This window comes from Anabrus simplex, chromosome 4 (assembly GCF_040414725.1).
Source record: "Anabrus simplex isolate iqAnaSimp1 chromosome 4, ASM4041472v1, whole genome shotgun sequence".
Taxonomy (NCBI): domain Eukaryota; kingdom Metazoa; phylum Arthropoda; class Insecta; order Orthoptera; family Tettigoniidae; genus Anabrus; species Anabrus simplex.
In genome coordinates this window covers 159,071,603-159,215,781 of record NC_090268.1, presented here as the reverse complement: position 1 = coordinate 159,215,781, position 144,179 = coordinate 159,071,603, and the positions used below count along the sequence as shown (strand labels likewise).

At 40.2% G+C, this 144,179-nt stretch overlaps 1 protein-coding gene across 2 annotated transcripts; it reads right to left on the bottom strand.

The window, feature by feature from the left end:
• Window positions 1-76,445: 76,445 nt before the first annotated feature.
• On the bottom strand, window positions 76,446-143,978 carry LOC136872533 (BTB/POZ domain-containing protein 6-B). 2 transcript variants are annotated; one of them, XM_067146337.2, is made up of 7 exons: window positions 143,817-143,978; window positions 143,666-143,703; window positions 139,185-139,798; window positions 117,996-118,111; window positions 111,349-111,479; window positions 111,068-111,272; window positions 76,446-79,204 (listed from the first exon to the last, which is right to left on the bottom strand). In XM_067146337.2, exons 5-7 carry the CDS (start codon window positions 111,459-111,461, stop codon window positions 78,179-78,181), a joined length of 1,344 nt encoding a protein of 447 aa, XP_067002438.1. In that variant the 5' UTR covers window positions 111,462-111,479; window positions 117,996-118,111; window positions 139,185-139,798; window positions 143,666-143,703; window positions 143,817-143,978; the 3' UTR covers window positions 76,446-78,178. The 2 variants fall into 2 exon arrangements, with proteins under 2 accessions (XP_067002438.1, XP_067002437.1); XM_067146336.2 differs by lacking the exon at window positions 139,185-139,798.
• Window positions 143,979-144,179: the final 201 nt, after the last annotated feature.

Genomic DNA, 144,179 nt, shown 5'->3' with positions numbered 1-144,179 from the left:
GACACGTTGTAAAACCAACCTGAAAAGGTGGGGGTATGGTGATCAAGATTTGTATGAGTGTGGTGAAAAGCAAGATCATGGACACCTTCTCACCTGTAGAAATCTGCCTAAACCATGTAGTATGAAGGATTTGGTGGAAGCCAATGAATGAGCAATCTTGACAGTTGAATACTGGAGAGACAAAGTGTAGAGTATTTGTAAATATATTGTAGTGATTTCAGACATGGATAAATTAAAAAAGGGGGGTAAAGAGAGAGAAAAAAGAAGAAAGGAGGGATCCGTCACTTCGAAAGATGAAGTAACGGACGAAGAAACCACCTTGAGAGGGGCGACTTCGTTTGGAAGCCATGCCCAAAATCATCCTCCCCGAATGCCACCCACTTCGATCAGGGGTCTCTGTAGCCCAACCAAGCAGCCAAGCCCAATACCCACCTGGTCATAGCAGATACTGCCCCGGGTCCGATGTTGGACGATGCCTAACTGAGGCAATGAGCACTAGGACTCCCTCCAGTTATCCGCAATAGCATGTACCCCATAGTGTGTACAGAGCACTAAATATAGAGAAAAAAGAAATAATTAATTATAATATGTCCTTCTGGCATTCGGCTGTGCGGGGACCTGTGTTGTCAGGCGGATACTACTGCCCAGGTTCATGGCGCTCCCACCCGCAAGATTTCTGGGTGGTCAATTTCGGCCTTTTGAGCGTAACCGCACACGTAAGAGGCCCATCTCCGAGCGGCACGCACATCATCAATTTTGAAATGGTATACATCTGACCGCCGGAAAAATAATAAACATACAGAGGGGACCATGGCCACATGTCCCTGTAAGGTATTAATATACGTTTGAAATGACATATTTGGACGGAATTTTCACTTTTTCGTTTTTGTTTCCTGATGAAAGCTTAATTCTTCTACATTAAGAAAATGTATAGTTCTTACATGTTTTGTGCATAAATATGCTCAGAAAATTGATTTAAAGGGAACAGTGCACCCGTGTCTCGGTCTGAAGTGGGCGCGGCATCGCTGCGCGGAGAATTTCATGGATCCTTTCAATGTTTTAATTAAAATTTGGTGCTCGTTGTTGCATAATAGCTCTTCACAGATGGCTCCGCATGCGTATTCTTTGGTATTCAGCAGTAATACTCTTTGGTAATGGCAACTTCCATGGTTTCCATCTATGTGATTTGAGTGAAAATATTGTTACGTTGCCTGTTTACCTGTGTGCATTTGGATGTGTATTCGTTGTTATGGGCTCTACATATGGAAACGTTAAAAAGAAACAACGTAGTTTTCGTGGTAACTGGTACACAAAACCCAGTCAAAACGAAAACAATGTAAATGTCGTAAGTACTGAACAGAGCTGTGCATCACAATCGAAGATCAGACATACAGGTGATAGTAGTGTTTCAGATGACTGTGACTTACCAGGTGATCATTTTAACATAATTATTGATACAGATTGTCTTCAGCATTTAATAAATATTTTAGCATGCCCTAGCTGCTTTCAATGCTTTTCCTTGCAGGTTAAGAATTTCGAAAATCAAAGATTTGGATGGGCTGTAGTTCTTGGTTTGGTATGTGAATTGTGTGGTTATGAAAGCAAGACAATTTGCTCTTCAAAAAGGGAGGAACACGTTCCCGAGGTAAACAGACGCCTTGTTTATAGCATGAGGTTAGTAGGTTGTGGATACAGTGATGCCAAAAAGTTTGCTTGCGTCATGAACCTCCCTCCACCACCCTTGCCTAAGGCTTATAATGAGCATGTGAAAACTTTATCTTCTGTTGTGTCTTCCTACGCCGAAGAATGCATGAAGTCTGCTGCCCAAGAAGTTCTGAAGAAGAAAGGTAAAGAATGTGGTGTTTCCGTAGATGGTACATGGCAGAAACGTGGCCATTCTTCATTGTCTGGTGTTCTATGTGCAATATCTGTTGACAAAGGCAAAGTTCTAGATGTTGAGATAATGTCCAGAAACTGTATTGGATGTAAGCATTCAATGATAAGTATTCCCCATCCTATTTAGGTTGGAAGGCTGATCATGCTGCAGTCTGTGCCAAAAATTACAGTGGGTCTTCGCGTAATATGGAACCTCATGGAGCAGTAAAAATATTTTCTCGCTCAAGTGAGAGTAGAGGTCTGGAGTATGTAGATTTTTATGGGGATGGGGATTCCAAACGTTACAAGGCAGTGTGCAATTCCAATCCATACAATGGTAAATAAATCAATAAACTGGAATGTGTGGGCCACTACCAAAAGCGTTTAGGAACAGCTCTTAGAAAAATTGTACAACATAACAAAAAGATGGGTGGTAGAGTCAAATTAATTGGGGCACTGATAGACAAGTGTCAGAATTATTTTGGAATTGCTTTGCATTCCAACTTCAGTTCCATAAAAGATATAACAAATGCTATATGGGCAACATTGTATCATTTGACTGCCCATAAAGACAGACATTCCCACCATAGGTGCCCTATAGGAACAGACAGTTGGTGTTCATACCAACGAGCCAAAGCTGGCAATCTACTTGAGAATTATAAGCATAAAGCAGGAATACCACTAGAAGTCCTACATGCAAAGAAGCCTGTGTATGAAAGGCTCTGTGATCCAAAAATGTTATCAAAATGTCTTCATGGTTTGACTCAAAATACCAATGAGTCATTCAACGCTACGGTATGGAAGAGGTGTAGAAAAGATACATATGTAGGGCTGTCCACTCTCAAACCGGGTGTCATGGATGCTGTTTTACACTTTAATTGTGGAAACAAGGTTGAAATAGAGGTTTTAAGAAGAATGAAGATTGTTCCTGGTATGTACTCAGCATCAGGAGTGTAACCAGCTGATGAGGCACGTGTACGCAGAAGTCAGCTTCAGAGCACTGCTGAACAAAGACAGAGAAGGAGGTACCTCAGGGGAAGAAGAAAACTGAAAGAGGACAAGAAACTTGAAGAGGAAGGTCCGACCTACGCAGTGGGAGAATTCTAATACTTTCAGGTAAAAAGAAAGAGGTCTAATCATAATACAAAACTTTAAACTTCATTTACTCAAAACTAAGAATTATGTTTTCTTTTCAGGTTCGAACAACAATAAGTCGAGTTCTAATTCAGATATCTACCTCAAAAAGGTCTCGAATTGAAGATAATTAACTTAGGAATGTCCTGTACTAGAACTGAGAAAAAATATATCCCCGTTCAAAAACTGAGTACGAAGAAATGAAAAATCATCTTTGAAATTTTGCATTTTTGAAAGAATGTGTTATAATTCTTCGTGTAATTATGATGAACTAATACATTTAGTAGGGGACATCAAGAACACTAATGATAATAGTTTGGCAAAAAAAAAAAAAAATTAAAATAAATGTATTTTTGTAGTTGCTAGGTAGTCTCAAAAAAGTGCCACTTTTGTTAATAAAAACATTCTTGGACATCCCTTAAATTATAAATTGGGCAATGTGATAGCCTAACAGTCTTCATTTACCTTTCTGTTAACTACTCACAAACTTTTAACAGTTTTGGTGTAAAATTATGGATTTTTTTAATGAAACGTATATGATTACCTTAAGTCGCCTGCTACAACAGGCAGGGATTACCTGTAAATATATTCAACCCCTCCCAACCACAGGAGTGGTGGTGATTATTGTTTTAAGAGGAAGTACAACTAGGCAACCATCCTCTATATAACACTAATCAGAGGGAAAAATGCAAGGGATCCGACACTTCGAAAAATGAAGATATCGGTCAAAGAAAGATAAGGGCCACGAAGGGCGTGAAAATGAAAGACTCCCTAGCCCTCGCAAACCTAATAGCGTCGGGGTTGGAAAAGAACAAGTGTTGACCAAGGTAGGTCAGATAGGATAGATGAAAGTGAGGAGCCTGGTACAAGTAAGTGGAAGCAATGCCAGGACTCAGCTGAGGGCCCCGTGGTCGCCAACCCACGCTCCAAAGTTCAGAGCCCCTGGGGCCCCTTTTAGTCGCCTCTTACAACAGGCAGGAGATACCGTGGGTGTTATTCTACCGCCCCCACCCACAGGGGGGCCAACCACAGGAGGTCCAACACGTTATACCAAACCGCAATCCATGTCCGCGCCTAAGTGGCCCCTTTTAGTCGACTCATACAACAGGCAGGGGATACCGCGGGTGTATTCTACATGTTCATCCCCCACCCACAGGGGGTAGTGTGTTTGGTCCGCGAGAGGTATTTTATTTCCCTCAAGTCCGCCGGCAAGCCGGTTAGGACTCCCCTATCCGCCACCTGGGAGTATCACCTCTCCCCCTGCTACTCCTGCGTAGCAGGTTCGTGGTGTTTAAGAAAGGAAATCGCCAAAAATGCTCCAACTACCAAGGAATAACACTCCTTTCTCATGGGCTTAAGATTCTTGAGAAAATCTTGGAGAGCAGATTGCGAGTCATCTAAGAGCCACACTTTGAAGAGGAACAGTATGACTTCAGGCTTAACTGGTCCGCAACAGATCTAATCTTCAGTGTCCGTATGCTAATGGAAAAATATTGGGAAAAAGGCAAAGATTAGTTTATGGTTTTTCTTGACTTTGAGAAGGCATATGACAGCATTGCAAGAGAGAAGATATGGGAATGCCTGAGAAAAAGGAAATGTGCCAGAGGGACTGGTGAGGAACGTTCAGACGCTGTATGAGAACTGTACCAGCTGTGTGCGATTGGGTGACTGACATTCATCCTGGCTCAAGACCGAGAGTGGAGTCCAGCAAGGCAATGCACTATTCCCATTATTGTTTATCACCATCATGGATGACATAATAAAGAACATCAAGAAAACCTCTGGTGAACTAAATGCAATGGCCTTTTGCTGATGATCTTATGATCTGGGGAGAAACTGAGGAACAAGTACAGTCGAAACTCAATGAATGGAAGGTTAAGTTCCAGGAGTTCAATCTCAAGATAAGCGAACTCAAAACAGTAGTGTTGGCAATAAACAGAGAGGGACGACCAGCAAACATCATGCTAGGAAACCATCCACTAGAAAGTGTGGAAAGCTTTACATACCTCGGGAGTGTAATATCTCGAGATACACTGGCCACAAAGGAGGTGGCAAATAGAGTGCAGAAGAGCTCTCACTTTTACCAGCAAGTACGACCACTCCTCTGGGATCCCAAAGTACCAACAAAATCAAAGCTGGTGATGTTCAATCAGTACTTCATACCAATCTTAACCTATAGTATTGAAACCTGCACCCTCACCAAGAAAGACTCATCAAATTTGCAGGCATCCGAGATGAAGTTCTTTAGGTCCACAATTCAAAAAACCAAACTGGACAAGTTGAGTAATGAAGTGGTCAGGAAGGAAGCTGGGATTGTTACATCATTGTTAGGCTGGATCAGCATGTCAAGACTGAAGTGGTTTGGGTATGTAATGAGGATGGAGCCAACAAGGACAGCATATGTTAACAATGAGCGACATGTGGCAGGGAAACTGATGGTGGGAAGACCAAGAACCCCCTGGATCGACATCGTAAAGATGGACATTGCAGATCGGGGAAGGACACTGGAGGACGTCATTAACAACAGAACGTATCTCGGTAAGACAGAATGGAAGAGGCTCGCCAACAATACTCAGGAAACTGGAACTGTAAAATGATGATGATGATGATGTTAAGAGCCATGAAAACTGTCCAAATATATCAGTATGTGGTAATTTCCATATGATTTTGGACTATAAAGTGGCACTTGAAACTTTTATTTTAACCCGGGAGTGGTGGCACGGGGTATTTTGTGACCTGGCGCAAATTTATTTTGTTAGATTGTGCTTGTTTTCAAACTAACAGACCATGGTTGCCACCTTGCCCTTTCTCTGAGGTCAATAGCATTGTAATGAAAGGTCTTCATCGTCAGAAAGAGTGCACCCAGTGAGTTACTTGTGTAATCATGTTAGAAATTCATTCAGTCAATTCCTTATCGTTGAAATGAATAATGAAGAGTATGAGGCAAGGTTGTTATCTCCTTCACGAACGTCTGTGAAAGAGGAAGAAGTTATAGTGAGAGTGCGGATAAATTAAAAATAGTAGACTAACAGTGATATGGGACAGAACGCTAATGAAGAAGTAGTAAATATTAGTGATGATTTACCTTTCTCAAGGGTTTTTGACCATTACAGGACATGACATGCTTATTGCAGTATTAAACAGTGTTAAATTACCTAGAAACCGATCAATTTTTCAGATAGGACGTAACACGCTTGCATGTCATCCCTATCGCCTCCCGCGCCCACCTGATCGTATGCCGTCCGATACCCCGTTTTCCTCCCTTCCAAACCAATACACCGCTCTCCACCGTATTGCTGCGTGTATGACTAGCCATGCGGAAATGATAAAATAAAAAGCATTACGTTAGAAATTCACCTCGCCTGAGGTGAGTCTTCCACTTAAGCTTTCTTGCCCCATTTCCTTATTTCCAACTCTAACTCGAACATATTTTCTTACAGGTTCAGTCTTGGATCGAGAACTATTTAAAATTTGTAACATCAAACTGTTGCTTTGAGATCAACTATCCCAGCCACATTACTACGCCACATTAACAAAGTTTGGACTCAGTGCCACACATAATTGACGCAAGTTAATCTCCACTGAGGAACTACATTCAAAAAGAACTCTGTTACTTTTATATATAATATTACAAGTGGATCATGAGTACAACTTCCATGTGCTATATATAATTCACGCAAGTTGATCTCTAATGACGAACAACATTTAAAAGGAACTCCCTGTTACTTACATACATCATATTTCAAGTGAATCATGGCTACAACATGCCACATCTGACCAGTAAATTGTCACCATATTGTCAAAGACAATCAACATTGGGTTTTTAAAAACTTTTAATTTCTTTTAATATATGACTTTCAAGTTTCATAAAAGTAGTTGTTATATGACAATCAAGTTTTATACTTGTAAAAAACAGTGTTTGTTTATAATATGGATATCCACTCTAAGCAACCTAGTACATTTTAATTATAGGGTCTATCAGGATTATGTTCACTATATATGTCATTGAAAGTTCCCTATTTGGCTGATGATGGCATTCATTATGCCGAAACCGGTCCCACGTAACAGGAAATGATGGTGTTACAAAATGGACAAACATGTCTCCTGCGAAAAACTCACGTACTCGAACCCAGAACATTTACCGTGAGTGATACTCGCAGAAAGAAGTGCATCATCGCCTCAAGAAGCTTGAGGCATTTTTTTTTCACGAATGATAATATGCTGAAACTCATTATAAACGGTACAAACTTGGAAACTGAAAGCCAGAGGAAATTATACTCACAAAAAAATTATCACGATTTTATGGACTGCATAAAGCCAAAAATCAGGAGATATTTTTGCGGCATATCTCGACATTTTATGACACACAATTGATAACGTAACTTTGAAGAATATTTAGCACGTTATATTGTACTACTAAATTATGTAATTTCTTTTTATTTATTTCTTGAAAGAATACCGAAATACTGCACATATCTGAGCTTTTGAACTCATGATTCTTCATTATAACTGCCATAGACCTCTTCATATATTTCTGAACTAGATTTATGCTCAAAACACTGGCCTTGTTAGACAGGTTTTAATGTTAAAATTTGTTCCAGAATTCTTTTTCGGGAAGCTTTGAACTTGTCCTTGTAAATACGCTAAAAATGGTCTCACAGTCAGCACTGCCATGCGGAAATGATAAAATAAAAAGCATTACGTTAGAGATTCACAGTCACACTGCCATGCCGAAATGATAAAATAAAAAGCATTACATTAGAGATTCATATTTAAGAACACCACCACCTCACTGCATCTATCTTGCCAGTGCCCACTCGACACAAATTATCTCCAGCTAGCAGCTACTTAAAGAAAACCATGGGATTTAAAAAAAAAAAAAAAAAAAAAGAGGAATACTAAATCTGTTCTCAGAATTGGGAAAAATAAGTCTCTCGGATGAGGACAAAGGGAGAAAGGACCAAAAATCAGGAGTCTCCCAAGTAAATTGGGAGAATTGGCACGTCTGGGATTGTTATGTAGAGGATAATTATTTCCAGCAGCGTAATTATTTTGGAAGGACCCTTCCCCACCACCCAGGGATATACTTCAGGAATAGCACTGCGTAGTTAGCTGAATCAAGATAAGGTGTCAACTGTCTCAGTCGGGCTGTAGAGTTCACGTTGGCGGTTCAGTCCAGTGTAACAGAACTCCCGTGGGACAAAACCGCAAAAGTAGTTATTGGGACGTAAAAACAGTGTCATTATCATTAATATCACTCAACTGTGGTGACTTGGCGTACACAGGTACTTCCATTTCTCAGAGGGTATGGAAATCACACAGTTTATTTCCAAGCCAAGTAATAATAAGTCTAAAGTAACATTGCCTAATTTCACACAGGGTTTTTCAACATTACTTCTCACAGCCCAGTTGTCGCTACATTCAGCTGCGCGCGGAACGACTGTCGTTTGTTTACACGTTCGCGGCCTTCTCGGGAAGGATGTTGTGAAGCTATGCTCAGAGCTGCCAACCTCTGTACAGAGGAACTAATGAGTGAGGTGCTTCGATAGCTGTTGGTGGTGATTATTGTTACATGATTGGTCTGGACTGGTTCTTGCCGTGCGAACGGTTAGGACTGGATCTGGAGAAGAACATTGGTCTGGACGGTTAGAAGCTGTGAAGCGGCCCTAGGCCCCTAGTTTCGTGAGGAAACACGATTGGTCTGGACGATTAGGATTCTTGCCGTGGACAAGATGATTGGTCTGGACGGTTAGGTTAGGATTCTTGCCGTGGACAAGACCATTGGTGTGGACGGTTAGAAGCCGCGAAGTGGCCTTAGGCCCCTAGTTTTGTGTAGAAACACTATTGGTCTGGACGTTTAAGATTCTTGGCGTGGACAAGACGATTGGCCGGGACGGTTAAGATTTTTGCCATGGACAAGACCCTTGGTCTGGATGGTTAGAAGCTGCGAAGCGACCCTAGGCCCCTAGTTTCATGTGGAAACACGATTGGTCTGGACTGGTTCTTGCCGTGCGGACGTTTAGGATAAGACCTGGACAAGACCACTGGTCTGGACTGGTTCTTGCCGTGGGGACGGTTAGGATAGGATCTGGACAAGACCACTGGTTGGGACGGTTAAAGCCGCATTGTTATTTTACATTGTTTTTGTTGGTTTGTGCTTTCATTCAGCCGGGGTAGATAATGCAATGTATTTATCAGCATTGATGGCAATGACGTCACATTCCGTTCACGCTGACCAATGAGAACGCAAAAAGCTACTTTAGCCATGGACGATGGCGGCTGCTACTCTTTATTAGGTTATAAAAATAAATATACTTCTTGGGGCGGGTTGGTGGGTTCCTAGACATGGCAATGAACACATCTCTCCTCTAAAAGGAATTCCAAGATTTGCATTATTTTCACTTCCTTATAATGTTATAAACGTTGGGCTGCGGGATGTAAAGTTATACCTTTTCACCATCTTTCTTTTTTTTCCGCAGAAAATACTGAAGTTATGGTTCATGGTGTAGGTTACTGTAGTCACGTCCTAGTTCGTGAACCATGGGCAACGGCTGAGTGGCCTAGTAAGTGGTCCTGAGAGTCGGGAATACCAGTTGCTATGGAATGGGAGTGGGCATCTCGGACATATTCTGAGTCATGGCCCTCCTTGTGTTCAGGCGGCTAGGACTATACAATTCACCGGTGGTCCATAACCCGTTAGAGGAGAGAACCTCACTTGGACTATGTGCAAGTAGGGTAGCATCCTGCTTCATGAATTTACCGAGCTCAGAACATTTTAAGCAAGCCTCGGACCTATGGGAGTAACGGAGTCCCACTCCCATTTGACAGGCGAGGGACTCCTTGGAAACAACTTGGCGAGCAAAATGGAATTCGATGGGGAGCGATCAATATTAATGGGGCTTATGGAAGAAAGAAAGTAGAACTGGCTGAGTCAGCAAAGAGGATGCATCTGGATATGCTAGGAGTAAGTGATATTCGGGTAAGGGGAGATAACTAGGAAGAGATAGGAGATAATAAAGTGTACTTGAAGGGTGTTAAAAAGGTAAGGGCAGAGTCAGGGGAAGGGCTCTTTATCAGGATTACCATTGCACGCAACATAGTTTCTGTTAGGCACATAAATGAGCGAATGATATGGGTAGATTTGTCAGTTGGAGGAATTAGGACTAGAATTGTCTCCGTGTATTCACCATGTGAGGGTGCAGATGAGGATGAAGTTGACAAGTTTTATGAAGCATTGAGTGACATCGTGGTCAGGGTCAACAGCAAGGATAGAATAGTGCTAATGGGCGATTTCAATGCAAGGGTTGGGAATAGAAATGAAGGATACAAAAGGGTGATTGGTAAATGTGGGGAAGATATGGAAGCTAATGGGAATGGGAAGCGTTTGCTGGACTTCTGTGCTAGTATGGGTTTAGCAGTTACGAATACATTCTTCAAGCATAAGGCTATTCACCGCTACACATGGGAGGCTAGGGGTACCAGATCCATAATTGACTATATCTTAACCGACTTCGAATTCAGGAAATCTGTTAGGAATGTACGAGTTTTCTGGGGATTTTTCAATGATACAGACCACTAACTGATCTGCAGTGAATTAAGTATCTCCAGGCCTAGAGTAAAGAAAGTGAAATCTGTCTGCAAACGAATAAGGGTAGAAAATCTCCAGGACGAGGAAGTTAGATAGAAGTACATGGATATGATTAGTGAGAAATTTCGAACAGTAGACAATAAGCAGGTTCAGGATACAGAAAGTGAATGGGTGGCATACAGGGATGCTGTAGTAGAAACAGCAAGGGAATGCTTAAGAACAACTGTGTGTAAAGATGGGAAAAGGCGAACATCTTGGTGGAATGATGAAGTGAGAGCAACTTGTAAACGTAAAAAGAAGGCTTATCAGAAATGGCTCCAAACAAGGGCCGAGGCAGACGTAGATGAAAGAAACAGAGCGAAACAAATAGTTGTTGAATCCAGAAAGAAGTCATGGGAAGATTTTGGTAATAACCTGGAAAGGCTAGGTCAAGCAGCAGGGAAATCTTTCTGGACAGCAATAAAGAATCTTAGGAAGGGAGGGAAAATGGAAATGAACAGTGTTTTAAGTAATTCAGGTGAACTCGTAATAGATCCCCGGGAATCAATGGAGAGGTGGAGGGAATATTTTGAACATCTTCTCAATGTAAAGGGAAATCATCCTGGTGGTGTTGCAAACAGCCAAGCTCATGGGGAGGAGGAAAATGATGATTGTGAAATTACACTTGAGGAAGTGGAAAGGATGGTAAATAAACTCCATTGTCATAAAGCAGCAGGAATAGATGAAATTAGACCTGAAATGGTGAAGTATAGTGGGAAGGCAGGGATGAAATAGCTTCATAGAGTAGTAAGATTAGCATGGAGTGTTGGTAAGGTACCTTCAGATTGGACAAAAGCAGTAATTGCAACAGCTATCAAGCTATCTCATTGATTAGTATACCAGGCAAAGTATTCACTGGTATCTTGGAAGGAAGGGTGCGATCAGTCGTTGAAAGGAAGTTGGATGAAAACCAGTGTGGTTTCAGACCACAGAGAGGCTGTCAGGATCAGATTTTCAGTATGCGCCAGGTAATAATTGAAAAATGTTACGAGAGGTATAGGCAGTTGTGTATATGTTTCGTAGATCTAGAGAAAGCATATGACGGGGTACCGAGGGAAAAGATGTTCACTATACTGGAGGACTATGGAATTAAAGATAGATTATTAAAATCAATCAAAGGCATTTATGTTGACTACTGGGTTTCAGTGAAAATTGATGGTAGAATGAGTTCTTGGTTCAGGGTACTTACAGGGTTAGACAAGGCTGCAATCTTTCACCTTTCTTGTTCGTAGTTTACATGGATCATCTGTTGAAAGGTATAAAATGGCAGGGAGGTATTCTGTTAGGTGGAAATGTAGTAAGCGGTCTGGCCTATGCTGACGAATTGGTCTTAATGGCAGATTGTGCTGAAAGCCTGAAGTCTAATATCTTGGAACTTGAAAATAGGTACAATGAGTATGGTATGAAAATTAGCCTCTTGAGGACTAAATTGATGTCAGTAGCTAAGAAATTCAACAAAACTGAATGTCAGATTGGTGATACAAAGCTAGAACAGGTCGATAATTTCAAGTATTTAGGTTGTGTTCTCCCAGGATGGTAATATAGTAAGTGAGATTGAATCAAGGTGTTGTAAAGCTAATTCAGTGAGTTTGCAGTTGTGATCAACAGTATTCTGTAAGAAGGAAGTCAGCTCCCAGACGAAACTATCTTTACATCGGTCTGTTTTCAGACCAACTTTGGTTTACGGGAGCGAAAGCCGGGTGGACTCAAGATATCTTATTCATAAGTTAGAAGTAACAGACATGAAATTAGCAAGAAAGATTGCTGGTACAAACAGGAATGAGCAGCTAAAGGCTAATTTAGGAATGATCTCGATGGATGAAGCTGTACGCAGAAACTGGCTTCGGTGGTGGGGTCATGTGAGGTGAATGGAGGAGGATAAGTTAACTAGGAGAATAATAGACTCTGTTATGGAGGGTAAGAGAAGTAGAGGTAGACCAAGACGACGATGGTTAGACTCGGTTTCTAACGATTTAAAGATAAGAGGATAGAACTAAATGAGGCCACAACACTAGTTGCAAATCGAGGATTGTGGCGGTTTAGTAAATTCACAGAGGCTTGCAGACTGAACGCTGAAAGGCATAACAGTCTATAATGATAATGTATGTATACTGAAGTTAGAGGTTGAATTTTTGATTTGATGTTGCAAATAATGTATTTTTGTAGAATTTTATAAAAAAATGACATTAATTTTAACATTTTAAAAACGGAAACACTTTGCATTTTAGATTAATATTTTGATGGATCATGTCTCTTATTATCAGAAAAGTACCACTCATTTTGTGAAACAATGTGTTGTTGACATTTCAGAAAATGTGGAAGGCCTTTGAACTAAACTGAAGTTCATGTAATTAGCAGAATATAGAATGTAAGTTAAAAGCTATTTTCTATGAAACACCCTAGACAAAATTAGGCAGTTACTTTAGATTTTTCTCTATTTTGCATAGAAAGAGCTGTCCATTACATGTTGTGTATTTCATACGCCTCTGGAAAATGGAAGTTCATGAAACAGAATTTTGAATTGCAGTTTCCAAAGGTGTAAAGCATGCCATGTTCATGTCCCAGTATTCTTGAATGGACTAGAGTAGAAGATGATATTATTTAGGAAGGGTTCCTCTACAGATTGGGGATAAAATTGAAAGTTGACATTTTTCTGATGTCAAGGTCCCCTTCATGAACATTTGAGGATTTACCTCATATGTAAGTCGTCCTACTGAATAAAGATTATTTTCCTGTGCATGACAATTTTATACTTTTATAACATTCATATGCTGGAAAGCTGATTAGTATTTAATATATACGTTCATTTTTTATAACATATCATGCTATCGAGTTCATAAACGTAATACATCAATATCTGATACTTTAATATCAAAATTACGCATTTTTATGTAAGTTCAATCATAGTAGTCAAAAAGTACCCCCATGCCACCTCTCATGGTACATCAACGAGCGCCACCTGTCCAGGGTTAAAAATCCTTAAGAACAGAAAAGTGCATATTAAAATAAGTCCACCTGTACTTCCCTTCTCATAAGTGGAATCGGTATGGTGGTAATCATTATTTTTAAGAGGAAGTACAACTGGGCAACCATACTCTCTCAAAACTAGCAAGAGTGAAAGGGTAGGAGGTCCGATCGGAAAAGAACACGAGTTGACCAAGGGAAGTCAGATAGGAAGAAACTTGATAGCGAAGAGAATGGCACAAGTGAAAGCAATGCCAGATTTTGCTAAGAGAACCATGAACGCAAATCGACACTCGCAAGTTGAGAGCCCTCGGTCCCTACTTCAGTTGCCTTTTATGACGCGCTTACCATGGATGTATTCTTCCGCCCCATTTTTAGATGAACCACATTCATTACAAACAACGTGGAAGTTGCTCACTAACAATTTTTTCCCAATCATCGCACACCCATCTCTCAAATGAGACAAGCACAACAATTTCTCACATTAATAACTTTTTTTTTTCTTCGATGATTGTTAAGTAACCTCGAATGATACCTAGACTCTTCTATCTCAGGTAAGTTTGCGTATCATCATTGCATTCACTATAACTGATCATTATTCACTTTCTTAGACACTTCAAGAAACCTGCCCATGTATAAATCAATACAATCACCGGCAAACAACCTATCCCACAAATTCGTAACACAAACTCAACGCAACCGTACATGATAATCTAAAGACGCCCAAAGCTTCAAAGTAAACACAGACATTGCTTCGTACTTGTTTGGACTTCGCATTAGCGCTACGTCCAGTTACTAGTTTGATTGTAGCCAAATTGTAGCAGTATTAACCAAAACGTATGAGTATTAACTAAAGTAAACACAAGTTAGTCACATGCCACAAAGCACAAACGCACCCAGCAGTAACCAACTGGTGGCTAGTGGCTTGGCTTGAACGTCGCCAACGGCTTGAATAACAGAAAATGACGCTCCACTCCACCACTGTTGCCAACACTATTAGACAAAGAGAGCTAAGAGTGAAATCCGCTAATTGACTGTGCCATCAGGGATGTTTAGAAGTAGCACCGATAGAGCGCATTGCTATTTTACTGACTAAGCGCAATGCGCTCTTCATTTGTCTCCTGTGTACTCATGCCGCTAAATATCCAAGAAGTTGCTTAAATTGTTATTTTCGTGACTATGTCGAGCTGTTGCAGTGTTCCTCTTTGAAAATATTAGGGAAGCCCATTTTCGTTTCACCAGTTTCCAAAAATAAAGAAATGAGGAAAAAATGGTTACATGCTATTAGAAGGGAAAATTTCGGTGAGAAGAATCTGATCGAAAGTATTAAAGAGTGTTCCCATTATTTTCAACCCGGTGACTTCAAGAAACTTTTGTTGAGCAAGTGCAATTCACGAAGGGAAATAATTCCTATTTTCTACCTATAAACTGATTAGGCATTTTGATAACAACCGCCGAATTTATGCGTTTGAATTTAAAGGTGAGAGAGCAAGATTAAAACCGGGCGCTGTTCCATCGCTTTTTCCGTCGAACACGAACACAACGAAAACAGTGAAGAGGCCATACACCAGATATTTCCCTGATTACCACGATAAGCCTACAATATCGGGATATGCAGAAATAACCTCCCTCGAAAACGGGAAGAAATCGTGAATAAACCCGAAGAAGTGAATGTTACATTTGTGACTTCCATATTCAAAGACACCAGCACTCAAAAATTTCTACAGGTAATTTGGTTGTTGAGCAAGCAATGCGTAATCGTGATGCCATACTGCTTTATACAGGGTTTGTAGACGCCCAACATCGTAATTTGGTGTTTGCTGTTCTGAAAGAAATCAGACATAATTTACAGATATTCCCTCTTGAACCCAGACTATGTTTCTTCTTGACTGTTATGAAGCTAAGGACAACAAATCTGACAAAGAACTAGGCCTTAAATTCGGAATTCTTAAAACTACTGTTGGGTGAAATTTAATGTTTGGATTATGTGACGTGAAAAAGGGAACTAATATTTATTTGGCATAATGGAATTACAACTTGAAAGCATCTAAGAGTATTTATATTTATTTACTTATCTGGCATGTTTGCTTGTGTATCGAGACGTTATCTACATTATCGGCCATTGTTGGAACTGTTGCCTAACTGTGGAAATTACCGGGCGAATTTAATTAAAATACCTTATTCCAATTGAAGACCTGAGTGCAAGAACTAGCTAATAACCAAAAGTTAAGTTCTGAGAAAAACGATAAAAACATTTAATACTATATAAATCCTATAATTTATTAAAGGTTTCAGTTTAATGTGAAAGTATATATGAATATACACCACTGTTTCAATTTTTAACCCTCTACTCCATTTAGAAATAATCAAAAAACGAGAAAATGTGTGATGGAATTATCCATTTCTTGCACTCAAATGTTTTAAGGAATGTAAAAACGGGAATAGAAATTGGAAAATGAATGTCATTACATATTTTAATGTTTTAATTATGAAATATTGAGTTTTGAAAGGCCAGTGCATTACATACATAATAAGTATTAAGTAAAATATGGTTGAAAACAGTTTTTAGAACTTGTGGTATGATGCCTCACTTTCAGAGCCATATTCTTCATCCTCGCGTTCACATCTGAGATCGGAATACCACTTCATGTGTACAGGAGGAATATACTTCTGTGTCAATTTCATCACACCTCTGTACTTCTTGTTATTCAAAGGCAGTGGAGTTTGGTACAACTTGGCGGGATGTAATTTTGGAGTATGTTTCGTCTTGAACAGACAAAATTTTGAATGAACAAAAGTGTTTTGACCAGCAGAAACAGACAGCTCTCTCCCTTCATAAATAAATTTATAGTACCGGTACCTACTTATTCTGAATGATTCAGTACAATTCTTTATTATTTTCTTAACATGTGACACCAAGTGATGTTTAAAATCAAATACCATGTCCTGGTGTACTTTCACCACAGCAAATTTTTGGGAAGCAGATGAAACAATATCGTACCATTCCTGAGGGACAAACACATACTCTTTCTTGTGTTTTAGCTTCTTAATCTGTGCGAAGGTACGATCACAGGGCATGAACGAATGTCCGCTTTCTGGAAAATGGTGATATATTTTGACAAATCTGCCCAAAGCCGCTGGTGTACTTAAGTGCTGAACCATCAAAATATTCTTGTTTTGCCCTGCACAGTTGTCAGTAAAAATGTGCAGAGTTTTAATTTCATGCGGAATGTAGTCCTATACATAATGGTTCTACACCTATTTCTTCATCCTCATCTTCACTCTCAGTTTCATTGTTTCTTTCAGCGAGCTTCTTCTTCCTTCTACACTTCATGCTGAGATCAGGGCGCCTTCTACAACAAAAATATATTGCATTGTTGTGTGTTCAATGCTCCTACAAAATATATGTCTAAGACTAATATTTATTTAAAGCTTACCTTTGAATATTATGTGAGATTATTAAGCCCATGAGATATGCATCCTGATCATTATTATCACTCATTTCCTTGAAATTCCTAAGAATTTGTTCTTTTATATCTTTGGAGAACTTGGCTGTATATTTTCTCTTACAAAAACAATCTGGAGCAACTCTCTTTGCAGGCACAAGTTTCCCTGTTGATGATATATATATTCTTCTCCATTCAAAATATTTTGTTTCCTGGCATTCCTTTGCCAGTTATCTTCTTTCCTTGTGCTTTTCTTACTCTTTACTGGAGAAGAATCAGTATAACTTGGTAGCATTATCTAAAAATGACAATCATTTATAAAAGCATAAAGTGTGGGCTTCAAACTTCCACATTTATTTGAATATAATATTTTGGTCTAAAATACTGTTGTATAATACAATGTAACATTAAACTGAATATTCTGTAATATACATTCTATACATCTATCACTAAAATAGAGCTCTTAATGAAACCTACCTCTGAATTAAAGCTTGCATTTGCAGCACTCAAAAACTCATTGCATTCAGCCACCTTCCTTACTCTTCTTCAGCACGAGGGCAACTGAGAGCAAGAACTGGATAATTCCGGTTATTATCCAAGTCTTGCACTCAGAAGGGAACCAGTTGAAAATTAAAGGCCATCTAGAGAGAAATATATGCACTTTCTGAAATTAACTTCTATAGTAACTGATAGAGGGCAGTTATGGTTACAAATAGAAGTCAAAAGCTAATTTTCGCTAAATGTGGTCATTATCTAGTTCTTGCACTCATGTCTTCAATTGTTACGCATTTGCTGGACGAATATGATTCGCGGGATTATCGTTTTGATTGCTGCGCGCATTACGCGGTGCGCGCTTTGAATCATGGGAACTGGCTACTTCTGCCCGCTCAGTGTGAGCTCGGACAGTGTGTTCGCTGCTACGATCCAAGATGGCTATGTTAAGTGTAGCTCATAAGAGGACAGCTTGGCGCAAAGGGAAAGCGATTGTAATGGAGCCTGACTCTGGTGGTTAAGTGAAGGTGTTAGGGCTATACCCTTTGTTCCTTTTTATATTAATGTGAACTCCAATCATATTATTATTATTACTTGAAGAAGAAAACTTCGTATTGTGTTACCCGTTACCGGTATGGAAGGTTTTAAATGTGTTGTAAGTTGGATACCCTAACTCGAAGTAAGAACTGGAAATTATAATTAATTGAAGGGATTTCGTACGACCAGACATTAAAAGTGGGTAATTTCATCGTAGATTTGGCCAACATCATAAACGCACCCTTTCGGCATCAATTCATTCATTCATTTATTTCAATTAATTCCAACGAGCCTGCAGGCTCATACATAGGAATTGTACAGGATATTACATACTGGCGGGCACTTACACATCAAAATATTGTTTGTGTATATAAGATTATTAGTAAATGGTTGAGCATATAAACACATACAATATATAAAATATATACAATATATACATCATCAATATGAGGAATACATAGTATTTTCATTTACATAACATAAGAGTTGCAGAAGTACAAGAATAGATTTCAGATTATTTACAATTACATAACATAAAAGTTGCAGATTTACAAGCATTTATTACAGAGTTTTTACAGTACATGTACATAACACAGAGTTGCAGAGGTACAAGTACAAATTACAGAGTACGGTATTTACATTTATATAACATCGTATAACTTTTGTAAACAAAATCTTGTGTATCACCTTTGGACTGAATCCGTAGGAAAAACAAATAAGTGTAATGTAGGGAGTTTGGGATCACTAGTTATGCGGCTATGAGGTGGTATTTTGTGTAAGTTGTTTAATCTTATTGTTTTGTCGTCGTGCTTTATTGCCAACTGTTCTTCATGATGAGGATTATTATGTTTATTATTTTGATATTTCATGCTGATGTGTGTTTTCTCCCTATTTTTCCTTCGCTGCTTGTATTTGCCGTCTGATTGTACTCCTATTGCCTTCGTGGCTGATTATTTGTATGTGACTGTTATTTGCAATGTTCGGGGCGTTAATTAATGACACCTCATGTACGCATTGTAGCACAATCCAAAGCCCCCACAGTTCTAAAGTATGTAAGCCGTAGGCAAACTGATTAACTAAAGCTAATGTAAATTGGTACTATCACCTCTTGCATAAATTATTATTATAATTTTTACTTGCGTCAAATCTTAAAATTGAAATTTGCTGGTCAATATTAAACTTAAATTATGCCGATCTCCTTACGTTTTTCTGTCACATTCTACTCGTTGTTTTGGGCTCCCTGCCTTTGTTTTTATTACGTAATGTCATCCCTTCTTATCTAGTCTGATGAACACCTCTAATTTTGGTGGCTTTGATGACTATTACGGGATTTTGGCTTGGCGTCGGTAACTGGTAGATCCTATGGTGTGCTTCCGTGTTCTATAATTATATGTGCGGAACGTTAATTGTAATTTTTATTTGATATACTTCATTTTGTTGGGATTGCTGTCCGCTATAATTTTATTGTGTTTTCATCTTGTTCGGTTATCTTGTGTAATTTTTATTCGCGGTTGGAGCCACTATTTTTCCTTATTCGTCTGTCCTTGTGTGTGACTTGTAATTAACTATTTTATTAAGTGTAGCAAATTTCAATTTTAAGCCATATTTGTAGTTGCGGGCCTTTATACTCATGATCATCAATCTAAAATAAAAATGAATTTCCATATACTAATTTCCTAGTGTTTATCGTTTAAATTATATGAAAAGGTTGCAACCTATTTTAATGTTAATGCTTTATCTTCCCATATCTTAATTAAACTTTATTGAGAACTTTATTAAATGATATCTGTTTTGAGTACCGGTATTTCAGTACTTATTTGAGGAGATTCATTTTACCTTAATTTAAAGTTCATTATACAATCGTGTTTCACCTTTGAGTTTTGATTGCTTTATGGTTTAAAAAAGAATATATGTAAATTAAACTGTTTTTAAACTATCTTAAATTTTCATATTTATTTATTCAGTAAAAATTTCTTCATTTTAAATTTAATCTGGTCTCTTATTTGGTAGTTAGTAATATTGACCTGGCAACCTGTCAACGGTTAATGATAAGATCCTGCCCTTTCAGTCAAGCCTTGCCCTCCACGCCTCGTGTTTTGTACTACTGCCCTTATGGTAAGTGTTACGGAGTTACCTGAGGAAGGCAGAGGTGAAAGGAGTTGTGGGTTGGAATGGGTCTAATGAATTAAAATTACAATAAAGGTCACATTTTCAAGAGACAACAAGATTTAACAAATTTTCACTAGGTGAAATAACAATAAAAACACAGGTACAATGATAACTTTACAAACGAAAGCCGATGACACAAGGGCTATTCCCTAGCTAGGGAGGTGTCTCGTATGAGAAAACTTTAAGACATTACAGAAGGGAAGAAACAGTTACAGAACGTAGTCACCTCAAACCAGAAATGAAGGGGAGCTCAAGAGGGTAAAGCACTCTCTATCCGCGTTTTACAGTTAAAGATATGTGAAGTTTTACAAAGCGATGGCAAATTACATGTTACAAGATAGGTTACATAGTAAAGGTTTCGGACCATCCCCGCGGTTTAGACTGCTGAACTAGCGAGAAATAAAGAAGTTAAGTGGCCATTACCTTGGTGAAGAGCTGCTGCTGGATGAAAGAGGCGCTTCCCGCCTCCTGCTACACTTCCACACACTAGGCTAGATGTTATTCGAGTGGCCGAGACAGGAAAATCAGCAGTTTTTATACTCTCGGGGAAGATTCGAGACCTTTCATGAATAATTAAGACACACCCACAGTCGTTTATTGGCTGGCTAAAGGCTACACATCAAAATTGGAGAAGGACACGATTGGTCAAAAATTAATTACAGAAATTCTGGATTGGCTAAGTTCAAAACTGGCGGAAAGAAAAAGATTTATATTGCCAACCCACAAATGAAAGAACGAAATTTTATTATAGGAAAACTTATGAGTACAAAATATCTTCAAGAAACGTTCCTTCACTTCGCACCAGGGTGCAAGATCATAGTTTTTCAGTAGAGACTCTATGAGAGAATGTCCACACTTCTTGATCAATAGAAAACAAAATACGTTGAAATCCACACAGTACTGATAACTTCGTAATCACAAAATTTCCGGTAGCGACATCTTCTGAGAAAACTTATAAATTGATGCAGTTGTTAAAGTTCACAGTTTCTCCTGTAGAGGAGTACTTTACGGCGGAAAATTCAAATGTGCGGCGTAGAGGTGTAGCAGCCGGTAGAGACCTCCCCCCAAATGTCCTTCCAAGGGGTGACACAGAGGAGTGTTAAAGAAAGTTATTTTCCAAAAAAAGGTTCCATGTTTTGTGGTTGATAATTTGAAATTAGTTGAATTCCAGCTTCCTTGCAAATAGGTTTGTGGGAGAGTATGGATGAGACATTCAGAATTTCCAAGGTTTGTTGAAGAATTTTGAAAACCCATTTAAAGCATCAAAACATTTTTAAGTCCCCTTTGTTTGGAAGTAGATAGTCAGGAGTTAGTTGAATTCCGGCTTGAGAGTGTCTTTGTTGCCGTATAATGCCAACCACACGATGAAAATTTTGACGGCAAGACCAGCCGCCACTGCCAATGTCCAGTCGAGGTCCTCCGGACCCCTCAAGTACCCTGAGATACCTCTCTACCGCACTATGAGAGGGGTAGCCGTGGTGAAGGACGCCACAGATGCGAAGTTTGTTTACAGTCCCCAGATAAGCTTGCGGTTGGTGCGCCGCACTTCAGCCTGTGCCGGGAGATAGCCTCCGACGCGCCGTACACAGAAGGACAGCACGGGAGAGGAGTGGGCCCTTGCCCCACCACGGTGGCGGTAAGGCGACGAACGGCTGCGGGGCACTGAAACAGTAAGATCTCGGCGGCAGAATAATTGTTGACATTTTAGGGTACGATCTTGTTGGAGAGGCCAAGGGGCCAGCGGCGTGGAAAATTTTCTTTTTTGCCTCTGATATGGTTTTAGCAGGAGACGGGAGCCTGGTAATGGCCGCGAGGAAAGAACAGCAGAATAACCAGAGGGGAAGATCGTACAATTAACACATAGACAAAAGGAACGTAATCCAAGGGCAGAAGGCCTTAAAATAAAACAAGATATAACCTTTAGGGTTCTTACAAAATGTTAAAAACTAAGTTAGCAAGGATATTACACAGGTTTCACCTGAGACAGGTGTACCCCAGAGATTCTCTCGGTGGCTGGATTGCTCACTAATAATGTTACCGGCGTTAAGAAATCCAAAACGGTGCACCGGCCCACGAAATCTGGGGGCAAGCTTGCTCGCGGGAACAAAGTTTTTGACCATAACTTGATCTCCTTCTTTTAAATTGGTGGGCCTCCGTCAACGATCATATCTTTCCCTAACCTTTTCATGAGAAATTTTAAGATTGGCCATAGCCTTCTTCCATAGATCTCTAATATTATCTGGATCTATTGTCTCAGGTAAAATATCACTATGAGACCAAAGGTTAGAGAGCGGCGTGTTGGGTACGAACTTAAACGGTGCTCCGGCCCATGAAATCTGGGGTCAAGCTTACTCGCGGGAACAAAAGTTTTTGACCATAACTCGATCTCCTACCTTTAAATTGGTGGGCCTCCGTCCACGATCATATCTTTCCCTAACCTTTTCATGAGAAATTTTAGGATTGGCCTTAGCCTTCTTCCATAGATCTCTAATATTATCTGGATCCATTGTCTCAGGTAAAATATCACTATGAGACCAAAGGTTAGAGAGCGGCGTGTTGGGTACGAACTTAAACATCAGTGAAGCTGGAGTGAACTTATGAGATTCATAACCACCGAATTCAAAGCAAATTCTAAAATGCAGGGACGAATCCCACCTAGAATGATCATCATGATGATAGGCAATTACAGCCGACCTCAGATTACGATTGACCCGCACAGCCAGAGATGGTTGAGGATAGTATGCAGAAGTAGTTACATGAGAGATGGACAGATCAAAACCGAATTTACGGAAGAGATTGGAGGTGAAAGCTTTAGCACTGTCAGCAGCAATATATTGACACGGACCAAAAGAGGCAAAGATGGAATTTAAACTAGAAATGGTGGACTGAGCGGTAGCCAGCTTAGTCGGAAATAACCAGGAAAATCTTGTGAAGCCATCTATACACACGAAAACGAATTTGTTGGCGTTCCCCTTTGATTGGGGGAAGGGTCCTACGTAATCGATATAGAGACGTTACAGCGGGCTATAAGACCGGTGCGACGCGGCAGAGCTAAGACCCAACTTGAGGCTTGGTTATCTGTCTCCAAGTCGAACTTGACATGTTCCAGACATAGGCGGAACTTTTCTAGTGCAAATAAGACTGCCAAACCTTCAAGTTCATAGATGGAATACTTGGCTTCTTGAGCCGATCGAGTCCTAGATGCACAGGCGATGGGTCGCCTCCCTAGTGCAGTCTCTTGAAGAAGGACTGCAGCCACCGCCGACGACGACGCGTCGGTTTGGACGATGAATTTCTTCGAGAAATCAGGCATGGCAATAACAGGGGCATTACAAAGAGCTAGTTTGAGGTCTTCGAAAGCGGCTTGTTGAGAAGGCCCGCACTCAAATTTGACGCCTTTCCTACGAAGTAAGTTAAAGTGCGCCGCTCTGTTAGCGAAGTTAGGAATGAATTTCCTGAAGAAATTGACCATGCCAATGAATCTGGCAATACCTTTGACATCACTGGGAGGTTTAAAATCACGGATAGCCTGTGTTCTAGAATGATCCTCTGCGACACCATCGGGCGATACAATATGCCCAAGAAATGACATAGAAGGCTTAGAGAAAGAAACCTTACATAACTTCACGGTTAACCCTGCCTTATGAAGGCGATTAAGGACCTCTTTCAGATGATCAAGATGTTCTTCAAAGGTCTCAGAAAATACGACGACATCATCAAGATAATAGTATAAGTACTCAAATATGATGTCGGAGAAGACCCTATCCAGCAATCGCGTAAGGAAAGCTCTCCCGTGGGGAGCACGAAAGGCACGCGGTTGTACTCATACAAGTTCCAATCCGTGGCAAAAGCTGTAAGATGTTTAGATTCTTCAGCCAGAGGGATCTGGTTATACGCCTGATTGAGGTCTAAGATGGTGAAGAATTTAGCTTTCCGAAACCATGAGAAACAAGAGTGAAGGTCTGGAAGGGGCACAGATTGTAACACCACGTTCCGATTTAAAGCCCTATAGTCAATCACAGGCCTGAAGCCACCTTGCGGTTTCGGAACTAGGAAAAAAGGCGATGAATACGCCGACTTAGAGGGTCGAATAATACCGTCCTAAACATTTGATTTATGATCTCTTTCAGAGCCTGCATTTTAGGTGGAGATAACCTATAAGGTGGAAATCGGACTGGAATCGAATCCGTGACCTCGATCTTGTATTCGATAAGGTCAGTAACACCAAGAGTTTCAGAGAAAACATCTGGAAACGACTGACACAGCTTACGAATACTCTCAGCCTGCTCCTCAGGTAGATGTCTAAGGTCTAACAACATCTCATCCTGGGTAGGCGAAATAGACGAACATGACACAGAATTACATTTTAACAAAGGAATTTTACAATTACCTGCCAATTTGAAAGTGCACGTCTTGCTCTGAATGTCGAGCAGTAGACCCGTATGCGACATGAAATCCGCTCCTAATATAATGGGGCAAGACAAGTGCTTAGCCACAAATATTTTAATTTCCTAGTGAATTTCAAAATACAAATTTTGGCACACAGGGAACCTAAAATTTCTAACGGAGATGAGTTAGCCGACACACATGGAACCGAAGACGAACAAAAATCAGAAAATTTACAAACAGATTTTAATTTAGAGTACCATTCAGCCTAAATAATTGAACAAACACTGCCTGAGTCTAATAGAGCGGTGACGGGTTCATTATTTAATTCAATTTTGAGATATGGCACAGGTGCGGGGGAATTCGCCGCAATCCTAAGACATTTTTTGGGACCTTCAAATGATAAATTAGAAGACTGACTTTTACCTGAGATTTCATCGGATTTAACAGGTGCTGAAACTGAAGAAGGTGGGCACGCCGACTCAGCCGATGCCGCTAGTCACTTTTGATTATTTGTGGAAGTTGCACCAGAAGTTGTGCAGGAGGTGGCGCTATTAGTATTAGGACAATTCTTAGCAATATGGGAAAAAACGCCGCATTTAAAACAGCCTCGAGATGACCCGCTCCATTCTTTGCCCCGTTGGATTTGATCAAAGGGCACTTGTTCCGGAGATGGTCTGCAGACCCACAAGCATATAATTTGCGGGTTGCGATGGTTCGGAGAGGTGGAGGCCTAAGATTACTTGACGAAGGAGGGGGCTCCCCCGTCACACGTAGTGTGTCAGCATATCTAACTCCCTCGACTGAAACAGCCATAGCTTCTAATTCGGCAAAAATTTGCGGACGCGACGCAAAACACAAGTATGACCTATAGGATGGTGAAACTCCTTCCACAATGGCACGAGCAATTTGATCTTCTCGGAAATGAAGAGCAAATACCCTAGTATAGAACTTAATGTCTTGGATGAAGTCGGCAAGATTTGCATCCAGACGCTGTACTCTGTAATAGTACCGCTGTATGAGAGAGGACCTTGCCCTAGCCGGAATGAATTTAGCTAACAAATGGGCGTGGAAGTCTTCGATGGAGGATTGATCAGCTATGGCTCTTACTATTTTGTCAGAGAGGACACCAATGGAATAGGGATAAATAATCCGAAGAATTTGACACGGATAAAGAGAAAAGACAAGAGCGTGATCTTGGAACTCAACTAAAACCTTAGGAATGAAATAACATCACTGGTGAAGTTAACGGAAAACTTAGACATACCCCTGAGCAACATTGCTAATGGATGAGGCAAACTACTGAACCCGGGTGACATAGTAGGTAACGGCCTAGAGGGTGGAGAAACTGATTCAGAGGGTACATTATTCAACACAAATGGAGGGCTGGATGTACGACGACCTGACTCGGTTTCTAATGGGGCAGATGTTAGATGTATTTCTACGGATTTCCTACTTTCTTCCCCCTTGGAAGACTCCTCCTCGCTAGCGACGTTTACCACAGAGGGCTGGTCGGTTTTAGGAGACGCTGCCCCAGTTAACAATTGATTAACCTTACTAGACATTTTAGAAAGGTTGTTCAACAAGAGCACTAGCCTCCTTCCCCTGAATGTCACTCAACTTAAGAGACAACAGGTCACTAACTCTACTGGAAAGATGGTACAATCTAGCCTGTACTCTTTTGAGTTGATTAGGGGATGGATCACCTACTTCAAAAAACTAACTACGGATGCTAGCTCAGTGGTATTGTCAGTGATCGTGGAGAGAGCGTCGTCAATATCTTTCTCTCCCAAGGTTTGGATACTAATCGGCAAATCAAGGGAACCTTTAAGCTTGTTGGTTTCTACCGCAACCGTGCCTCCAGATTGAACATTTCTAATTGTTAATTCGTAAATCAGTTCCTCCTTGCGCAAATAGCCGGGATGGAGGACATCGCGAGGGCCGGACATGATAACAAAAGATTCACAAATTTAGAAAATACGAAAGAAAATTCCAGCGACGGAGAAAATTGTTAGAGTTCAAAACAAAACCAATGTTTAGCTGTCAAAAGGGGCTAAATTGAGACCCATTCTACCACGCTTGCTACCACTTGTTACGGAGTTACCCGTGGAAGGCAGAGGTGAAAGAATGTGCGGGCTGGAATGGGTCTAACTACAAGGCCGAAAGATGAATTACAATTTCAATAAAGGTTATGTTTTCAATAGACAACAAGATTTAACAAATTTTCACTAGGTGAAATAACAATAAAAAACACAGGTACAATGATAACTTTACAAGCGAAAACACAAGTTCAGGGGTCTTTCCAAATTCTGGGCTTCGAGCCTCAATTTCACAATTTTTGAGCAACTAGCCCTTGACCTATCAGCCAACGTAGGTACCTTACTACAAAGAAAATTAAATCAGTCCCAGAAAGATCCGGAAAATAAAGACCAAGATTTATGATTTAGAGACTAAATTAATCTTGAACGGTGGTGCAAGAATGTAATTAATTTTCTACGTTTTACAATGAACTTGCGTAAACTAAACCTAATAACATTTCCCCTGATTGAACATGAGGATTATGTTCTTTTCATATAAAATACCATTATGGCATCAATTCTGGTGAGTTTTATAGTGACGAGTGCTTTAGTTGGTCAAGTGTATCATACAAATATAGCTTGTACCTACTCAACAATACAGGTGGATTTTGGAGGGTTCGAATTTTATTGGGAGATAGTTTACATAATTGGCTGTGGTTAATGGTGGTGTTACATATTATTTCATGTAAGGTTAATAATGTTCTTTGTTCGTATTTGCTGACCGGCGATTTATATGTGAAACACTCTTATACTCTGTGTCTGTTTCAACCGGACATTGATACAATTTCCCCCTTCGTTATTTTCCGCTCTGAAATATCATTTAGACTTAAAATACGCGATAAAGCTACTTTGGTGTTTAATTATTCATATTTTGAGTTAGTGTGTTGCATTTCATGACGTTCGACTTGTGATATTTTCTTTAGCTGACTCGGAACAGGCATGCATAACCTTTCCCACAATCTCTCATATCGCACACCGATGTCCGCCATGTTTTTTTCTGGATTACGGTCAGATGTAATTGTAGTTGGTCTTGGCCCATCGCTACTTCAGACGAACTAACTGATCTGAACTGAACTATTCTGAAGAACATTTCTGTGTGTTTATTTAACCTACTGTAGCTTCACATTATCACATGGTCAGCTGTGTGCTGAACACCGGCAACACGTCTTTCTTCATTAATAAGAAAAGAGCTGCAAGACATTTATTATTTCTATTAGCGCTTCGTTTTATATTATGATTCCAGAGTAGAAAATATGCCTTTCAGCTGCTCGTGCCGTCTTTTGTTTCTTTCTTGAGGCCCAGGGCTTGCACCGACGAATGGGAGTGTTATGTCTGTGGATTGTAATACTCTTTGTCCATATGACTAGCGCGGGCATTACAAACAGCTAAATAGCATGATCCCTGGACCAATAAATACACCATATAAAGTTAGGGCACAAAACGAATGAGCAACATGAAGAAAACGATACCTAATTAATTCAAACAACTTCAGTAGGCAAAGACATCACACAGGAAAGTGTTAGACAAACAAAACACACACGGGAGCGCTGTGACGTAGCAGAAAAAGTAGTTGTAATGTAGTCAAGTATGTATCCATATCCGTTGCTCATTCGTTTTCTGCCCTAACTCATTCATTGAATGATATATTTATTGGTCTAGGGATCATGCTATTTTCCTAACAACAAACAAGTAATATATTTATTGGTCCAGGGATTATACTATTTTGCTATTTGAACTGCCCGCCATAGTCATATGGACAAAGGATAATAACAATTCACAGGCATAGCACTCCCATTCGTCGATGTAAGACCTGGGACCCAAGAAAGAAACAAAAGACGGCACGAGCAGCGGAATACAAAAGAAAGGAGTCCCGTCTACGGACCGTAAATACGTATACACATTTCTTTAGATATTTCTCTAGTAACGACAGTATTTTTTTAATTTACCGCGGATTTTTACCTTTACTGGTGTAAAAGCAATTAAGTTCCGATGATGATGATGATGATGCTTGTTGTTTTAAGGGGTCTAACATCGAAGGTCATCGGCCCCGAATGGAACGGAATGGACGACATGATATACGATAGTTAAAATTTTAAAATGTATCCACTGACAAGAGATAAAAGCATTGCCAGCTAGTACAGATATCCATAATTTACGTTAGACGTTAAAATAACAAATTAAAATACGCAACACAAACTAAAATGAAGTCAATAGGATAAAAGCGCAGTTGACAAAGAGACACTGCAACAAAGGATATCATTACATAAGATAAAACAGACTATCCCTCATAAAGCGGATGACGAGGTCTGCTGACTGCTCATCATCTTGCAAGATAAGGGAGATTGTACTCGGAAGGATAAGCCTACCGCGAAGATGGACCAGGTCCATACACTCCGTAAGGATGTGCACCGCGATAAGATGATCGCCGCAAGTACACACAGAAGGGGTTCTCCTTTCAATAAATGGGCGTGAGTCAGGATACCATGGCCGATCCCAAGACGACATAATACCACGGCTTCCCTCCGCGGAGCCCGAAGGGAAGTTTGCCATTCCTTCATTATTCCTTTTATCAATCTCAGCTTATTTGGAAGTGGAATGGCCTGCCACTCCATCTCCCAGTGGGGTATAAGCAGATGTCTCAGCTGAGTGCGAATATCACATGCTGGAACCTTGAAAGGCAAACGGGGACAGTGTAACTGCCGTCTTGGCAGCCTTATATGCTAATTCATTTCCCTCTACACGCATGTGGCATGGGAGCCACATAAACGTGATTCTGGTGCTGGCATCCGAACACCTGGCCAGCAGGTCCTGGACCCACTGCACCACAGGGTGTCGAGGGAAACAAGTATCAATAGACTGTAGCGAGCTAAAGGAGTCCGTACACAGAAGAAAGTGTCGGCGCACATTGGACAGTGTGCACCGCAATGCTTCACAGATAGCATAGAGCTCTGCTGTGTACGCACTACAGGTTTTCGGAAGAGCAAAAAAACCTATCATTGTCGACAACGAACGCACAGCCCCCCTTAGTTTCTGTCCTTGAACCATTCGTCTAGATGACGACTGAACCTGGATATCGGACAACAACGGACAGGAAGAGCCTCCGATAAATCGAAGGGTCCGTGTTTCCTTCCGGGCAAGTGTGCAGGTCCAAGATTATTTCCGGTCGCCAAACTATCCACGAAGGTACCCCACTTGGTTTTCTGACAAGGCAAGGTACCAAAGGTACTTGAAACAATCTGCAACTGCTATCCAAGCGTATCCCAACCGGCTGCGTTGCTCGTGGACAAGCAGCGTACAGCAAACGGTTGCCATTGTTGAACACGCAAGGATAGCGTGGATGAAGTGTTATCTGTCGCAAATTTGCCGCATACGAAAGTAGGAGCTGCTGGCGCCTCAGGTGTTAAGGCGGCACACCAGACTCAGCGAGCAGGCTGGCATTTGGGCCTGTACGGAAAGCTCCCGTCGCCAACCTAACGCCGCTGTGGTGGATGCTGTTCAGCTTCGAGAGAAAGCTGGGTCTTGCTGAGCCATATTCTGCACTGCCGTAGTCTAACCGGGATAAAATATGTGCCCTATAGAATCGTAGGGGCACCGTGCGGTCAGCACCCCAATTAGTGCTGCCAAGAAACTTCATGATATTCAACTTCTTAGTGCATTTCCCTTTTAACTGCCGCACGTGTGGCTCCCACGATAATTTGCTATCGAAAAGGAGCCCAAGAAATCGGTAAGTGTCAACAACTGGAAGAACGACATTTCCTAAATAAAGCTCAGGTTGTGGATGAAGAGCACGGAACCGAAAAAAGTGGACAGCAGAGGTCTTTGCGGTATAAAACCGAAAGCCATGTTCTAAGGCCCACTGCTACACCCTCCTAATAGCTTTCTGTATTTGTCGCTCTGTGAGTGCCATATTACGCGAGCTATAGTGCAGAGCAAAATCGTCCACATATAGCGACGGTATTACTGCTGAGCCAGCAGCAGCGACAATACCGTTTATGGCAATCGCGAACACAGTGACAGTAAGAACCGATCGCTGTGGGCCTCCATTTTCTTGAAAGTGGTATTGCTTATATGTCCTCCCTAATTGGACACGGAAAAGTCGGAGGGACAAAAAAATTCGCAATAAATCCCGGCAAGTTACCTCGGAATCTCCATTGAAGCAGGACTGAGAGGATACCATATCGCCATGTAGTGTCGTATGCCTTCACTAAGTCAAAGAAAACAGCTACCAAATGCTGTTTGCGGAGAAACACATCCTGGATAGAGCTCTCCAGGCGTACCAAGTGGTCAGTGGACGATCGAGCGGCTCGAAAACCAGCCCGGTACTCGGAAAAGAGGCCTTGTTTCTCCAGACACCACAAGAGTCGGCGATTTACCACCGTCTCAAATAGCTTACACAAGCAGTTTGTAAAACAATTCGGTCTGTAACTTCCTGCATACTTAGGATCCTTGTCAGGCCCGAGGACAGGAATGACTATGCCCTCTCGCCAATGAGACGGAAAATCACCCTCTATCCAGATTCGGTTGAACACACGAAGGAGATATATAAGACTGTCCTCACTAAGGTGTTTCAACATCTGGTTATGGATGTTGTCTGGTCCAGGAGACGTGTCCTTGCAAAACGCTAATGCGCTACGTAGTTCTCACTCCGTAAAGGACTCGTCATAGTCCCCTGAAGCTTGAGTGGCAAAACTGAGGTGTTGACGTTCTGCCTCCTGCTTCAGAGCGAGGAAATCACGATGGTAATTCCCGGAGGCAGACACATCCGCGAAATGGCTACCTAGATGGTTAGGAATCGAGGGTTGATCAGTGACGATGTTGCCTGCAATGGAAATTCCCGGTACAGAAGATGATCCTTGGATACACGAAATACGTCGAAGCTTTGTCCACACTTCAGATGATGGAGTATGTGACGTCATAGAAGACACATATCTCTCTCATGAAGCCTTCTTATTTTGGCGAATAAGAACACGCGCCTTAGAGCGTAGTTTAAATGTTACGAAGTTGGCCACCCTGTCGACGGTTACGTTTATGATCGCCACAGCGTTCTTTGATAGCTGCTGCTATTTCTTCGTTCCACCAAGGAAGGAGTTTCGTCGAGGAGGCCCTGAGAAAGAAGGAATGGAGCAGCAGCATTGATAACTTGTGTTATAAAAGTTATTTCACCGTCTATGGTCCGCGTGGTATCGGCGTTAAAGACAGCATGCTTAAGAATCCATCGAGGAGGAGCCTCGACGGATTTTTTTCATCAAAGCAAGGATGATGGGAAAATGTTCACTGTCACAAAGATCGTCGTATGTGTTCCATCGAAACAGCGGAGAGAATGTTCGGCTGCATAGACTTACGTCTATGCGAGAATATGTGCTGAAACGTACACTAAAGTGAGTTGGTACCCCTGTGTTCAAAATACATAAATCTAGTTCTGTTACTAATGTTTCCAGCTCTCTTCCCCGGGGGCAAGGCGTCTCAGAGCCCCAGATGGGGTGATGGGCGTTAAAATCGCCCAACAAGAGGAAGGGAGGTGGAAGCTGATCTAGAAGATCAGTGACATCATTGTTGTTATGAGCCTGGCCTGGTGGAAAATGAATATCACACACTGTAATTATGACAGGCAGTGGAGCGCGAAAAGCTACAGCATCCGGCGGAGTTCTTACTGAAACCTCCTCGCTGTAGGTATCAGAACGGACAACAATGCCAACGCCACCGGAAACCCGGTGAGCATAATGTCGTTCTGTCGAGTATTGTCGAAAATTTCTCAATACCGTATGATGACCTGGTTGAAATTTGTTTCCTGAATACAGACTATACTCGCCGAATACTCGCTAATGAGCTGGCGCAGCTCAGCAAGATGCCTATCATAACCGTCACAATTCCTTTGTAACAGTGCCATATTGTTGGTGTGGACTTCTGACGTTAGGTTAGGAGCAGCGTTTTGCTGCCTAACATAATTTACACTCACATCCCCATCCGAAAATCGAGATAAATGCACGATGTGCATTACCTCTTCACCAGACGAGGTTATGCATGCGTTGAATTTCTTCGACGTAGTCCGGGGGCGGGGTTTCTTCCTACGAGGGGAGCGCGCAGGTTTTCCAGCAGGAAGACCCGCTGACGCAGAATCAGGCCCCTCAGGTGGAGGGCGTGAGGCCCCATTTGTAGGAGAATAGGAAGAACGCCTGGTAAGGGCGCTCTTCTTCCCCGCCGTCGATTCTTGTTTAGACGGGCTTGGAGATGATTTCCCAGCACCGGTGGATGATGCCGCCTCCGCCGGCTTTCGCCGACCTCGTGAGGGAAGGAGACGTTGTCTTCTGCCCCTTTTGTGCCGGTGTAAGTTTCTTAGCCGGAACAGGCTTAGTGGTGTTCTAAGGCCGGGATGGAATCGCCTTCGAGCTCGTTCTCTTTGTGGCGTTGCTCACACGATCAACTGCCGCCTTGGGCGCAGCGATCTTCTGGGAAGGTGTTCTAGTTGAAAATGAGGAACCTGGAAGAGACCGTGCTATCATTCTGAAGTCAAGTGTCTTGGCCGGTGCATTCAGAGAATTACACTTACGGCGCGCTTCCTGGTAGGAAAGACCATCCAGGGTCTTGATATCCTGGATCTTCTTCTCACTCAGATAGGTCGGACAGTTCCGATCCCGTGGAGAATGAAGACCAGAGCAGTTAGCGCACTTGTACGGAGGTGTGCACTCATCCGCGCCGTGAGCTACTTTCCCACATGTACTACACTCAGACTGATTCGAACAACGAGATACAATGTGACCAAATCTATGGCATTGATAGCACCGCATAGGAGTCGGGATGTACGGCCTCACGTCGCAACGATAGGTTGTTACCTTGGCAACGCTGACAATTTGAAGGAGACAATGAACGCACCAGTGGCAACGTTTTCACCGTTGACCTTGCGCGTAATGCGCCGGACGTGTGTCACACCACGGTTTATCTTGTCTTCCATCAACTCGTCGTCAGTGTTCAAAATAAGGTCGCGGTGAAAGATGACTCCGCGAACCATGTTCAAGGGCTTATGCTCCTCCACTTTGACGGGGATGTCGCCAAAGTTTTCGCACTTAAGCAACTGATCTGCTTGAAGCGCAGTGCGCGTCTTTAGAAGCAAACCACCATTGCGCATTTTCTTAATGTCCTCAAGTTCACCGTATACACCTTCGACGTAACGCTTAAAAAGAATTGATTTAACCAGCTTGAAATCGTGCCCATCGGTTCTGGTAGCAACCAGGAACCTAGGGAAGCTGGAACCCAGACGAATACGCTGGGCTTGTTCCCAAGGGTTTGCCCCCCTTAGGGAATCAAATGTTAAAGACTTGGCTAACGAACCACCCGAGGTGGCAGTCGGAAGTGTTTTCGACGCCATGCCCGAAATCATCCTCCCCGAATGCCACCCACTCCGATCAGGGGTCTCTGTAGCCGGATCCAAGCAGCCAAGGCAATACCCACCTGGTGATAGCCGGTATTGCCCGGGGTGCGATGTTGGAGTATGCCTAATACAGCAGGAATGAGGCAATGAACACGAGGACTCCCTTCCTCCAGTCACCCGCAATAGCATGTACCCCATAGCGTGTAGAGAGCACTAAATATAGGGAGAAATAAATAAAATAATTAATAAGAATATGTCCTTCTGGCATTCGGCTGTGTGGAGACCTGTGTTGTCAGGCGGATACTACTGCCCGGGTACATGACACTCCCACCCGCCGCGTCCTGCGTGGTTACTGGCACGGGCTTTCGAGCGTAGTCGCACACGTAGGAGCTCCCTCTCCGAGCAGCACGCACATCAAAAGTTTTGAAGTGGTCTACAACTGTCTGTCTGTTAGGTCTTCATCCCAGAGGCTGGTTGAATCCTCAAATTGCACCACCTAAAGTTATGCGGTTTTAAGGAAACCGCAAAACCAATGGCAGCACCAAAATGAGGCGTACTAGGCAAGACGAGGTGTGAGGTAGTTTGTCACTGCTTTCCTCACTGGGTCAAAAAGTGCTATTGCAGCACGATTGACCCTATGAGCAACACCTTTCATAACACTCAGATGCACTAGTCGTCCTCTGAATGTCATTACTCAGCACTACCCTTACCCCAGCATCTTCCATATTGTCACAACCATGGATGAGACTGGGACAGAAGTACAAAAGTTCTGTATCCATCAAGAAATGGCAGCAGGCCATGGTCTACAACTAACCCTCAAAAAAAAGTAAGGGTGGGACCATGGCCACATGACCCTTTAAGTCGCCTTCTACGACAGGCAGGGATTATCAATGAATGAATTCAGCCCCTCACATCCACAGGAGGTTCAACACATTATACCTAACCGGAATCCATGTCCGTGCCTAGGTCGCCCATTCTAGTCGCATCGTACGACAGGCAGGGAATACCGCGTGTGTATTCTACATGTGCGTCCCCCACGCGCACGGGGTGGTGTGTTTAGTCCGCGAGAGGTATTTTATTTCCCTCAAGTCCGCCGGCCACGAACCTGCTACGCAGGCGTAGCAGGGGGAGAGGTGATACTCCCACGTGGCGCGTCCCAGGTGGCGGATAGGGGGTCCTAACCGGCTTGCCGGCGGACTTGAGGGAAATAAAATACCTCTCGCGGACCAAACACACACCCCCTGTGGGTGGGGGAGGCAGACGAATAATACACCCACGGTATCCCCTGCCTGCCGTGAGAGGCGATTAAAAGGGGCGACCAAGGGCTGCTTGGATTAGAACCATGAAACTCCTTTTGATTAGTACCATCACGCGTGGAACACCATCGGTCGCTTTTACTTGCGAGTAGTACCATTCTGTTAGATACTCCATATTTTTGTGATTCGTAGCACTCGAGGGGGGTTCAGTGTGGGTTTCCAGTACCCGTGAGTCGTGCCCGTGTGTGCAACACCACAGGTCTGGGCGTTGCCTGTGAGTTGTACCCGTGTGAGCGACATCACGCGTCTGGGCGTAGCCTGTGAGTTGTACCACTATATGAGCGACACCGTGGGTCTGCGTTGCCAGTGATTAGTACCCACTATGTGAGGAACACCACGGGAATGCCGGCGCCCGTGCTTAGTACACCTAGGCGAGGAACCTCATCGGTTTGCGTTGGCTCTGAGTGGCGCCAATGTGTAGAAACACCATAGTTCTGCGTTACCTTTACGACGTTCAATACCTGTGAGTAGTACCTTAATGCTTGGAACACCGTGAGTTTATGCTATCTTTGATTAGTACCGCAGCTCGAGAAATATCATTGTTCTACTGTACTCGCGACTTGTACCATACTGAGAGGCCGTTGACCTGGTTTTTGGACCCCTTTATACATCAAGCATAATCGATTCAGGACTGTGCTTTATAAGTGGTCCCTTGGTCAGTAATGCTATTGTTTATGACCGTGTTTGAGTCGGATCCACTGTTCTTTTGTTTGTTTGTTTGTTTGTTTCTTGTTTGTTTTTGTTATTTTTTGGGTTCATGTCCATCCATTCATTTTTCATGACATTTTTATTTATTTTGGTCAGTGGATTTTTTGAATTTTTTGTTGTAATTTCATTTCGTACCATTAGGGGCCGATGACCTCGATGTTAGGCCCTTTTAAACAACAAGCATCATCATCATCATCATCATCATCATCATCAAGTCCGCCGGCAAGCCGGTTAGGAGCCCCCCCCCCTATCCACCACCTGGGACGCGCCACGTGGGAGTATCACCTGCGCCAGCGTAGCAGGTTCGTGGTTATTATGTTCCATTTGGGACAAACGTTACAGTGACATTTCGCCGATACCTTTGGTCTACATAACTCTACTGCCCGTTCAATGCAAGCAGATTCATCGCTTGTGTGGGTACTGGGTACTCTTAGACTGATGTAGGCTACATATGAGATATATTTTCTTCAAGATAAGATGTACAGGCTTTTTATAATTAAATGTGTGAAGAATTATATTTTTTATATTTTTAAATATTATATTTGACGTTTATATTGTATATTTCAGTTCAATATTTCATCAAGTATTATAATCTCAAATTACATATTGGAATCTATGCCCTATTTTACCTTAGATACCGATATACAGTTTGATTAATAAATAATAACTACACTAATCATCAATGATCTGTATTTAGTCCTGTCGCCCAGGTGGCAGATTATAGTTTCACTATAAACACTGCTATAAGTCTCACTAATACAATATAGGCCTACGGGATTGGTAACATTAGCCAAAATATAATTAATTATAATACAAGGTAGTAAAACTGAGGCTGTACTTGTATTGCGGTATTGCTGATCTTGAAGGGTACATCCAGTACTGGTTTGCGAATTTTCTTGAATCTATAACAGAAAGTTAGAAGAAAGTGGTGATAAGAAGGCTGAATATAATCCCATCAAACTCAGTACCAGCACCTCTAGGTTATCATAGAAGAGGTTATTCATTCAATTCCATATACAGAACCAACAGTTAGCTGATATTGAAGGGTATTCTTTTCTCTGCCGAGCATGAGATAATGAGATTCAAGCAAATTCGTCAAAAACTCATGGATACAGGCTACCCTTCAAGATCAGCAATACCGAAATACAAGTACAGCCTCAGTTCCACTACCTTTTATTATAATTATCTTTTGGGTAATGTTATCAATCCCGTAGGCCTATACTGTATTAGTTGAGACTTATAGCAGTATTTATAGTGAAAGTATAATCTGCCACCTTCGCAACAGCACTAAAGATTGTGCCGGTGGGCACACGATTTTAGTTTTCTCTACCACATTTTTGGCCTGGGCGAAATGCCGTTGGAAAGTGTATCACCTGGGAATTTTATCCCTATTCTGTTTAGTTTTATTTCCTGTGCGACTTACGTCGCTATGTTTTTAGTATCTTCTCAGCCCGCGGGGTAGTGCTCCATCGTACATTTACGTTGTATTCTGCTCTTATCTTTGTTATTTCATGGTCCGGTCTTGCGCCGGGTCTGAAGCGAGTCTATCGCTCGTGGCTCGTCCGCTGTCCGGCCGAGTTCGGCTTGGCCTAGCTTATTGGTGGGTGCCGAGTTGATTGTCGATCATCATGGAGCTTGGACGTGTTTTGCGTTGGCTCATGGCTAGAGCATTGAAATACCACAAAATGCCTGGGTAATTCATAAGATATGAGGGGATTATGCCCTCAAAGTTGATCTGATGCTTCTGGGAGTGGACGTCCGCAACATATGTAATATTTTCATTCATTTCAAGAGTTGTGAGTATAAGATCCCGGGCTGACACCATGCGTTATCTAATGTGCTACGACCGAAAGTAAGTTATGTTTTTCAAGATTATTCTAATGTTCTTTCTCCTGTTCCTGGATTGCCTCGCCTTAAAATTTGGTTAAATTTGGTGGATGTTACTCCGCCCTACGAATTACTTTCTGTTTTATCTCCTTCGGAGAGAACTTGGAAATTTGGTATTTTGGAAAGTTCTCGGCTTACTGACTGCACCATTTCAAATTCCGTACCGCAGGAAGATCTCTATCGAACCTTGCATATCTCTCTGCATTTTTCTGGGACAAATAACTTCATTGTAAATCTTAATTTTTTGGATCATGTAATAGATAAGGGCAAGAAATCCTGTGATCTTATGTAATTAATGTTCTGGAAAAACTGTTTACTTTAGATGCTTTCTGTCAGATGATAATTTTTCAAATTAATTATTTAATTCTTTAATGTTAATTTTAGAGGAAAATATTTTGATTTAATCTGTAATTATATTTAATTAATTTCTACCTTTCAATTTTATCTTGTCATAAACGGTGCACCGTAGGTTTTAAAGAAGAAGAAAAAGGTATGTTTTTTAAAAAAGGGTAAAGTTTTGCAAAGGAATTATTAATTAAATGATTTAATTGTTTTGAAAGAAATTAAGCAGTGTTTTTCTTTCCTTCATACTTCAAACATTGTCACCGCAAAAACCGCTAGGTTTCGGTCCGAAGTGCCTCTGTTTTATGGTCCTGTTCCTGATTTTGGTGAGTATCCACGCTTCCTGTTTAATTTTGTCCTTGTTTGAGTTTTTTTACCTTTGTTTACTTGTACCAGTCATTGCCGGTACGACCTGGTACAGTTAGTGGTAGCCTCGCGCGGTTTTTGCAATTTTGGTACCGGTAGTGTATTTTTAAAATCCTTTCTGTAGCACGGTGGTAAGTGGTTGAAGTATTGAAGGAAGGACCTGTTGGTCAAAAGAGAATGATGTAGGGTATTATTGTAAAAGAAATGCATTCGTCTTGTTTATTCTTAATATTCTTGTTTCATGTAATCTCTGCACGGTGTTTCGTGTCTTTCCTGTTCGTCCGAGTCGTGGTGACTGTTTGGTGTCATGAGTGTACAGTTGGTAATCTTGCGACCAGCTGTTTAGTTCCGCTGTAACCTGCTTCCTTGTTGTAGTGTGGTCACTTAGTGTGTGGCTTTCCTCAAGTTTCTGGCTCATACATTTTGGTCTTTTTTTTTGCTAGGGGCTTTACGTCGCACCGACACAGATAGGTCTTATGGCGACGATGGGATAGGAAAGGCCTAGGAGTTGGAAGGAAGCGGCCGTGGCCTTAATTAAGGTACAGCCCCAGCATTTGCCTGGTGTGAAAATGGGAAACCACGGAAAACCATCTTCAGGGCTGCCTATAGTGGGATTCGAATCTACTATCTCCCGGATGCAAGCTCACAGCCGCGCGCCTCTACGCGCACGGCCAACTCGCCCGGTCATTTTGGTCTTGCTTTAGTTAAGTTAACTTATGATTTCTTAAAAGGTTGTCCTGTTAACCCCCTTGGGGTTAGGTCTGGTTCATGTGTGGATATTCTTAGGTGGCTAGTAGTTTCTTGTATGGTTTGTGGTACTCTGTCGTGGTCATAGTCTTCATAGAATTCCTATGTTCTGAAAATCTCTAAACCTATTTTTATTTAACTGCATTCCATTTGAGTTGTGGATTCCATCGGCCTCCCTAACCATTTCTTCTGTGTTGGATTGCTGATGAGCTAATGTGGTCTGTAGCCCGAGGATGGAAAAGCCTCTTAACCTAATAGGATTGGGTGCAGACCGGTGTTGGGTGATGATATTGGTACCAAGTATTTGTTGTTTGGGGTTTATATTTCGGGGTGGGCATGATAGTTTCGCAGCATGTCGTTGAGGGTTGTAAGTGCCCTTTTTCCCTATTGGGGCTGGCGCATGCGTGTTGGAGCTAGTCATGGTTATTTTATGGTTTCTGTGTTGTGTTGTTGGCTCATGATGACATGTCAGGTATGGACTGGTTGTTGATCTTATTATTGTACCTTGTGTGTTCGTAGATTTGGAAATACCCCTCGATGTGGGTCTATTGCTCTGATGGAATAACTTTAACTTGTGTCATGTAACTTGTTGGTTTTGTGTCTCCTGGTTTCTTCACTTTTGGTCTCACTGCGTTACCTGTTGACCCGACGTTATCTTGTGTTCTATTGGTACTTCTTGTTAATGCTCAGTTAATGTTCACCTGTCACTCTTTGACCTTTTTTTTTCCCTTCAGGGGATCTAATTTGTCTTTTGACAAGGTTGTTTGGTCATCTTGCCGTTCTATGGGATTATTAATCTGGTATGGGACGGATTATTAGTTCATAGGCGGTACCGAAGTCGCCCAACTGTTAGATTATGGGGTCTGTATGTTGAGTTCCTTTATTCTTCATTATCGATGAGCATTTTTCTAACGTCCTACAATCTTTTCTGCCATGTATATTTTATTTTACCTTGTTTCCTGGTTGTATGGAGGGGTACCTGCTTAGCGGTGATGCGGCAGTATGAATCTGCGGATGTCATATATTATTAGCCCGGCTAGCTCCGAGGTCTTGTAAAAGACAACCGGTAGTTTAGGTTGCGTAGGTCATTGCTCTAATTTCCTGATGGTCACTTGGTTTGAGGTGGATTTCATCGCCTTTTCGTACTTAATCAGGTGTCCTGCGTGGAAACATGTTGTTGTGAATTCAATGAAGTTTGAGGATATGTGACTTCGGATTGGTTTTCCCTCCTGAATTTCTTTCATCTATTTTCTATTCCGTTATTTCTATGGTGTTATCGAAGCAACCATTATGTATTTAATATTATCCATCCCAAAATTAATCTTGGCTTGGTATTGTTGTTGCTTGTTCGGTTGTTGATGACAAACTTTTGCGTACCTCACCATCTTATAGAATCAGAAGTCTCCTTCCGTACTGCCAACGTTATCTTCTCTCGAAGACTTTTCCTCTAACCCTAGGATATTTCAATTTTCTTAAACTTACAGTAGGTGTTTGATATTGTTGAATTGTAGTACTGTTTCCTCTCAGTTCTCTTATTCAATCAGGTAATGTGTTGTGATTGGGAATGTTGAACCAGTACATACATACATACATACATATCTTTATTGCCCACCCTAGTGTACACCATCGGCTTACAGGCAATAAAGACAGACAGAGCGAAACAAAGGAAAACAAGCAATAACAACTACATATCTCTTAAAACTACTTAACTACATTTACTACCTCTACATCTACTCAGTATCATCCCACACGTACGCGGATAGCCAGCACACATGCAGGACGATACCGCACTACTAACTACCCAAAGCCCAACCCCTGACTACCACCTAAAAAAATAATAATAATTAGACTGGTCGCTGCAACAGCCCTGGCATGGAACACACGCCCACCAACCCGTCTACAGCAGCCACCAGCCTTGCCACGTGAGAACTGGTATCGTATCTCACCGACCCTCGCTGACAAACACTGTGTTCCTTTCCTTATCATGTGTTACAAGCCACCCTGGCTGAAACCAGACCCAACAGGTGGCCTGCAACACACTTCCGCTATGTACGTCCCACATACTCTTGTCCCTTGTCAGCACACTACCTTCCCTATCCTTTTCATTTCCGTGCGGACATGCTCAAGTCTATCTTCTTTGGAGTGGGGTCAAGTCCCCCACCCCTCCCTCTTCCCTTGATACGTCACCCTCACCTCTCACGCACTACTCCCGCTATTTACATCTCACCTTATAAAAACTTAAGACTTAAACATCAGGTAACAACCATTTAAAATCCCTCATCAACGCACCTAAAACAATTAACACTTCTTTTTTTTACACAGACAAACTTTTTTCATTCGAAGTCCATTAGTTCACTCAGTCTTCTCCACCTACCTCACCACACTTCATATATCAAACCGACTCACCTTATTAAGCTTCAGACTTAAACATCAACTAACAATCATTTTATATCGCACTTAAAACAAATTGACTTTTTTTTTTAACATTTCACTTACACACAAACAAACAGTTTCCATTCCAAATCCATTAGTTCACTCCGTCTTCTCAGTCTACAACACCTCAATTACATCAAACTGTTAGATCCCATTTCTTCCATCCTATTAAACTTAATACATAAACATCAAGAATCCCTCAATTTTTACACCCCTCATCAAGGCATCTACACCATTTAAATTCTTTTTAAAATAATTTTTTTTTACCTACTTTCATAATTTCCATACTGCCAACATTTTCTCCTTAACTACATTCCCACTTAATCTATCACAATTCTATCACATATACCTTCTTTATACTCCCTCCTCACACAAATACACTTAAACAATCCATTTTTTTCACTCCTCATTTACACACCAACAGACAGTACTCCATTCCAAGTCCATTAGTTCACTCAGTCAACTCGCTTTTTTTTACTAAGCTTTACACTACCCTCAAACCTACTCAACCTCCCTTTTTCTCAACGCTTACCTAATTTTCTCAGGCTTTCCCTTTGCCCCAGGCGGATCACCTTTCCACAGGGCAAGGTGTTCTCCCCCTTTCCCCTAACACTACAGCCCCCTCTTCTGATATCATGATTACCATGATACCCTTCCCGCATTTGCTCAGGGCGGATATCCATTCCTCTGAGCAGAATGCCTTCCCCCTTTCTCCCTCAGCACGAACAACATTATCTGCACAACCCCTGTTACTCCCTCAATTTCTTTATAAATATAGCTCTGGCCACATTTAAGAATTTCGCTATATTCGTTCCTTTCTCCCACTCTCTACATAACCAAGATGTTATCTTATAGCTTTCCCCTACCATATGCAGCTCCTTCTTACTTAGTAGTTTGATCTTTATCTCCGCCAAAGGTCGGCATTGATTAAAAATATGCAGGTCCTCCCACTTCTCTCCACATAACACACATCTATCCCTATTCTCACTACCAACCCACCCCCTATTCCTCGGAAGACCCAATACCCACCAATACAAACCTCTCTTATCCCTTCTACCCTCAAACTCCGTTTTCGGGTTTATTACTTCCACCAATTTATTTAATACTGATAAAGAGACTCTCTCTCTACATTCCTCTATTAAGCTCTGTCTTTCAATATCTAGTAGTCTTCCCTTTATCCTTTCCCATACCCATTTATTCCTACCATCCCCCCAGACCTCTCCATATACCCCCAATCCAATCTTTTGTAACCATTTTTTGCACTTATTCACCCAGTAACCTTCATTCGTCATACCTTTCTGAAAATTAAACGTTTCTTGTACTAACGCCCCACCCTTCCCTTCCTCCAATCTCATCCAGTACTTGAACACCCTCTTAGCAATTTCAACCTCTATCGATTCTTTACAGACTAATCTGGCCCCGGCATTGGCTGTACAATTCGGTAGGTCCATCATGATCTTGCTAAATTTCGCCACCACCTGGTTTAGTTCACTCCTGCCTTCCTCCATTCCCCATACTTCAACCCCAAATAGCATTTTGCCCATTACCAGTGATTTAAACACCGTTTTCTGAATTTTGTATTTAACGTCTGGAAATTTCTTTTCTAATACTCCTACTACAGCAAGCGCTCCTCTTCCTTTAAGTTTTGCCTTCTTACACTGATTTTTCCAAGAAGCATTCTTACTAATTATTACACCTAGGTACTCAATTTTCCCCCCTGGTTTAATTTCTTCCTGCTCAAGCCTCCAGACTTCCTTATTCTTTCTCCCACCCCTTTTCCTACACACCATTATCTGAGTCTTTCTTACATTTACTCTGAGAGACCATTTCCTAGTATATTCAACTACCTTGTCCAACCCTTTTTGCAAGCCATTTGCCGTCAAAGCCAAAATCAATAGGTCATCCGCGAATAGCAACCCCGGAACCTCCATTTTCCCTACCCAAGGGCATTGCCATGCGTCTCCACCATGACCCTCTAAAATATTATTTATAAATAATATAAATAATATCGGGGATAGCTTACAACCCTGTCTCACCCCGCTTTTTGACTCAAAACACTTACTCAACCTTCCATCCTGCAATTTAATCATCACAAACACTTCCTCATAAATAGTTTCAATTGCCACCCTCATTTTTTTCGACATTCCAACCTCCCCTAATCTCAAAAATAGCGCCTCCCTACTGACCGTATCAAAGGCTTTTTCTAAATCAATCGCTGCTATAAATAATTTACGCCCTGCTATCCTCACATACTTTGTAATCAAAGTGTCCAGAATCCAAACATTATCAACTGTATTACATCCTTTCCTAAATCCATTTTGGAACTCAGATATCCTACCGTACTGTTCCGCCCAATTTGTTATCCTATTCGCCAAAACCCCTGTGTACACCTTTGATAGCGAGTCTAGGAGTGTAATTCCTCTATAGTTGTTTGGATCACTACTAGCTCCTTTATTTTTATAAATAGGGCATAATACCCCCTTCCTCCATTCTCTAGGAAATTTCCCCGTTTCCAGCAACCTATTAAAGAATTTCACCATCCCTCTCAACATCGGTTCATTTGCCCCTACCTCTTTCCATACACTATTGGAAATACCATTCACACCTCCTGCAGCCTTGGGTCTAGCATTTTTTAATACTGTAATTACCTCCTGCCTTGTTATCTCCCCATCCAATATTGTAATGCCTACTTCCAGTTCCCTTCCAATTTGTGACTTGTCTATTTCTCTACCCAATTTCCTCTCCCCTTCTAAAAGCCTTTTAAAATGCCTAACCCACTCGTTTTCTCCTATTTTATCCCCCTTCCCCTCCGGTTTCGTTCTTCTAATCTTGTTTATTGACTCCCAAATTCTCTCAAATTTCTTCTCTCTACAATATATATTTATTTTTTCAGCTTCCGCCTCCTTCCATCCTCTTTTCTTCTCATTCAATACCTCCTTATATTCCCTTCTCAATTTACAATATTCCTTCCTTTTTTCTTGCACACCCTCCTTCCTAAACTCCGCTAGGGCTCTCATTACAACCTCACGTTTTCTCGTACAGTCTTCATCAAACCATCCATTCATTTTATTCTTTTTTCCCTCTACCCTTCTCCTCACTTTCTTCCCCACCCTCCATACAGGGAGTTCAATTAATTTTAGCACGTTATCCATATCATTCCCTTCTACCGCCCTTTCAATTCCTACCCTTAATATATCTCCCTCCTCTTTCAAATGCCGTCTTAATTTCTCTTTAGTATTATCATCCCATACATACTTCCATCCTCCATTCCTATACCTCTCCTTACTTTCCTCCATCTTTCCCTTCTCATCAGCGACCAACGTTCTCAATTTTATTTTGATAGGCAAATGTTTTGTCAACCCATATTCTAACACCTCAAAACTTATTATTCTCCTTAACGCTATCTCTGAGCTTATTCCTATGTCCACCACACTCCCTCCATTTGTTGTAATATACGTCAACTCTCCCACACTATCCCCCTTCATCCACCCATTTAAAATAAATAAATGTTCTAGAGCACATAACTCTAATAACCTTTCTCCATAACTATTTACAACATTATCCTTACTCTTCCTTTGCAGTACCCCGTCTACTTTTACTTCTTTCTCGTATACCGGTACTCTATTGCTCACTCTCGCATTCCAATCCCCCAATAAAATCATCCCATCTTCTACATACATTCCTTTAATTGTGTTTATTTCTTCAATCAGTTCGTCAAAAAAATGTTTATTTGCATACACTGAATCGCTCGGATGGTTATAAAGCAGTGCCAGACAAATTGCTTCCGCTGCCCCCTTCCCCATTTTTACTCTCAACCGCACTACCCCTTCTACCCTAGTCTGTAACGTCTCCACCCATTCAGCTATCTCATTTCTTATTAAAACTACTATGGCCCCTGGGTTTCGGCCCCTCTTCCCTATTTTTTTCCTTAACACGTTAACTACTCTATAACCGTCCCATGTAATTTCAACCCCCTTCCCTAACCACGTCTCTACTAGAGCAATAATCTCAAAATCTTTCACTAAATCCACAATTTCCTTATTCCCTAACTTCCCCATCAACCCCTCAATATTCAGCATCCCTATCACCATATCTAGTTATTTATTTCCTCCCCCTCCCTCCCTATACTTCTGCATTTCACCACTTCCCCCCTTACTTCTCGTAATTCTGCCTTTTGGCTCCACCCCACCCCTCTCATTCTTCTCACCCCCATCCTTCCCCTTTTCCGTGCCAGAGCCTTTTTTCCCACCCCATAGATCTTTTAAGCTTAAGGATCTCGCCTTATTTAACGCCTGCTTTCTCTCCAGGTTTATTTCTGCATTATTCCTATTCGGGGAGGTTGAGTCACTACCCTGACTCCTTTCCCTTCCCGTCACCTCTTCACTACCTGTATCCACTTCACTTCGGTCTAGTGTCCTACTTGTTGATTCACCCCTTCCTGGGCTGTTCTGACTCACCGAGGACTCTGCTGTCTTCGCTACCTGCCCGCTGACACCGCAGTCCCCTCTTCTCTCTTCCTTCTCCGTACTGATGTCGCCCTGCTCTCGATTTCTGCAACTCATTTCCTCCTCACAATTTTCCATCCTCAGCAGTTCCTCCTGTGTCCACGATCGCGACCAATTTCTGCCTGAAGTAACCAGACACCTCCCCACTATCTTGACTCGCAATCCCTGCGCTCTAGCACGCCACATATACCGCTTATAGACATCCGACCGCATCCTGTCTTCTTTCTCTATCTCAGCCTTCAAATAAATGTTCGATCCTTTCAAATTTCCAGCATTCCTCAGAAGTATATCAGCCATCAGGGTTGATATTAATCTTAACTTCACCGGCCTATGTCTCTTGTTCCTTCCCACTCTATATATATCATCTATATCAACTTCAGAAAAGTTTATCTTCATTTTGTTCGAAACTATGTCCACCACTTTCAATACTAATTCCACTTTTGATTCTGTTCCTTCCTCAGGTACACCATACACAAACACATTTTTTCTTGCTGATTCGTTCCTCGCTAACCTCACTTCTCTCTTCATTGCTGTTAATTCCTCTTCCAGTACCACCACCTTCTTTTTCAAGCTCCCTACCTCATCTTCTATCTCCGCTAACTTGTCATTTACACCTCCAATTTCTTCTTTTATAAAACTTTTTAAGTCCTTCATCTCCTTCATTTGGGTTGCCTGGTGTTCCTGCATCATTTCCTTAATTTCTTCTCCTTTGCTTGCTTCCTTCACCACTCTCTTGATCTCTTCAAGCTCCTCCCAGCCGAACGGTCCCTGGTTTGGACCCGGATTTTTTCTATACCTCCTACCACCAGCAGCGTCGCAATAACCGTCGCACACAACATAATCTCCAACAGTCCTTTATAACCACTATTTTCTCTTCCTCTCTCAACTCCACCTTCCTTCCAACACTGCCTTGCACCATGCCATCTTCCAATTCTTAGCCTGTATTGCTGTATCGTTATTCCCATATTGCGCACCTCAGCTCATTCACACGTCCGCACTTCCCGATGTCTCGCTCGTGACGAATGTTGAACCAGTAATGGTTGCAAATTTTACTTGATGTCTGTGATAATGTCTTGGGAAATTTTAAAATGCATTTATTGCTCACCGAGCGGTAGTATTGTGGTGGTTTTGGTTCTAATAATTTGAAATTAAGTGTGCTTCGGAAGGTCGGCATGTGAGATGGTTCTGGTTAGCAAATTGTATCTCTTGATATACGGCGGGTTATATTATCTACACTGTTACGTGGTTGGTTTTGAGGTGGTTTGGTAAGTACATGTGCTGTATGCTTTAACTTAGTGTGTCACCAAGTTTAGTGTTCTAGTGGGTACTGTTGTTTAACTTGGGGTTGTGTTGTTGATATTGTGATGATGTTAACGGGTAACGGACTCTCTCCGTGTGGTGAATCTGTAATGGATTATTGCACTGCTGTTTGAAACTGGTGTCGAAAATTCTATTTTCTAAAACTTTTACGTGTGCACTTATTTAAGTGTTGTTCACTCTGTTTTGGTGGAATTTGGAGAGTTACTTATGTTTGTGTTACTTATGTTACTTATGTTTATGCTCTTATGTGGTATGCTTTGGCCCAGGTTCAGTCGATGTAAGGTTAAAAATTTAAAATTTGATCTGTTAATTGAATCTTACTTATCCGTTGAATGTATTCACCAATTTATCTTATTCTTCTTGTTTTCTTTCTTGTGCCTTGCGTCTTTATCTCGCGGTGTTGCCAATTTGATTTGTAGTGAAACAAGAGGCTGCATTTCTTACTGCTTAAAAACCTGATAAAAAATATATCTGTGGTGAAAATTTAATTTTAAAGTATGGTCAAAGGTATTTAAAAATTATGAAAAGCATTTCAGGAAACTGCTATTGAAAATGTGTTACCAATAATTTTGATGGACATTACAAATTAAGGAATTGTGCAAAGAAAGGCAATGATTATATGTTGTACAGCAATTGAATTAAGAGGTTAATTTTGGATTTTCGTATATTCCACATGGTTCCATGTGCTGAGCAGGAAAATGTGTTTCTAAGTGTGAAAGAACTTCAGGTAATTTATGAATGACAAAGGTTCTGGATAAACATTAATTGGGTTCAATTTATCTTTCAATTCGTGGAAAAGAAAATGGATTATCATCAGTGCATGCAAACATGGGTTTGAAAGTAACAGTTGTGTTAGATCATTTATCTACTGTTGTGATTGTGAGGTTCTCCGAACATTGAACTGTTCTGGTCTGTAATCACTGGTATTAATATTTTAAAATGAATCTAAAGTGGGTATTCTAGATTTGTATTAAGATAGTTTTGGTGCAGTGATCTTTATCTTATATGGACTCATTATTTTGAAATTTAGTTTGTGTCTGGATCACTGGGCGTGAATGGAGATTATCTTGGGTTTTCCAGGGGGAGGCTGTGCCGGTGGGCACACGATTTTAGTTTTCTCTACTACATTTTTGGCCTGGGCGAAATGCCGTTGGATAGTGTATCACCTGGGAATTTTATCCCTATTCTGTTTAGTTTTATTTCCTGTGCGACTTACGTCGCTATGTTTTTAGTATCTTCTCAGCCCGCGGGGTAGTGCTCCATCGTACATTTACGTTGTATTCTGCTCTTATCTTTGTTATTTCATGGTCCGGTCTTGCGCCGGGTCTGAAGCGAGTCTATCGCTCGTGGCTCGTCCGCTGTCCGGCCGAGTTCGGCTTGGCCTAGCTTATTGGTGGGTGCCGAGTTGATTGTCGTCCATCATGGAGCTTGGACGTGTTTTGCGTTGGCTCATGGCTAGAGCATTGAAATACCACAAAATGCCTGGGTAATTCATAAGATATGAGGGGATTATGCCCTCAAAGTTGATCTGATTCTTCTGGGAGTGGACGTCCGCAACATATGTAATATTTTCATTCATTTCAAGAGTTGTGAGTATAAGATCCCGGGCTGACACCATGCGTTATCTAATGTGCTACGACCGAAAGTAAGTTATGTTTTTCAAGATTATTCTAATGTTCTTTCTCCTGTTCCTGGATTGCCTCGCCTTAAAATTTGGTTAAATTTGGTGGATGTTACTCCGCCCTACGAATTACTTTCTGTTTTATCTCCTTCGGAGAGAACTTGGAAATTTGGTATTTTGGAAAGTTCTCGGCTTACTGACTGCACCATTTCAAATTCCGTACCGCAGGAAGATCTCTATCGAACCTTGCATATCTCTCTGCATCTTTCTGGGACAAATAACTTCATTGTAAATCTTAATTTTTTGGATCATGTAATAGATAAGGGCAAGAAATCCTGTGATCTTATATAATTAATGTTCTGGAAAAACTGTTTACTTTAGATGCTTTCTGTCAGATGATAATTTTTCAAATTAATTATTTAATTCTTTAATGTTAATTTTAGTTTTTAACTTAGAGGGCGTCTCTCTTCTCAGAGGAAAATATTTTGATTTAATCTGTAATTATATTTAATTAATTTCTACCTTTTAATTTTATCTTGTCATAAACGGTGCACCGTAGGTTTTAAAGAAGAAGAAAAAGGTATGTTTTTAAAAAAGGGTAAAGTTTTTGCAAAGGAATTATTAATTAAATGATTTAATTGTTTTGAAAGAAATTAAGCAGTGTTTTTCTTTCCTTTATACTTCAAACATTGTCACCGCAAAAACCGCTAGGTTTCGGTCCGAAGTGCCTCTGCTTTATGGTCCTGTTCCTGATTTTGGTGAGTATCCACGCTTCCTGTTTAATTTTGTCCTTGTTTGAGTTTTTTTTACCTTTGTTTACTTGTACCAGTCATTGCCGGTACGACCTGGTACAAGATAATCTCTCATTCTGAAGAGTCAGTGGTACTCTCCTGTTCCTATTGTAAAAAAGGGTCAAATGATATGCAATTTTTGAGCATGATGTATTATGGTATGATTTCTTTTATCACACTCCATGAGCTGTGTGACTGATATATGAAAATTACCTTCCTGAAAGCTGCAGGTAACAGCTAAATCTGTTCTTAAGATTGTTGGTTTGCAGCTTCCCTGTTGGTACATGCTGGCACTGCTGGAAGTGTGTGTCATTAGTGTGACATGGCTCAAATGAAGAGTTCTGCAACTGTTAAGCCATGATCAGATATGTTATAGAAAATTGAGGTGTCATTTGCATAACTGAAATCTGCTCCCAGAGGATTCCTGTGCAAAGCAAATTTTACACATTTCTCACATCGATAATCATCTTCATCATTTCCAGCTCCAGTTTCCCGGGTGTGGTGTACAAGCGCTCGCCACTTCTTCCTTTTAAAGTATAGTTTCTGTTCCTCTATATTTTCCCACTTGGCCTTCCTCTTGCCGATCTCCGATTTCACTGCCTCTATCCATCGATTCCTTGGCCTCCCCGCTTTCACTTCTCTGTCAAAGCAATTCCTTGCTGTTCTCGTTCTGTCCATCGTCATAAAATGTCCGAACCATTATAGCCTGCCTCTTCCTAAAAGCTCGGTAACATGTATTTTGATGCCAGCCTCCTTCCTGTTTGCTTCATTTCTGATCTTGTCCTTCCTGGTTTTTGGTTCATTGTTCTGATGAATTTCATTTCTGTTGACTTGATTTTACTACTTGCCTTGCTATGCAGGGTACATATTTCAAGTCCTTATGTGGGAATTGGAATTATGTAGGTATGAAACATAGTTACTTTTTCTTTCTGGGGTATTTCATCTTAACAGTGTAGATTTCTCACTTGAAAATAAAATTAAGAAGATTTCTGAATTCTTAGCCGAATGCAGGGCCTCTCAAACGCCCAAAATCTCACACGTGAAAACCGAGGCGCAGAGTTCCTATGCACAGTGCATCGGTTCCACTCGGCTCGGACCAACGCTTCGTCTCTGGGCAACTCGGCTCGGATTTGAAGCGCTTCGGAGCAAGTAAGGAAGAGGGAGACAGGCGTGGGGAAAGAGAGAGACAGCGCTATTGCTCCAAATCGAGGAGTGAGGGTCTGGTATCTGGTCAACCAAGCAAAGTCGTCCTTTGCACCGTGCACAGCGCAATGCAATGGTAAATGCACCCTGAGAGGCTATGGTTCAGTGTGTTCTTTAGAAATTATTCTTCCAAGGAAGTTGAAGTTAGAAAGGGACTGTAAAAGAGTTTCCTCCAGGAAAATGTTTAAATCTGTGCCTTTCCTTTTGATAGTTATTTCAACAGCCTTTGCTTTACTGATTTTTAGTCCACATTCTTCAATACTGCCATTCCAGGAATTTAGTTTCTGCTTCATTTTCTCCCCAGATCAGAACATCATCTGCAAACATTAGAGTATTAGGCTCTTTGCAATGTTCTTTGTTGGATTTTATGATCCAATCCATGTCAATGATGAACAGGAATGTTGACAAGGCACTTCCCTACTGGACTCCTCTTTTGGTTCAAGCCAATCTGGCCTTCCACCTATTTGGACACACGTTAAGCACATTTGATAGAGCATCTTTACTTTATCAATCAGGACGTCTGGCACACCTATACCTTCTAGGCATTCCCAGATTATCTCTCTAGGCACACTGTCGTAGGCCTTGTCGATGCCCATAAAACTATCATTAAGTTCTTAATATAGCCTATTCCCATTGCCTCTCAGTTATCATTCTGATGACAAATATCAGGTCTGTAGTGCTTCGGTTTTTCCTGAACCCGTGTTGCTCCTCCTCCAATAACGGTTCAACTGTATTCCTAATTCATTTTTCAATTATCTTCTCCGAAAGTTTAAGTGAGTGAGAAAGTAAAGTGATACCGTTGTAATTTCTGCATTTCTTCCTGTCTCCCTTTTTATACAAGGGGATAATGATACCTTCCATCCAGTCCTCTGGTATCCTGTTCACTTTTCAGATGACAGAATACTCTATACAACCATCGTATGATTTGTCCTCCAGCTGCCTTTATGTCAGCAGTGAGATCATCAAACCCTGGGGACTTATCATTCCTCATGTTCTTCATCTCAGACTCCACTTCTACCCATTAGCTGGTGTTGTGCTTCATCAATTGCACTTAAATTGCAGTTTTCAATGATAATATTTTAAAGACTTTCTCCATTTAATAAAGTATTGAAGTAGTTCTTCATTTCTCCTCTGATGCCTTGATCTGTCTTTACCAGGTGTCATCTGTTTCCAGAACATGGATATTGCCATGCTCAGTTCTTCTATACTGGACTACTTTACAAAGCAACTTTTTGTTACTTTCACAGTCTGCTGTTAGCCTGGTAGTGAACTCGTCCCAGCACTTTTCCTTTTCTTCTTTAATCAGTCGCTTCAAAAATAGTATCTGGTGCCGATACTCCTATGCCAGGTACTGAAGTTCACATTCTTGGTGGACTAATTTCTGTTTTTCGTTATCTAGCCTCTTCTTTGCTGCAGTTTCACCCTCTCATTCCATCATAGTCCTTTTCCCCCTTGCATATTGGATTTGTCTTTCCACATAATGATTAAGCTTCTGAAACCACGGTATTCTTGAACGATAGCCACTCTTCTTCTACTCTTCTATTTTCATTATTTTGGTAATATGTCTATTACCGAGGTAACGGTTGTAGCCCTCTCTATGTTTTTGGTCTAATGTTTCAACTCGTTTTCTGCTGCTGTTTTCTAAGTAACTGGAGGTCATATTCCTAATTTATTATATATACCTTGCCTAAAACATTCTTTGTTATTTTAATACGGGAACTATATGTTGTGTTTCCATTACTCAGTGCCAGCCGGGGCTGAACATGTATCTGTCTTGTGCTGCCTTCTGCGCAGGCTAGCGCAACTTCTTAGCTTAGATCTCTGGCCAATCAGTGCTAGAACTGTTACGTAACTGACCTCTCCGTCTGACTTGGGGAAGCCAAGAACTTGTTGGTCGCTACAATAACGAGAAGAAGCACATTTGAACGTAGCTCTGGGCTAGCCTTCAGGGTAGCCATGAATTACGGGTAGTAATCATTGTGCGAGGATGTTTTTTATCCTCGATAACTCTCTTGAATTATACATGACATATTCTATATTTCATTTTCCTCTGGTGGATTAAGTACGCCTCCTATAATGTTAAAGTTGTATGTAACATGTGTCTCCAATATGGAAGCGGCGTGTGAACTGTAAGTTACTATTTACTGCATCAAAGTTTTCATCACCAATCGCTCCGTGACTTCCTGAAAACCTATCTCTCCGAATGTATTCTGGTCTTGAAGTGGTCCTTTGAAATTCATCTGATTCTCGAAATTAATGTAAAATATTAAAAAAACATTTCGGTCTCTAATTTTTCTATAGAATATGGGTTTCTCATTTATGTATGTTTCAAAACGTTTACTCCCAATTTTCGATTATTATTATTGTATGTTTAAGGTAAAGTTTTCGGGAGTAACTTTGTGGTACTATTATGGCCCTAATGAAAGAGGTGAGTACGATTGTGTAATGCCAGAAAAAGTTTCCCCAAGCGTTTATTACTAGTATTCGATCCCTTATTGATTCTATTTATTTTTGGGTTATCCTTTGTCTTAATTTTATCTTATTTTCTGAAGCTTCGTTATTATTGATTCTCTTTTATTCATTCATGAATTCCATTATTGTGGGATTGGTGCCTTCTTGTAATTTTGCCTGCACCGGTATCCATGGTGATGTGTACTAATTTGAGGATTGTTGATTATTGAATGACATGATGATGTGAAAATATAATTTTTTTCTCTGGCATGAATTCTGTATCCTATACTATAATTCGAGTGTACTTTGATTATTTTCTGATGTTTTAAAAACTATTTCCCTTTATCTCTGATTATTTTTCGAAAGCTCATGGCACGAAATTTGACCCTACTCAAGTGTACCGAATACCACTGAAGTGTGTCAGCTAAATTATGTGAGGAAATTGGTGAACGAGGGTCATTAATTGTAACGTAGGTAGTACTTAATCTACAAAAAATAACACACTCTATTTAACTTAAATGCGGCCGTCTATAAACTGTTTGAGTTAGCTTTTAATTTGTTTCGAGTAAGTTTTATTAATTAACTTCAATTAATTTTGATCGTGTTAAAGCTCATTGAGCCTGATATAAAGGCATATTTCCTTCTCAGTTGTAGGGCTATTAGGCAGTACCATATGGCTGATAACGCGGGCATGAGGGAGTTTAAGGAAAGTAAATATGATCAGTTGAAAACGATAAATGAAAATGTAAACAGACTCTGGGATGAGTTTAAAGCGATTGTTGAGGAATGTGAAAACAGGTATGTACATTTAAATGTGGTAAGGAATGGTAAAGGCCCGCCTTATTATAATAGAGAAATAAAGAGTCTAAGAAGGAAGTGCAGATTGGAAAGAAATAGAAATGGCTGTGAAAGTAAGGAGAAACAGAAGGAATTTGCTAGGAAATTGATTCTAGCAAAGAGGTCAGCTAAGGGTAACATGATGGCAAGCATAACTGGCAGTCATACAAATTTTAGTGAAGAATGGAAGGGTAGGTATAGGTACTTTAAGACAGAAACAGGTTCCAAGAAGGACATTTAAGGAATCATTAATGAACAAGGGGAGTGTGTATGTGAGGATCTTCAAAAGGCAGAACTATTCAGTCAGCAATATGTCAAGAATGCTGGTTACAAGGATAATGTCCAGATAGCGGAAGTGACGAATGCTAAAGAAGAATTAAAATTTGAATATGTTAACAGTGACAGTTACAATAAGATACAAAAGTTGAAAACTAGAAAAGCAGCTGGAATCGATAACATTTCTGGGGATATAATAAAGACAATGGGCTGGGATATAGTACCAAATCTGATTACTTACTTGATTATCGTTTGCAGGAAGGAGCTAAACTAAGTGAATGTAGAGTTGCTATAGTAGCCCCTGCGTATAAAGGAAAAGGTGATAGACATAAATCTGAAAATTACAGGCCAGTAAGTTTGACATGCGTTACATGTAAGCTTTGGAAAAGCATTCTTTCTTATTATATTAGACACGTTCGCGATATTAATAACTGGTTCGATAGAAGGCAGTTCCGGGTTGGGAAAGGTTATTCCACTGAAACTCAACTTGTAGGATTCCAGCAAGGCATAGCAGGTATCTTGGAATCAGGAGGTCAAATGAACTGTATTGCGATTGACCTGTTTAAATCATTTGATAGGGTGGATAATAGGAGACTACTGGCAAAAATGAGTGCAACTGGAGTGGACAAAAGAGTGACTGAATGAGTTGCTATATTTCTAGAAAATAGATCTCAGAGGAGTAGGCGAAGATTTATCTGACCCTGTAATAATTAAGAGGGGAATTCTTCAAGGCAGTATTATTGCACCTTTATGTTTTCTTATATACATAAACGATATGAGTAAAGAAGTGGAATCAGAGATAAGGCTTTTTGCAGATGATGATATTCTGTATGGAGTAATAAATAAGTCGTGAGCAACTGCAAAATGACATCGATAATGTTGTGAGATGGACAGCAGGCAATAGTATGATGATAAACGGGGTTAAAAGTCAGGTTGAGAGTTTCACAAATAGGAAAACTCCTCTCAGTTTTAATTACTGCGTTGATGTGCTGAAAGTTCCTTATGGGGATCGCTGTAAGTACCTTGGTGTTAATATAAGGAAAGATTTTCATTGGGGTAATTACATAAATGGGATTGTAAATATTGTACAGACCTCTGCACATGGTTATGAGGGTGTTTAGGGGTTGTAGTAAGGATGTAAAGGAGAGAGCATATAAGACTCTAGTAAGATCCCAAGTAGAGTATGGTTCCAGTGTATGGGACCCTCACCAGGATTTCTTGATTCAAGAACTGGAAAAAAATGCAAAGGAAAGCAACTCGATTTGTTCCGGGTGATTTCCGACAAAAGAGTAGCGTTACAAAAGTTTTGGAAGACTTGGGATAAAGAAGACGGGTTGCTCGACTAAGTGGTATGTTCCGAGCTGTCACCGGAGAGATGGCGTGAAATGACACATGTAGACGAATAAAGGCCCGCCCTCACCTAGTGGAATGGAATCGAACCGAACAGAACTTGTTTTTAACATGTGTTTAAATGGGAGATAGACATGGCGATCGCCACGAGTCGAATCGAATCGAACGGAACAGGATTCTCTGCCAAGAATATTTTTCGACTAGCGGAACGGAATTGAACAGAATTGCCAAGATTCGTGCAACTTCGTAGACGGTCGGGTCGAGTCGAGATCTTTAGGACGACCATTTGGCGGCAAGCTGGCAAATGTGTAACAGCTTCAGCTGGAGAGTCAGCTGTTTCTTGGATACGGACGGAAATGTTCTGTTTTGTGATCGTTTATTCAACAACGTAAAAAATAATGCCTGGGAGGATATATGCAAGGCTATGGAAGACCAAACTTATTAGAGTATTAAATTTTGTGGTAGGTTACTGTAGTCTGCATACAATTTATTTCATAATTATTGTTGACTTCATCACAAAATCATGTTATGTTGGAGTCCACATACAGTATATCAGTACGATAATTGACATCACATCTCACATAGGATGTTTAAGTGTTTATTATATTTTCAGCGAACGATTTCGTAAGTGGCATTCCCTAGGTTTCAAACTGTCGTATGTGTGCTGTGCGGTTAGGGTTGCGTAAGTGTGAGTTTTCATTCGGGAGATAGTGAGTTCGAAACACACTGTTGGCAACCCTGAAGATGGTTTTCCGTGGTTTCCCCATTTCACACCAGGCAAATGCTGGGTCTGTACCTTAATTAAGGCCACGGTCCTAGCCCTTTCCTATCCCATCGTCGCCATAAGACCTATCTGTGTCGGTGCGACGTAAAGCAATTGTAAAAAAATAATAAAAAGGAATGTTGAGGCTACCTCGATGAATGATTTTATCCTACTACGAGACGCAATCTACTGCGTTAAAGTAGTTTTAAAAATGATCACGGCCTCCCATTGCATCTGATGTAACATTTTCTCCTGTAAAATTGAACTTTTCTGTTCAATTCTATCTGAAACAGTTGTTGAAATTGCAATACAATAACTCTGAAGTAGGCCTACCGTCGAAACTTAGCTTCATCGCGCATTCAACATTCAAATAAGTTTGAATACTCTCCTTTTGGCTATCTTGTTAATTTCATGCACCTAGAAACTTCTCCGATCTCTCATAATTTTCTACCGCCTTCTGTCAGACCGTCCATTACAAGCCTGTGAAGTTTCCCGTAGAATCCCGTTTGATTCTGTTCCGCTAGATGTGAGCGGTCGAGTGGAAATTTTGGCTGTTCGGTTCGATTCGATTCCACTAGGTGGGAGCGAGACTTAAGTATGAGCGGTGTCTTTAAAAGTAGGAATGATCACAACATTAAGATAAAGGTGGAATTCAAGAAGGCCGATTGCGGCAAATGTTCGTTTATAGGAAGGGGAGTTAGGCATTGGAATGACTTACCAAGGGAGATGTTCAATAAATATCCAATTTCTTTAAAATCATTTAATGAAAAGGCTAGGAAAACAACAGATAGGGAATCTGCCACCTGGGCGACTTCCCTAAATGCAGATCAGTACTGACTGATTGACTGAAGTGGAGAGGGTGTCGGGCGTGTCAGCGTTCCAGACGGGCTGCAGCCTGACCAGCCCCCAGCCAAGCGGTTGCAGTATTCCGATTTGTCTGTGTGTCTACTATCGTCAAGTAGACAACAAACTTACACGAAAAAGTTTAATTCTTCAGTGTATAATAAGTGAAAGTGGTTAACTGCTTGCGATGAGAGAAATGCTGTTTTGATTTCCGTGTTTGTTGTTTGGAGGTGATTTAACTTGGACAAAAGCCCAGAGTGATGGATTTAAAGCATTTAGGTGAAAAGACTAAAAAACATGAACAATCAGCTTAACACCTCAAGAACGTGATTGACTTAGGTATGCTAGGAACGGTGAATATTTTTTCACAACTAAGCGAGGCCTACAGACAAGAAACAGATATAATGAGAAAGTGCGTAAAAACAGAGAAATACTCTCAACAATAATTGACTGTATAAAATTCTGTGGTAAATTTGAATTTCCACTATGAGGCTATGACGAGAGGGATCATTCATCAAATCCCGGCATTTTCTGAGGATTATTATAATTTGCTGGGAAATTAGATGATTCTCTCAGCGCCCATTTATTGAAGTCCACCGTCTTTCGGGGTGCATCCAAGGTTATCTGGAATGAGCTTCTAGAATATATCCTTAGGGCGCGTAAAGAAGAAATACGTAAGTAAAATTAAACGAACAAAAATTTTTAGCTACAATGTCGGATGATACGACGAATGTTCCTAAACTTACTCAACGGGTTATTGTTTTTTTTTATGAAGTAGATGGTGCTGTGTACAAGGGACTCTGGACATTCTTAATCCTGAAACTCAGAATGCAGAAAGACTTCCACGGTGTATTTCAGAGCAGTTAGAGATTGTTTTGAATGGCGAAAGTGATAAACTTCTAACGTAAACGTACGGCCGGGCGGCGGTAATGAGTGGTGATAAGGGTGGTGTACAGACAATAATTAAAAAGTCCTACCAACATGCACATTTTATGCATTGCCATGCATACCAATTACATTTAATTATGGAGAAACATGCATCACAGAATCGACAGACCCGAATTTTCTTCAGCAGTCTAGCCGCGATTCCAGGATTATTTTCCAAATCGCCTTGATGGTTAGTCGCGTTGGACGGCATAACTAAAAGGATCACTGGCGGATGTAATACTGGGTACCAGGTGGAATTTAAGTAGCCGACTCGCTAACACAGCCTGCGAAAATAAATAGTCCCTTCAAGAGTGTTTCCAGGAACTTCAAAATAACAGGAATCAAGGAACAGTACAAGCAATAACAGGGCTTTTACATATGCTAAATGATCAGGCCTTCAGTATCTGGTTTACATTTTCCACCATGTGCCCGTTCGCATCTCGTAGACCATTTACAAAATGGCGGCGTAGGAAGGTATGGCCCATGCGATCTATTAAGGCAATGAACTTATTAATACAGCATATAGGAGACCATGCACGTCACGGAACGGACTGATTTGGAAGACACTGCAGGACAGTAGAGGCTCATTTTGAATTGTTTTGAAAAAAAATATAGCAGCGGACTGATTGTTTAAAGAGTTACTCTAAAAATTTCAACTCCAGAAATAAGACGCAAATACAAGCGAAGCTTTACATTTGAAGATTACCCTAAACTCCTGAGGAAGATATTGACTGTTTTTACAATCGGCGATAACATCCGATAAAATAATTCAACTACGTATGTTATAAAGAGACGAGATATCATAGAAATAAATAATTTGTGGTGAGATACGTCTGACTTGGATCCGGTGAGCAGCCACTCTGTGATTGAAGAAAAAGGATACACCATATTGCAGAACTGATAATTTCGTATGAGAAGAAAGTTACCCCTGTGGTTATAAACTTAATATCTATATACGGAGAACTTATTCCAACCGAAGAAAACTTCGTCATTTAGAATAGCAGTAGAACTATGGAATATATCATGACTGATTGCTCCGCAAATGGAATTTTCTACGTTGTCTGCAGATTTGGAATGATGACTGTTTGCTAAATCTACATGATGGACTGAACTGGGGATATGCACCGGAGAGCCAGAGGACCAGCTGATGATGATTGGACCGGCCAGCCAGAGGACCAGCTGATGATGATTGGACCGGGCAGCCAGAGGACCGGATGATGAGCACCGGCCAGCCAGAGGACTGGACGATGAGGATTGGACCGACGAGCCATGTGACAAGCTGATGACCAGGAAGACGTTATCCAACCGGAGATCCAGATCCTAACAGAGGGTCTAACAACAACCAAGGAATGGAGCGACAACCTGACCAAACGTAACATCTGACGAGCTAAGTCCATACATTTTTTTAGTAGAGTAGTTTCTTGCAATCTACACCCTCAATCTAACTTCGGCATGTGCTGAATAATTGGTGATATTTATGAATTAATTAAGAACGTGTGTGAAACATAAAGTGAAGTGTGAGATATTTAAGGCTATAAGATAAGATGGCAGTGTAGAATTAGAATTCTATTATATCATATACATGCTACCGCACTTGCATACATACAGTAGAAACTAGCATGAGTAAATGAAAGAAGTGTTACTTGTGAAGACCTAATAGCAATGAGTCTATATAACTAGTGAAATTTCGATTAATCTCGTTTACCTGTACAAAGATTACGTCACGAATTTACCTGCGCGACACAGATGAATATAGTTAAGTTACGTATTCCTTTCTTCATAGAAAGAGGGCATTGAACTCAAACTGCTGTTTATAAGATAAAAGGTTATTAAAATGCGTTTATTACAAGGCAATTCTAAAATGTTTGGCATATAGTCCTGGGTGTATTCGGCTATATGCGTACGGCAATATGTATGCCGGTGGTATGATAATGTATATTGGAATGGTGTTGAAATGTGGTTATTTCTTGGAGCATATTATGGAATACTTGAAATATAGATGTTTGTTTATATTCTGCGGCAAGAGAAAGAATTGCTATTCGCCGAGGAAACGTTGTGTTAGATTTACATGAGGTGAGTTTCTGTGCCAAATGGAAAGAATATGTCAAAGTTTGTATATCGCGCAGATGACCATTTTAAGGTAAGATTGACATGTATTATGGTAGAATTGTGTATCGTGACAGTTTTTATCTGACATTGGTAAATGGCATGTACCGAGTATAAGAGAGTTCTTTAATATACGGTTTACTAGGCTCATGACTAAGTATACATGTGATATTTCTTTGGTGCGGTGATGTTTCAATATAATACGTATTAATTTCATTCTGTACTGTCCATACGAGTTGAGTAGCTCGTACACATAAGATATATTGAGTAAGAGCAGTTAGCTAAAGCACATTGAGCCGTTGGTGGAGGAGTGTGTAGATCGGAAACTACTTGAACAGTTAGATAGATGTTCATTTCATTTCACGCAGATATGATTTCAATTGAAGTGTTTTAAATATAAAGAATAGGACAATGGTTAGTTAGGAGCCATATGTCATAGGCCATAGGGAGGTATTGTCTTAGCCCGTAAGTTGTTATTTATGCGTATTCAAGATAAGTGACCAAATAATCAGAGTTCAGATTTATGAATGGAAAATTTGGAGAGCAGTTTTACGATTTCACACTCACGCAAGAGTTTGTTTGGGAAATACATACGTAAAGATATGATCACATTTACATTCGCAATCTGACTTTATCCCATTTAATTTTTATTACGTTTCAATTTAGCAAACCAACCATTTTTATCACAGTGAGATGACTTAAATGTGGTGAGAATAATTTATATAATTAGCGTGACAGTATTCACAACGAGTATTTATATGGACACCATGATTGCTCAGTGATCTCTTGAATATAATTGGAGAAAATCAATTACATTTCGGAACATGGCTACGAATATAGAAGTAAATAACTAATAAGAATTTGAACATTAAATGAGAAAGAATGTAAATAATTTAAAGCTTAATTATTTTACTTTTATTTGAGCCAGCGCTGACTCTAATCCTTTATGCTTAAATATTATTAAGACAATACTACCCAGATTTCACATTAACTTACATTGAACATGAATTATTCAATAAATTTTCTTATATTTTTCTTTTAGAAAGTGACTGTGTTTTGAGTTCTTTTTGGGCAACGGCTAGTTTGTAAGTTAGCTAATAAGTTTTGTAGATATAAGTAATTGATGAGTTTGACAAAAAAAGAAAGAGATTCTGTTTGAGGTTTTCGGCCACAGGTCCTTACTTGAGCGTATAGGTATTCCCATGATGTGCATCTCAACAGACCGAGTTCTCTTGCGAAACCACGTAAAAAAACTAACCATATAAAATCACAGATTTTATGAGCGATAGATAGGATACCCTGAGAAGAAATTGAGTTACCGGGAGAACTTGGCACTGACTGCTCCATAGGCGGGTGCAACCATATCATGCCTCATGGGACATATTTTACAGCCAGTTACAACATCGTTTTATTAACTCATTGAGTATTCATGTGGCAGTGAATGAATTTCTCCAGGCTTTCAATATAGAGAGAAACAGATACTTTTATTAGTCGATCAACCTAAAGAAAACTCTTCTCCAGCGAGGGAAAGGAAACACGACATAGTTGTAAGAGGTGTGAGACACTATATCCTGCCGGGCAAAATAAAGATTTGCTTTCACTAACCACTTGTCCGCTGTGAGGTTGTTCAGTGCATCTCCTTTTGAAAGATCTGCTGACTCACAAAACTCTCCATCCAGTGAGCTCGATGACACAACTGAAGCCTACCCTTTCTTGGACAAAGAGCTACTGGTGACAGAACTGACTGTTTTATGTCAATGACAGGAGTTCTGAAGTCTCTCCGGGCTTATGAAGATGTATGAGACAATGTTGAGTACATGAGTTAGTGAATGGTGCACAGAATTATTCACTCTGTTCCGAATACCGACCACGCATATATGCCAACGGATGAACCTGAAAGGTGCTTCTCTACCATAAAACGATTGAAGATGTTTGTAAGGAGTACAATGTCAGATGAACGACTTTCAGCATTGGCAATGGTAAGTGTAGAGAAGTAACTGAAGGGCGGTATTATCAATTTCAGCAATATACTGTTTGACAAATTCGCTTGTCGTAAAGAAAGGAGAATGGATTTTGTGTACAAGTAAATGTGAAGGTGAAAAAAAAAAAAACTTTGTTAAATTAAGTGTATATTATTTATGTGCATTAAACAATGTTACAATTTATTAAGACTTGAAAACTAGAAATCGGTAGAGTTTGATTCATCAAAAGTTTAATGAACAGTAAGGATAAGTTAAGTGAGTTCTTTAGATTGATCATATTGGAAAGTTAGCTGCAGCCCTACCGAAAGAGAAATCCACGAGCCACCACTAGTATCCTTTAAAATTATGTTATACTGCGTCCAAATAGACCTCGGTAGAAATGAAAGTAACGAACGTCCTAGTTGCTTGTTGACACGTATTTACGGAATAGAGAAGGCCTGTGGTTGGCTGTTCGCATACTCTGGCACAAACAACATTGAGGTCCGTCTACCTGCAGGCCTACGACACGCTGCTCGTCACACAATGCGGGAACAACACACTCGACATTTCTCGCGAGAAATAGTTCCTGCGCTAGTCTTAAAAAATCTCTATACCCCGTCGTAGACAACCCATCACTAAATGAATTCAAATTGTACCGGAGGTACACCCGCCCCGTGCATTTAAATTAAGCGCCTTTGACAAGGCCATCTACAACTTGGTCGTCAAACTGATACAAGAAGTTTGGACATTTTTCGACAGACGTGTCTACTATCAACTAGATACGCCCCCTGGGGTGAAGATGAACTATTAATTTTCAAAGTAATTTTCTATGTCAAGGTTTCCTAAACTGAATTGCTTATAAATATTGAATTTTCACGACCGCATTGTAATCGAAACCGACTTTCAACCTATTAGGTCGTGCTACGTACATTTAGTACTTGTTGAAGAGATGTTAAGTACAGAACAAAAATGGCCAACCGGACACCAGTGGGATCCGAACCCACAGCCTCCCGATTTCTCTACTAATTGAGCTATGGTGGCCTAGGCCATCTTTGTTCTGTTGGAAAGGATCTAAGCTACAGGTCTGGCACTACTGCCATCACACTGTAGAGTGCGTTTAAGTCGCCCATTGAGGGCCATGCCAATGAATATTGAATTTTCACTGTTTTCAATACAGAATTAGTGGAAACCGCTGTTGCTATAGCTTCTACGGAAATTAATACTCCTGATCGATCTACTGATGAACCTCCACATGAAAGCGACAAATTACCTGTGAATTCTGTTCGTATTGTTAATGTAGCTTGTACAAATTGTAACACATCTGTTAGTGCTGCTGGACTGGGACCAATCAAACAGGAAAGAACCACGTTCGACCCGATGAATGGGTTGACAGTAAAAGCAGGAGAAATAGGAAAACCATCTGAAGGTCTTTCAAGAGGCAATATGGAAAGCAGAAATATCAATATGCTAGTCAAGAAAGGAAGATGTTGCCTAGGTGGAAGTGCACTTTAAGAGAAAAGAAATCTGTAATAAGGTGCAAACACTTGGTTGATTTGGAACGGGAAGAAATATGTTGACAATATGGAATGTTGGAAACAGAAGAAAATTTACGTAAAAACATTGGTAGACGTGTCACATACTAAGGATATTAAAAATCGCCAGTGTGATTCTTCTTGAAGGAATATGTCACCAACTTTTCATTTGAGAAAAAAAAATCCTGCATTTGTATTAGGATATGTAAGCAGATGCTTCTTAATACCCCGAAAGAAGGGTCAGTTCTCAGCTGGGTCAAAAATAGTTCACAAAGGAAGCCGAGAACACATTCACAGTTACCTTAGGATAATGCCCAAAGTTCCGTCTCATTTCTGCAGAAAATCTACTGCTAAGCTGTATTTGGAACCATCCTGGACATCAAAAACTTACCCATTCTGGGAATACCAAAATTATTGTGGCAAAAACCAGTTCTTTTGAAACTTGCAGTAAACATCAAAATAAGAAAAAATAGGCAAGACAAGAAAAAGATATAGGCAAACGTGTATACGATGGACCTTCATTTCATTCTTGTTTGTCCATCCCTGAAAGCATCAGTAGTATACTACAAAACGAAATTAGTAGCGCACAAGTTCATTATTTTTTAAATATAAAATCAAGGAATGGATTTTGTTATTTGTAGAACGAATCTGAGGGATCTATGGCAGCTAACGAAATTGATGTGTTCGTTCTTAAGTAATGCTGTACCATTTGAGCATGGTGACTATGTATATTACACTCCGTAATATTACTCTGCGATTATCATCAGAATAGGAATATACCTCTATCTACCGTACTTTTAAACCTTTCTTCTTTGTGTGACATTACTATTACTCAAAGGTATTTAAAGAAGAGACACACACACACAAATGGAGTGTGACGTCATGCACTCCACGACAGAGAAACGTCATGGAAATTAAGATATCTATTCTCCAGCAGCACGTTTAATAGACATTCCCAAATGCTAAAATGAAATCACTTACTATCCATTTTCTTTTTATCGTTCACTTGTCATACCCAAATACACAACGGTGAAGAGAGAGCCTCCACACCAATCAAATGCCTATCTTAAAATGGGGCAACATGTTACGATACTTCTTTGCAGCATTGTCATGTGTTTTAATGTTTTTCGCATGTATGCCATGAGACAAATCCATATTTAAGAACATTGCACCTGACATTTTAAGCATTACCTGTAAAATAGTGAAGTTTTTTATATCCACAATGCAGGTCATTGAACTTCAACGTATGTTTTAACTTTACATGAATCACCAAAGTGTTCACACCAATGTCCATTTTATCAAGATTTCATGAACAGACCCAATTCTGATTTACAATCATAGTTAAGCTAACATTCGACAATAAGATTTTATTATATGTGTGTAACTTAAGCTAACATTCGACAATAAGATTTTATTATATGTGTGTAACTAAATGACATAAGAAATAAGGAGTGTAAGACACAAGTCTAACGTCCCGTACGACTAATGATATGTGAACATTACATACGCTCATCTGTCTAATCACACGTTTATCAACTCCGAGCTAGTTTTAGAGTGAACCAAGAAATGTAACAAACTTTTCAAGTCCAAGAACACTCCAATTTTTTTATATATGACTTTTATATATGTTATTTATGAGAAGATAGTGAATTCAAATATCAAATTCAGGTTTCCAATTCGACGATTGTCCCAAATCATCAGAAACAACAAATTTGACAGTGTTATTGTCATGTGACATTCCTTGTTAGATTTAGTATTGTTTTATAATTGCATGGTATGCTACACTTAAGAAAATGGAAATTGCAACACCATGAAGGCATTGGTCGTTTGTGTTGATTTTCAAGATATGGAACGATGCCATGTAGGTATGTAAACGGTCAAAGTTTCAGACCCATCGGATTGTTGCTACAGGTCTCGCCACGTGATTGGTCGCGGAGGAATCAACTCCAGTATACGGACTCTGGTGTAGCGTAGTTGACTTGCAGTCTGTGCAGTGAAGTGTTACCCGTCAAACATGCCTCGACGACAGAGAAGAGCACGCTATCAACAACTGTTGCCGTTTGAGAGGGCTCGGATAATTGGGCTGTGTGAGGCTGGATTATCGCTGCACGCGTTGGCCGAGAGGCATCTATGGTACAACGTGTATGGCAGCAGTGGTCAAATGAAGTTACCCATACTCGTAGACTTGGCACAGGCCGAACGCGACAGACAACTGTGAGAGAGGATCGCCGCATCATTCGGATGGCCCGGATGGAACCCCATGCAACAGCAGCGCAAATTTGAGCAGCTGTAGCACCCCACGTTACACAACAGTTGGTAATCGCCTGCGTGCAGCTAGCTTACGAGCCCGTGTCCCTGCAGGTGTTCCAATTGACCCCACAACAGCGACGTGCAAGGCTGGCCTGGTGTCGCGAAAGATCGACGAATGGCATAGGGTCGTCTTTAGTGATGAATCGCGCTTCTGTCTTGCTCGCAGTGATCGCCGGAATCGTGTGCGCCGACGTACCGGGGAGAGGGGCCGCCCAGATCTTATTGTCGAGAGGCACACAGGTCCAACACCAAGCATTATGGTCTGGGGAGCTATTGGCTTTAATGTGAAATCACAATTAGTGCTTGTTGAGGGCACTATGACTGCTCGACAGTACGTTGATAGGGTACTCAATCCAGTGGTTGTCCCTATGATGGCGAACATTGCTAATGGGATGTTTCAGCAGGACAATACCCAGGTTCAGATTGCACGCATCTCCAGAGAAGCTCTCCACATCACAACCTTAGAGTGGTCCGCCAGATCCCCGGACCTCAGTCCTACTGAGCATGTGTGGGACATGATGGGTCGACAACTGGCCACAATCCAGGGCCTTGATTCCATGCCTCGACGAATTCATCAATATATTGCAACTCGTGGTGGGCACATTCTGTATTGATTGTTGTCCAAACTTGCGGTCAGAGGGACCTGAAAGTATAATCATCGAAGCACAACCGAACACTCGTCATGCATGTTCAATTGCAGCAATGTAGCACAACTCCTTCTGGGTGTTGCAATTTCCATTTTCTTCAGTGTTATATTAGATTGTGTGACCAACTGAGGATGGCCTAAGAAAGGTCAAAACCGGTCCTGTAGATTAAATAAAGTATTGATTAGGTGGAAGCCTCCTTTTCATTGTAATTGTCCAATGGCTGGATCAACCGATTTGGGAAAAGTTATAACCTAACCTATAAAACTGTTTGTGTGGAATCTAATGCAGTTAGTGATGAAACTGTGGAAGAATGGATCGATAGATTGCAGGAGCTGACGACGAACTATGAACCTAGGAACATGTTTAACCTAGATGAAACGGGACCATTTTTCAGTGTGTTGCCCAGCAAGACTTTGGCATTCAAAGGTGATAAATGCCATGGTAGGATATACAGCAAGATGAGGCTCGCAGTGATGTTAGGAGCCAATGCTGATGGCTCTGAGAAGCTCCACCCCTATGTGATAGGGAAATCTAAAAAGCCTCGTTGCTTCAAGAATGTGCGATCATTACCTACTGCCTACGATGCCAACCATAAAGCTTGGATGACCTCAGATCTTTTCAGACAGCAGTTAATTGCTCTGGATTAAAAAATGGGTGCGCAAAATAGGAACATCCTTCTTTTCATCGACCGTTGTCCTGCACATCCTGTGGAAGTTAATTTGAGGAACGTGCAGTTAGAATTTCTGCCTGCTAACTGCACAAGCAAGCTACAACCTATAGATTTAGGGGTTATTCACTCTTTGAGTCACTTAGGAAGAACCTGGTGCAGCGAATTTTATTCCCTATGGATGCTGGAAAGGATGCATCATCATTTAAAGTTTCAATCCTGGATGAGCTTCACTTTATTGCAAAGTCTTGGAAAGCCATGAAGCAGACTACCATCTCAAATTGTTTCTTGAAAGCAGGATTTTGCAGGAATCATCCCGAATCTTGGCTGCCAGAAGAACCAGAAGAAGAAGAAGAACAAGAAGAAGAAGGCCTGCTGCCTGATGTATGGAGAATGTTGCAGTCAGACTGCACTACTGAAGATTTTCTTCAGGTAGATGATTCTCTGATCACTGCAGAGGAAAGAAGTGTGGAGGAGTTGGATGCTGAGCAAACAGCAGCCGAGTCTCCCACCAGTGACAGTGATGAGGAAGACAGTGAAGTGATGCCTACCAGTGCTGATGCAAGTGCAGCAGTGGATGTTTTACGCAGGTATCTGTCATTGGTAGAGGGGGTTTGAAAAACAAATAGAGGTCATAAGAAATAAGAAGTGTAAACAGAGATCATTCTGGACTATTTTAGTAGGGAACAGTGATTGTGTAGTTTCCCATCTGGAATAAATTTGTGTTAATGTAAAATACAGGTACAATAGTAACAATTAAAATGTCTCATTCAGAGAAAATATTGCATCTTAGATAATTCTATATCCATTTTAAGAAAGTAACTACTGTATATTTTTAACCACCTACCGGTAACCTTCTCCTGGGCAAAGGATGAGCAGAATTACAAAGGCAGTGTAGTCAACAGTTAATACAGTATAGTAATTAACTTACATGGACCTTTATTTGAGGTAAATACAGTAAATCAATTAGGACTGAAATACTCTATAAATTAATAATATGCATTTGTGTAACATTTACCTCCTTTCCCAGAACATTTTTATATATACCTTTTTAATTTCGTGTGGCTATTACTAGCCGATTGCAGCCCTTGTAAGGCAGACCCTCCGATGAGGGTGGGCGGCATCTGCCATGTGTAGGTAACTGCGTGTTATTGTGGTGGAGGATAGTGTTGTGTGTGGTGTGTGAGTTGCAGGGATGTTGGGGACAGCTCAAACACCCAGCCCCCGGGCCACTGGAATTAACCAACGAAGGTTAAAATCCCCGACCCGGCCGGGAATCGAACCCGGGACCCTCTGAACCGAAGGCCAGTACGCTGACCATTCAGCCAACGAGTCGGACTATATATACCTGTACAAGTTATATCCCACGATTTACATTTTCACCCCTTTTACACCAGTACTCTTTGGTCCCTTGAAAAGTGTAAAAGAGGGGTAATACTGTAGTGAGAACGATTGCAGGTACAAACGGTGGGAATAATAGCAGGAGGTTACTCAGAATGAGGATATAAGGACTAAGTTAAGAATTAACTCGATGGATGAAGCTGTACGCATATACTGCTTTTGGTAATGGGGGCATGCGATATGAATAGAGGAGAATAGCTTACATAGGAGAATAATGGATTTGGCCATGGACAGCTAGGGAAGTAGAGAAAGACCAAGGCGATTACTGTTAGAATTGCTATTTAATGATTTAAAGATGAGAGGTATGGAACTAAATGAGGCCACAGAGGTAATCACAAGGAGGATTGTAGAGCTGCTAAGTTTGTAACAGAACTTGCAGACTGAATGCTGAAAAGCATAACAGTCCATGATGAATATTTATGTAGCATGGACTACATCCTGCTTCATTAGGCAGTTATGTCCCTTTAGGGATTGTTATGAAGCGGAGACATATATGATAGTGACATGTTCAAAATTATTTTTTGGTCCTTTCATGTTCTATATTCTGTCGCTTTGTAGTATGAGATATTATGTCTTCTTCTTCTTCATCATCATCCATTCCCCTTTCCAGATTCTCTCTGGGTAGGGTAGTGTACCAAAGCCTTCCACCTTGCTTGAACTTTCCACCATTCCTCTTCTAGTACTTTATTGCTATAGTCCACAACAGAGCTCCTCCATCTCATTCTAGGATGTCCCCTACGCCTCTTTCCAGTCTCTGTATCCATGAATGTTCTCTTTGGTATTCTCTCTCCTGGCATTCTCGTCATGTGTCCAAACCATTTTAGCTTTGCTATATCAATCTCTTCTTGAAGTTTACACTCCCACGCTTCTCCTTATTTCCTCATTTTGAATAATATCTCGTCTTGTCTTTCCCCATCCTCAAGAACCTCTTTCAGCTGCTTGTATCTTACTTTGGTTCTGCTTAGTTAACATCCAGGCTGCTAAAGCATAGGTCAGTACAAGTTTATAATAGGATAAAAACCTTCTTGCACTTCATTGGCACATCTTTGTTCCATACAATATCTCTCGCACACTGGTAGAAACTTGCAGACTGCTGTATTCTTAAATCAATTTCTCCATCCAAATTTCCATCTTGTGGTATCACGCTACCCAAATATTTAAAAATTTTCACTACTTCAAGAGGCTCATTTCCTATTTTTATCACTCCCCTGGATTTTCTGTTGCCTCTTGTCATGATCAAAGTCTTACTTTTCAGAGTACTAATCTTCATTCCAAAATTTATCTCCTCATTCCATAAATCAACTTGTGCCTGTACTTCCTCTTCATTATCTCCCCAAACTACAATGTCATCAGCAAAGAGCATAGATTTTACTTGTTCACTCATCTTTTCCTTGATATTATGTAGAATTGTATCCCTGATGATAATGAAGAGTAAGGGAGACAATACACGTCCCTGTCTTGATGATGATGATGATGATGATGATGATGCTTGTTGTTTTAAGGGGCCTAACATCTAGGTCATCGGCCCCTGATGGTACGAAATGCAACGACAAAATCAAAATCAAAAATCCTCCACTGATCAGAATTCAAAGCGTGAGGACGAAAAATGAGCGGATGAATATGAAGTTAAAACAATCAGTGGAGACGACCCGCAATGTCTCAGTCTCAAAAGCTGACGGAAAACAATAGTAATACTGACCAAGGGACTGCTTCTATAGCTCAATACTCAATCGATGATGCTTGCAAGCTAAAGGGGTCCAAAGTAATGGTCATCAACCTCTCATAATGGTACTTATCGCTTGGAAAGTAGAACCATGGTATTTGACATGGTGCGGTACTAATCGATAATGATGATGATGCTTGTTGTTTTAAGGGGCCTAACATCGAAGGTCATCGGCCCCTAATGGTACGAAATGAAAGAACAAAAATTACAAAGGCATCCACTGACCAAAATAAAAATAAAAAATGTCATGAAGAATGAATGGATGGACATGAACCCAACAAAACACAAAACAAACAAACAAAAACAAAAACCAGTGGATCGGATTCAACAGAGAACGAAAATAACATTATTACCGACCAAGGAACCACTCATAAAGCACAATGATGCTTGGTGTCTAGAGGGGGTGCAAAATCCACGTCTAAGGCCCCACAGAATGGTACATGTCGCGAGTAAAATAGAACCATGGTATGTGTCACGTTGGGGTATTAATCAGAAGTAGCGAGGACTCACGGTGTTCCACAAAAGATGGTACTACTCACAAGTATTGTACTTCGTACAGGTAACGCAGACCTATGGTGTTTCGCACACAATGGCGCCACCCACAGCCAACGCAAACCGATGAGTTTCCTCACCTAGGGTACTAGTCACGGGTGCTGGTCCCAAGGGCCCCGTGGTGTTCCGCACATAGTGAGTACTAATCACAGGCAACGCAGACCCACGATGTCGCTCATATAGTGGCACAACTCACAGGCTACGCCCAGACCCGCGGTGTTGCCCACATGGGTACAACGCACGGGTACTGGAATCCACCAGGTGAGGCTTTTTACTGCAACGAATCACAAACATACTTCGTACCATGTTGGTGATACTACTCGCAAGTACATGCAACCTATGGTGTTCCCCGCATGATGGTACGAATCAAGAGTCGTTTCATGGTTCTAATTCATTCATCCCTTGGTCGCCCCTTTTAGTCGCCTCGCACGACAGGCAGGGGATACCGTGGGTGTATTATTCGTCAGCCTCCCCCACCCACAGGGGGTGTGTGTTTGGTCCGCGAGAGGTATTTTATTTCCCTCAAGTCCGCCGGCAAGCCGGTTAGGACCCCCCTATCCGCCACCTGGGACGCGCCACGTGGGAGTATCACCTCTCCCCCTGCTACGCCTGCGTAGCAGGTTCGTGGCGTCCCTGTCTTAAGCCTGTCTCAACTCTGAACTATTCAGTTTGACCCACTTTGCTTCTAACACAGCTTTCGCAATTTTGATACAGTACTATTACCATCTGCATTGTTTCATTCCCAAACAGTGCCTCTGTCAATGTTTTCCATACCAAATTTCTTGGAACACTGTCATATGCCTTTTCAATATCTAGAAACATCACTACCATGTATGAGATATTATGTATTTTCAGCATTTCTCTTGAAATCCCTTACCCTTAGGCTGTATGAGAGCTTTTAGTCATCATCATCATCATCATCATGATCATGAACGCAGTTTCCAGCTGTTGACCGGGTCTGCTTGGAACATAAGCCTCTCCATCTCCTCTTGTCTCTCTGCCTCCAAAACAAGCGTACGTCAGAGTAGGTATATAGTACATCCTGTATATCACCCTTTTGCTTCTCTGAGGGACTTCCTTGCTCCAAACCAGGCTTCTGACACTTTTCAGGAATGCTCCTGCCTGTCTTCCATGCTCAATTATTTCCTAATCACTTCTTCCGCTTTCTTCTATGATACTTCCTAAGTACTTGAAACTCCCTACCTTCCTAAGCTGTTCTTGTTGTGGTATCTTCTACCTTGCAGCTATGCAACCCGCTCTTGCATCGAAGCTCCTGGAATGTGCGTGTGTCCAGCTAGCGCGCTGGCTGACTCATGAGGTCGGCCAACCAGTATAAATTGGAGCACCGATTCCGCTGCTGCAGGCAGTCAGCTGTGTCCAGCGAACAGCTCTACGCTGTAAGACACGGAGGTACCCCTCTTGAAAATGTGGACTGAACTCTGATCGAGAGGTCTCACCTCCGGACTAACTACTGCCTCAAGATTTCTGCCTTCCTTATAACTTAGCCTACACAATCATAAAATTCTGCTAGGAAGAACTTTGCATTGCATTCAAGCCAGACTTCCAGACATTAGGTAGCCATCAGCTATCAGACACAGTCATATGTTAGTGACATTCTACATCGTCAGTATAAATCCAATTGTACATAATAGGACAAAATTGCATAAATGTAAATACGTCTTATTCAAACAGCAAACTTACTCACTGTATTATTAGTGTGTGCTCCAAATACGAGGCAAGCTTCAAGTTCATTTATTTTGTGTATTGTGTCAAAAATTTCAAGAAAATAAACTTTTAAGTTGTGTTATGTATATTGCTTCTTGTATACAACAGTTCCCCTCCAAGCAATATCTCTCTCATAGGTCTCTCCTTCTTTCTACTTGTGATCACTATCTCGCTCTATTGGGCATTAAATTTCATTCCTTTAGTAAATTTATTTAATCTAGTATTCAAATTTCGTTAACTTGATCAATAGCCTGATAGTGAACAAGATGATAAAGAGGTTGATTCCCGTAGACAGGCATCAATTTTTGAAAATGAGACAAAGTCTCTCATAGTGCATTGGCACTGCCAGTGGCTCCCAATAGCCTACGTAGTGGCCTCCACGGTAGGCACTAGCCATGCGTCTTGGTGGGTGTACCACTTACCAACTGATGACCCCAACTTGGCGCACTGGGGTGAAATGCTGGCAACCAGGAATGAGTTACCGGTAGCTGGAAAATTTATAATGTTCAATAACGGACCAACTACAGTTATATTAGCCTGATAGTGTGCGATTAGTACCTGTTTGAATGAGGATCTTCCCTCCCCAAGTAGGTTTTGCTTTGTTATGTGAGAGATACTGTAAATTTGTTTATTCCGACTTGTTCCTGTTTGTGTTCAAGAAATCTACATTATTTCTTTAAAAGTCTTCTTTTTTAGATATGAACATATTAAATTCATTTCTGTTTTAATATTGTTTGTATTAATTTTATTAAGAATAGAGTATATTTGCTCTTCAGCATAGTAGACCCCCTCAAAACATTTTCAGGCTGTAATTAAATTTGTTTCCTTTTATTGGTGCTTATTATTATTATTATTATTATTTCTTTTTTCGCACAGCTTGTGAAGAAAGTCATTCCGTTTATACAGTAGGTTAAGGTGACCTCTTTTTAAATCGGTTCTTGTGAAATATAGTATACTGTCTGTTGTTTGAGTGTAATTTGCTGCCTCTCGCCTCGGACCTTGATCTGACCCATGGTTGTGCGTTTAAATAAATAAATAAATAAATAAATAAATAAATAAATAAATAAATAAATAAATAAATAAATAAATAAATAAATAAATAAATAAATAAATAAATAAATCATTTACCAACAGAGCTGTGAACGACCTAAGTAGGAACAAGGCACCTGGAATTGATGATATTCCCTCTGAATTACAGACTGCCTTAGGAGAAACCAGCATGGCAAGGTTATTCCATTTAGTGTGTAAGATGTATGAGACAGGAGAAGTGTCATCTGATTTTGGCAGAATAATGTTATTCCTACTCCCCAGAAAGCTGGTGCTGACAAATGTGAAAACTACTGCACATTAGTTTAGTATGTCATGCCTGCAAAATTTTAACACGTATTATTTACAGAAGAATGGAAATACAAGTTGAAACTGAGCTGGGAGAAGATCAGTTTGGCTTCAGAAGAAATGTAGGAACACGTGAAGCAATCCTGACTTTACGCCTGATCTTAGAGGATTGAATCAAGAAGGACAAGCCCACGTACATGGCATTCGTAGATCTAGAAAAGGCTTTCGATAATGTTGATTGGACCAAGCTATTTAAGATTCTGAAGGTGATTGGGATCAGATACCGAGAACGAAGAATTATCTACAATCTGTGTAAGAATCAGTCTGCAGTGATAAGAATCGAGGGTTTTTGAAAAGAAGCAGCAATCCAGAAAGGAGTCAGGCAAGGCTGCAGTTTGTCCCCCCTCCTTTTCAATGTTTACATAGAGCAGGCAGTAAAGGAAATCAAAGAGGAATTTGGAAAGGGAATCACAATCCAAGGAGAGGAAATCAACACCTTGAGATTTACTGATGATATTGTTATTTTATCTGAGACTGTAGAAGATCTCGAGAAGCTGCTGAATGGTATGGACGAAGTCATGGGTAAGGAGTACAAGATGAAAATAAATAAGTCCAAAACAAAAGTAATGGAGTGCAGTCAAACGAAGGCAGGTGATGCAGGAAATATTAAATTAGGAAATGAAGTCTTAAAGGAAGTAGATGAATATTGTTACTTCAGTAGTAAAATAACTAACGATGGCAGAAGTAAGGAGGACTTAAAATGCATATTAGCACAAGCAAGGAAGAGCTTTCTTAAGAAAAGAAATTTGCTCACTTCAAACATTGATACAGGAATTAGAAAGAGGTTTTTGAAGACTTTCTTGTGGAGCGTGGCATTGTATGGAAGTGAAACATGGATGATAACTAGCTCAGAAAGAAAGAGAATAGAAACTTTTGAAATGTGGTGTTACAGAAGAATGCTGAAGGTGAGATGGATAGATTGAATCACAAATTAAGAGATACTGAATCGAATTGGCGAGAGGAAATCGATTTGGCTAAATTTGATGAGAAGAAGAGACAGAATGATAGGACACATCTTAAGACACCCAGGACTTGTTCAATTGGTTTTTGAAGGAAGTGTAGGGGGTAAGAATGGTAGGGGTAGACCAAGGTACGAATATGACAAGCAGATTAGAGCAGATGTAGGATGCAGTAGTTACGTAGAAATGAAAAGGTTAGCAAAGCATCAAACCAGTCTATGGACTGATGACGCAAACAACAACAACAACAACAACCACCACCACCACCACCAACAAAACACTCCAAACAAAAGAAAATGTCATGCATGTAGATCACTGCATAGTGAACTAATGAGCGCAGTCACTCATAAATTACTGGGTAGTAAAACTAAAAGTGTTATTCAAGTCTTTTTTTGGTATTCCTCCATTCCAAATGGATAGTCATCCAAAATCTGCAAAATGAACTCTTCCTAATACACAGAATTACAGATTGGATTCTTTTCTGAAAATTCTTTTAAGTACAATATCACCAAGACTCAATTACCGGGGTAAACACAAACCTTCTTCAATGAGATGTGAGTGTACTATCAGAGGAGAAGCTAAAAAAACATCTCTCCCATTGCATAAAAATAGTCCCAATCCTACACTGAGGTTACAAATTATTGTTTCATCTTGTACAGTATGGTACAGTACATGCATGTATGTGGTACATGTAATAAATATAACTCTTAACAAATCATAAAAAAGTATATTATAATAGTAAACAAATATTGCCCAATTGGCAAATTCTGGTATATTACACAAGGATGAAGTACTTATGGTAAAGAAAGAAAGTTTTAAATAATAGAAATGTAAAAGATAAGTTCATATTTCTACTTTAAGTGGGACAAGGAAAAATTAATATGACAATATGTCTACAAACATCCCAGTAAATGGGAAAGGACACAGGGAGACAAGAACTTTCTAAAAACAGTCTTTATAATTGTGCATGGCTGATGGAAAAATAATCCCAAAGCTATAAAATGATTATGAGGTGGTTTCTTCCAGGAAATCTTTCATGGAGATTCTAAACGAGATTGATGGTGTAAGTCATGAGAATATCTCCCATCAGCTGTCAAGAAAATTCACATACATAATTTAGGAAAAGGATTACAGATTTCTTCCATAAATATCCTTCTATTGAAGGCAGTAAAATACTTTAGACTGAGTGCTGACTGGTAGGAAATGGTATTTTCATTAACATCAAAATCCATCAGTACATGCATTTCTCCTATTAGATGAATGCAGGATGTATCTAAACTTTTTTAAACAAATATGAGTGGTGATTCCTGAGATGGAAACTAGCAAAAACGTCTCTGTGAACATGCATCCCACAATGCGTTGTTACTGAGTTAGATCTGACAGAGATACAGAACATACATTGGCCACAACATAGGAGGTGCTCAAAATGTCCACCATGAGCAGCCTCAACATGGATTAGCAAAGCTGCTCAAATATACCTAGGTCCTGTCAAACAGGTGAACAGGCGTTAATGATACGCTGTTTCAGGTCATTAATATTGTTAATCAGAGTAGCATACACCACACTTTTCATGTGTCCCCACAGTTTAAAATCCAGCGGATTAAAGCATACACCGCACTTTTCATGTGTTCCTCAAAGTCCAGCGGATTAAGGTCAAGGGACCGGGTAGGCCAATGCACTGGACCTTGAAGCCATATCCACCACAGTGAGAAGTGGTGTCCAAAAACAAGTGAACATGCAAACTCCAGTGCACTGAAGCCCCATCATGCATGATCCACATGGCATGGTGAATCATTAGGGGCACATGTTCCAGTAGTACAGGCAGTATGTCCATCAAGAAGGTCAGATACTTTGGTCAATTCAGTGGTCGGGATAGCATGTATGAGCTGATCAGTTGATCATGGATAATACTACACATTGCGTCGAAAGTGCTGCTCATGATTAGCAACAAACATTTTCAACTACCTATGTGTGTATTATGCATGCAATCTCTTCCAAACGTGGCCTCATCGGTGAACAAAACAGATGACAAAAATGTCAGTATGGTAATGGTCATGTGCAATACCTGTACCTCAGTACCAACCCATTGTATGACGTACATTCATAGGGTCATTTTCCCCATGTTTTGATCCCATGAGTCAACCCCCACTCCTAATATTCATTACGGATGTTTAGATACATTCTGTATACTACCATTCACAATTTTATAACGGATAAACTTCTAGGTCAGAATTAATTTAAAAGAAACATGACATTTTGAAAAATTGATTTGAACTATGGTCAAATATCAAGAACTTACGTTTTTTGTGTGATTTTCATTCCAAGTTCTGAAGATTCCACAAAATAGACATGCGGAAAAAGGAAATTCCAACTATGGCATACGAGTATAATTTTCCATTATTAAAGTCACTAACATTGTCAAAAATAAGATAGTTTCTTTTTACCCCCAAACTGAATAAATAAGCTGTGTTATAAATCCAAATTCTGTTTCATTTGGTTTTACTCCAGCCGCATTACTAGGATAGAGGGGCCCAGAGCCAACCTTAGCAGTGTCTTTAAAGGTGAATGTCACAGGTGGACATTCTTCCATAGAATTCAATTTCTGACACAGATAGTATGAATTTGTTGTATACACCTGTATTTTATATGCAACATTCTTTTGCAAAATAATAGATTCTTTCAGATTAATATCCACAGAGGATCCATAGGCTACCTTTCCTGTTAAAATTGTATGGCTAATAGGAGCTCCAGAAGGATCTAGAACACTAACAATAAAAGATTCGTCATATTCTTTCGATGTTATCTTTGGTGCTTGCTGCGTAGGAAACCACAAAGCTGGCACTTGTATGCCATAAAGAACAATAGGATTATCCACTTTAACATCCAAAGTAAAATTCTTTCCCCCTAACGATGCACTCAGAGAAGGAGAAGAAAGAGCAACTACGCGATCCATTGCACTGAAAGGCGTGCCGAACATCCCAGGTGGGGGAGTCGTAAACCCACCAGGAAAAACAGGTGGAAGCGTAGGGGGCATCATGACTTTTCTCATGCACCGAAGCCTAGATAATTTACGAGGTCTCTTATCACCACTAAACCCTGTTGGCATTGGATACGAGCCAAAAGACACTAGATTCATCAAAATGGAATAGCTCTCATCCAAACTGAGGAGGCAATTTGAACTATTTTCATGAGTATACGCCACTGTTTTCACAAATTCTTCCTGAGAAAGTGCCAAGAAGCGCAGTTTCATGATGACCTCAGGACCTATGGCTGCTCTTTTGTTCTCTCTATCAGCAGGATAATTAAGATCTAGACACTTCTGCTCAGCCCACTTATCAACTGCATTCAAGAGTTGCCCTTCTGGAACATCCATACAATCCAAGTCCACTAACATCAATACCACAACTCGGTCCACCTTCAGGAAGTTTTCGTGTCTAAGAACTGCACTTGGATTTTTCCTGATGAACTGTAACAAAAAATACTCTGTTATAACAACAACAACAATCAAACAATCAACAATCAAATAACTAGAGATATCCATAATGGTAATTAAACAACTCTGAGAGTAAATTTCAACTGGCAAACCATAGACTCCTTGGAAATCACTTGTCGAACAAATGGGCATTTAAAGCGTTACTTTCAATACTTGATCCAGAAACTTCTCGGGAAGAGATAATAACAATTTCTTAGGTTATGGACATTAAAATTATGAAGTGTCACATTACGTTTAACTGAAATAAAGGAGAGACACTCTCATTTTCATTTCAAAAATTAAAAGACAACTGTCAGCTATTTCACCAACTGAAATACCGGTCTTGGTGGTGCATAGGGTAGCACGCCATGACAAACATTCAGTCTGGCTAGCTTTCAACGAAGCAAGAGTGAGAAAGCATGTAGGATGTGTGCTTACTTCAATCAGCGTGCTTGTACATAAATTATCTACATATAGCTGATCATACAAAACTGACGTAGGGTTTTGGATGATTGAAGGAACTGATCCGCTTATTTAGTAACTGGGATACCAATCCAGAAGAAGTCCATCATACAGAGAATTCATGATGGCAAAAAGTTTACTTGTTATAGCGGAGTGTAATTATATCCGATTTTTTTTTTGCAAAAGAGTGTGTGCGGAGGGAGGGGGAGGGGTGAACCCCACACACACATTGATATTGATGTGAAACTGCAACAAGTTTCTTCAAAAATTGCACTTTCACAGATTTTCATACTATGGCCTACTCGTTAGTTGTTTTTCTGATGATGATGCTTGTTGTTTAAAGGGGCCTAACATCGAGGTCATCGGCCCCTAATGGTACAATATGAAATGGCAACAAAAAATTCAAAATCATCCACTGACCAAAATAAAAAATGTCATGAAGAATGAATGGATGGACATGAACAAAAAACAAAACAAAAAAGAAACAAACAAAAACAGTGGATTCAACTCAAAAAGGATCATAAATAATAGTATTACTGACCAAGGGACCACTTATAAAGCATAATCCTGAACCGAAGATGCTTGATGTCTAAAGGGGTCCAAAATCCAGGTCTAAGGCCCCACAGAATGGTACATGTCGCAGGTAAAGTAGAACCATGGTATTTGTCATGTTGGGGTACTAATCAAAAGTAGCGAAGACTCACGGTGTTCCACCCAAGATGGTACCACTCACAAGTATTGTACTTCGTACAGGTAACGTAGACCTATGGTGTTTCTCACACAATGGCGCCACTCATAGCCAACGCAAACCGATGAGTTTCCTCACCTAGGTGTACTAGTCACGGGTGCTGGTATTCTCGTGGTGTTCCTCACATAGTGGGTACTAATCACAGGCAACGCTGACCCACGATGTCGCTCATATAGTGGTACAACGCACAGGCAACGCCCAGACCCGCGGTATTGCTCACATGGGTACGACGCACGGGTACCGGAAATCCCTGGACCAGCCTCTTTACTGCTACTAAACACAAACCTATTTCGTACTAACATAGTGGTACTACTCGCAAGTACAGGCAATCCATGGTGTTCTCCGCGTGATAGTACGAATCAAAAGTAATTTCATTGGTTCTTGGTTCTAATTCAATCATCCCTTGGTCGCCCCTTTTAATCGCCTCTCACGACAGGCAGGGGATACTGTGGGTGTATTATTCGTCTGCGTCTCCTACCCACAGGGGGTAAAGAGAGAGAGAGAGAAGAAGAAGAAAGAAGGGATCCGTCACTTTGAAAGATGAAGTAACAGACAAAGAAAGGCAAGGGCCACGAAGGGCGTGAAAATGAAAGACTTCCTAGGCCTTGAATGCTCTAATACCGCTGGGGTCGGAAAAGAACAAGAGTTGACCAAGGGAGGTCAGACAGGATAGACGAAAGGAGCCTGGCATAAGTAAGGGGAAGCAATGCCAAGACTCAGCTAAGGGCCCGTGGTAGCCAATCCACACTCCCAAGTTGAGAGCCCCTTGGGCCGCTGTTAGTCACCTCTTACGACAGGCAGGGGATACCACGGGTGTATTCTACATGTGCGTCCCCCACCCGCAGGGGGTAGTGTGTTTGGTCCGCGAGAGGTATTTTATTTCCCTCAAGTCCGCCGGCAAGCCAGTTAGGACCCCCCTATCCGCCACCTGGGACGCGCCACGTGGGAGTATCACCTCTCCCCCTGCTACACCAGCGTAGTAGGTTCGTGGAGTTGTTTTTCTAATTTTGAGACAATGTGAACGTCAATTTCATTCTGAAAATTGTAGTAGTATCACTTCAGTGGCTTTTGTGGCAAACATTTCAGTTTTCTTATTCAACAACGTCACCTAATTTAACCTTACATGTATCATGAAAACATACCTGTAATGATAACCTTGCACTATAAATTGACATGGGAATAGCTTTTCCGAAATTTAACCAGACGCGAGAAAGTAACAGTGAAACCTTGTTAGTGTGTTCCTTATTAAGATGATTTCTTGCTTAGCACGTCATAAATTCAAAGTCTCGATTCGCATCGTATTAAATCTACGTAAAAAATACCTGACTTATCGTGTTACAAATGTTCGCTATTGCTGCTTAGTACGATCGCATATTTCCTAGCCCTGAAAACGATTTTTGTAATCCTTTGTGAAAGAAACCTGATTTCCACAGATTAGAGCCCTTGCCACAGGAGGCGTCGGGGAAAGGTGCGTGAAAACGGGCAATGGCCATGAACGTTACACGGTAAATTACACCTTCGGGAAGCCTGTTGTTAGCCTCAGGAAAGTTCAATTTTTCTCTCCCATTCAGTAGTTAGAAATTTATTGTGTTGAATGATATAGCGAAGAGTAGCGAATATTTGTCGTGTGATAAGACTACCTTCGAAATAGGAACAAAATCGTCTCAAGTTGACTAGCATGGTGCATATTTGTATTGTGGTAGTCCAGTTATGAAATACTGATTCAACTCTTGTCTATCAAAGTGCTTATTACAAGTTGTCCATTTCATGACCGTATCGATGAATATAATCAAGAAGTTAGTAAAATAACTAACTTCTTGATATCAAAGTGCTGTCGCATTCAAGAATCAAGCTGATGGTCAAAGTCATCCTTTTGCATATGGCTGAGTTTAACCTCCAAATAATTGATGGTCGAAGAGTGTGACCAGAAAATAATGTTTAATAACCCACTGGTCTGAAATATAATACTTCAGCTGATGTTTGTTTTAGAATGAGAGTGATCTGCAATAATGCGCTGTTATTTTTATGGCCTCAGTACAAATATTTTAATATTCTGTTGGCTGGTGTTTTACACACCTTTTAAAATACATTTTCTTTCACTGTACCCGTACATTCATGATTTAAAATGCACGCATGTAAGGGGGGAAACATAAAATGTTTAGGCCTACATATCCCTGTCGGATAGTTTTTATTTGTGTATTCAATAATACATTTTCTCGCTTAACACATTCTCTTTCCTAGTCCCCGGCAGAAACATCCTAACGTTTTTCTGAATAAACCAACCTCTTAAATCAGTTATCCACTCTGCGTCTTATATAGCATTAAAATTAAGCAGTCGTTTACTTCAGCCTTTAGTTCTAATAAGTTTACACCGAGTGTGATAGCTGCAGTCGCTTAAGTGCGGCCAGTATCCAGTATTCGGGAGATAGTAGGTTCGAACCCCACTGTCAGCAGCCCTGAAAATGGTTTTCCGTGGTTTCCCCATTTTCACACCAAGCAAATGCTGGGGCTGTACCTTAATTAAGGCCACGGCCGCTTCCTTCCCACTCCCAGCCCTTCCCTGTCCCATCGTTGCCATAAGACCTATCTGTGTCGGCGCGATGTAAAGTAACTAGCAAAAAAAAAACTAAGTTTACAGCTACTGGCCACGTTATTTATGCATGTATTGTGGAAATATATTCACTTTCATTTTGAACTGTGTTTACAGAACACCAGTCGACTTCGATTCTGAATGGTGAGGAGAGAGTTCTATAGTGCACGGAGTAATATACCAAAGACGATCGATCACATTCAATATAATTGCTGAGTACATAAATATCGATAACGGAAAAAATACGCAAGTTTAATCGCTCACAATAATTGATGCATCAGTGGTAGGTGGTTCTTGCAGTAACCGAAAGGTAATACAGTTTGATATAGGGATTCTGAAGGGACAGAAAACAAACTGATGTTACAATGGAGTTCTCGCTATATGCCGTACTCGCTATGGAGGACTTCTACTGTATACAGTACAATGATAAAATAAGTAACATGCAGAACAGTTATAAAAAGGCTAAGCCAGTAATAAGCAATTTCATTTGTATCAATGAAATACTGAGGTAAGGTTATCAATTTATATAAATTTATGTGAATCTTAGCCCAGACTTTCATTGTTGTACTAATGAACAAGCCAACAAGAGAAAGTATGAAGAAAAGATGCAAGTGAAAAATGAATGTGTTCATTCAGTTGCTAATGGTACTTATTTTCTTACCTTTATATTGCAAGTGACACGTGCCTCTTATTCCAAAATACTGGAATCCAGAGACCTCCTTGTTAAAAAAAAAGGACTCGCTAGTGCCATTTGTGAGGGGTCATTCCGTGTGAAATGACCCCCATGCATTGAAAAATTAAGTGAGTAAATCTATAGAAAACCATACATCAAAATCAATGTTGTCAACTAGCGAGTAGTAACTTAAAACTGGTGTAGTGACACATTGAAATATGTTCATTAAAAGTCTTTACACGTCCATTCGCTCATTAAAGCGTTCAAAATTTTTGGACTGGCCATATGGGCACAAGTGACGCTGAACGTTCTGGACGGCTTGTGGAGGTTACGAATCCAGAAATCATTGATCAAATCCATGATAGGGTGATGGATGACAGAAGAGTTAAGGTGCGTGAGATTGCTAGTGCTGTGGGCATCTCGATTGAACGAGTACATAATATTTTTGCATAAACATTTGGACATGAGAAAGCTATCTGCAAGATGGGTCCCGCGATTGCTCACGCTTGACCAAAAACGGAATCGTGTGAAGTGTTGCAAGGATGGTTTGCAGCTGTTCCAGAAGAATCCGGAGGACTTTAAGCGTTGTTTCGGCACTGTGGATGAAACATGGATATATTACTATACTCCTGAGACCAAACAACAATCTAAACAATGGGTTACCAAGGGGGAACCTGCACCAAAAAAGGCGAAGGCCATTCCTTCGGCTGGAAAGGTTATGGCGATTGTCTTTTGGGATTCGTAAGGGATAATCCTCATCGACTATCTGGAAAAGGGTAAAACTATTACAGGTGCATATTATTCATCATTACTGGACCATTCGAAAACCGAGCTGCAAGAAAAACACCCGCGATTGGCCCACAAGAAAGCCCTTTTCCATCACCTGTGGTGATAAAACATCCCTAGGGGGCGGGGATGCCGTTAAGTCCAAGTTAAATTGCCATCGGGGGATGAAAATGTTCCAAATGACCCAGTAGTGTTGAACCCACAGTTTTCGTGGTCGCTAGTCCCAATGACAGTTGGAATCGTGTACATCACTAAAGCGAGCAAGTTGGCCATGCATTTAGGATCTCACAGCTGGGAATCAACATGTATATCATCACGACAGTTGCAGTCGCAAAATTAATGGAAATAGGATTCCAACTCATTTCAATCCCCCCTATTCTCCAGACTTGGCTCCCTCGGACTATTATTTGTTCCCCAATTGAAGAAATGGCTGGGGGGACAAAGATTTTATTCAAACGAGGAGGTGACTGCAAACACTAATGGATATTTTGCAAACTTGGACAAATCCTATTATTCGGAAGAGATCAACACACTAGAACATCGTTGGACGAAGTGTATATGCCTAAAAGGAGACTATGTCGAAAAATAAAAAAGGTTTACCCCCAAACACGTAAGTAGTTTTTATTTTTGCACAAACTTTTCACATGCCCCGCGTAATTATTAATGTATTATTGCCATTTTGAACCCTCGTAATTATTAATGTATTATTGCCATTTTGAACTAAATATTTGTGTGAAATGCGCTTCTTGGCACTGCCTGAAATAAAAACCTCAAAAAGGGACAAACTCAAATCCATGATAGGAAATTAATTTTGCACTGTCAACAATTCCGACATGGATCAACTGCCTGTGTACATCTAACAGCCTTAAGTACCACTATGAGGGTGTAAGTAAAGTTATTTACTTTAACAGTAATAGAAATGTGTGCTTCGTACAGTGAAGATAAGCTTAAAAATTGTTAATAAATGCACAAGTCAATTTCTGTTCAATGATAATTAAAAAAGATTGGATTATGTAATTATATTGGGACAATGAAGGCAGAGTGTGGGACGAATATAAAGCTGGTGAGCGGCAACCACTACCTACAAACGATTACCGTATTTTATCGCGTAATTCCCTCCTTTTTTTTTCTCGAAACATCTTCTTGAAAACACTAGGGAGGGAATTATGCAAGTGGTGCTTCTAGGCATTCAGAAAGGAAGGGAAATGATGTATTAGGTAAAAGTTATATTTACGGTAATACCGGTATTTGAAAAAAGTGGTACCTACCGTTATTTATTTTCAATTAACACAAAATAATACCACGGTTTCATTAGGCTACGATGAAGAGCAGCAATGCATTGTTCCTTTTCTCTCACTATTCTGCGGCCTCACTTTCGTCACTATCATCACTATTTTCAGGGTCAGATAACACATCATCTTCATTTTCACTATTCCACAACATGTCGTCCTCGGAACCGTCAATGGCACAAGAAATTCCAGATTTTTTTAAAACTCTTCATAACAATATCGACACTAATTTTCTCCCACGCCCGGATTATCCACTCACACATCGTTGGTATTGATGGCTTCCTATTCTTGCCTTCTGGAGTCAGCTGATGAGATCCTGCCACCATCCATTCTGAATACAGGCGTCAAAGATGTTCTTTGAAAGGTTTGTTGACGCTGACATCTAAAGGTTGAAGAATGGAGGTTAAACCTCCAGGGATGATGACAGGATGGAACTTCATCAGTTTCATTTTCTCTTTTACAGCTTCCACAAGGTGACCCCAGAAACTGTCTAGGACAAGAAGGGACTTATTTTGTAATAATGCCCCTGGTCGTCTTCCCAAGACTTTCTCCAACCAATCCACCATCAAATCTGCTGTCATCCAGCCCTTTTCTTGAACTTGTAAGTGAATTCCATGTGGGGTAGTCTCCTTTGGTAATGTCTTCCTTTTAAAGATGGCATACTGTGGAAGTTTATTGCTGTCTGCTGTAATGCACATCATCACTGTGCATCTTAGACTCTCCGCTCCAGTCGACTTCACAAGGACACTTTTTGAGTCAGTTGGAGCAACGGTGGTGTTATGCGGCATATCAAAAAACACTGGCACCTGGTCAGCGTTACCAGCCTGAGAGAGTAAATAGTCATAGTGCTGTCGGACTTGTATTTCGTAATGATGGAACTTGATTACCTTATCTGTGTAGTCTCGAGGTAAACGCTGGCCCAAAGATGTTCTCCTCCGTAAACTGAGATTTTGCCGTCTCATAAAACAAATCACCCAACCAATGCTTGCTTTAAAATCCTTTCTGTCAATGTCGAGCGTGGCAGCTATCTCGCGAGCTTTGTTCTGAATCATTTCGTAAGAGACAGCACAACTGTCATTCTGAAGTTCATTGACATAAGCAACTACTCAACCTATTCAATACAGTACAAGATGTTAACGTATTAGTTAAACATCGTTAAAAAATCGTTGAGACATGTATCGCCCCTTTTGTGGGGAAGTCATATCAATATACCTCAAAATTCTACCAGACGTCTGGTTGGAAATTATGAAAAATATGTTGCATGATGAATACATTAAAAAACACTTACAAGATCTTATCATTAACAAAAATATAAAATTGATTTTAAAAATGTTACACTACTGGACACGTTGGTGAATTTTCACTCAAAACAAGGCCGTCATATGTACAGTATTGACAATAATGGTAGTTAAAGTCTTATTCATTTCACTAGTCATTTCACTCAACTTATTAAGGACTTATCCTTCCTTTCAGATTTTCACATACGTAAGACAGCTCAACATTAATTACATCGCACAACGTTTCGACTGTTGCCCATTCAACCAATAAAACTGAAATCCCATACTTCAACAACAGAAACACACGGAAAAACTTAAAAACAGTACTCAATTGGGAAGATTTAACGAAACTTCAACCGCCCTCATTCAAGCCATTTTTTAAAACGTTTTTCAACATAGGTTCATTTTGAATCAAATATCAACTGTTGTTTACATGCACTAGGCACTCCGTCTTCATAGAGAGTGTCCAACGAAGGTGATTAGCCCATGGATACTTCGGCGAACCATTTTGTTTGAGTCTAAAATATAATTAGTCAACATAGACATCAAAGTTGAATTACGACGTAATGCAACATTTTTACTTGAGCTGGTCATAAATCACATTCAAAATTTCACATCTTGAAGCCGTTTCTGATTAGACTACATCAGGAATGTAATATTGAGGTTAAAAAAAAATTTTTAATGGAAATTAAATTTGGAATGCTTTCCCACATCATTTTACAATGTAAAATACGCGTACAGTAAATTGTTATATGTATCCTGCATTCATTCCCAATATCTATATATATAAAATAAGAGTTTTGTCTGTACATTGCTCAGAATTAGAAAAAAAATTGTATTTCTGTATCGGTCATGTCGACAGTAACAAGGAAATACACTCTTTTCTTTTCCGTAATTTCTGTCTGTCTGTATGTATGTACACGCATCACGAGAAAATGGCTGAAGAGAATTTCACGAAAATTGGTATGTAAAGTCGGGGAATTAGTCGCTACAATCTAGGCCATAAATAATTTTATTCACGTTGAGTGAAATGGTAGTTTAGGGGAAGGCCTAAAATGTATTTTTTCAAATATTTATGTTATTAGTGGTTGTATCTTAATTAAAATCAGTAGGCAAAGTCAGGGAACAAGTCTCTATAATATAGGCTGTAAATAATTGTATTTATGCTGAGAAAAACGGTAGTTTAGGGGAAGGCCTAAAATTTAAGTCTCAAATATTCATGTAATTAGCGGTCCTATCGTAAGGAAAATCGGTATACAAAGTCGGGGAATAGTTTGCTATAATCTAGCCCATAAATAATTTTATTCACGCTGATTGAAATGGTAGTTTAAGGGAAAGCCTACAATTTTATTCTCAAATATTTATGTTACTAATGGTCGTATCGATAAATACTACATGACTAAAGTTATATAGAATTAAATTTTCGATCATTTATCTCTTATACATTGTTACAGTCCCGGCTATGATCACAGAGATATTCATGAATTTGGATTTTTGTTACTAAGTCCATATCAGCGCCGAGTCACGAGAAAATAGGTAAACTGAACTTAATAAAAATCGGTATGTAAAGTCGGAGAATGAGGAACTACAGTCTACACTAAAAAATCTATATATATAAAATAAAAGTTTTGTCTGTACATTGCTCAGAATTTGAAAAGAATGGTACTTCTGTATCGATCAATTCCACAGTAACAAGAAAATGCATTTTTTTACTTTTCCGTAATTTCTGTCTGTCTGTATGTATGTATGTATGTACACGCATCACGAGAAAACGGCTGAAGAAAATTTTATGAAAATCGGAATGTAAAGTCGGGTGATGAACCGCTACAATCTAGGCTATAAATTATTTTAATCACGCTGAGTGAAATGGTAGTTTAGGTGAAGGCCTGAAATTTAATTCTCAAATATTTATGTTATTAGTGGTCGTGTCTTAATGAATATAGCTAGACAAAGATGGAAAATAAGTCGCTATAATATAGGCTATACATGCTGAGAAAAATATTAGTTTAGGGGAAGGCCTAAAATTTAACTGTCAAATATTTATTTTATTAGTGGTCGTATCTTCACGAAAATTGGTATGCAAAGTCGGGGAATAGGTCGCTATAATCTAGGCTATCAATAATATTATTCGCACTGAGTGAAATGGTAGTTTAGGGGAAGGCATGAAATGTAATCTATATATAAAACAAGTGTTTTTCCTGTACATTGCTCAGAATTTGAAATGAATGTTATTTCTGTATCTGTCATGTCCACAGTAACAAGGAAATGCATTTTTTACTTTTCCGTAATTTCTCTCTGTCTGTATGATTGTACACGCATCAATAGAAAACGGCAGAAGAGAATTTAATGAAAATCGGTAATGACGGGTAATGAACCACTGCAATCTAGGCTACAAATTATTTTATTCACGCTGAGTGAAATGGTAGTTTAGGGGAAGGTCTGAAATGTAATTCTCAAATAAGTTATTTATGTTATTAGTGGTCGTATCCATAAATACTACATAACTAACCTAACTTTAGTTATGTCGTAAGTTAGTAGTAGTTATGTAAGAAGTTATTAAATTTCCGATCAGTTATGTCTTATACATTGTTACCGTACCGCATATAATCGGAGATATTCATGAATTTGGATTTTTGTTAAGTCCATATCAGCGCCGAGTCACGAGAAAATGGGTAAACAGAATTTAGTGAAAATCGGTATGTAAAGTCTGAGAATAAGGAACTACAGTCTACGATATAAATAATTTTGTAAGACACCGTAATATCACAGAGTCGAAAGAAAATTAATGTGAAGGCCTGCAATATAGAAAGCTCATAAACTTTATCAACAATAACACTACATTGACCATTGTTTGTTATGATGTGCTTTTTGTCTTCTCTTTCCTCTCATCCCCGATAGATAGGATTACTGCAGCGTACCGAGATTTTTTAAAATTTGCATGACGCCGCACCGACACAGGTAGGTCTTATGAAGTCGATGGGATAGGAAATGAATAGTGGTGTGAAGGAAGCGGCCTTGGCTTTAAAGTACAGCCTGGTGTGACTGGTGTAAAAATGGGAAACCACGGAATACCATTTTTTTTTTGCTTAATACCGCACCGACACAGATATGTCTTATGCGACGATGGGATAGGAAAGGTCTAGGAAGTGGAAGGAAGCGGCTGTGGCTTTAATTAAGGTAATGGGAAACCATGGAGAACCATCGTCAGGGCTGCCGACAGTGGGGCTCGAACCCACCATCTCCCGAATACCATCTTCAGGGTTGCCGGCAGTGGGGTTCGAATCCACTATCTCCCGGATGCAATCTCACAGCTGCGCACTCCTAACCACACGGCCAACTCGCCTGGTCGTACCGACTGTAACAGCCTGCCTGTATATTGGTGGGAAGTAGCTGGGGTGTAAGATAACTTTCTTCTTTAGCATGCCATTCCTCTGGTTCATACATTTTCTGATATATCTGGTACGTAACACACTGGTTCATCATAGTATTCGAGCTATACAATCCCTACTCTGAGCCACTGATTGGATTGAGTAGTGTGCATATTTAACGGAATAATGACAGAGGAGTGTTCACGGCAGTCTGCGACCTGGTTATTCCAGCTCTGGAACTTCGGACTGTTAGATCGGCACCGTAGTACTCTTCCTTGAAAGTGAGAAAGTGTGCGGTTTTTCATTTGATCGAGTATTTTATATCATAACATTGCTTTCAATCGCTACATTCCTACTGACGTTTTTGTAATGACCTATGTTGAATTAAGTTAGGAAAACCACCAAGTCAGTCTTTCTGAGAATCCCGTAGCGAAGCACGGGTACATCAGCTAGTAAAATTATAAAAAGCCCTAATATCGCAGACTCGAAAGAAAACTAATGTGAAGGGCTACAATAAAGCAAGCTTATAAAATTGATCAACAATAACATTTCATTGACCATTGTTTGTTATGATGTGCTTTGTGTCTTCTGTTGACACTCATCTCCAACAGATAGGATTACTGCTGCGTACCGAGTTTTTTAAAATTTGCTTTATGTCGCACCGAAACAGATTAATCTTATGGCAACGATGGGATAGGAAAGGGCTAGGACTGTGAAGGAAGCGACCTTGGCCTTAATTAAGGATCAGCCCCAACATTTATCTGGTGTGAAAATGGGAAACCACGGAATACCATCATCAGGGCTGCCCACAGTGGGGTTCGAATCCACTATCTTCCGGATGCAAGCTCACAGCTGTGCGCCCCTAACCACACGGCCAAATCGCCCGATCGTACTGAGTGTAACAGCCTACCTGAATATTTGCGGGAAGTAGCTGGGGAGTTAGATAACTTTCTTCTTTAGGATGCCATTCCTCTGGTTCATATTTATTTATTATTAAATAAATCTCTGGTTCATAATGTACTGGGCGGTTAACCACTGAACTAACTCTACTAGTTATCAGAAGAGGTCACTGAGTGTTTTTGTTTTTCATTGATCAAGAAGTGTGAACATTCTCTAACAGATGTCTCTACAAAAAAAAAAAAAAAAAAAAAAAAAAAAATATCCCTATGGTAATACACTCTGGCGCAAAGGAATGAACTCTCTTGAAGACATTTTGTATTCTTAAGTTTTGTCTTTACTAAATTTTGTTCTTTTACATTTGGGGTTGGCAATATTAATCTTTCTGTCAGCCAGTTTTGAACTCAGCCAATCCCAAATTCGTTTAATTAATTTTTGACCAATAGTGACTTTCTTCTTCAATGTTGATGTATAACTTTTAGCGACCAAATAAAATTTAGGGGGTGTCTACTCATTCTTGAAAGGTCTCGAATTCTCCACGAGGGTATAAAAACTGCTGATTTTCTTGTCTCGGGGCCACTAGTATAACATCTAATTCAGTGTGTGGATATGTAGCAGGGGGTGGGAAGCGCCTCTTTCTTCTAGCAGCAGTTCTTCTACATCTTTATTTCTTGCTAGCTCAGCAGTTTAACTCTCGGGGAGGGTTCGAATCCTTTAATATGTAACCCATCTTGTTAAAATGTAAATTCCTTTCTGTCTATGTAAAATCTACAAATTTCTTTCACTGTAAAGCGGGGATAGAGAGTGCTTTACCCTCTCAAACTCCCCTTCATTTTGAAACTGAGGTGACTACGTTTTCATAACCATTTCTTCTCTTCCTTAATGTATTAAAGTTCTCATACGGGTCACCTTCCTAGCTTGGGATTAGCCCCTGTGTACCGGCCTAGAGCCACTTAGGTTTTAAAGGTGTATTTTGGAGTGCAAGTTCACGCCTCCAGTCCCTTCTGTACTTTGGGCCAGTAACTCATCCTGATGTTTTGTTTTCTTCATGCAAAGGCCCTGTAGGTTGGGTATTAGATACCCCTGTTTCACTGTATGTGTGCCTTGAGGGCAGTTACGAGTAAGGGTTGTTGTGGCCTTTGATAAGGCTGGTAAAAAACGAGTGCAGGTCAGCTCTTTCTGGTATTTTGGAAAGTGCCTCTAGGAGGCCTGACATTGTTAAGCGGGAGCAAGAGCTCCAGGTAATGAAGGGGTTTTCTGCCCTTTGTTCAATTGTGTTTGTGAGCTGGGAGCTCAGACTTTGGGGCTTGTAGCCCAGAATTGTAAAGTGGCTGTGTACCTGATTTAACTGCCGTTATTTGTTGTACGCTCAAAATTCTATGTTACCATTGTTAAGTTTTGAAAATATAACTTTTGTTAAAGTTTTAAATTAACTTTAATTTTGTAGTGGAGACCTATTCCAGCCCGCACCTTCTTTCACCTCTAACTACCACGGATATCTCCGTAACACATAAATTTTCTGATACTACTGGTACGTAACACATTGGTTCATCATAGTATTCCAGCTATTCAATCCCTAATCTGAGGCTTGATTGGAATGATCAGTGTGCATATTTCACGGAATAATGGCAGAGGAGTATTCACTGCTGTCTGCGGCCTGGTCATTCCAGCTGTGGAACTTTGGACTGTTAGATCGGCACCGTAGTACTGTTCGTTAAAATTAAGAAAATGTTCAGTTTTTTATTCGATCGAGTATTTTATATGATAACATTGCATTTAGTCACTACATTCCTACTGACGTATTTTTAATGACTTATGTTGCCTGGCCGAGGCGGTAAAGGCGTTCTCGGTTCGCCCGGAATGACGTGGGTTCGAATCCCCGTCAGGAAGTCGTAAAATTTAAGAAACTACTATCCACTTCCGAAGGTGCACATGGTCCTGAAGTTCACTCAGCCTACATCAAAAATGAGTACTAGGTTAATTTCTGGGGGGGGGGGCAAAGAAGGCCGGGCGTAGTGCTAACAACTCTACCCCACCGAGTGCCGAGTTTATGGATAGTGGAAGACTTTACCTTCCACCCCTCCAAGTGCCTTCATTGCCTGTACGGAGATGACTCTCTCTGATGTTGACTTCAGTTAAGAAAACCACAAAGTCAGTCTTTCTGAGAATCCCGTAGCGAAGCACGGGTACATCAGCTAGTTTGTATATAAATTTTAAACTGTCTTCGAACTTAGCATCAAATAAGACTTTAACTACCATTATTGTCAATACTGTACATATGACGGCCTTGTTTTGAGTGAAAATTCACCAACGTGTCCAGTAGTGTAACATTTTTAAAATCAATTTTATATTTTTGTTAATGATATGATAAGATCTTGTAAGTGTTTTTTAATGTATTCACTCATGCAACATATTTTTCATAATTTCCAACCAGACGTCTGGTAGAATTTTGAGGTATATTGATATGACTGATGATGCCTCACAAAAGGGGTGAAAGATATCTCAACGATTTTTTAACGATGTTTAATACGTTAACATCTTGTACTGTATTGAATAGGGTGAGTTAAATAAATTTCTTATATTATTATAAATTAAGATTCTTTCAATACGGAGAAAATGGTTTTCAGTACTTGTAATAAGCAACTACACCATTATCAATTTTGGGATATTTCCCTGTTTTAGGCCCACGGAAAGATTTGGAGCTTGCCTTTGCAGTCAGGAATTTCTTTTTGTCTCCGCCAATACCGTATTGAATTAGGATCAAAGGAGAAATGTCTTCCTGCAGCTTTCACTCCGTTTGTATCAGCGTAAGATAACACATTTAATTTAAATTTTGCCGTGTAGTTTGAATATTTCGACATTATGACGACTTGTAACAAACTGATCTAGAAATAGTCTGCAACTTCATTGTTCAAATTTAAGGTATGTTGTGACAATGGAAACATTTTTATGTCAAGTACCACTGTGTTCATTGTTGTCCATTATCAAGTCATTTGAAGGCCGCTCCAGTAAGAACAAACCAGGAGAGGGAATTATGTGCAATATTAATAAAATAATTTTTAATGATGAAAAATCGTAGGGGAGGGTTATATGCGAGGGGGGAGCTTATGCGATAAAATACGGTATTTGCTCCAATGTATTTTCTTGAATTCCAATTCCAATTTCATCTTCATATTGTGATTTATCCCACGCAGTAAGTAAAACTGACAGGACTTTTCCTATTTGTGAAACTGACAACCTGACTTTTAACCAAATTTATCATCATATCACTGTCCGGCTCCATGGCTAAATGGTTAGCGTGCTGGCCTTTGGCCACAGGAGTCCCGGGTTCGATTCCCGGCAGGGTCGGGAATTTTAACCATAATTGGTTAATTTCGTTGTCACGGGGGCTGGGTGTATGTGTCGTATTCATCATCATTTCATCCTCATCACGACGTGCAGGTCACCTACGGGTGTCAACTCAAAAGACCTGCATTTGGCGAGCCGAACATGTCCTCGGACACTCCCGGCACTAAAAGCCATACGCCATTTCATTTCATCATATCACTGCTTGCTGTCAATCTCACAATATTGTCAAGGTCTTTTTGCAGTTGCTCACGATCTTGAAACATTTATTACTCTATACAGAATAACATCGTTACAAAAAGCCTTATCTCTGATTACAGTTCTTTACTCATATCATTTATATATGAGGAATTCCCCTCTTAATGATTACAGTATCAGATAAAGATTCATCCACTCGAATTCTCTGAGCTCTATTTTCTAGAAATATAGCCACCCATTAGGTCACTCTTTTGTCAAGTCCCTTAATTTTTGAGAAGGATGGCTCCAGTTAGGACTCCAAGAACATACTATGAAAGGAATGTTGTTGGTAAGAGGCCCAGAGGAAGGCCTCGTGATAGTTGGGAAAAGCAAATTTTCAAAGACCTTGATAAACGTGATTGAAATTGGCAACAAAAGGTAGAACATCAGCTGTGGATGGACAGGACGAACTGAAAGAGGCTCGTACACACCCGCACCCAGCTTGGTGGAGCGGAAAATCGATGATGATGAATCTCCCGTGATCTACCCTACCAAATACCTAAGATAGGTCACTCGCGATACAGTCAATTTGACCTCCTCAATCCAAGATATCTGCTGTATCTTGCTGGAATCCTACAAGTTGAGCTTCACTGGAATAACCTTTTTTAAATCCAAACTGCCTTCTACCGAACCAGTTACTAATTTTGCAAACATGTCTAATGTAATCAGAAAGAATGCTTTCCCAAAGCTTACATGCAACACACGTCAAACTCACCGACCTGTAACTTTCAGCTTTATGTCTATCACCCTTTCGTTTATACACAGGGGCTAATATAACAACTTTCCCTTCATTTGGTATGGCTCGTTCATACAAACAATAGTCAAATAAGTACAGTAGAAGTCCGTTGTAGCGAGAATTCATAACGGCGGAAAATTTACTCGCTATAGCGGATTGTCGTTATATCCGATTTTTGTAAGTCGGGAAAACCCCCATACTCATTAAATTCAGTATGAAATGGCAACCCACATACTCATTAAATTCAGTATGAAATGGCAATCAGTTTGTTCAAAATTTGGGTTTTCGTGGATAATATCCACACTGCGGCTTACTTGTTTGTTGTTTTTCAAAATCCGATACTACGTAAAAGTGTGTTTAATTTCATTCTGAAAAAATATATATTACCGTATTTCTCCGAATCCAAGACGACCCTTACTTTTTCCCTCAAAAAATTTTAATCAGGCTTAAAAAGTGCTTTGTCTGTCTTATACAGTACGCATTTTTAGACTGTAGACGCCGAACAATGGCTTTAGTTATGCAGTATTTTTTTCGGCTGTACAATTATGCTTTATTTCAGCGGGTTTAATAACCATTAACTTAAAATTGGCATCATAATATTGAAGGGAACTCGTTGAATATTTGCCGGCAATACACATTCCACGCATCTCTACAATATGACGATCCATCAGGAAAATATCCTTGCTTACTATAAAACTGTTACTTTCACTCAGGGTCAGATATAACTGGCTGCCGCTACACGCACGTCTTGCTTGCCAGATTCGGCCAACTTCAGGGGCTACCGATGTATAGGTCTTAATCGCTGACTTTGAAAGTCAACGAATGAGTTTATTGCACCACGGTATGGCAATTATACCGCCCGTGCATTTTAGTGTACACACCTGAAAATTTAATCTTCGACTCCTTTAAAGTGTACTTGTTGTGGGCCACTGAATGCATTTTTTGTGCAGTACGCATTTTTGAGCTATCTCTGTCTTCACGGTAACGCCGAGCATCGGCTTTAGTTAGGCCTATGCCGTATTTTCTTGCGGCTGCACAATCATTATACATTTCCGAGTGTTTAATATTGCAAGTAATCAGCTTCATTTTCCGTATCAAAATCTAATCACTAAGTTTTACAATATTAAAATTCTTCCACCGTTTTGATACTTTTTTATTTGCCTTTTGGCAAATTTTTATTTGTCAACAATACATGTTTCGTTCCTTATTTAGGAACATCCTCAACTGTTATTATAGCTTAGGTGAACTGCTAAGATTTTAAACACGTTCATTTGCAGGTACATTGATTCACTTAAAAACTACTAAAATACCAATTAAATTAAATTATATTAAACAGTGTAGGGGTTAGTGTGTTAATGATATGAGAACGGATGATTACATAGTTGGTCAGCTATCAGCTTCAAAGTTCCACATTAGACTCAATCAAAGGCACTATAAGCAAACTCATAATATATAACAACTTACCCGGAAGGAACGGAAGAAAAAACATTCAATAATTTGAACAGTGTTATGAAGTCAAACATTTTTAAAACTTTTAACCGCAAACAGACATTTTAATGTAACAAAATGAAAATTTTTTTTACAACTATTCAAATGAATAGACATAGTTTTTAAGCTGACCAACTATGTAATCATCCGTTCTCATATCACAGATGCGCACCACTAACCACACGGCCAACTCGCCCAGTCATACTGAGTGTAACAGCCAGCCTGAATTTTGGCGGAAAGTAGCTGGGGGAGTTAGATAACCGTCTTCTTTAGCATGCCATTCCTCTGGTTCATAAATTTTCTGATACTACTGGTACGTAACACACTGGTTCATCATACCATTTGAGCTATTCAATTCCTACCCTGAGGCACTGACTGGAATGAGTAGTGTGCATATTTAACAGAATAATGGTAAAGGAGTATTCACAGCTGTCTGCGGCCTGGTCATTCCAGCTCTGGAACTTTGGACTGTTAGATCGGCACTGTAGCACTATCTAGAAAAATGAACTTCATTTTATGAGTCCGTATTGAACTTTGATTAAACCAAATAAAATAATAAGCGAGTTATTCCACCTTTTCAATACAAATTAAATATTGTTTATTAAAAAAACATTTAATGGGACCAGTTTTGACCTATTTAAAGGTCATCTTCAGCCATATCACGTGTAGAACGAAGTATTTAAAGCACAGTGTTGTTTTAAAGATGGTCTTAAAACATGTAAGTTTGATATTATGAAAAATTGTTAATAAAATTTCCTGAAAACACATTTGTTGTAAGCAATTAGTTCACTTAGCTGTAGGAAATTACGAGAATAAGTTTTTTTCTTGCTAGGGGCTTTATGTCGCACCGACACAGATAGGTCTTATGGCAACGATGGGATAGGAAAGGCCTAGGAGTTGGAAGGAAGCGGCCGTGGCCTTAATTAAGGTACCGTACAGCCCCAGCATTTGCCTGGTGTGAGAATGGAAAACCATCTTCAGGGCTGCCGACAGTGTGATCCAAACCCACTATCTCCCAGATGCAAGCTCACAGCCGCGCGCCTCTACCTGACTGGCCAACTCGTCTGGTAGAAGAAGTCTTAAAATATTCTTTGTAGCATTCAAGAACGTAGATACAATTCAAAATTCACAGTCTTGATGAAATGTGGAAATAGGCATATATGCATTGTGCGAAGTGTAGATGCACTTTAAAATCATTCATAATCTTGATGAGATGTAGAATTGAGCATATATGCAATGTATAGCCTTAGTAAAATGTGAGTTGAACAAATATATGATTGCAGTGGAAAGAAAATTCTATATAGTTGTGTATAAAGAAAACAATGTAAAAAATGTTGAAGGTATCCATGGAGATTAATGACTTTAAAAAATGAAAGTGAAAAGGCACTTGAAGATATGAATTAAGTTAAAAATTTATATTCTTTGTATTAAAATTGTTACGGAGATTCCGTGGTTGACAGAGGTGAAAGAAGGTGCAGGCATGAATGAGTCCATATACTACAATCAAAAGATTAATTAAAAGCTTTAGAAATCAAAGTTATATTTCTTTTGGACCATTTTTCCCTTTTTAAAAATGCAAGGTATTAACAAAACCAGTCGTTCAGCGACAGTACAAGATTTCAGGTACAGTAGTTTAAATACAAGGTAGGAGAAATCAGAAAATCAACAAAATTTGTCAATCCTCCGAGCTTGAAGCTCCCTATTTTATAAATGTTCCTTCAACATCATTGATCCACAAGCTCAAGAGTTAAGGAGACAGGTCTCCCACTTTCCTTTACAGAGTTCTAATGACACTTCTACAAAAATAGAAAGAGCATCTATGTTCTATGAATATCTAGGAGACTACGCTCCAGAGCTTATACCCTTACTGCCTTCTCACGGCAACTTTCAACAACCAGAGCATACTTGCTCATTACAGAAAAAACTAAGTTTTACAGGAGTATGGAATACTCATTCTACCGGGCCTTTGTGGGGAAAAAAAACCAAAAAAAAACAAACACATATTAAAGTTACTGGCCCAAAAATAAAAAAGCAGCAGAGGCAGACACCTGCACTCCTTGAAAACTGACACTTAGAAGTTTAACCTTTAGAATACCAGAGAGCGCAAACGCGTTCCGCGCCGAGCGAGCGAAAATTGCCTCACGCAAGCAGTTTTGTATTTGCTCGTAGTTCTTAGTTTCCGGACATATAGCAGCACAATGCAGGTGATCTAGACTCTTTGAAACCTGTAGTTTCTAAATCTACCACAACTATCGCGCCAATCGCTTTATTTACGGAGATAGCATTTTATCAAAGCGACCTATATTCTGTACACCGCCTCTGCTGCGCTCGATGTGTTCGAGAATGATGACGATTTAGCTGAATATAATAACAGACTCTGTGCCAATGATGACTATATTGAGTCTGATGAAGATGTAGCTATATCAGGGTCATGTAATAATGTTGGTGATGTTATTTCAGAGACAGGAAGTGAGTGTAGCGATGACATTCCATAGTACAATAAACCTCGTGGTATTGTCATAAGTGAAAGTGATATTGATGCTGATTCGGAAAGTGACGGAAATGAAGACAGTGTAGGCCGTGATGCAGGCAGTAATGACAAGAATGCCTACATGCATAACACAGTGTTCAGTGAAGTTTCAGTTGAAAATGACACACAGTTCGAGCCCTCCCCGCTGTATCTCGAAACAACCGGTCATAAAATATTTTTAAATTAGAAACTTTAGTGCCTAGGTTAGATAGAAGATAAGGAAGTACCATTGATGGGAGATCTAAATGCACAGAATGGAAAGACAAGGAAAGGAAGATGTTGTAGGGCACTTTGGGTATGGAAATGTAAATCCAGAAGGTGAGTTGTTGGTGGATTTTTGCATGAGGAATCAAATGATTGTTGGAAACACCTGGTTTAGGAAGAAGAACAGTCAGAAGATTACAAGGTATGGTTGGGGAGACCGACGAACAAAGACCATGATTGATTATATAATCATAGAGAAAGAACACCGGAAGAACCTTGTAGATGTAACAGCCATGCCTGAAGAAGCCTTTGGAGGAGATCATAGAGTTGTGATGGGAAAATTGAAAGTTGGAATGATTGAAAATCCCCAATTAAGAAGAGAGAAAAGAATTGAAGTATGGAAGTTGAAGGAGAAAAGCATACAAGAAGAATTTCAAAGGGAAATAATATCCTTGGTACCCAGGACAGAGGTGGGGAATGTTGAAGAGGAATGGAAAAGATTTAAGGAAGCACTGGTTGGATGTGCAGAAAAGGTGTGTGGTAGAACATCAGGAAATGTGAAAGACAAAGAAACACACTGGTGGAATGATAGGGTAACGATTAAAGTGAAGGAAAAGAAAATGGCATGGAAAGCATGGAAAACATCTAATACTGAAGAAAGTAGAAGAAAATATGTGGAGGCAAAGAATTTGGCCAAGAAAGTAGTGGAGGAAGAAAAGAGGAAAAGCTGGGCTTTATTCACACAGAAATTGAGAGATGATACACAGGGCAGCAAGAAATCACTGTATGGTATCTTAAGAAACAAAAAGAGAGATCAAGTAAACACCAGATTTGTGAAGGACGAAGGTGGCATAATTTTAACAAAGCCACAAGAAATAAGGAATAGATGGAGAGAGTATTTTCAGAAGCTGCTGAAAATAAGAACGGATGACAGTCATTCAATGGACGACCAGGAAAGGCAATTAGTTGATGAAGAAATGGATAAAGAAATTACAATGAATGAAATTGAATTGGCAGTAAGAAAGATGAAGAATGGAAAAACTGCTGGAATAGATGTAAAATTTCAGTGGAGATGATAAAGGCAGCTGGAGCTGTAGGCCTGCAGTGGACATATCGGGTTCTCAGGAATGTCTGGGAGAATAAGGAGGTCCCTGAGGATTGGCAAAAAGGAATAATCATCCCAATTTTCAAGAAAGGTGAAAAAGTTTTGAAGAACTACAGGGGAATTACTCTAATATCCCATGTTGCTAAGATAATGGAAAGGATACTGGAAAGTAGAATAAGGTTGAGGGTTGAGAATCAGATAGAGGAAAATCAGTTTGGTTTGAGAAGTGGAAGGTCAACAATAGAGCCCATTTTCATTATGAGACAACTAATGGAAAAGCATTGGGAGTACGGGAATGATATGGTGATGACATTCATTGATATTGAAAAGGCATATGACAGTGTCCCCAGGACAGAAGTTTGGGACAGTCTGGTGCAAAAAGGAATTGGACAGCGATTAATAAAAATGATCATGGCATTGTATAAGGAATGTTGTAGTTGCGTGCAAACACAAGTTGGCAGGACAAGTTGGTTCAAAATAACTAGTGGGCTGAGACAGGGAAGTGTTCTATCACCAATCCTGTTTACAATAGTAATGGATGACATCATGAGAACAGCAAAAGCAGCATATGGAGGAAGAGAAATGAACATGATGTTATTTGCAGATGATATTGTGATTTGGGGAGAAGACGACAGGAAGGTTCAAGAACAGTTGAATGTGGTGAATGGGAAGATTGAAGAATTTGGATTGAAAATAAGTGTAGAAAAGAGTAAAACTCTTGTTATGACTAGAGGGGAGAAAGAAGGGAAAGGTCAGATTAGACTTGCAGACAAGCCCCTGGAAGTAGTGGAAACATTTAAATACCTGGGGAGTGAATTAATGGAGAATGCTCGACTGGATGCTGAGATTAGTAAAAGGATTCAAGCTGGAAGTTGTTTCTATCATAGTGTAAGAAACATGTTATGGGACAAAGATGTGCCAATGGAAGCAAAGGATACTATGTACAAGATGTATTACGTACCCATAACAACTTACAGAGCAGAAACTTGGACAATGACAAAGAAGGATGAGAGTCGAATACAGGCAGCCGAAATGAAGTTCTTGAGGAGTATGATACAGAAGAGTAGAAGAGACAAAATAAGGAATGAGAAAATCCGGGAAGAAATTGGAGTGGAAAAAATGAATGATAGAATAGAGAAGAGCCGACTAAGATGGTTTGGGCACATAAAGTGAACGAGTGACGAAAGAATGCCAAAAAAGGTGATGGAAGTGCAAATCCAAGGAAGGAGAGGTCGTGGACGACCACGATTGAGATGGAAGGATACCATCCAACGCAGCATTATAGAAAGAAACCTGGACTGGGACACAGTGTTGGAGGAGGAGTGGTGGAAAGACCGAAGAAAGTGGAGAGGAACCATATTTGCCCCTACCCGGCTACAGCTGGTAAAAGGGAAATGATGATGATGATGATGATGAGTGCCTACTGTAGGTTTTTGAAATTTTGCAAATAGTGAACCAAGAGCATACATCTGCAGACAATAATATTTTTCAGTTCATAATTTTAATTTTGATTTGTGTTTCTTTATCTCAATTATGACTTTTCAATTTTCATTTTGATAATTGTTAAACAAATAATTTTTTATAATATGTTATAGCATTAATATAACATAGCTTGTGAATTTAAAAACATGTAAAGAACCTCCTTTTCTATAATAAGTTAAAAAGTCAGAGGCATATCTTCAATAATAAGAAAGTTATAATGATTTTACTGAAACATTGCAATTTCTTAAAAAAAATTAGCCTGGTATTCTTCGCATACACCACCTATAAGCGACTGGTACTAAAAGGGTTAAAACCCTAGCTGGGCTCACCTCCCGACATTGCAGAGGCTAATCCCATTCTACTGAGGTGACTAGATGGTGACAAATTTAAGTTACAAGGCTACAGATAGAAAACGGTTACAAAAACATAGTCGCCTCAAAAACAAGTTCATAGGGAACTCGAGAGGGTGTCACACTCTCTATTCCCGAACTTCGACTAAGTTCCTAGGCTAGTTTTGAGATTTACATTTGAAGATGAAGTTTGGATTATTGAAGATTAGAAATTAAAGGTCACATAATTAATAATTAATTAATTAAAGAGCTGCCATTACCTTATTGCACGGGACTGCTCAATGAAGGGCGAAACGCCCCCGCCTCAACTATTAGCACACACTCGGTACACTGGGCGATCAAGAAGACAAGGCAGCTAGAAAATTGCCAGATTTTATACCCGAGAGGAAGGTTCGAGAGAGAACTGGGCTAAATCTCAACACACTCCTAATTTTTTATTGGATAACTAAATATGTAGAAGAAAGTTCTCATTGGTTGAAAATTAAATACCAAAATTTTTCGATTGGCCAGCATCACAAGTTGGCAGGAAGAGATAGAAGTACAGTAGAATCTCAATTATACGTTCCTGGAAACTACGTTTCCCCGTATTATTCGTTCAAATTACGTGGTCCCGCGAGCATCCTAATTAAATCACGTTGCAAAAATCCTGCATTATCCGTTCCTCAAAGAAACGATTTCCCGGATCAACCGTCCTGAAATTTCAGTCCCACCAACGCTTAATCCTTGATCACGCGTTTTTGAAGAAACTGTATCTCACGAAAGGATGGCTACAGCACAATTACGGATCTTGGTGTCACCGTCCCGTCATTGCGGTAATTTGAGGAAGTACTGTACCGTACTGGAAAAGAGATCGGTGGTGAACTTGCATAAGGGACCATCTTAGCATCGCATTCGGGTGGTATTGTTTAGAGAATCTTCGGAAATCATAAAGCAGAGAGTGTCCACAACAATTGGAAGGAGACGGAGCGTATTTCGGCAGCTCTACTTAAAAACAGAAAGGGTCTTACTAATAAAAAGTCCTTATACCGTTGTTTAACTCTTGTTTAGTTATACAGTGAATAAACCCTGTATAAGCGTTTTACATTTTTCTTACTAATAAACGGGGTATACGCATTGTATTACTAAACAACACGTATACACTAGTTCCAAGGAGTAGGAATCTCTTCCTGCAGTTCACTGACGTATTTCGCACGTTCACCGCCTTTATGATCGCTTCTGCTGGTGATCTACGACTACGAGCAAAACTTTCCGCAAAGTCGCACAGTAGCACGGCATATCGAAAAGGCAGTGGCAACACTAAGTGAGACAGCTGGAAATTCGCTTATACTGATATCAACATTTCTTCAGCTTGCTTGTGTAATGAACGCCAAAAAAATAAATGGAATGGCTTAAGAAAAGATCAATAGCTCCTAACTGGGATAGTACGGAAAACGTAATCAATTGTAATTGAATCGGCGATTTGAAAAGGGTACACATTCCAAAATCCTTACTTTTCAGGAGAAAGGAAAACCTGTTTTGTAGCTAAACGAAAGGTTAGATCAAAAAAGTTTCTATTAGGCATTTATACATCATATTTCTACGTATTCAACTACAAACTATGGAAATCATATTACGTACGGTTTTCAAGTTATATCATTTTTTATGTCAAGGAATATGTCCCTTTTTATACTCAAATTTGAGAAAGATCTAAGATCTTTGTAGAGACAGATAATGTATAATAAACTCACAATTTTAAGTCTATTAAGCAGTAACACATTATTACACAAACATACGCCCAACCATCATTTCTTTTATGGTTATTCATTGTCATTCCGTGAGACAGCTGGAAATTGACTTATATTGATATCAATATTTCTTCAGCTTGCATGTGTAATGGACGCTAAAATGAAATGGAAAAGCTTAAGAAAATATCAAAAGCTCCTAACTGGGGTAGTACGGAAAACGCAAGCAATTGTAATTGAATCGGCGAGTTGAAAAGGGTACACATTCCAAAATTCTTACTTTTCAGGAGAAAGGAAAAACTGTTTTGTAGCTTAAAAGAAAGGTTTGATCAAAAAAGTTTCTATTAGGCATTTGTACATCATATTTCTGCATATTCAACTACAAAGTATGGAAATCATATTACGTATGGTTTTCAAGTTATGCCACTTTTTATCTCGAGGAATATGTCCCCTTTTATACGGTAGGTACTCAATTGAGAAAGATCTTTGTAGGGGCAGATAGTGTATAATAAACTCGCAATATCAAAGGTCTATTAAGCTGTAACACATTATTACACAAAAATACGCCCAACCATCATTTCTTTTATAGTTATTCATTGTCATTCCGTCTCTTTAAAGTGTTTTACTTTACGAAGATGTCTAGCTTCCATAACCTCTGAATGGTGTACCGTATGTCTTCTATGTTTAAAATATCGTGAAGATCATCAACGTCATCGTCCATTCTTTCAACGTGTGTTCAATGTTAAATGGATAAGTCGAATATTTCACAACGATTATATTACTGGCGACAATAAATACCACGAAAATAAACTGCTCACTCGTTTCTTTTTTCCGCTACACGCTGCTATACAACGCTTATACAAGGGTCCTGGACTGTATAAGCAATTCAGTGAATAACTATAACAGATGTATACACAGGAGGCTTATATACGGTTTATTAGTAACGAATTTCGCGTAAAAGGTGTATAAACCTTGTATAAAAGTTATACACCGTTTATTAGTAAGACGGAAAGAGTTTAGTTAAATGTTCGTACTTGCAAAACGTCTACTGTACCTACATAATGTCCAGGGCTACAAGTTTCTTAATTTACTTTTTTCGAGTAATGGTTCATGGTGTGGGTTACTGTAGTCACGTCCTAGTTCGTGAACCATGGGCAACGGCTGAGTGGCCTAGTAAGTAGTCCTGAGAGTCGGGATATCACCTGCTATGGAATGGGAGTGGGCATCTCTGACATATTCTGAGTCATGCCCTCCTTGTGCTCAGGCGGCTAGAACTATACAATTCACCGATGGTCCATAACCCGTTAGAGGAGAGATCCTCACTTGGACTATGTGCAAGTAGGGCAGCACCCTGCTTCATGAATTTACCGAGTTCAGAACATTTTAAGCAAGCCTCAGACCTATGGGAATAAAGGAGTCCCACTCCCATTTGACAGGGGAGGGACTCCTTGGAAACAACGTGGGGAACGAAATGGAATTCGATGGGGAGCTATCAATATTAATGGGGCTTATGGAAGAAAGAAAGTGGAACTGGCTGAGTCAGCAAAGAGGATGCATCTGGACGTGCTAGGAGTAAGTGATATTCGGGTAAGGGGAGATAACGAGGAAGAGATAGGAGATTATAAAGTGTACTTGACGGGTGTTAGAAAGGAAAGGGCAGAGTAGGGCTCTTTATCAGGAATACCACTGCACGCAACATTCTGTTAGGCACGTAAATGAGCAAATGATGTGGGTAGATTTGTCAGTTGGAGGAATTAGGACTAGAATTGTGTCCGTGTATTCACCATGTGAGGGTGCAGATGAGGATGAAGTTGACAAGTTTTATGAAGCATTGAGTGACATCGTGGTCATGGTCAACAGCAAGGATAGAATAGTGCTAATGGGTGATTTCAATGCGAGAATTGGGAACAGAACTGGAGGATACAAAAGGGTGATTGGTAAATGTGGAGAAGATATGGAAGCTAATGGGAATAGGAAGCGTTTGCTGGACTTCTAGTATGGGCATTACGAATATAAGACCAAGTGTGAGGACTCAGCCATTATAGCATAGTAGTTTGTGGTCCCGCCACTGCAAGCGATTATATCCAACACGTGCTCCAGTAGTTCTGGCAAGCCGGGTATACAGAAATAGAGCGAAACAAATAGTTGTTGAATCCAAAAAGAAGTCGTGGGAAAATTTTGGTATTAACCTAGAAAGGCTAGGTCAAGCAACAGGGAAACCATTCTGGAGAGTAATAAAGAATCTTAGGAAGGGCGGGAAAAAGGAAATGAACAGTGTTTTGAGTAATTCAGGTGAATTCATAATCTCAGGGAATCACTGGAGAGGTGGAGGGAATATTATGAACATCTCAATGTAAAAGGAAATAATCCTGGTGGTGTTGCAAACAGCCAAACTCATGGGGAGGAGGAAAATGACAGTGAAATTACGCTTGAGGAAGTGGAAAGGATGGTAAATAAACTCCATTGTCATAAAGAAGCAGGAATAGATGAAATTCGACCTGAAATGGTAAAGTATAGTAGGAAGGCAGAAATGAAATGGCTTCATAGAGTAGTAAGATTAGCATGGAGTGTTGGTAAGGTACCTTCAGATTGGACAAAAGCAATAATTGCACCTATCTATAAGCAAGGGAACAGGAAGGATTGCAACAACTATCGAGGTATCTCATTGATTAGTATACCAGGCAAAGTATTCACTGGCATCTTGGAAGGGAGGGTGCAATCAGTCGTTGAGAGGAAGTTGGATGAAAACCAGTGTGGTTTCAGACCACAGAGACGCTGTCAGGATCAGATTTTCAATATGCGCCAGGTAAGTGAAAAATGCTACGAGAGGAATAGGTAGTTGTGTTTACGTTTCGTAGATCTAGAGAAAGCATATGACAGGGATGATGATGATGCTTGTTGTTTAAAGGGGCCTAACATCGAGGTCATCGGCCCCTAATGGTACGAAATGAAATGACAACAAAAAATTCAAAATCATCCATTGACCAAAAGAAAAAAAATCGTAATGAAGAAGGAATGGATGGACATGAAGCAAAAAAAAATTAGTGCATTCACCTCATAAAAAGGATCATATATAATTTATTACTGACCAAGGGACCACTCATAAAGCAGAATCCTGAATCAAGGATGCATGATGTCTAAAGGGGTGCAAAATCCACGTCTACGGCCCCACAGAATGGTACATGTCGCGAGTAAAGAAGAACCATGCTATTTGTCATGTTGGGGTACTAATCAAAAGTAGCGAAGACTCACAGTGTTCCACACAAGATGGTACTAATCACAAGTATTGTACTTCGTACAGGTAACGCAGCCCTATGGTGTTTCTCACATAATGGCGCCACTCATAGCCAACGCAAACTGATGAGTTTCCTCACCTAGGTATACTAGGCACGGGTGTCGGTCCCACGGGCCCCGTGGTGTTCCTCACATAGTGGGTACTAATCAGAGGCAACTGACTACGGACAGTACACAGGTGACCAAATTACAATGGAAGATTATTAAAAAAAAAGGGGGGATTTCACCATCATGTTGGGCGCTTTGGTATCTAATGTGCTTTATTTTATTAGATTACAGAATTAAAAACTACTTGTTGTCGATTGTTGTTTGGCTTGGCATTACGGGTATTAGATATTTCAAAGAGTTTGGCTGATCAAAACTGCTGAACTGAAAGCAGCAACGGTAATTAATGTTTGAAGCCAGCCCCGTGGTCTAACTTGCCTGCCTCTCACCCAGAGGGCCCGGGTTCGATTCCCAGCCTGGATATCAGGGCTGGTTCCAGGTTCACTCATTCCATGATTACCTTTAATTGAGGAGCTGTTTAATGGTGAGATGGCAACATCGGTCTAGAGAGCCAGGAATAACGGCCGAGAGGATTCGTCACATCGACCATGCGTAACCTCGTAATCTGCAGGCCTCCGGACCGAGCAGCGGATGCTTGGTAGGTGGAAGGCCCATTAGGGCTGTAGTTTGGTTTGGTTTAGGGATGTTTGTAAGATTATAAGTATAGCCTACATATTTCATTTTTGTGATGTTTAGCGAAATTGGTGACGGTTCAATCCTTCCCGCATTTTCTGCTTTCCCGTGTTGTACGCTTTTTTCGTGGTCCCTCCCGAAATGGATAATCGAGGTTCCACTGTATTGACAACTTTAACATACCAAACACAAAAGATAATCAATGCAGTGTAGTAAACCCAGGAATACAAAATTACTTTATCACTGCAGTAGCGACATCTGTTTATCAAAGTCCAAACTTGCTGCTCTAGTTGTTTATGAATTCTCATCTAATGCTAATATAAAAGAAAGGAAAAATAAAATTTAAAAAATGTAAGATATATTAATGAAATTTAAGGAATATAAAATATTGAAAGAAAGAAAAGAAATAAGCCAAAATGTGCCTCATCTTAAATAACTAAGTGTTGGACGTATTAGTAAACTAATGTACTTGGAAGTAAAAGACATGAAAAAAGGAAAAATACTAAGGTTTAAAAGTTGAATATATAGTTATCTTGAAAGGTGTTATGAATGGAGGGGAAAAAAACTTAAGGTGGGGCTGAAAAATGAGGGAATGGGGGTAAATGCTGAGGAGAGGTGGAATGAATAGAACAGAAGATTGAATTTAGATCGGTTAACTTAAAATTTTTAAGAATAATGATAAAAAGGTCAAAAAGAATGTTGGTTTTTTCACATATTTCATTTTGGTTGTAAAGAGTTAAAATATTGATCTAAATGGATCAAAAATTCTCTGTTATATTAAGGATTTGGGCCTTTGTGTAATGTTTTAATAATTTTTAGGTCTTGTTGAATATTGGTGAAAGTATGGTTATAGTCATGAATATGCTGACCTACAGCCAAAAATTTATTGTATTTAAATACAATTATTGTATTAACACTTCTCAAATATTTATATTAGTGTATGTTATTATTATACCTGAGTGAAAATCAATGAACATCATTATTTACAAATTATCAGTAAAATTATCCGCACTACCATACAGTTTGTATCTGCCAAGACACTAACTTTGCGGATATCGGCATCCGTGCAGGGCTCTACATATAGTGTGAAGTGGAAAACCCAAACAAACAAAAGTGCCCTTGTAAATAGCAATTTAATTAATTAATTAATTTAGTCTATAGTAAAACATGCTACTTCTCTGACAAGTAATTTTAGTTTTAAGGACCCTGACAAACTGCCACAATATTAAGTACCATATCATAATTATGTTTTGACTGAGCCAGTAGGCTATAACGTTTAGGTCACACAGCTGTCAGCTTGCATTCGGGAGATAGTGGGTTCAAATCTCACTACCGACAGTCCTGAATGTTGTTTTCGTGGTTTTCCATTTTCACACCAGGCAAAAGTTGGGCCTGCACCTTAATACAGGCCACAGTCACTTCTTTTCCAGTCCTATCCCATCCTATCCATCATTGTGTGTGTCAGTGCAAAGTAAAAATATGTTTTGAGGGGGGTTAACATTTTACTGTGCCGTATTCAGTGATTTATGATGCGCTGCGTGTAGAAACAAAAAAGCATGCAGGACATTGATTTACAGAATGACTTTCATAAAAAAGTAACCAACCACCACACTTAAAAAACTCCAACAATAATGAAGTCGTTTGATCCCAAGTCATTGCATTAATCCCTATTCACAAATAAAGGCACTCAATAAGTCATGATACAATAATTAAACACGGCAAGTAACATATAACTTTATACCTTTGTTATAAATCTTATCACATGCTCCTACTTCAAAAAGGTGGTTCTTTTCTAATAACATGAAGGAAACAGTTGTAATTTAACGGATGCTAATAACGAGAATGTAGTGAGGCAATTAAAAGAAAACCCCTACCACACAGACAGGCTTAAAATGCTACGAAGAAAAGTATGTCAAACCTTCATCACTTATGAGAGAAAAACTGACTTCTGTAGAACAGGCATACTATAATCTACAGGTAGACAGCGTACAGAAACCAAGATTACGTGAGTCATTATCTAACTTTATATTAGTGTATCCTGCAGTTCCAAGTTATATCAAATTTTCAATGAAATTGTTTTCATTATTAGTTGGCATAAGGAATCTGGATATTTCATGATAAAAATTTACTGCTGAGGATACAAGTAGAATAGCACTCGTCTACAGACAGAATTAACCCGATGAGTGCTACGCCTGCCTATAGACGGGCTGACACGGCTGGTCCAGCACTGCTATGCCCGTCCATAGACAGTGAACGAGAACTCAAAATAATATTGAACATAAGTGTAGGATTTTCCATTTGCATTTAGATTTATAAAGAAGCAACATTTATAAATATTTTAAGCTAATAACCCCACTGATAAGTTAAAAATTGTGGCTTCTACAATTTTGTTAATATACGAATGAAAAAACTGCACTGAGGTACCAAACGGTCAACTGCTAACTCAGCACTTAAAGGGTTAATATTACTGGTTTGGAGTTCTGTATATTTACAGGCTGAAAAGACACAAGATGTAACATTTGAAAGGAAGGTCACGTTTGTGCTGTGGTGATTGGTTTCTCCCCTATAAAGGTCATGCATGTAACATTTAGGTGTACCTTGGCACATTCTTCCTTGAGGACTGGTTCTTGTGTTTCGGCTACAAGTTTCAAAACTGGCCAAACATTTTCAAGGTTCATGTCCTGAGCTACATACTTAGCAGTTATTTCACAAAGGTGAGGTATCTGGTACTTGACTGCTGCCGTGAAAACACTGCATGCATCCTCTGCTGATTTCAGGTCAATAGTATCAAGATACATGTAACTGCAAAGAAGAAACTTTATTATTACTTATATGACCACAAAATCAGATATTAATAAATAACAAACGTTTTACTTACTCCAACATTAAGTGGAAAATTCGAGGTTCTATATCGGTGATTTCAATAGGAACATCCGGTTTTTGAGTCAGTAGCAGTTCTTCAAACTTAGGACTCGACATGCAAAGCACCATTCCATGAGCTTGAATAGTCTGGAAGAAACAAAGTATATGCAATAAGTCTATTTCTCTTGGCACTATATTCCAATCACAAAGTAGGAAATGCAACATATGAATAAATGTCATATGTATATGCTTAAGACTGATGTTCACTTGAAAAAGAAACAGTATGCATTTTGTGCAGCCTAAAAATTGAAAATATAGACCCATGGCATATTATTAGTTTCTGCCTAAATAGGTCATCTCATTACTAAGTCAGAGGGCCCCACAAAATGCAACTGCTATCTAAGGTAAAAGATTAACTCCTGGAAATGCTTCACATTAAAAGTTGATTTATAAAAAGAAATAAGTTGCAGAATTGAAATGATATGGAGTTCATAATGCAAGCAGATAAAGATTATATTGTATATTCTTGTGAAAAAAGAAATAATTGGAATACATTGTGTTATGTTAGAAGTTTATATTTGGCCTATTTCATTGCACAGCATGGAAACGGACTCTGAAGGCATCAATAGTAAAGAAATTGGAAGTGTTTGAAAAATAGACATACCGCTGTCTGGAGGAAGTTCCCTAAATTAATAGTTCCAAATCATGACATCTTAAAAAGAATTGGAAAACAAGAGAATTAATCCAAACAATTAAAGTAAGAAACACATTTATTTAGACCACATGAGAAACAACAAAAACCTATTATTAAATCTAATCCTAGAAGGCAAGATAACTGGAGGAGAAAAAGATGGTGGTGAGGTTGTTGCTGGCCTTGTTTGGTACCATACAGAGAGATATGACAATTACGGTTTTAAGAGGAAGTACAACCAGACAATCATCCTTACCACCAATCAGAGGGAAAAAACGGAGGTATCAAAGAAAAACTAAGGCCATGAAAGGCATGAAATTAAAGGACTCACTAGGCCTCGGAAACCTAATATCACCGGATTCGAAAAAACAAAAACAGTTATCACTGGGGGTCAGATAGGATAGATGAAAGTGAAATGCGTGGCACAAGTAAGTAAAAGCAATGCCAGGTCTCAGCTAAGTGCCCCACGGTCCCCAACTCACGCTCCCAAGTTAAGAATCCCTCGGGACACATGCAAAAATCAATGGTGAAGAAGGGATGCAATGTGCACTGAGCATTAACGTTTTGGCACCTGAGTGAATGCTGTCAAGGAAGTGCAGAAGAAACTTGTTAATCCATCACCTTTGGAAATGAGGGCACGGTTGGAATGCAAGAAACATTGGATTACTACAGGAACAATAGTATTTACTTCAACCCATTGCCTTGCAATGATGGATATTTCCGTCACTGTCTGCGAGTTCCCATAAATGCAATGACGGAAATTTCCATCCACTCTCTTTATTGCTTTGTTGAGGTTTCCACGGATACATATCGATATTTCTTTGCAACCCCAACATATCTACATGTTGGTAATCGTATTTCAGCTATCTTTGCCCTTCAGCTAAGTATTTTGCTGCCAAAGAGTCTAAATATGATAGAGTAAATTGCCTCGTAAAGCTTTAGTGAAGGAAAAGTCAACGTCATAGCAGAGTTGGATAAAGCTCAAATGTTATGTTTTTTGGAGGAAACCGATCTCAGTACGGTTTTTCCGATGAAAGTGATACTGAATTACCTTCGAGTAACGTTAGCATTACTGGTTTCGAAGATTTAGTTGACATCATTGAAGAAAATGAAGATGGGGATGCTAGTGGGCGTGTGCATAACCTAGAAGACTGGAAGTGGACACAAACAGACAATTTCCAAATAATATTTTGTATATTATAGATGGAGAACTGAACTCTGTGGTAGCAAGAAGATTAGGCGAGACTCCAGGGAAGGCTGAAGAGCTAGGTGAGTTTCTGACTGACAAATTCTGCGAACTTGTAACGAATGAAACTAGCGCTAATACGGCAAAATGTCTTCATGATATTGAAGTTACCCTACAAAAAAAAAAAACTTATGATGAGGAAAACTGGTTTCCTGTGACAAAGGATGAACTGAAGGCTCATTTTGCGTAATGTAGCTAATGGTGGACCTGTTGAGGCTCCAACCAGCCTTCGGGCTGAAAACCCAACATACATACGTACATACATACATACATACATATTGATGTCTCATACTAGAAAGTCTTTGGTTCAAGAATAATGGACTAAGAGAAGGGTTAGAGAAACACCAATTTTTCAGAAACCATGTCTCATAGACGTTTCAGTATCATATTGAGATACTTGCATTTTGCCCCAGATTATCCAGAAACCCAGTGTGATAAGCTCCGGAAAGTTAAGACCTGTTTTGCAGGTACTGTTTGTTTATTATTATTTGCTTTATGTCGTACCGACAGATAGATCTTATGGCGACGATGTGATATGAAAGGGTTAGGAGTAGTAAGGAAGCGGCCATGGCCTTAATTAAGGTACAGCCCCATCATCTGCCTGGTGTGAAAATGGGAAACGACGAAAAATCATCTTCAGGGCTGTCGGCAGAGGGGTTTGAATCGACTATTTTGCGGATGCAAGCTCACAGCTGCGCGCCCCTAACTGCATGGTCAACTCACCCGGTAGCTACTGTTTGACCAGTTTCAGAAGGTGTACGTGCCTGGAAAAGAAAAAAAAAAAGTATTGATGAAAGTCTGATGAAGTTCAGGGGACGTTTGGCATTAGTTTAATTCAACCAAAAAGAGCACGTTTCGGTATAAAATTCTATATAAAGTCTGCTGCTATGACACTAGCTATTGCTGGAAGTTTCGTATATATGTTGATAAAAACTTCAGTATGTAGATGGGACAGGTGATGCTAGAAGACTACTGTGTAGTGAGGCAATTGTTCTTGAATTGTGTGACGAATTGCTAGGATCATGCAGGACTATTAATATGGAATATTGGTATAGTTCACCCACTATTTTCAGGGACCTGATAATGAAAAATACCAATGCCATTGGTATTGTATGTCCAAACCGGAAATTCACGCCACCCCATTTTGCAGCAATGAACCTCAAGAAAGGAGAACTGACTTTTGCCTCAGCAAATGGCATCCTTGCCACAAAATGGGTGGATAAAAAGAATGTACATCTATCAACAGTGCATCAAATACCAGATTTTGTGGAAACTAGATACAAAATGGGCAAACTTGTTCTGAAACCAAACACGGTTGTGGACTTCAATTCTGGAATGGGTGGTGTTGATTCACATGACCACCTTGCACCATACCCCCTAATGAGACGATAAGCCAAAGGGTGTAAGAAAATATACTTCTATGTGCTTGACATGGCAATGCAAAACGCTAGCATCATTCATCACATGCTGAATCTTGGAAAAAGGAGGCCCAGCTTTTCCAGTTTCAGGGTTGATGTTGCGGAACAAATTTTGGAGAGTCTTGTTCTCCCTGATTAACAAGAGGCCAGCCCAGTGCAGGAAGTACACCAGTGAGCTTACAAGGAAAACATTGCAGTCACTTCCCTGTCAAAATAACAGCAACAGCAAGCAAGGCATCTCCACCCAGAAGGTGCAAGGTCTGCTATGACCGCAGGGGAAAAAACCCCAAGGGAAAGAACAGGGGTGAATCCAGTTATGATTGTGATAAATGTAAGGTGGTACTGCATGTAGACGAGTGTTTTAAGATCTACCACACTGTGTTGAACTATTGTTAGAATGTGAACTGTGTTTCAGTGTGTTAACTTGCTGTAGCAAAAGTGTTCTCTTTTAAGCTAGATTAAATGACAATCAATGTATATTTATTTTCAAGACAAATTGCAGTTTAATGGGTTAATACTGTACAAACAGTAAAACTTGCTAAAAGCAAAACCGCAAGGGGCCGAGTTTCTTTTCCAAATTTGACAAGTTTCCGGATTGAACAAAATTATACAAAAAGATTCACAAATTACTTACCCCTGATCTTTGAATTACCTTTCTAAAATTTGCTCGAACTTGCATTAGGACATTAGATTGCATATTATAGTATTGAAAAGGTGGACCATTACGACATTAGTTTAATAATTATTGTGATCACAGTTCAATACGAATCAAAACCATGAAGTTTACATCCTACGATTAGTTTTGGTGATGCAAATCTTGATGTTTTCATTACTCTCGCAGAGGCCTGCTCTATAACACACTCAACATATTATGTACAGTATGTACTGTATGTACCGTACTCAATGATAAATGGAGAATTTCTGCCTTATTCCACATGTTTAATAGACAAACTATAGGGTACATATACTGTAACACATACTGTATAACACATTTTCTGCCTTATTTCACATGTTTTATAAACAAACTACAGTATACATATCACATAATACACACAATACTGTATTTGTCAAATTATTCCTTCTTACACATGTCTAACAAAGAAACCTGTTTCACCTTCCTTGATGTCATGTCTTTCTCAATGTAGTCTTTAGCGCTGTACAGTAGCTCAAGAAGTCGCAGAGAATTTGACTTAACAGCAAATTTCATGATGTCCCTGACACACTCAATAGCTGTTCATGAGTGCGTATTTTTTCCTGATTTTCTCTTTCATCCTTCTCCTCCTCTTCTTCCTGGTCTTCGTCCCTCAAATTATCATCTTCATTCTCTGTACGTCAGATCTTCAGAAGCTGTACAGCAGACTGGAAATTGTAGTGAGTAGCTGTGACTGTATTCGTCCACATTACATGCGACATTCTGTTGTTGGCTCAGCGTATATAACAGTGCAGCATTTTCAGTCACTTCCTCAGGTGTGCCAATGTCATCATTTTCTGCAAATCCCTCTTTCGCAAAACACTTTACGACTGTTTGAGGTTTGATCTGCTTCATAGTCAAACTGATCCAGTTGACAGCATAAAGTATGGAAACTGAGCGTGCAAGGGAGTAGGTGTTGTCAGCTCTATCAACATTTTTGATCAGTGACTGCATCAATAAACAGCTGTAGTGATATTTAAAGGTGTAAATCACTCCTTGGTCCGTAGGTTTAACAACGCTGGTTGTGTTAAGTGGAAACACATGTGGGTGACAAGGGGCACTGTTGAGAAAAAGAATAACTTTTGCCATTTTCCTTCTTCATCCTACAGTTAAATTTGTTCAGCCATTCAGCCATTAGAGCACTGGTCAGCCAGGCTTTCCCATGGCTCCTCCAAGTTACCGGAAGCTTGTGCAAGTCCAAGTTTTTAAAACACCTTCGTTTTGCTGATTTCCCGATTACCAGCGACTTTCCCATTTCCCCCCTCCATGTTACCGCACAACAGTACTGTAAGTTTTTCTTTCAACATTTTACCCCCACCACACTTTTCCCCACGAAGCGCAAGTGACTTTGAAGACAAGTCGCTGTAAGGAAGTGGAGTGGGGAAGTGGGGCGGGGCTTGCGGAAGAATGGGAGTGTGTGGTACTAACAATGTAAGACAAGCAGGCATAAGTACCAACATAGTTGGGGATGTGCTGGACCTGGTAAATGCAGCATGGGTGAAGTTTAAGGAAGCGGAGATTGTTATCAGTGGCATAGTGTGTGCACTCAGATGGCCTTCACTTAAACTGCAATGGTACATATAAAAACCAAACCAAACCCCATGGCACTACAGCTCTTCAAGGGCCTTGGCCTACCAAGCGACCGTTGCTCAGCCCTAAGGCCTGCAGATTACGAGGTGTAGAGTGGTCAGCACGACAAATCTCTCGGACGTTATTCTTGGCTTTCAAGACCGGGGCCGCTAACTCACCATCAGATAGCTCCTCAATTCTAATCACGTAGGCTGAGTGGACCTCGAACCAGCCCTCAGGTCCAGGTAAAAATCCCTGACCTGGCCGGGAATCGAACCCGGGGCCTCCGGATAAGAGGCAGGCACGCTACCCCTACACCACGGTACTGGCAATGGTACATATAAGTTAGGAAATTTGTTTAGAAGGGTTATAGGGAGATACATTCCGGGAAACAGGGTGGCCTAGTGAGCGGTGTTAGGGGAACAGGGAACTGGAAATCAAGTAGGGATGACATAAAAATGTTAGTGCTCAACTGTAGTAGTATTGTAAAGGAAGGAATAGAATTAAGCCTCAGCATTTGCCTGGTGTGAAAATGGGAAACCATGGAAAACCATCTTCAGGGCTGCCGACAGTGGGGTTCAAACCCACTATCTCCCGAATACTAGACGCACTTAAGCGACTGCAGCTATCGAGCTCGGTAAAAGGCATTTTTGTTGACAAACAGGCCACTTTGAGAATTGATGGTAGAACGAATTCTTGGTTCAAAGTAATGACGGCACTACAATAAGAAGAAGGTAACTAAGGTGAAGTACATAGACCTTACCATTCCACAGGATAATATGTGCATTAGTTATGGTTTTCACTGGAGACACACACACACACACACACACACACACACATGCACACACATTAAAATTCAGGGCCGTAAAAGAAATGTGAATAGATCACATAGCTTGAACTAACTCCTAACAATCAGTGACAGGCAATTAGCATTTAATTTGCAAAAACCCTTAAAATTATGCAATAAGAACACGGAAGAACAACGACCAAGAAACTGGTACATCTTCTATACTGAATACATGCTTAAGTAAAGACAATGTGCACAAACCTCAATGATATCTCCACCGCCAACAATCAAGACACAATCCGTGAAGTTATGGAATTTCCGTAGATGCTGAAGTCTTTCTTTTACACCAGTTTTTGACAACTGCCACTTGGCATCACCTATAACGACATCACAAAACACTCAATAATAATAATAATAATAATAATAATAATAATAATAATAATAATAATAATAATAATAATAATAATAATAATAATAACAACAACAACAATAATGATGATAATAATGATGTCTGCATCCCCCAATGAACAACTACATGCAGTCACATAAAATATTGTTACAAATAAAACTCTGTTTCATTACTCTGATTTTATTTCAGCACGACCCATTAAATGCATACACACAATATAACAATTCTAATCAGCTATGAGTGGTGGTGGTGATTATTGTTTTAAGAGGAAGTACAACTAGGCAACCATCCTCTATATAACACTAATCAGAGGGAAAAAATGGAAGGGATCCGACACTTCGAAAAATGAAGATATCGACCAAAGTAAGATAAGGGCCAAGAAGGGCGTGAAAATGAAAGACTCCCTAGCCCTCGCAAACCTAATAGCGTCGGGGTCGGAAAAGAACAAGAGTTGACCGAGAGAGGTCGGATAGGATAGATTAAAGTGAGGAGCCTGGCACAAGTAAGTGGAAGCAATGCCAGGACTCAGCTAAGGGCCCCGTGGTCGCCAACCCACGCTCCAAAGTTCAGAGCCCCTGGGTCCCCTTTTAGTCGCCTCTTACAACAGGCAGGGGATACCATGGGGTTATTCTACCGCCCCACCCACAGGGGGTAATCAGCTATGAATGGCCACACTTACTAATTACTTCCTTACGGCACAGCAGGCGGTCCCGCCCGCTGCTCTACCTGGGGATGCTTAATCCTTACATTCACTTCCCCAAGTCCAGTCACCTCATACAGCAGCTGTGTGTAGACCATGGGATCTGAACACCGGACTACGGGCCACTCGACGCACGATGACTGTTCATTGTTTCGACTCCAGACAGTCCAGTAATTCACACAGTGAGGTATTATTCAAGAGTGTACAAACCTCAGATCGAGGTGGACTGCATTTTATTGTGCAATGAAAAAACTCACTGTTGTAATCATGTGTAATTCTGTATATTTGTAGTTTTAATTAGATTTTAGATCCATAGTATGTAATAGAGCACGCGCTTTAGGTTTAAGGTTCTGAACCTCATTTTAAAATGTGTCTCCTTGTCTGATCAGCAAGAAAAGACACATTTTAAAAAGGGGGCAGTGTGATGATGAGCCATATCTGCATGGCTAATTCCCGATTATTACTGTTCAGCTATTGCTAATGGCCTCTTGCGACCTCACCTTGGATGACTTGATAACTTCCATGAATATACTAGAGAGGGCAGCTCCCTTGATGTTGGGCACTGATGGTCATATCTTTCCGACGAGATGTTAATTTTATCTCCTTGACTCGAATCGTTGGTTGTTGCCTTGAGAGAAGAATATAAAACTGGACTCCACACATTCGGAGTAGCATTTCTGACGTACAGAAAAGTCTTTAAATGCTTCTAACTTACCCTGTACTGTGATGTACCCACTCTTGCCCACAGATGTGACAAAACTGTGACGTGGCAGGTCACCTTAATTTTAATATAAATAATATCTCATTGTTTATCCATAAACAATATCCCATGGGCAGCAGCCTTCAAGCTGATGGCTTGTAAACGATACTTGATTATTAATAATATGTAATGAGACTCTAAATACTCCCAGGGGTGGGGTGACAGAACACTAACCGTTAAGTACACTAACTTGGAAGTTAAGGATCATTAATAAGAATTTCCGAAAATACAAATTAAAACAACTATTTATTAGGATGGAAAAACATTACATAACGGCGTATTAACAAAATCTGAACTTACTGAAGCAAAATAAAAATTGAATGAAATAAATCCTAAGAACATGAATTGTAACGTGGAGACTTGCAGTAATTTATGGCATTAGCTCACCATTTGTACACTCTGTTATCTGGATATGACCTATGTAGCATTTGATGTTTGATGGACCTCTCGTACAGGCGTCGTCTCACGTTGTTGGTTTCAGTCCTACTTCTGATTCGTGCATAGTACACTAGCTGTACTACGACTTTCCTAACACCTCCTACAGTACTCCTTACATAAAGCCGTAATGAGTCCTAATTTTAATAGCAAAACCACCATGGGTTACGTTCATTGAGAGAATACACTTCCGTATTACAGAAATGTAGCGTAACTAAATAAACAATAAAATCTCTCCTGTCCTATACCAGTCAAAAACCGATCTCCCGTTGACTTTAACTCTCGTCATTGAGGTAACAGGTCTCAATGAGAGTAAATTTTGAGTAGTACACTACTCAGATGCGAAGTGACTAAGTTAAGATCTTCTCCGATGTCAAGACGTACATCCCTCCTCCGATGATAGATTAGAATCGTCCTTCCAAGTTGTATAAGCAAGAGTAAGTGCTCTCAAGTAGTTGTAAGTCAGAGGAAGAGAGCCTTCCAGCTATTGTCGTCGATGTATATAGCCTCCAAAGTCTCCCTCCATCAACCATATCACATGGTCCAGTAAGATCTGATGTATTATGCCTTCTCCTATCCATTGCTGTGAATCCATCATGTTGCTTCATTACGTCCATTCACACAGGTTGAACTTTCCCGCGGAATCAAAGCTTTAGGTAGCGAACTTCGAAAAGTAGGCTTTAACAAGGCTTTAACTGTCTCTTCAGAGTATGGAAGGGTAAGGTCTCTCATAAACTTGAGGACGTATATTTCCTGGTAATGGGCTGAAATTAGCCTGGTGACTCTGGTCACATGACCTCGGCTATTGGTAAATTTACTGCAAGCTATTAATACGAATGATGTTGTAATACTTTACTCAATAAGTCATTCGTTCAGAATACGTAATAGCCGCGATACAAAGAAATGAAATGATGATGTGAAATGGATGATTAAAACCCTATATATATAGATAGATATACATAATAATTTAAAAATCACCTAACAGTGATTAAATATATACATCTTTTCAATTAATTACACAGTTCAATAATTTAGTACATGCTGTGATGTACCAAACATCACAGTACTACCATCCTTCTTTTTCTTTGACCGTTAATGTACTCCATGTATGGGTGTTCTTTTGTAATATTTGTTCAATGATATATAGGTGATCGATATGTGTTGTTAGCTCCGCAGTATGAATGGACTACATGTTTTTCCTTGTGATTGTAGGGATTATCATATGTTTGATGGTAAGGTCTCATATTACTACTGTGTACCCGCGCTGTGTGACATATTATCTCCTTGGTCCAGGGCATTTCTCTTTTATCCCATATGTAATTTATGTAATTCGCCATCTGATGACTGTTTGCACTTTGAGTCAGCACGAGCTTCCACTCGTGCCCTACGAAGTGCGAACCTTGCTGGGTTTGTGCACGAGTGTGGGATTTCTCTGATCCCACTGCTGAATCCGTTTGACCTGCGCACGCAACTTCTGGAATAAATGAGACCTCCTTTGTGACTTCCGGGTCATGTTATATAAATTTGGATTCGTCATTTAACTGACACTGCTTCTCGAATTGTTTGCCAAATCCGGTTGTGTCTGAATGTGTGCACGGGTGTTAGTATGAGAGGGGAGTGTAACAAGGACGTATCGATCAGTTGAATTTTTATTTTGATCTTGTTTCATTATTTTATTTAAGCATTTTCGTGTGGTGCTATTTCCTTTGCCTTCGCACCTATCTTGGCCCTTCATTTACCTTTCGGGCCGCCATGTTTTATCTTTTGTTCATTTAGGCTATGCTCATGCCTGGGATTTTCCCCTTTGTGACATATTATCTCCTTGGTCCAGGGCATTTCTCTTTTATCCCATACTGAAATCCTACGAATTTTATTTTTTCAACTCTGGGTTTTCTCCTTGATGCGTGGGGGTTGGAGGATCTGGGGTTATTGTTATTAATGAGGGTGGTGTGCGGGCGTTGTTGAGTGGAAATGATATGGAATATACTCGTTGGAAAGAAATGACCTCTCTTTTGATCTGTTGCGCCATTTGAGATATGTAAATACTGGCACCATTTGAAAGGTACTGTACTTAATTGAGTGATCCTGCCGAATGTTTAACCTTTTCACTGCCAAGTTTTGATGACCAGCCGAGCCCTGTGGGCCGGGTTTCTTTTTTAAGGAAGAAGCACTTTGACAGATACATATTTACTGATACTATTAATGGAATGCATATCGTCCCCTTAGACCTGCAGCCCAATACAATGTCGGGGATGAAGTGAGATTATATTTTACGACCGGATACCCTTCCCGACGCAAACCTCAGTTGAGAAGATAATGAATATGAAATGAATGATGATGATGGTGAATAAAACTGGGTACAGAACTGGAAGGAATCTGCTGTGGCTTATGGACAGGAATTTAGATATTCTCCACCTTCATTATCAAAATATAGCTCTCCAGAATCACTATTTATGAGGAAACATTCAATTTCTTCATCAGCAAGAGATAAATGTATACTTCAAGACGCCATGATGGCTACACGTAAGCGGGAAAGATGTTCCACTCCAACGAAGCTGAAATAACACCAGATCGCTTTCAAAACACGTGAAATCTGCAGTACAGGACTTCTTTGAGCATTTCCATGGAATCTCAAAGCACGACATATCGCATTCATTTGTGAGATCGGTGAAGTACACACGGCACCAAAACGTATGTACACGGGTTTGGTGGACGTGACATGGCATTCAAAAATGTATATATACGGGTTTGGCAGTGACTAAGTTAAATAGGGTTCTTTGTGACCTTGTATGTATGTTCAGTCTTCAGCCCTAAGGCTGGTTGGATCCTCAACAGCTCTGCCATCAGCTGTCATAGATGGCCTAGGCATCACTGAAAAGGCGTACTAGGGAAATGAGGAGTGAGGTAGTTTCCCGTTGCTTTCCTCACCGAGCCAGAAGTTGCTATTATATATCAGTCTGCCAAGCCCACTGAAATGCATGCATCAACCGACCCTATGAGCAACGTTTTCACACCATTCATCGCAGGGACTGGCTGCACAAGGAATGGCATTACTAGCATCGCTCATACCTCAGTCACTTTCATATTGTCAAAGCCAAGGATAAGACAGAGACAGATTAAGGAAAGTAACAAAATTACTCTAGCCATACCAGAAGACATAGTGCACTGCAAACACTAGGTCCTGCCAGCATGCTCACGGAATAATGTCGTGCCAACAATTCGGTCTGGACTGATTCACTATGCAACGAATTTTAAGGTCACAAAAACCCTTTTCTAAAATGTAGGCATTCTTTATGTATTTCAACCTCCTGAATTTGAAAATGATACTGAAAACATCGTATCACCCACAGTTTTTGCACAAATTGCATAACTTTGTAATTAATGGTAATGCAATTTAATGATATTATAATAATATTCTGAGTTTCATATGGGGTTTTAGTGCTTATTATAACAGACATGAAAACACCATATGAAGCTCAGAAGCGGTACATCGCTTTCAACTGTTCAACACTTGCTCTCCTAGTGGCATGTAGCGAACTGTCACGTTGCAAATGATGCTGCCTTTCCGTCACTGTGTTGTGTTTGTGGAAGGAAGTACGCGTTAGTCTTGGTGCAGAATGTCTACCCGAGGTTGTGTAAACTCTCCTAACAGTTTTTGTTATATATGTGGTGAACTTGTGGTGAAAAAGGGCCGAAGAAACATTACTACTTTAGTGAAAAAGGTCTATCATGCCTATTTCGGAGTGAAACTCGGCAACATCGATAAATCATGGGCTCCACAGGTCGTGTGTATTGTGTGTGTAGAAAATTTATGATGGTGGGTGGCAGGAAAGAAAAAGTCATTACGATTTGGCATCCCTATGGTCTGACGAGAGCAACAGGATCATACTGACGACTGCTACTTCTGCTGTTGTAAGGTAAATGGTTTCAATAAGAAAAACAAGACGACTATTGAGTATCCGAACAACATTCGCTCAGCTATTCGCCCTATTCCACAATGTCCGGATTTACCTATACCACAGCCTCCGCAGACATTAGATACGGATGACAGTGATAACATGGATGCCGTGCAGGAGACGGATGATACTGACTTTGAAGTAGGCACACCCTCTTCTGTTCACTCAGCCAGATCTAAATGATTTAGTCCGTGATTTCTTAGCACCCGGAACGTCCGTTACATTTTATAGAAAAGGGGACTTGATATTCACGCAATATTTTTCTCAAAATGACGTGTTAGTGTACTGCAGTGATGTAAAAGGTTTGATAGGTCAGTTCAACATTCCGTACGCACCCGGTGACTGGATACTGTTCATTGATTCATCTAAAAGAAGCCTGAAGGCAGTTCTGCTGCACAATGGTAACATACATGCCTCAATACCTATCGGCCTTTCTGTGCACCTGAAGGAAACATATGACAACATGAAGGTGCTTCTTACTACAATTCATTATGAGAATCACAGCTGGATGGTGTGTGGCGATTTTTAAGTGTTGGGTATGCTTCTAGGACAACAGACCGGATATACCAAGTTTCCTTGTTTCATCTGTGAATGGGACAGTTGTGCTTGTGACAAACATTGCGAGCAAAAGCAGTGACCCCGAAGGTTGGAATTGGTTCCAGGGGACAAAATATCAAGGGTGATCCTCTAGTGGAGACAGAATACTCTTGCCACCTCTGCGCCTCAAACTGGGCATAATGAAGCAGGTGTGGCTACTTTCAAATATCTATGTAATAAGTTCCCCAACCTGTCAGATGCTAAGCTGAAGGAGGGTGTGTTCAATGGTCCCGATATTCGGAAAGTAATGCTAGATAAAGATTTCCTTAATTCAATAAATGCAGTGGAGCGAGAAACCTGGACTACCTTTATGTGTGTGGTTCGAAACTTCCTGGGAAACAATCGCAGCCCAGAGTATGTCGACACAGTGGAGAACATAATACCAATATAAATGGTCCGTTATTGGAACATACTGACGAAGCTGAAAATGCTGGGATGCTCAATGAGTTTGAAATTACATTTTTTACATTCTCATCTTGATTTTTTTCCTCCAAACCTGGGTTCTGTAAGTAAGGAACAGGGTGAAAGGTTCCATCAGGATATAAAGGACATGGAATGACGATACCAGGGAAATTGGGATGTTCGGACGATGGGCGACTACTGCTGGATGCTTCCCTGTGAGCACACAGAAATGCCCCATAAGAGGAAAAGCAGGGGCCACGCCATGACAACTAAGAAAGCACGGAATGAATTGCGTTAGTGCATGTTTTTACAACATTCTCTGTATGCATCAGTTCCCTGTGTGAATATTTCAATATGTTGTTGGTTTAAACTTGTATTCTAGTTCAGCATGATTCGTGTGCCATATATATATGTACTACTTCAATATGTGATATCATTATTAACAAAGTATACGTTTGTGCCAAAAATGCGGGTGATACAATATTTTCAGTGTCTTTTTTAATTCAGGAGGCAGAAATACAAAACTACACCTACTTTTGTGAAAAAAGTTTTTTTCCTGTTGCATACTGTTATGTATGTATGCATTCTTTATCCTTTTTTTATTTGAATTAATTTCCTTTCCCTCTACTTTCGTTTCATGATTTGAATAAATCCTTATTTCCTGTAATTTGACTTTTATTGCTTATAAATCTTGTCTCTTACTATTTTTGTCAAGAGACTCATTTTCAGTTCAAGGCTGTTTGAATTTAGGCCTTTCCTAGTCGCGGTCTATGCCTCAACCTTCGTTTTGTATTTCATAGGTACTGGGATTGCTTCCGTGATGCAAGAAGTTGTGGCTTACAACTCAACAGTATTCAACAGCAAGACGATACAACAGCGTACATTAACACACGTCCATTTATCCTCAGTCACGATAGCAGCTTCCCTAGCTGACTCACACAGAGCCTCAGTCCACAGAAATAAACAAACATACAGTACAGTCTTCTGTTCTGTCGTCTCCAGCACACCCGCTCACTGGTCTCTCTGACATCAAAACAACAGCTCCTGGTTCAGACCTCAGTGGGACAATAGTGACAGCCAACACCTCTGCCACCCTCAATCCAACAACCGAACCCCAACAAACTAAGGGCCGAATTCATAGTCAGCACTTATACATAAGTGGAACCCTTAAGTAATAAGGGATCACTTATAATAAGTATTCACTTATATGAGTTTACATTTCATAGATAGCACTTAAAGAGCACACTCATTGATACAGTATCACTGGAGATAAGGCAATGCTGTATATTATGCCCGCTCTTCCTGGATCGTGTAGTTCGACATCGCGCGACCGTGCGCAAATTTTTTTAGGTTAAAAGATTGTCTATATTGTATTTGGTTATCAGAATGGATAACAAAACAGTGAGCTGAGACGGCATCTGCAAGAACTTGTGTCGAAATACATGCACATAATATAGAACAAGTAGACCGATGCAGTTTCTCACCAGAATATGAATGACGTGGGAAAAACTTGTTGTGTACAATGCAAACTACGAAAATGCCCAGAGTCTAATTTTCTTCTTAATATAATATGTTTCTAGCTACCCAGGTACCGGTACTCGAACCTATACAAATATTCATCCAAATGTAGAATATCTAGCCTTACAACGCTTTTAATGATTTGACAAATATATCCGTAGCTGTTACATTGTAATAGGCCTAATTACTTCCCTAATAAAATGTAAACAGTATGTTTTTATGTGCGATGCAATAATTTCAGAAACTTCTGATATACCGTAATCCAGCAAACGATTGGTTGACTAACATGATATAATGGGCCCAAATCAACCTTAAAATAAATGGTGGTAGTGCAACACGTTCATTTTTCTTATAACTCAGTACAGTTCTTTACTATTCCAAACGCCTAGGCCTACAGTCTTGATAACTTATCAACTTGTAACACATTTCCAATTAATTAAGCAAAATACCGGTAATGATGATGGTGATAATAATAATAACCTGAAATTAAGAGGTGGCATAAAATCTCAAAACAATATCTTCATTAATGGTGAGATAGCGAGTCCTCTAGAGATTATGTTCACTCTCTCAATCAAAGGAACAAGAATATTCATAATTCTCACTTTACTAAAACAAAACTTTCTTTAAATTGTTGGTCACATTACATTTCGACAGGATTTTCCATCTCTACTGTGTGCACGGAAAGTATTCTGTGAATGAAATGCAACATATTCAGCAAAATCATCCTCCATCTTGCTGCAATATAAGTGTCACTTAAGTGTGTGTGGCAGGTCCACTTATAGCAATAAGTGGGACACTTAAGTACGTAATATGAAATGAAACCTGGCTCATAAGGGGCACTTATGTATAAGTGCTGTCTATGAATTCCGTCCTAAGTTTCATACTGACTCCACCACGGAGCTCAACTGTGACTCTCCTGTCCCAGCTAGCCTCCCTTTTTACAGCTCAGGTGATTTGAGCCAGAATTTTTGCAAGGTAGCTAGAGGCAGAACATTCCCGTTGAATCTCCAAGAAACTCACAGGTAAGCCAGCAGACGAGAACAATACATGAAAAGGCCGGCCCCACCCCACAAGCCGGCTGGGAGATCCCAGGTCGTCTGAGTCACTAGCCACTTCCCGGAAGTACTGACGGGCTACAACGGGCCTGGCACGTAACAACATACTTTTTAAATGAGTTTTTAGAATGTGCACACTTTCATGGCATTCAAAACCACTACCGACATGAATAACGGAGTTTTTGTTCTGCTTATGTCAAAGCTACATTAATATAATAGAATTTGAGGGATTTTCCACCATTCAACACATTGTGAAATATATTAAATTTATGAAGCAAAGACCGGTTTCGACTCCCATTGATGTGTTTTTAGGCATTCGTCATTATGTGTATAATTTTATTATGAAGCCTTACGTCAACCAATCGAGATGTATGAAGGCAACCCTAACGATGATTGTTATCAGATTCCCCTTGCTTTTATATTCAACAAGAACTGATGATGACTCCAAGAGAGTCGAAACCAGTCTTCGCTTAATAAATTTAATATATTTTACAATGTGTTGAATGGTGGAACATCCCTCAAACTCTATTACATTAGTTATACGTCAACACGGAAATGAAAATCATAACCTATGATATGTGAAAGCTGTCGGTAATAACATTATAAATACCTCCACAATGTAGAAATACAGGTGCTGGTGGTGGTGATTTTTTGTTTTAAGAGGAAGTACAACTAGGTCATCATCCTCTCTGAACACATTAAGTGGTAATTTTTTAAAAATAAAACAAAAGTATTTATTCAATGAAAAAATTTGGAAATGAAGTACAAAATAAAACAAGAATTATTGAATTAAGCTGAAAAATCACCAACGAATCAAAAGGGAACGTGAGTTCCCTGAGTAACAGAACACTTGCAATTTGCATACCCTTGAATAATCCACTGTCACGCATAAAGTGGATGACGAGATCAGCAGTAGCCATGTCATCGGCTAATATGCGTTCAAGTGTTTCCTGCAGGCTAAGGTTGTCAATAGCCAGAGAGATCGGCGCACTCTGAGAGGATGTGGCCATGGTGAAGAAGTCCGCACCACAAAAACACACAGGGGGCCCCCCTTTCCTCTTTAGGAGATAAGATTGCAAAGCCTGTCCATGACCTATCCTCAGCCCACACAATACTACAGCCTCTATCTGTGCAGGCCGGAAAGAGGACCGCCACACAGTGGTTGTCTTCTTAATTGCTCTCAGCCTGTTAGAAGTTCGGATGGCTAGCCACTCTGATTCCCAGGACTTCAAGATGGTTCAACGTAGCTGAGAACAAGTATCTGTAGCAGGTATATTCATAGGTTATGGAGGTAAAAGTACCGCTTCCTTTGCAGCTTCATTTCCCGCAACCACAACGTGGCTTGGAAGCCACGCAAAAGTGATTCTGGTGCCAGTATCACTTAACACGTTCACGGCCGATGACGACACACATGCGTCATGACTCCACTTTCACTCAGTGCCGATGGCGACACATGTGAGTCACACTCCGCGCCAAATATTAAAGCTCGTATTTCCGCCAATATGTATGTACACAAAATGACCTCTAATCTGTGCATTGTTAATGTGGTATTAAACATATGCGCCATCCGGGCATCAGATCAATTGCTAGTTACAATCTCTGTAGCCATTACAAGTCGGCATACATTACTGCGATGTCAAGAGAGAACTGTGAAGTTTCAGGAGCTTCTCACTGGGGACAAACAGGGAATTTGCAATTAATGATGATAGTCTGGAAGCTCTCCCGAACTCTAGTGACAGTGACAGCATTGATAGTGACGACAGTGATAACAGTGTGAAAATGACTGTAGTCACCTGAGTGAGAATTTTAATCAAGGATGTGTGTTCACAACTAAGTATTTTTTATTTTCCACCTTGCAGATACAATAGTTGCTTAACCCATTAGTGCATAAAGTTAATTTTTGTGTTTTATTTCAATTCATCTACATATTTCCACTCTTAATAATTGCAGAAACACGTTCCAACAAACAGAAAGTTCATACAATTGATAGTTTTATTTATGCAGGCTGTTCTATATATCGGACGCTATGCACTCAGGTCAGTACAATAACACTAGTTACTCAGCATTATATTGTACTGTTATTGAGTTTTGGTGGATCCGCAGAGGTGAAAGAAGGTGCGGGCCGGAATAGGTCTCAACTACAAAATTAAAGTTAATTTAAAACTTTAACAAAGGTTATATTTTCTTTTCGAAATCAACAAATAACAGAGTATAACAGGTACCAAGTAGCAGATCAACAAATTAAGAAATTACAAATTACAGTTCATTACAAGGTTTGGGCTTCGAGCCCCAAGTATAATTTCTGAGCTCTAAGCTCACAACCACAATTGCTAAAGGGTAGAAAACCCCTAGATGCATAGAGCACTTGCTCCCAACTTTTAACTCAAGCCTCCCAGAGGCACCTTTCACACACAAGAAAGAGCTGACCCGCTCTCAAAATTTTCAAGCCTATTTAAGAGGCCATAAACTGACTTTCCACTAACTGCCCTCAAGGCACACATATAATAGCACAGGGGTACCTCGTACCCAATCTACAGGGCCTTCTCGAGAAGAAAACAAAACATCAGGTTAAGCTACTGGCCCAAAGTACAGAAAGGACTGGAGGCGTGAACTTGCACTTCTAAATACACTTTTAAAACCTAAGTGGCTCTAGGCCAGTACACAGGGGCTAATCCCAAGCTAGGGAGGTGACCCGTGTGAGAACTTTAATACATTAAGGAAGAGAAGAAACAGTTATGAAAACTTAGTCACCTCAATTTCAAAATGAAGGGGAGTTTGAGAGGGTAAAGCACTCTCTATCCCCGCTTTACAGTGAAACAGATTTGTAGATTTTACATAGACAGAAAAGGAATTTACATTTTAACAAGATGGGTTACATATTAAAGGATTCGAACCCTCCCCGAGAGTTAGACTGCTGAGCTAGCAAGAAATAAAGATGTTAAAAGGCCATTACCTTGTAGAAGAACTGCTGCTTGAAGAAAGAGGCGCTTCCCGCCCCCTGCTACATATCCACACACTGAGTTAGATGTTATACTAGTGGCCCCGAAACAAGAAAAACAGCAGTTTTTATACCCTCGTGGAAAATTCAAGACCTTTCAGGAATGAGTAGACACACCCTCTCACTTTTATTGGATAGCTTAGAGCAACATATCCGTATTGAAGAAGACATACACGATTGGCTGAAAATTAATTAAAGAAATTCGGGATTGGCTAAGTTCAAACCTGGCGAAAGGAAGGATTAATATTGCCAACCCAAAAATAAAAGAACAAAATTTAGTAAAGACAACAACTTTTGACTACAAAATTTCTTCAAGAAGGTTCATTCCTTCGCACCAGAGTGCATGATCATAGTTTTTTGTAGAGACATCTGGTAGAGAACGTCCACACTTCCTGATCAATGACAAACAAAAACACATCAAAATTCACACAGAGCCATCTTCGGAGAAACAGTCGAGTTAATACAGTTTTTTTTTAAAGTTCAGGATTTCTCCTGTAGAGGAGTTTCAATTGGCGCAATGTCTGAACAAGCGGCGTGGAGGTGTACCGCCCGGTACAGTACAATAATGTAGCAAGCTGGGTAGTGTTAGAGAGTTGGATTATCTTATCCAATTTCCACTGTAAGGCCATCTACACACAGAGCTACTCATTAGTAACTGATTGGTAACTGAAGTTGCCAGCCGATTACTTGAGTGTCACTTCCTGTGTATTTCAATGTAAAGCCACACACAGGCACTACCGTTAGTAATCTTAGTAACTAGTTTGTAATCAGTTCCAGGTGACTCGTGGAGCCAGTCACCAGCAAGTTTAGTTTCTCAGTTCCCAGTGATCAAGTGCCTTTTTACGATGGCGAGCGAACAAGTTTTCAACATAAAGTTAGTGGGAGAAATTGAAAAACACCCCATACTGTACAATTGTACGCTGAAGGGTTACGCAAAAAAGGACATTACGGAGAAATCATGGAATTATTTTCTAATCTTTTAATTTTTTTTGTAAAAATAAGGTTCACTTTTCTTACCTGACAGTTATTAGCACTCTTTCCTCAGCACTCACACATTTCCCCATATTTGTATTTCGCTTTCGAATGGCAGACGCAATAAGCTGCACCAAGTCCATATAACTGTTTGGTCATACAATAAAAAGAAATAAATTTAGCATCCGTTTGTTCGAACTCCTTTACTGCTATGAATAATCTGCAGTGGATGTTCTTTTCAAGATATGGGTGAACCCAATACCTTCTTTTTTTTCCCTCCTGAAATAATGAAACACAATCATGTCTTCTTCGTCACTTGAGTCAGTGGTTGGCATTCTGGCAAAGTTAAGAAGCGATCTAGCAAGTCCACACCAAACTTTACAAATGGCTAATCAAGAAGAATCTGTCACCGTACAGTAGTTTCGTGTGTGGAGCCGAGTCACTATTCAGTTACTATCTAGTTTGTGACCCCGGTTACAAACCAGTCACGTTTCTAATGAGTAACTCCGTGTGTAGTGGGCCTTACGTAGATCTACAATTTCCACCAAAGACTCAACTCAATACTGTATACGCTATTTACGGTAATGTATTTACTGATTTACCGGTCCAAGCGGATCCACTCTTCGGATGCTATTATAGGACTTGAAAAGCTTTCATTGCGGTAAAGCCACTTTGCACACATTTTTACGCTGGACCACCTTATCTCCATCTGTTTGTAATTCTTACCAGCAGTGACAACACTATTGCCATTCCAGTGCAAAAGCAGCGCACTACCAAAACTCCTGCAGTCGTATGATCCCCTTCTTCTTTTTCCTGTCTGCCTTCCTTTGAAGGGGGCAATTCTCTGTCTGGTTTTCTTGAAATGTCCCTGTTGCACTTATTCCCTTTGAAGTTAGATGTTTTACCAATTTCAGGAATGTAAAGAAGTTGTCAAAAAATATTGTATGCCCCATATTTGATTCAGTTCCACCTGTATCAAGTCCAAATTATTTCAGCCTTTCATTTTACATTGCTGTACAAATTTGGAAAGGTGGAAAGGTATCCTATAGCCACTGGCAGAGAAGCCTATTGGGATTACACAATTTTTCACAACATCTAATGAGAGGGGTGGGGGAGACAGGAAAACAATCAGTCACCAAATGAGATGTAGACTGTGATCTTGTCCACTTTGGATTTTCTTCTTTTTTGTTACAATTCGACCTACTAATGCTTTTGAATTTTCTATCAGGGATACCGGAAACAGGGGTACTGGCCAAATCTTACGTATGACTATTTTCATATGGCAGCTTTCTTTTTGCACGGTTTTCTGGTTTTTCAGTTCCATCTGTAAATTTTCAGTAATATTTTGAGCACCACTGGACCTAGCCTTCCCGTTTCATATTTTGTTGAAACAATTTGCCTTCACATTTACTGAGAAGTAGATTTCTACAAACATAATTTAGATTACCCTCATACTCATGTAATTATTATCAACCGTCTCACACCCTTCATCAAGAGGTTTGATGTGCTGCTTCTCTCCAAATGTCAGTTTTTCCTCCAAAACTTCCAATATTTCACTCACCATCAAACTAGTAAGGGAATACAAATGTCTGACAGTAGGACTCCCTATGCATAGCGTCTTATTTTCAGGACAGCTATACCGTATAATCTTGAATACCACCCGCACTGTTTTTTCAAAAATATTGCTTCAATAATTGGGTGCAGGCATTATTTAAAATTTTTGGAAATTTATCTTTCCGAATGTGCGTAAATCGGGCATCACCGTGGCTTGGCAACAATGCTCTCTCCGCTCTCAGTATGCGCTACTTCCGCGCTTGGCGTCAGTCTCACGCACATTCTCAGAGTATCAACATGAATTCCACAAAGTATTTGCGATCTTTTACTGCAAGTGAGAAACTGAAAGTAGTTCGAGAAGCCGAAATTATTGGAAATCGTGCCGCCGGTAGGAAATACAATACTGATGAGTCATGTATTCGCGATTGGAGAAAGAAGAAAAATGTGCTATTAACATATAGTGATGACTGTAGAGATTTTCGTGAAATGAGTGTACAATTTCCAGAAAATGAAAAAAACCTTTTTAAATATATGACAGAAAGGCAGGAATTGGGATATGTTGTGTCAACCGAAATGAGTCAGCTAAAGGCATTAGAGTTCCCAAAGGAACTTTCATAGGAAAGGTTTAAGGCAAGCCGAGAATGGGTTTGTACTTTTTATAAAAGAAGTGGGTTGAGCGTACGAAGGCGTAACTCAATTTCACAGCGTCTACCTGGTGCCTACGATGAGAAGTTATTGTCGTTTCAGCGTCACATAATTCGGTTGTGGAAGGAAAATGCATATTTGCTTTCCCAAATTGGCAATGCATATCAGACGCCAGTCTACTTTGAAATGTCAGTGGACAGGACTGTGAATGTTAAGGGTGCGAAAAGTGTTACCATTAGAACAGGTGGTAATGAAAAACAACGGTGTACGGTAACGTTGTGTATTCTCAACGACGGAACCAAACTGCCGCCGTACATTGTTCCCAAGTGAAGGACGCTTCTTAAACATCTACCCACTGGTGTTATCGTCAGATCTCAGAACTCTAGCTGGATGGACAGTACACTTGTGGAAGACTGTGTAAAGTGTGTCTGGCAATGCCGCCCTGGTATATTATTGGGACATTCCGGGCGGGATGACGTCTATGCTACAGCCGCTGGATATCTGCGTGAACTGTCCATTTAAAGCAGCCTTGAAACAGCTCTATACAGAATGGATGGAGGCTGATAATCACACCCTGACGCCAACTGGTAGCATTCAGCGCCCGGAAGTTCAGCTGCTGTGTTCGTGGATTTTGACGGCACGGAATCGTATCCCTGGAGACCTTATACGTAAGAGCTTCAGGAAATGTAGCATTTCTAATGCTATGGATGGCAGCGATGACGACATTTTGTGGGAAGGTGATGGTGATGAAAGTTCTGAAGTTGGTATTGATGATGATGATGAATGAACTCGTTCGATATTATTCTGGAAATGTTTGTTTACTTTTATTTGTATTTTCTAATCATTTGATGTGTGTTAGTAAAGACTGTAAATAAGTCTGACTTCACTTTTTTAAAAATTTTGTTCTTTCAAAATAAGCGTGCGGGTCTTATTCGGTGGTGGGTGGTATTCGATATTATGTGGTAATTACAAGCCTCTGTCACGTCAATAATAAGACATAATTGACATCTTTGTGTGTCAGTAGATTCATAGGAGTGTCAACAATATGGTCCATACCAAAGTTTACAATTACTGGAAATATTTGTTAATTCATAAATAAAAATCTTGACTGTGGCACAAAACTCTGTACTATCTTGCCGCCATGCTCACAATAAGTGGGATTCAACAATGAATGGTAAGGATAAAGAATGATGTAATCTTGGTTCTTGTTAGCTACAGCTGTTCTGAAGCACAAGAAAGTATCGCGGGCTTAAAACCATGCATAAATATCAGACATTTTTTTTATGATGTCCAATTTTTTGGAAGATTAAATGATAGCATTAAAAAACAATCTTCTTATGTTTTTTAAGGACACTTTCTCTCAAAGCATTGATACTTTGTCAATATATGAATTTTTCATCTAAACAGTGTTATGTGACTGAAGATGTTAACAATATACGAAACATGTACCAGTTTTAACCAATAAGTTGCCTTAAGCAACTAATGTATCGACAAGATGGAAAATACAAAATAGTTTTGAATCTGTTGAAGTGCGATACGGACCATGAAGTTGATTTTATGTAAGCACGGATGTGTGTGTCGAGTGCCTACTCCCAATTCTCACATTACAGAAGATGAGGAAGTCGTAAGTAATATCTTATCTCCAAATCTCCCGCCAAATAACAAGGGCAATATTTCAGGGGTCATTTCTTAGAGTTCAGATTCATCCTCAATGAAACAAATAAATTTTATTGGTCGGCCGGGAATGAAGGTTCCACTGCCAAGTGACGCGAAATCTATTATTTTCACTTGCTTGCAGATGACAACTCGCTGAATAACATTGTCACTGAATGGAACGCATTTGCAAGGAAATGTCACTGAAAAGTCAAATTCAAATTTGAAAGTCGAGGATTAAGGACTGCTATGATGTCACGATGTATGAGTTCCATGTATTTTTAGGACTTATGTTTCACATGGGTGTTGTGCAAGTGTCTCGTATTACTGGGAAACGCACAGGTTATTCAACATATCATGTTTTAGGAACTACATTAATAGAAATAGATTTCTACTTCTACCGAAGTGCCTCCATTTTGCAAGAAACCCATCTGAGGGAGATCCAAAACCAACAGATCTTTTGTATAAAATACGACCAATGATCGAGTACTTCAATTATAAAATGAAAGAGCTTTATGAACCTGGTAGGGCTGTGTATTGATGAATTCATGATGATGAGGCATGGTATGATAGTGTTTAATAAATACATAAAAAATAAGACACATAAATACGGCATCAAGCTCTATATGCTCATGGAGCCGGATGGAACGGTTATAAATTTTACTGTATACACTGGGATAACATACAACTTAGGTGGGAAAGGCCATGCTGCAAATGTAGTGCTCCATCTTATGCAAGGCCGGCTAAATGTAGGACATTCACTCTATATGGACAATTTCTATAATAGCTATTCTTTATCTGCTACTCTTCTCTGTACCGGTAATGGGACACATTCTACTGGTACACTCAGAGTTGGCAGGAAGGAAACACCAGCCAGCGTAGTTGAGAGCAAACTAAAAGATGGCGAAGTTGTCTGCTCTTACGCTAACGGCATAGCCGGGGGAAAGTGGCGGGATAAGCGCGAGGTACGATTCATTTCCACAGAATATGAGCTTGACATGGTGGAGGTCAGCAACAAGAGAGGGGCCAAAAAAACTGAAGCCTAAAGCAATAGTGGAGTATAATAGACAGGTCAGGCACAGATCACCACGACCAAATGATTTGCTACTATTCTTTCACAAGAAAAACAACGAAGTGGTATCGAAAACTAGTAATTCATGTAGTTGAAACGATATTATACAATTCCTACATGCTGTATAACAAGTTCTCTGTAAAGAAGGTATCACTCTACGACTTTCGACTGGTGATAATTGAGAAGTTATTATCAACTGACAGCAGGCCACCGTTTCGTAGGCTCCCAAAACCTCTCATACTGCCTACAGGGACTCATTTTGCCAGTAAATGTGCGGCTAAGGAGAATGGACGTAGTCTGAGGAAATGGTGTAAACAGTTATATGAAAGGGGGCGGCGCAGGGACAGCATGTTCTACTGCAGCGAGTGTGCAGGACAGCCAGGCTTGTGCCTTGAGAAATGTTTTGTGGAATTCCACAAGAGACAAAAATAACTTACCACAAAGAATGGCATGCCTCCCTGTGTTTGTTGTAGCACACTGTATTGATTAGTTACATTGTACAGCTTAAGGAGTAATGTAAGCAGACATTGTTCACACAGCAATATTAAGATTCAACTGCACAGTATTGTTGTGTGAAATGTTCACACAATTTTTCTGTTGTAAAGAAGTTCTATAATCGAACAAAACATTACTTTCCGCGTTCCACTTCATTACCAGTCATGGCACACTTGTGAAAAGCTCATCGGTAGTGCCGCCGACGCAGCGTGTGCGTCATGGCTCGTATGCACATAAATAATAATGAAATAATTAAAATAATAATCTAAAATGCATAAGGACACACAAATGCACTCCTTTAAACAAAACAAGTATTACGGTACCATGGTAATGGTTGCCGATATTCGAGAGGCCGTGCACATGTTAACCTGGCTAGAAGGTCACGAATCTGCTGCACTGGTGGGTATTGCAAAAAACAGGTGTCAATACACTGCAGAGAACTTAAGAAGTCGGTACACATAAGAAAATGGTTTCTTTCATCACCCAGTGCAAATTGCAGAGCTTCTACAATAGCGTAAAGCTCCACAGTATACGCGCTACATACATTTTTTTCCCCTATTTGTTTTACGTCTCACCGATGCAGATAGGTCTTATGGCGACGATGGGATAGGAAAGGCCTAGGAATGGGAAGGAAACGGCCATGGCCTTAATTAAGGTACAGCCCCAGAATTTGACTGGTGTGAAAATGGGAAACTTCGGAAAAAGAACCTTCAGGGTTGCTGAAAGTGGGATTCGAACCCACTATCTCCCGGATGTAAGCTCATAGCTGTGAGCCCCTAACCACACGGCCAACTTGCCCGGTGCTACATACACGAGGTAGTGAGATCTTCATGCTCAAATCATCGGTGACGAAAGAGCAACCAACATTTTCTCCGATTTTAGATCCATCCGTGAAGATATGTCTCGCGACCGGATACTGGTGAGCGAAATCTTTGAAATACTTCTGATAAACGGAGGAATCCGTTTTCACTTTGGGTCCACGGAGTAATCTAGACGTATATCCGGTCGTGGAACTAAACATGGAGGTACCTCGCTAAAAATCTGTTCAAGACAACCACCAATATCTATATTTAATTCACGACACAAGCTATCAAAGGATATAGATGTTGATTCCCATAGGGAACTTCAAAATATTTGTCCCCAAAGAGTAAATTTATAACATCAATATAAATAGTCCGTTGTTGGACATTATAAATTTTCCAGCTAACTCATTCCTGGTTACCAGTGTTTCACTCGAGTGCTCTAAGTTGGGCTCATCAGTTGGTAAATAGCATACCTACCAAGACGCATGGCTACTGCATACCGTGGAGGCAACTGCGTAGGCTATTTGGAGCCACCGGCAGTGTCAATGCACTACGAGAGACTGCTGCCTCCTTATTCGTAAAGATGGAACTTCCGCTTCAGCACGTATGCTGGGAATGGGGCTAGTAAGGAAAGCTCCCGTTGAAAGCCGAACTCCACTACGGTGTACACTGTCTAAAAGGCTCAGCGTAGATTTTGATGTTGAGCCATAAGATGCACTACCATAGTCCATTCAGGAGAGGACCGTTGTAGTACAGAAACGCAGCTGCACCGTACGGTCAGCCCCGCACAAAGTGCCACTGAGAAACTTCAGCATGTTAGGTCTCTTCATGCAGGCAACCTTCAACTGACTGATGTGGGGCTGCCAAATGGAGACCCAGAAATCTGCAGATGTCTACCAGAATAAGTTTTTAATTACACATTTCAAGGATTCCCCCCCCCCCCCACTCATCATCATCATTCCCCATCTGACAAAGTTATAAGCTTCTCATAAGAAGAGATCAAGGCTGTTATAAGAACAATATATTGTTTATATACTTTCATCTTTTTGTACCTAAGCATAAGTGAATGTAGCTGATGATGTGACAAAACGTTTACTATGAATGATTTTGTAACTTTACAAAGGAATAAATTTAATGTATCCTCCTATTCAATATATAACATACTTCCATCATTAGCTGGAGTAATAAAAATTCTAACATATTTTGACTCGTTTGAGCCATCTTCAGTAAAATAAAGGGGGTTAAAGTAATTTACATAATAAAAACTAAAAATGTGCTAATAAACATAATGAACGAACAAATGAAAATCAAAAGAGACATGACGGAAATAAAAACAATACTATATTTCCATCGTTAGATGGAGCAATAAATAACTCGTTGAGATAAATTCAGTGAAAAAAGGTTAATATAAAACAAACATACTTACTCCATGGCTCTACGATCCTCTAAGGACCTTGGCCTCCTTGACCACAGCTCTCCAGTCGTCCCAGTCTTCAGCACGCCTACGCCACCTCCTGACTCCAACGGTCTTCAGATCAGTCTCCACATCCTCCAGCCATCTCATCCGGGGCCGACCTCTCCTCCTCCTGCCCCCGGGGTGCCCTATCAGTGCCTTTTTTGGAAGTCTTCCCTCCTCCATCCGTTGTACATGCCCCAGCCATCCAATTTGTCTTATTTTGACTGAGGTCACCAAGTCCAGCCTTATACAGTAATCTTATGTCTTCATTTGTTCTAATTCTTCACGAATTTCCCTCCTTCACCGGTCCACATATCTTCCTCGGTACTTCCTTTCCAACACATTTTATCTCCTCTCTGTGGCCTCAGTCAATACTCATGCCTCACTCCCATAGATAAGTACTGGTTTAATTATTGTTTTTTAGTCAGTTTTTATTTCCTGCTTAAGTTTTTACTTCTCAGAAGAGGGTATAGTGCTCTGTAGGATCTGCTGGCAGCCTTAATACGATTTACAATATCTGTCTCAACTTCATTTTCTGATGTTATTAATATAAAACATAATTGAATCCAAAAAGTGTGTTCAACCTAAGAAGAAAAGAAATGAAAACAAATGATACAGACGGAAACGAACAATAAGGGCTTATAGCGAGGCTGTGGACCTCTGAGTCTAAACATTTTTCAGTTTGATATAATAATTCAAAAAACAGGACGAAACCACTGTGTTGAAAATTCAAGCCGTCAGTATGTCCCTGTAGAGTCACCATCACCATGAATGTCCAGGAGGGGAGCGAAAAAGCTCGAGAAACCAAGCTTGAGAGGTGACAATGTGCCAGGTGGAATGTATGTGACAAGTGAAAGAAAAACACTGATGAATTTCACATTTTAGAATAACAGCATTCTCAATTTCTTCTCAATTTAGTGGTCCCATTCTTGATGATTGTTTCCAATGTTGACTAGGTGTGTTTGCCTTATTTTAAATGGCTCAGAGGGCAACGACAAAACTGAGAAGCTGTGGTAGAAAAGATAACCTATTATATGAACCTTTTTTTCATTGAATTTGTCTCAACGGGATCTTTATTGCTCCATCTAATGAAAGAAATATCGTATATTGTATTGTTTTTATTTCCGTGATGTCTCTTGTTTTCGATTTGTTCGCTCATTATGTTTTTTAGCACATTTTTAGTTTGTATTATGTAAATTACTTTAACTCCCCTTATTTCACTGAAGATGGCTCTGAAACTGCACCTCACAGAAAGAGCAAACATAAAATCACTGCCATCCAATGTCAGAGCATTCCTCAGCATATACCGTACATCTGCAGAAGATGAAGTAAACCCTAATGGACCAGTGAAGAAGAAATGTGGAGGATGTTGTTTTTGAGGTTGAGCACAAGAAGTATGTACTACCATTCAATGTACTACCTGCCAACATGCAGAAAACATGTAGAAGTTACGTACATGTGTGATCCTAGCAACAGTGAAGACAGTGAATAACTTACCGGTACTCATCCTAAAGTTAGCTTATGGATTTGATATACGGAACAGAGAACATTATAACTTGCGCTGTGAATATACACTTAAGAAAATGGATATGCAACACCATGAAGGCATTGGTCGTTTGTGTTGATTTTCAAATGGAACGATGCCATGTAGGTATGTAAACGATCAAAATTTCAGACCCATCGTATTGTTGCTACAGGTCTCGCCATGTGATTGTCGCGGAGGAATCAACTCCAGTATACGGACTCTGGTGTAGCATAGTTGACTTGCAGTCTGTGCAGTAAAGTGTTCCCCATCAGGTGTAGCATAGTTGACTTGCAGTCTGTGCAGTAAAGTGTTCCCCATCAAACATGCCTCGACGACAGAGAAGAGCACGCTATCAACAACTGTCGCCGTTTGAGAGGGCTTGGATAATTGGGCTGTGTGAGACTGGATTATCGCTAAGGGCTGTCGCTGCATGCATTGGCCGAGAGGCATCTACGGTACAACGTGTATGGCAGCAGTGGTCAAATGAAGATACCCATACTCGTAGACCTGGCACAGGCCCAGCGCGACAGACAACTGTGAGAGAGGATCGCCACATCAATCGGATGGCCCGGATGGAACCCTATGCAACAGCAGCGCAAATTTGAGCAGCTGTGGCACCCCACATTACACAACAAACAGTTGGTAATCGCCTGCGTGCAGCTGGCTTACGAGCCCATGTCCCTGCAGAAGGTGTTCCATTGACCCCACAACAGAGACATGTAGGCTGGCCTGGTGTCGAGAAAGATCGACGTGAGTCGACGAATGGCATAGGGTCATCTTTAGTGATGAATCACGCTTCTGTCTTGCCCGCAGTGATCGCCGGAATCGTGTGCGCCGACGTACCGGGGAGAGGGGCCGCCCAGATCTTATTGTCGAGAGGCACACAGGGCCACCGCATTATGGTCTGGGGAGCTATTGGCTTTAATGTGAAATCACAATTAGTGCTTGTTTAGGGCACTATGACTGCTCGACAGTACGTTGATAGGGTATTGAATCCAGTGGTTGTCCCTATGATGGCGAACATTGCTAATGGGACGGTTCAGCAGGACAATGCCCGGGTTCACACTGCACGCATCTCCAGAGAAACTCTCCATGACATTACAACCTTAGAATGGCCCAGCAGATCCCCCGACCTCAGTCCTATTGAGCATGTGTGGAACATGATGGGCCGGCAACTGGCCAACCGTCCTCAGCCACCCACAACTCTGGAACAACTGACCCGTGCAGTGCAGCAAGCATGGGCCACAATTCCTCAGGAAGCGATCCAGGGCCTTATTGACTCCATGCCTCGACGAATTCATCAATGTATTGCAGCTCGTGGTGGGTTCATCCTGTATTGATTGTTGTCCAAACTTGCGGTCAGAGGGACCTGACAGTGTAATCAGCGAATCACAACCGAACATTCATCCTGCATGTTCAATTGCAGCAATGTAGCACCACTCCTTCTGGGTGTTGCAATTTCCATTTCCTTCAGTGTATATTACTTAGCAGTTGCTTGTGTGAAACAGATAATTTTCACCGAAAAGGTCTCAAGCATTCAAATATTTTTTTATTGTTGCATTTTCACTTGATGGTATGATAAGGTGAAGTTTGCAATTAATAGTAATTTAGGAAAATAATATCTGCTTAAAATGAGATATTTCCCATTATTATATGATGTATTGCGATGTTAAGTTGTGGGGTAAAAAGTGCACCATGCACCTAGTCATGTATAATTCTTACGTGCGCCTGCTAGAGGCAGAAATGACTTTTCCTGTTAATTTTTCATCAGCCTCCATCAAATCATAATTTTTTTGTTTTTATATATTATAACAGCCTGAAGCTCGGTTTGATACATGAAATCGTGAATATCAGAGTTGTGAAAAACATCAGGTGGATGAGGGATATTTTAGCAATGTGATGGGAAGTTTAACTAAAATTATTTGGCAACCCCAGGTGAGAGAAGAGGAAGTTCCACCAATCAGGAATAGAGAAATCAGCAATAGAAATATGATGCAAAAAAGGCAAGATTTATGCAGTACTTTTAATCATGGAGGAGGTACAATACGATGGCAAAGTCGTAATATGACACTTCATTGGAAGTGTCACATTCCCATTCTTCAACTGCGCAGATAGTGACAATTTCTTTGATATGCCTAGGAAAATAATGAAAAAGAAAAAGCCAAAAGAGTCAATTTGAAATAATAAACCTCACCCGGTGCGACAGCGCGCGAATCCTGTTGAACGACATTTGTAAACAATTATCCTTTAAAAAGAACAAACCTCGATTTAGCCCTTTTGGATGGTTGCGTATTATCTTTCGGTTCACCATCAGCCATCTCTCTCTTAGAGTATCTTTGCTACACTGTACTAAACATAATTCACCACTCTCAATACATTCAATAGATAGTTATTCTCGAAATCAGCCTATCTGAGGTTTTGATAAAATGCCCTAACCCGAAGATTCTCTAAGAATTTCAGAATTTCGAAAAATGTCTTCAGAACAAGCAATTAAGGAAGGTCCTATTACGGCCAACACAACAGTTTTTTTTTTTTTGCTATTTTGTTTTACGTCGCACCGACACAGATATGTCTTATGGCGACGATGGGAGAGGAAAGGCCTAGGAAGTGGAAGGAAACGGCCGTGGCCTTAATTAAGGTACAGCCCCGGCATTTGCCTGGTGTGAAAATGGGAAACCACGGAAAACCATCTTCAGGGCTGCCGACAGTGGGGCTCGAACCCACTATCTCCCGATTACACACACAACATTTTTAGCTCTGAATTTAAAGCCGCACACACACAGATCAAAAGGTACTTATAAATGAATTCAACGGTACAATTCGAAAAATACTGTAGTTATTACACAGACATTTCCACAAAATAGGGGAAGCCGCGATAAGAACACCTAGCTCACAAAACTTACACTTTCATTACAGAATTACTCACCGGATCCGCCGTTGCGGTCCATGATTTCTTCTATATCACTGAAAAGAAAGAACAGAGAGTCAATTTGAAATAATAAATCTCACCCGGTGCGACAGCGCGCGAATCCTGTTGAACGACATTTGTAAACAATTATCCTTTAAAAAGAACAAACCTCGATTTAGCCCTTTTGGATGGTTGCGTATTATCTTTCGGTTCACCATCAGCCATCTCTCTCTTAGAACTGACAAACATGAATAAAAATATTAAACAGCGTGTTTTAATTTCAAAAACATTTGTCAATACACTAATTTCGGTACTACGTTAAAAGCTTGTTATCGTCACAGATTCATGGAACGTTTATAAACCTGTTTATGTCTTGGATTTAGATTCTTCTTTTTTCTGCTTGATGATATTTGCCTGGGCTCGGTATTTAACTAACACCCAGTTCCAATACTGCATGAATGAAACACTTCCCAACACTCAGAATCACTTATTTATGGTGACTAATAAACACTTTATCTCACAGATTTTAAAG

Excerpts from the sequence above, each read along its gene's own strand:
- LOC136872533 (XM_067146336.2), bottom strand. The coding sequence starts at position 143,896 with ATGTTTGTCAGTTCTAAGAGAGAGATGGCTGATGGTGAACCGAAAGAT. Across the intron at positions 118,112-143,665 it reads GGACCGCAACGGCGGATCCG|GTGATGCCAAGTGGCAGTTG; the intron begins GTGAGTAATTCT and ends ATGTCGTTATAG. Across the intron at positions 111,273-111,348 it reads ATTTTCCACTTAATGTTGGA|TTACATGTATCTTGATACTA; the intron begins GTAAGTAAAACG and ends TCTTCTTTGCAG.